The sequence below is a fragment of the Meleagris gallopavo genome, chromosome 1 (assembly GCF_905368555.1).
Source record: "Meleagris gallopavo chromosome 1, MGAL_WU_HG_1.1, whole genome shotgun sequence".
Classification (NCBI taxonomy): Eukaryota; Metazoa; Chordata; class Aves; order Galliformes; family Phasianidae; genus Meleagris; species Meleagris gallopavo.
Genome location: NC_139404.1, coordinates 57,634,200 through 57,778,378, shown reverse-complemented (window position 1 = coordinate 57,778,378; position 144,179 = coordinate 57,634,200). Strand labels below are relative to the sequence as shown.

At 38.8% G+C, this 144,179-nt stretch overlaps 3 protein-coding genes across 4 annotated transcripts; 1 reads left to right on the top strand and 2 right to left on the bottom strand.

The window, feature by feature from the left end:
• Positions 1 to 37,140: 37,140 nt before the first annotated feature.
• On the top strand, positions 37,141 to 43,330 carry STMP1 (short transmembrane mitochondrial protein 1). Its single transcript, XM_085229171.1, has 3 exons — positions 37,141 to 37,292; positions 40,796 to 40,849; positions 42,862 to 43,330. The coding sequence occupies exons 1-3, from the start codon at positions 37,278 to 37,280 to the stop codon at positions 42,940 to 42,942; spliced, it is 150 nt and encodes a 49-aa protein (XP_085085297.1). The 5' UTR covers positions 37,141 to 37,277; the 3' UTR covers positions 42,943 to 43,330.
• Positions 43,331 to 50,174: 6,844 nt separating this feature from the next.
• On the bottom strand, positions 50,175 to 79,453 carry SLC13A4 (solute carrier family 13 member 4). Of its 2 annotated transcripts, none has more exons than XM_085229156.1 (16): positions 79,355 to 79,453; positions 72,795 to 72,923; positions 69,079 to 69,215; positions 68,351 to 68,532; positions 67,656 to 67,710; positions 65,854 to 65,893; positions 65,132 to 65,209; positions 63,451 to 63,641; positions 62,064 to 62,183; positions 59,151 to 59,252; positions 58,550 to 58,651; positions 57,295 to 57,422; positions 56,093 to 56,223; positions 55,079 to 55,240; positions 52,248 to 52,385; positions 50,175 to 51,491 (listed from the first exon to the last, which is right to left on the bottom strand). In XM_085229156.1, the coding sequence occupies exons 1-16, from the start codon at positions 79,451 to 79,453 to the stop codon at positions 51,354 to 51,356; spliced, it is 1,932 nt and encodes a 643-aa protein (XP_085085282.1). In that variant the 3' UTR covers positions 50,175 to 51,353. The 2 variants fall into 2 exon arrangements, with proteins under 2 accessions (XP_085085282.1, XP_085085289.1); XM_085229163.1 differs by having other exon boundaries at positions 57,325 to 57,422.
• Positions 79,454 to 80,602: 1,149 nt separating this feature from the next.
• FAM180A (family with sequence similarity 180 member A) lies at positions 80,603 to 110,743 on the bottom strand. The gene is made up of 3 exons (XM_010714576.4): positions 110,478 to 110,743; positions 85,824 to 85,924; positions 80,603 to 84,831 (listed from the first exon to the last, which is right to left on the bottom strand). Exons 1-3 carry the CDS (start codon positions 110,551 to 110,553, stop codon positions 84,490 to 84,492), a joined length of 519 nt encoding a protein of 172 aa, XP_010712878.2. The 5' UTR covers positions 110,554 to 110,743; the 3' UTR covers positions 80,603 to 84,489.
• Between the last annotated feature and the right edge of the window lie 33,436 nt (positions 110,744 to 144,179).

The following is a 144,179-nucleotide window of genomic DNA, read 5'->3' as shown; positions in this document are numbered from 1 at the left end:
TGCTTTCTATACTCACTCTTTACAGCTTAGATTGGAAAAGAAATTGGAACAGAGAAGAAAAAAAAAGACTTGTCAATTGAAAGTGTTCACTGCAGTCTTTTATTTGCTGTCTTTCCTACAGTATGAAAAAGAAATATGACCACTCTTCCCACTCTTCTTCCACCATTTTTGCAACAGTCTGTATTTCTGTATTTTTTTTACATTTTCCTTATCAGTATCTAAAGCTCTGTAATTTGATATACAGTTTACAGATGGGAAAAATATCTAATATAGAAGTGCATACTCTATTGGAAAAGAGGGAAAATAGAAATAACATTTTATCCACAAAGATGGTCTTGCCAAGTAATGGGGAGAATATGCAAATTGCTAAGGCATTCTGATTATTTTTAAAAATCTAAGAAATTCAAAAGAAAATAATTTGGATCATATTTTCTACTTTCATATCCTTAAAAGATTTGAGAGATCTTATTTAAATAGCAGCAGCCCTTCAGAAAGATGGCAGGTAAACTCACATGAATTAGCTTAACAGTAAGGTTTTTTCACTATAACATCATTTCTTTTATTTATTTTCTTGATCAGAAAGGAGAAAAAAGGCAGAGAGAGGCAGAGGTAGAAGAGAAAAAAAGAATAGTTGGGTGAGTCTTTAAAAAATGTTAAGCCGAGCTGTGGAAGAAAATAAAAAATGATGCTTCAGGTATATGATGTAAAGCATATTGTGTGTCCTTCCCTTTATAGTAATAGAAAATATGATGGAGAGGATATGCTTTGGGGTAAAATTGCATACTATCAACTTCGAGTGGAAGCAATGCAAATGGAAGCATTAAAATGTAATAACACCTTTATTGAAGAGTCAGATGAGAGAAAACCTGTCTCCTTCTATTTTCTTCTCAAGTCTTTATGTGTTCTGACATTTCTAGCCAGACTAGCAGGAAGCAGCAACACAAAACTGGGAGACACACTAACGAAGTGCTCAGCCTGTAGTGCTCAGCCATCAGGACAAGCTTCTTAATACTTCTGGCATGAAACAGAGACCTTTCCTATGATTCCTCTAGAGCCTGGGCACAGGAGCAGCTGATACTGTGCAGGCTTCCTTTAAACAGTTTTGAAATACATTGTGTTCTCCTGTCTTTCGGCTTTCACACTGTAAAGAATACACCTACATGTTTGGTTTTAGCACCTCTGAGACTCCAGACCTGTTTGCAACATCCTCACCTCTGTTAATGGGTCTCACACCTCACCTCAGTGTCTCTTTTGTTTCCTCTTTCTTGTCCCTGAAATGCCTAGGAGCTTTTCAAATTCTGACAAATTCTCATGAAACCTCTGTAAGTGTTTGATCTGGCCAGTACAGCAAATGCATCTATGTAGACTATGCAAAAGATACTGGGCAGCTTAACTCTACTCTGTAGAGTACTCTCTGTACTGCAGATATTCAATTCACAGCAAAAATCTTTAGGATGGATGCTTGCGGTAGAAATATATACAGTTCACATCAATACGTCATCTTGCTAATCAGATGCCCACATCACTATAAAGTGATCTTAGTAGCCCTCTTTTCAACAAATCTCTTGCGTGTCAAGTGTGCTGAGACTTAAGAGGGCCTCATACTCAGAAGCCCAGATGTATTTTCAGTGCACTAGGTTTGTTAGTAGTTAAAGCGACCTAGCCTATGAAAGAGCACCCCAGTAACAAAGCTCTACGTTATCTTTGTGAAGACCTCCTGACTCGTGCAGTGTGCTTTGTAATGATAAAGAATAACTGGGTCCTACAAAGACTGTCAATTTTTTATGTGACTCTAGCATTGTAGTCATAATCATTTCTAACATAACCGGATACAACCATTTCTAAGTAGGATCTTCTTAGAAATTGATTAGGAACTCCATTTTAGCTCCATTTCTGGGTTTGGATCTTCCCTTTCCTGCATGAAAACAACTCTATTGAATTACATAAGAAAGCTTTTCCTTGCATGTCAGGAAATACAGCTTAAATCTTTTGTTACATCAATAAAACAACATTCTTACATCATCTACAAAAGGGACACAGTTATGTAATCATGAGATTTAAAGTAGATCTGGAATAAGATAATTAACTTCCCTTAAAATCATTCAAGGGATTTTGGAGAAAAAGTATTCCATATAAAATTGGAGTTTTTTCACCTATGCAATATTGCGCACCACTTCTCATAGTCAGATGAGTATTTCATAGAAATTTCTTTCTCCAGACAGTGTGATACTCTGAGACTGTGTTACATTGCATTGCTGTCAGATTTTCAAATAGAGATGTACAAAGAAAACACATTTTGAAATCAATACACAATAAATTTAAAATCAATGTTTTCCTTGATTGCATGTCTACCCGGGAGAAATGTTCTAGTTCACTTACAGGCTATTAGGTTCAAAGCAAAAATTACTGGATGAAATTCAGTGAGTCGGATGAAGTGGTAAGTCAGAATGGATAATGCTTATGGCTCAAAATCTATTCAACTGTTTAGAAGAAAGAAAGAAAATAATAATTCAGATTGATAGATTTGTAACATGCACTTCTCTTTCTATTTATTTTTTTTTTAATTTTTTTTATTTCTTTTTTTTTAAGAGAAACAGATAAAGCTCCACTCTAGCTTCCCTGGGAGCTCTGCTTGGATTATCAAGCTAGCAATGCATTTCTACATACTTTTGAAGACCAAGAATAGGAGTTTAAAACTTGGGCACTGATTCAGAAATGTACTTAAGAATGAGCTCAGCCTTAAAATTGCTCTAATCAAAGACAACAGGCTACTGCCTGATTTTAGAAAGCAAATTTAGCAGTAATGAAATGATGCCAGAATGAAAGAAGTGAAGGCTGTCATCTTTTCATGCACAGAACAAAATGACACTGGGACTAGCAAGGCAAGCTTTTTTAAGACATTTTCCCCTCCACCCTATCCTCATCAAACCTGTCCCTACATATTCAAGCTTCTTAATTTTTTTCCTGCTGCAGTCCTTGAGATGGTGAGCAGTAAGTTTAGGTAGCATCAACAATGGTAAGGCTATTATTGACACCAATTCAAACTAATAATGTAAAAGGCTGTTTGTAGCTCCTATCAGCTTACCAGTCCTTTTATTTTCAGTACCTTTTTCCCTCTTCTTGTCACAGTTTCACTCCTTGAATTTGTTGCCCACAATTCCCACACTACCAACATCTCAACACTATGTGTGCTACTACTCAGAACATGTTAGGATAGTTGTCTGATTGGCAGGTTTAATTATGAATAGCTGGAGAATGATAGGATCAATGGCATGAAGGTGACAAACAGAAATGTGATTTGGGGTGGATCGCTGGAGATCTTTACTATCATTATAAGCTTCCAGGTGTGAAGTTGTGAAACAAAGGTTTTATTGTTGAAATTTTTTTGTAAGAATTGTTCTGGTTTCTTAACGATTCATTGTTTTCATAAATCATAAATAATATTTGAACAGAGAAATGAATTTTCATTCCTGTGCAATTCTTGCATTGACTGCTGACTGTTTTCTCACCAGTACCAATTATCACTTTGTCTCTAATGTAACACTGAAAGTAAAACTCTGTGTTAAAAGTGGTAAATACACACACACACACACACATATATATATAAATGAGTATAGGAATGAGATGAATATATCAATTTTTTGATCATGCTAATAATTTTGTTTTCCATGATGTTCTATAGAAATAAGCTCTTCAAAATTACTGACGCACCATTTCAAAAATAGCTTTCTTGTGTTTGAGTTTGGAAAATGATCAAAGCACCCCCAGCTTATCTCCTTTTGGATGTTTCTTTCCAAGCTGAGAAGTCTGCTTAGCATTTCTTCACATCTAATCATATTTATTGTTCTTTTTCTCACCTAATTTATGTCTCCTGTATCCTTCTCGAATACTATATAAGTATGCAATATATGAAATGCTTACACTTTATATTGTGAAATAGTGACTTTTTCTAAGCATTCTCTTTGATCTCATAATTATTTTCTTCCCAAGCTTAAATTTACATGGGTATTTATAAATTCATTTTTCTTTGTCCATGTATACCATCTTGAATTTCTTAACAATGAATTTTATTTATCATTTTAGATCTCTGTAATTTAGTGTCATAGATTGTCCAGAAAAATTCAGGCAGATTTAGTTTTTACTATGACTATTTTTTTTCAGCAGATATTTTAATCACTTTATTAATGTCTCCTCCTTTCAGATTTTGTTTGTGATGCATGGAATGCATGGAAAGCTCCAGGAAATATTTGTAGGTAAAAATATCAATGATAAATCATTTATTTGCCTTTGCAGTAACTTTCTGGAAATTCAATACTTGAACTGTAATTCGATAATGCTGTATTTGCCAGGGCCCTTTTATTCCTTCTGTTCTAAAGGATCAAAGATATCTCTGAAGCATGACAAACACCCTGATCTCTCTGTAATATTTTTTATTTATACATAATTAACTATTCCTGTTTTATTATAATATGTACCAGTTTTCCTACTACATAAATTAGAATTTGTAGGGTTACATTTTTCTTAAATATCTCTTAAAAATTGGCTTAATGCTCCCTGTTTTCTGATAAAAATCTTAACACTAGAAGTTAGATATTTGCTTTAGTAAAACATGCTAGCGCTTAATAGTTGTACAACTTTATATCTCTTCTGCCAATGTCTTGTTTTGTAAAGTTTTCAGACCTGTCTCTTGATTCCAAAACACTTCTATACAACTCTTCATATAAAAACTAACTTAATTACTGTTTTTCATTTTTCCTTCTATACCCAGATAATTTTCCATCCCAATCAACTTTCTGGAAGGCTCTTTGCTTTGATACATTCTAAAAAGTTCCTTTTATCAGCTTTCTTTGCCTTTATAAATTTTCTTCTCTAGCACTTCACTGATGTATCTCATTGTCATTCTGTGTGTCACATGTCAATTTCTGTTCTTTTTTTGTTTTTTTTTTTTCTCATTCGGATGTACCCTCAAGCAAGTTTACAGATGCCACCAAGGTGAGTAGTGCAGCTGACACACGAGTAGGGAGGGATGCCATCCAGACAGACCTGTTTAGATTCAAAAATTGGACACACAAGAATCTAACAAGGTTTAAGTGCAAGGTGTTGCACTTGGGCCAAGGCAAACCCAGATATGAATACAGACTGGGAGAAGAACTCATTGAAAGCAGCCCTGAAGAGAAAGAATTGGAGTTCCTGGTGAACGGGAAGCTGGACATGAGCCAGCAGTGTCTATTTGCAGCCCCGAATGCTAACTGTGTTCTGGACTACATCAAAAGAGAAGTGGCCAGCAGAGAGAGGAATATGATAGTCTCCCTCTGCTCTGCCCTCATGAGGCCCTATCTGGAGTACTGTGTCCAAGCTTGCATGCTCCAGTACAGGAGGCAGTTGGAGTGGGTTCAGGGGAGGGCCATGAAGAAGACCAAAGGGGTGGAGCACATCTCCTGTGAAGACAGGTTGAGAGAGTTTGGCTTGTTTAGCTTGGAGAAGAGAAGGTTCTGGGGAAATCTCATTGTGGCCTTCCCATACTTGAAGGGATCTTACTAGCAGGACTAACAATGGGACTGACTTTTTACATGGTCTGATTATGAGACGACAGGGGAGAATGGCTTTAAACCAAAAGAGTGGGGATCTAGTTTAGATGTTAGGAAGAAATTTTTTACTCAGAGGGTGGTGAGGCAGAAGCACAGGCTGCTCAGAGAACCTGTCAGTGCTCATTTCTGGAGCCATTCAAGGTCAGATTGATCCTGTGCGGCCTCATCTAGCGGGTGGCAACCCTGCCCATGGCAGATGATTGGAGCTATGTGACCTTTAAGGTACTCTCCAAACCAAACCATTCTTTGATTCTATTTTAAGAAGGGAATACAAAAAATTGTTTTTCCTCTGAACTGTCAACTGCTGTGACAGTACAGTGAATGGAGTACTCTGTCCTCTTGGATGAAATACCTTCACAGAAAAAATAGGGAGGTTTAGGAGACAGAAGTTCTTCAAAGCAAAAGTAGCTTGTTTGGGGACACCTTGATATAGTACATTTCCACACCATTCCCAGCTCTGGAACATTTTGGGAGTATAGCTTGCTTTAAACAGTAGGATTAACCTTTTGATAGAGCTATTACATACTGCATGAAATATGAACTGCTGAGTGACATTTGCCCAAAATGTCACCTTCTAAAATTCCTGGATTAGAATGGAATACTTAAAGATAGCATAGAAAATTCTGTCAAACTGATAGTCACATTTCTTAGCAATTTTCCCATTTTTTTTCATGAAAAGTGTTTTTTGAGTATGATATCTTTGATAAAAACATGAATTTGCAAAGAGGTGGGAATCACTAGAAGAACCAGTTCAGAAAGACACAGCAGCATCAGGAGGAACAGATTTAGACTGTGGAGAAGGAACCTCCTCACTCCTATGACAAAACGAACTGGGTGCCACATGTCTCCTGTCCATGGAGGACACAGTCTTCTCTGGTTATTTCTCACTTTCTTTCCCTTTTCTGTTTCATTTCTCTCATCTTTCTTATTTATGCTCATCCACAAATACCAAGGTCAGAGACTTAAGTAAGGAACAAACTGTATCTTCCACCTCATTTCTCAACTTTCAACATAATGTAATCCATATCAAACAAAATGCTAGACTATCGCTTCATATTCCTGAAAGTTTACAAGCAATTTACTGAATTTATAAAATATATTTCTATATTTGAATTTGGAAAATGAAACTAGATCTGCCAGCTTCTCAGTGTCCTCTGGCATTATAAGAATTCTGTCCTATGGTAGATCTCTTATTTTCATTTCAATAACTCATTTCATCTTGATTTTCCTGAAAATTATTTTCAAGAGTTTACTTACAACTCTGCATCATTTCTGGCAACAGTTGGTAGATGTCCCCATCAAGATAACAGAAGGCCACTGCTTGGGAATATGGACTATATGCTAATCCAATGAAGTTACATAGCATCTTGACACTGCCCCTTACTTCAGCAAAATAGATTTTTGTTCTTTATACCCATTGCCAATACTGCATTTTTAGTAATAGTTCCAGAGACTGAAAGTCCATTAAGAACAACAGAATTTTGAACTGTACAGTAATGCATAATGCTATTTCTGCTTTGTCTTCTGCTACCACAGCTATGCTATTGATGGAACTAAGGCATCAATGTATGTCTCCTGAATTTTCTGTGCTTACCATGTTTTAGAGAAGCATTCTTTGAATCAATTCACATCTTATTTGGAAGCAGCATAAACTAGATAGAAATCTAGCAGATGTTAGATGTTAGATTACTCGGTGACAATTATTTTATTGTACTGTTTTTTCACCCCATTTCAAAATAATAATAATAAAAAGAAACTACATACATTTTTTTTTCCTCCAAATTAAACAAAACCTTTCAAATACATACTCTCAGAAGATCTCAGGTCATATGTTTTTTGTTGTTGTTGTTGTTGTTGTTTTTAATAGGATTTGCAAAGCAAATGCATACAAACAACCTGTGCAGCAAAGACCATATCCTCCCGATATAGTCATTTCCTCAGTTTAATGTAAATCACAGTGAATGAGGCCATGACCACCTTTTTGAGGCTGATGGATCACCTCATGAGACTAATACTCAATACAAAGTTGCCTATTCAGATGATATAAGTCATCTAAAATGAAGCATGAAAATGCCACCTGCACAAACTGTAATCATTGCAAAACATAGGTCACATTATTAACTTGGCCAAATATTCTGCTAGATGATGAATAACCTCTTATCTGGCATACATCGTGGGAAATGGCTAGGGAAGTGTGTCATTTATGAAAATACTTGTTTGGCAGAGAAAACGATCACCATAGTCAAGGAAGTCTTGTGGGTTGTGGGTTAATTCTGGCAGGCCACTAAGCACTGCAAAACAGCTTGCTCACTCTCTCCAGCAGGAAGGGAGAGAGAATATGGAGAGCAAAAGTGAGAAAATTTGTGGGTCAAGAGAAAGACACTTTAATAGGTGAAGCAAAGTGGTGCTTGTAAGCAAAGTAAAACAAAGTATTCATTCACTATTTCCCATCATCAGGAGGAAAAGGAGGCCTTCATGAGACATAACAGTTACTTGGGAAGACGAACATGATCACCCTGAACGTGTTATCCTTCTTTTTCCCCAGATTTTATTGCTGGGGATGGCCTCATAAGGCTTGGAATATCCCTTTGGATGTTTGAAGTCAGTTGTCCCAACTGTGTCTATTTCCAAATTCTTGAGCACTGAGGACACCCACATGAAAACTTTCTATGAAGAAGAAGTGCTGACATTCCAGGAAAACAAAAAACAAATAAAACAAAAACAAACCCAAACAATAACAACTGCTATAAAACTAAATATATGTATTATGATGGAGTAAAGGACCTAAGAATATCTAAGATATGCTATAAGAGATGTGGACTAGCACTTTGGGTTAGTTCATCTTCCAGTATTCTGGAACATTATGTAAGAGCTCATGCATGAGGTAACTTCCCTGAAGGAGTAAAAGCATCTTTTTATAGTAATGAATATTTTTTTTTATTACAGGATTTTAGCATGCAAGTATGACTTTTTCTGCCACTGAAGACCTGCACAACTCCTCTGTCCTTAACCCTCTCAGTGAGAGCTGTAAGAGCAAATAATGAGTGTATCAATTAGGATTCAATTATCAGACTTACTCTACAAATTAATATAATCGAAAAACTAGAAGCTTTTTTGTGGGAATCTTTTAAGAGATGGGCTGAATTTTATAGACAGTGTGGCTTTGAAGTTTTGTGCCTTTGAATATCGGAGAATTTAGTGAAAATCCAGCAATTATTCTTCAGAGTGCTGTGAATGCATTGAGACATGCTTCACTTAATCCAGAAGAGATGTCATTGCTAAATTCCTGAACTGAAAGAAAAAGAAAAAAACAAGTGGAAACACTCATTTTCTTCACTGTACTGCAAACACTAGTTTACTAATTCTTAAAATAAATCTTCCCAGGAAGAGTAAGAAACTCTTGTATCAATATACTTATATGAAGTTTTTGAGCTTTGAAATAAAAGCACTGACAGCATTTTAACTCCAGTTCTTAAGAAAACAAGCAGGAAAATATGTCTTCGTTTACTAAGAAAACTCTGCATTTGCAGACCAAAAAAAAAAAAAAAAAATTTAAAAGAGATCTTGGCTTTCTCTCAAAGTGTTGGTAACACTTGCTGTTCTCATTTTTGCCATGCACAAATGTGCACACAACCTTCCATAATCCATTTGTACCCTGATGCTGATCCTGGCAGCCAAGACCCAAAGAACCCACTCATCTATACTGTTTGCCTTCTGCTGAGCCTTATGTTTCCCAGCACTTCTGGGAAGACTCCACCATACCAGCTGAACCACCAAATGCAAATTTAGATGGGGCTGGATGTGTTTGGGCTCCCTGGACCCATTAGAGACAGCTGCTCTGGCACATGCTCGCTGGAGTTACATGGCAGGACTGCTGTGTCTCCTTCTAGAATGAACGGGCTGTACCTATCTTTGACCTCCCAAATGTTTAATTGCTCCTTCCATAGATGCTGAAAGTAAAGTATTTTGTTTACCCATTAGCTTTATTTATGTCAGTAATTAGCAACAATTATGACTATATTCCAGTATTAGACAAAATTTTGTAGGAAACAAAATCAAATGTAGCCTTTTATTAGAAGCAAATTAATTCAGATATGCTATCAAACTGTGTGCTTTACATCCAGGACTCAGTCTCAACATCCTGTAACTAGTTAATGGATATCTCATCATTACAGCCAAGAGGAAAAATAGAATTAATCCCTTGTAATTTGGATATGTTTTCTGTTTCCTGCTCACTATGTAGCTCAAAGAACCAAACAAGAAAATTTTCTTTGTTTATTTTTACCATCTCTACTTTCATTTTAAGCTTCATCTTCTCTTTCTTATCTTTGTCTGTATCATATTTATCATCTTTATTTTTATCTTATCTTCATCTCTTTTATACCAGGGACTTTGAGTGCTCAGTAGTGTTTGATAGACTGAACTTTTGGGATTTTGGCACTCTGAAATAACCTACAGAGTTAATTGTTTCGGTATCACCTAAGCATTAAATTCTCTAGTACTCCTAGGGCACTAATTATAATTTGAAATCTCCCTAGTGATTGGTTCTGTCCTGATATCTTATGAACAACAAGGCTTAAAAAACTCTTGTGAGGTAGATTTCATGATGCCTTTTAAATAGTTATATAAACTGCACTGCAAAGAGATCAGGTTCCTTGCCCAGTGGCGTGCTGTGAATCAATGATAGGCTCAGCAATAGACCTGAAATGACCTACAGCAGTTTTGCTCCCTTTACCAGGTTTTATTTTCTCAGAAAACAAATTATTACATGCACAGGCCTTTCCTTTTCCCCTATAGAACACAAATTATCAGCAGATGGAATTAGGCTTTTTTTTCTTTTTTTTTTTTCTTTTATTTTCTTTTTTTTTTCTTTTTTTTTTTTTTTCTTTTTGTTCTTTTTGAGGCAGCAGAATATTTCACAGTTAGGCAGTTTCCTGGTGGGAAACTAATGGATCTTTTTGCAAGGTTTCAGAGCACCACAGATTCTGTTTTGTTATTTTAGATACTATTTTTGTAAAACAAACAAACAAACCAGCAGAACTTTAGAGATTGTTCTCATTTGTTTTGCTTCCTTACTTTCAAGACCTGGACAGGATGATTAAAATAGAAAGGAAAGTTCCAACAACGTTTTTCAAAAGTAACTATTATGAGCAAATTCATCTTTTGACAGGAAGAATTATTAGGATTTCAGAAGGAGAAACTTCTCCTTAGGCAAAAAAAACAAACAAACAACAACAAAAAAGATACAGGTAATTGTTTCTTTCCTTCAATCACTGTTAATAAAAAGGAAGCAACTTCTTATAGAATTTTAGGAGAAGTACTGTCAGAAATCTTTTTAATTAGAACATCAATATAATGCATTAAAACAAATTCTTCATTTATATTTCATCCTTTTCCTCCACTAGGATCAGCACATTTTTTAGATACAGACTGCCACAGCAATCTCTTATTGTTAGGGAAACAGCTGTTACAAAATGAGAAGCCTAGCAGGTCTCAACAAAGCATCATAATCTGGTACAATAGTGAAGAGTCCCTTACACCTCATACTGAACAAGCAAAGTTGTGGAAAAAAATGCCAACACTGAAGTTAATCTGCTTCTTAACCACTGATTATTCGTTTTATATCTTTTAATGATATTTTTACCATCTTCTGTTAGGAAATGTAACAAATGCTAAGAACATGATTTTGCGCTTGAGCTTTACTTAAGCTGTCTTGCAGGTCCAGTGACTGCAAGAAATCAAAGACTTTTCACTTGCCTTCCATTTCATAGCTCCTAAATACTTCCTAAGTGATTGCTAGCTTTATCAGCCCACCAGTACATGGGTGACTTCCAACGACTATGAGAAACACACTTAACACACCTGTAAACAATATTATTTGTAGGCTTATTCTTGCTGCTTGATGACCTTCTTGTAGTTCAAGTGATGCTTGTTGGCACTTGCTAGTCCTCCACAAGGCATGCTGGGTTGATTAACACAGGCTCAGCTGCCTCTGAGTATCTCATTACTCCAGCCATCACTGTCAAATAGTGAAAACTTGTGAGCAAGTAGGGTCTTTCCTCTGTTGCATGAGTCACAGTGACTCTGTTTAGCCACCAGATCAGCATGAGGTCACAGATGTGATAAACTCACTGTTTCCAAAGTCAGTAAAACAATCATACTGTTTTGGAACAAGCCTTAGCCTCCATAATACTACTTGGTCCCGAGCTGTATCACATCACCTTAAGGTATTTGAATGATCAGAATGCTAGCAAGATGAACAGTTACAAAACAGTGCACAAGCTGTCTTGTGTATTAGCTTGTTTGAAGATAGATGTAATCATGCACAATTGTGGGTGTATGCATGGTATATAGGGCAGATATATTTGCTGCATTTGGCAGACCTTTTTATATATCAATCCTACTGTTTTTTTTTGTTGTTGTTTTTTGGTTTTTTTTTCAGGTAATTGAAGCTCCTATAAATTCAAAGTACTTCCATGTCACATAGAACCCTATATATTTCTCACATATATCCACTCAATAGTTCAAAAGACTGATTGGAAGAAATTTGCATTGGTATTAAGGAAGTTTAATATATTTCAAAATCCCTGACTTTCAACTGAGAGTTTTAGAGAGAAAAACAGTCATGGAGTTTAATTATTGTTTTTCAATAGTTCTTAATATCTTAGGAGTCCAAGTCACACTGACTTGCAAAAAAAAATTGCTCTTTCTTGACTTAAAGACAAATGTTCAAAAATTACTGAGTAGCTTAAAGTTTCACTTCAACTGCTGCTGTGGAATACCACATACGTATCAAGTCAGGATCAGGCTTCACTGGCTTCTCACCTAGATAATGAGTTTACCTTTCTCTTTTCACTGCTATGAACACTGTGCATCAATAAAATTTTACAGTTTTTTTTTTTTTTTCTCACAAAATGAATTATAAAGAAGAAAAACCTTGCCAACAATTCAGTTCACAGATCCCCTAGAGTTACCCTATGTGGTGTTTTAAGCCTAGCATTAAAGCATATATTCTAGCCTTAATAAGAAAAAGATTATGGATGCTGTAGTACCTAAATTATTAAGGGAAAACATTCCAGCCAAGATAAATCAGAGAGTACTGAATCCCTTTACTCTATTTCTATCTGTTAAATCAACTTTGATTAAATAAGGTGATTTTACGCTTTGATCAGATTTGTTTCTGTTAAGAATTTTGTTGAAATATTAACAAAAACATATTCTAGTGCTTCAAGCTAGGTAGCTCAGAAGGCATCAGAAACAATGAGGATTTCACACATTATTGTTGCGTGGTATGTCAGGGGTAAATATGGTATTCTTCCTGCTTTATTAACATCTATCACAGGAAAAGCTAGCTTTCTCTTGTCTCTTATGCTGGTAATCCAGACTAAAATCTCAACTGACTGTAACAGGAAACATCAGGCTTGTTGGTGGAGTTAAAATGAGAAAGTTATTTCAACATAATTAGACCTTTTTGATCTAAAAGTAAGCTATTTGTTTGGAACTAAATCACTTCTGTGCGTGCACAATAGTATCTTGTCCACATGAACTAGCATCTTGTGTACACAGATGTCACAGACTTGGAAAACACACTGCTATCCAGTAAAGGTCACAGGGTCACATGGATTGCTTGTGCCTTAGTTTACCCACCTACAGTCCATCTACTGGTTTTATTAAAGTTTTGATAATTCTTAGAGGTCCTGACATGCAGATATTCCAATTAACAGTTGATGTTTTTATACGTTCTCACTTCCAGTGTTTAGTTTAGTTTAGTGTTTTGATTCCTGCCCAATAAGAGCAAGTAGTCATAGCAACATAGAACTTAAAAGATGAACTAGCCCATCTTCTAACAAGCCACACAAAGAAGACAAGCCCAAAATCATAAAACCATAAAACTCTAAGCCACCTAATAAAAAGACATAGGTATGAAGATATTTCCTTTAAGTCAGAATTTCCCCAATGATTTTTCTGTGCACTGCAGTCCCAAAAGTGCACTCTTGTCTCATTAGCGTGGTTGCAAGACTATGTCTCTGTAGATACACCAGAATGTACAGCTTTTGGTGTCATCACCTGATTTGCATTTCATAGCACAGGCAATGCATCTGCCCACACAGGCACCTTATTTCTGCTACAAAAGTTCAGATAGACTGGATTTTCTCCTGCTGATATGGGCTGGTTTGTTTAGCAATAGTATCATAGAATCATAGAATCATAGAATCATAGATTCATAGATTCATAGATTCATAGATTCATAGAATCATAGAATGGCTTGGTTTGAAAGGGACCCCAAGGATCATCAAGTTCCAACCCCTCTCCCACAGGCAGGGCCAACAGGGATCAATGTCTTTGTCTAAGGATCAATATATTAGTTTAGGAAAAGGAACCAAAGAGTGCTAGTTCTAAAACTTACCTGTGAGTTGTGTGAACAGCCTTGCTTTCCTCAGCAGTTCTACTTTACAAGAAGCACTGGAATCATAATAGACTATTTATCTTTGCATTTCACCAGGTGCAAGGATACTTTACTCAAATTTTCACATGTATTGTTTTGGAAATAGCTCATTTTGTCTTAACAAGAAATGGAAATTTGCCAAACTGGGGAAAAACAGGTAAAGATCAGACAAAAGTCTCTATGATGAAGCGGATGATGGAGGAATTGAAGAAAATAAGTGGCTGAAGATCACTGCAGACAGCTACCATTAGTGCCCAGAGGGACATTAGCATATATTAATGAGTTCTTGGAAAAGAATGAATATGTATGCCAATGTACTGCATATGCATGTCTTAATGCAGAACCTTAATTCTGAGAGAGTGCGCTTGATTTGTCCAGTCATGCAGTAAATACCATTAAGAATAAAGGAATGCTGCTTTCTAACTCCATACTGGAGTTAGAGAGTTTCCTCTCCTATTTCAAGTGACACTGCTATAAGATACTTGCATGATCTCTCACTGCAAATTGCATAATAAGGAAAGAATTTTGCAGATTGCAAGGGATGGATCACTCTTGTATGCGGTTTTAAAATTGTGTTTATATACTTGTGCCTTTCATCTGAATGCCATGCTTTGAGATATCTACATAAACAAAGATAACATGTGCCCTGCCTGGTCCATGCACCCAGCATGGTGATGTTTTCAAGTGCAAGGCATAAAGCTCCTGCCAGCTTAAGGACGAAGCTCTGTCTGACTGAAATGTCAGATACTATATTAAAAAGGTAGCAGATTGTGACGATAATGAAGTGCTGCAGCCTGTCGCTATGTTACCAACTGTTCCAAACTGACATGTCAGAAGGAATAGCAAGGAAAATGCCCAGAATCCCTGTTTGGAAACTCTTCCCACGCCTACTGCTGACTGAAGTATTTTAAATATTTACAGATATGGCCAGCATGTTTCTTTATAAACAAAAGCTAAAATGATAAATAGATAAACATATTACCCCAGTGAGCCTGCTGTCTAAAATCATCCTTATGCCTCTCGAGTCAGCCTCAGACTACATTCTGCACCCTCCGACAGAGAGAGATTGATTTGGGAATGGGCATTTCTCTGCCCATTCTCTTTTCCTTAAAGAGGCCAAACTCCCCCTGATTGCTGCAGAGTGTTTAAAAGTAGATTGAAACAGGAGGAGAGAGGTGTTCCTGCTGGCAGAGGATGAAGTGAGAACAGTGAATGCTCTTTAAGGGGAGGGGGGTCATTCTCCACCCCTCAGCCTGCCGAATCTGCTTATTACTGTCTTATTTATACCTCATTAGCGTCACCGACTTGGGCAATGAGCCTTGGTGGATAATAATGCTAGCCCCCCAAAGGTGGGGGCAGACACAAGGTGGTGCTACACAAGGGCATAGCCAAAACATTGCTTTCATCTCACATAGAGCAGTGCTCACAGCAGGCTTAATCCCTTCTCCTCCTTTAGCAAATCTACCACTGTGCAAGGCAGAGAGCTCTGGTAATCGAACCATTTCTGCTCTCATGGAAATTATTATTATTATTTATTATTTATTTTTTTTTGTAAACAAAGAGAACAAAACAGAGTCCTTATCACAATGCTAGGGATGTGCTTTGACTTGCCTGGTGATTTTGATATGAGATGGACCTTCATCACAGGACATGTTTGCTGAAAAGAGATTGTGTTTGGAAAGGCACTGGATCTGGATGTGATTCTGTGCTTATAAAAGCCAATGTCATTTTCAAAATACTCTGTCTACTCAGTCAAGCAAACAAACTGGTTGGAGTCAGTTATTTCCTGCTGAACAGCATGCTGAAATAGAATTCTTAATTATTTTACCAGTTGTGTCTGAATTTTTGTTTACATAAAATGGTACGTTTTCTCAACATTGTGAAAAGAAATCAGTTCTCTGGAAAGCCCACAACATTTTAAGTACAAGTAGGTTCATGTTGTGGTGAAAATCTACCATATTATTACTGTAATCCAGTAGTTAAATATTTTAAACTGGTTTTAGATAAAAAATAAATTTGTGCTAAAAATACAGAGCAGATAAATTTTCAAGAGTCTGGAACACAGCTATGAAATAATTCCATTGTTTGTGAAAAAAAATCACACTCAAATACAAAGGCCGCTTGATATTCAGTTTCAGTAAAGGTTTTTTTTTCAAGGTAATGTGAAACTGAGAATCAAAGGACAGTATAGCTACAATGTTCCAGGTACCAGATGAAGTGGAGGAACCAGCATGCTATGAAATACCAATGGCTGCCTGGTAGGGTGATCTGTAGGTAATGGAAAATAGAATTTATAAAATCAAAAATCAAAAATCCATTTAATTATTAGTGCATGTGAAAACAAGTTGCTCAGAGAGAAAACGAAGCCCTGTACTGCTAAAAGAATCCTACTCCTTTCCCTGTCCTTTCAGTGATAAGTGCAACAGGTTCTCTGTTGAGAAATAGGAATAATCAGACATTTAACAAACTTTCTGTGTAAAAGTGCATAAAAGCTTCATGGTCTGTCTCATTTGACCTACTATATTTATCCTCATGCTACTTCAAAGCACTTCCCTGCATCCCATACAACACACATGAAAGCTGATAGAACTTCTACGGCAAATACAAGGCCATGCTAGTATCATGTAAATGCTATGTTTTCTCCTCATTCAGCTTCACTTTCTGTTCCTCTCTTTTGCACCACACTTGTGAATGGACAGTGTCTAGGTCTATCTAATACAAAAATATGACTAACTGCTTTTCTCTTTTGGCCCTGCTTATTGATAGCTATCAATGGGTGCATATGTCTAAACTAATATTACATATAACGGAAAGAAGGAGATTAACAAGACTAGCTGCAACAGTTCACAGAAGTTTCCAGATGAAGGTTAAGCCTCTTTTTTTTCATAGACCAGAGAGGGGCTTCAAGTAAAAGAATGTGCTTTCACATCAGAGACAGCTGTTACCAGGGACCATGAATAGACTGTTCAAAGAAACTCGGATTCCTCAAGGTTTTCCAGACATCTGCCAGGAATATTTTAGGTGACAATACAATCCTAATGATTATTTGAGGCCCTTTCTGGCCTGTTTTCTATGACTGCATAATGCTGTGTTTTCTACCTTCTGTGAAAGAGGAAGTGCTGATGTCTGATTTCTTTAGCAGTATTTGCTGATATATAATTTTATTGACAGCACGGTCCCTGGAGCTCAAGATGTCAGATGTATTGAGTCAAATATAAATAATTATATATATTTTTTTCTGCTCCATTATTTCTGCTTAGCCCTTTATTACCATCCTCTAGATAGATTCCTGATTAACATAATTGGAGCAGAGAGTTCTGATTTTGACTTTTCAGCAGAAAGTTTTGTTTTTTTTTCTACCCCCCAGGAATTCAGTGTAAACTTGTCAACATCAGCCTGGTTGACTGAAATGTGCCTTTTAACTTTGTCTTAAGATAAAACCTGCAGGAAAAACATGAAGGAAAAATAACACTCTAAATGAAAAGTGCAAAATATCTACTATTCCTCAACTCTTTCCTACTTTTGTGCTGAGTGGATCAACAAAGGTTGATAGAATAAAACTAGGGTCTGCCTGCACCACAGAGACTTGTAATGAAAGAAATCACTGGGGACTTAGGCCAGTTCAGCAGTAATGAAGAAAAGACTTCTGTGGTCAAGGTTCTTGGCTCTGGTTGTGTTTATTCGTTTGCTGTCAGTGCATGTTTTATAGACGAATCATTATTGACAGGGTAAAAGCAAGCGTGTATGCACTACTTTGGACACTTGGAGCCTCAGTAAATACTGAGATTATCCATAAGCACAAAAGAAGATCTGTGAAGGTAGAATTTGGCCATATTAAAATCTGACAAAACATTCATATTCAAATACTTGATATACATACAATACCATGTACATATGAAGTGATACACTTATGTTTTGTGTTCTTGAGCCTGAGATGTCCTTTATGTTATAATTCCAGGAGTCACTGTGAGTTATTGGCAGATGAGAAGATGTCATGGATGCATCCTCATTTTTATATTTCTCTTTATGATGGGAAACAAGCAGGATGTATTTTCTAGCTTATAATCAATAACTATAACACTAATGTCATAAAGTCTTTAAATAATTCTGTAAATACAATTTCATCAAATGCCATTAATATCCCTATACATATCATCTTACACTGATTTCAATTCACAAAAGTCAGTGCTGTGGGATATAGGTACATGTGAACTGTTTCTACTGCATTCAGATTCTACACGGAGACTTTGTTTTTCTCCATCTCTTGGAAATGCATCTCTAACTCTATGCATGAAAGAGGAGAACTTCTGTACCACGGCATTTTAGCTGCTCAAGTGCTTTCTTAATCAGCTTTGTGCTCTTCCAGGAAGAGGAGTATTTTGCCTATATGGCTAACAAGTTTGCCGTCTCTCCTCTGCCTTTGAAACATCTGAAACATATGCCAGGGAGTAACACTACAGTGCATTTGAAAGAGATAAAACAGAGAGATGATCAATCAGATCCAAAGATGGCATAGCTGAGAGCTAAAATTCCAGTCCATTTAGGTTGCTGGTAACATACCCATCTCTCTCTGTCTCTCTGGAAACAAATTTCCTGAGTTTTCTGAGTTAAAAACACGGCAAAATCTTTCATGTTGGCCATTAGATGGTAATAAGGCCACTGAAATTGATTGTAGCCAGACAAAGAGTGTACAAAAGCGGCTGCTTCAGAATGGAAATGAAGGCAATGTTTTTGTCTGGAGAGTACAGGCAGGTAAACTTCAGTAATCTGAGTATGGATTTAACAGATCCCTAAGGACAACAGCCTGCCAAGCAGGGCAAACTGAGTGGCTTCAGTTGAGCTCAGTCTCTTACTGCCAGCACAATACTCATGTCCTATCCCAAACCAACTGCTATCTCCTGCAAAATAAAGGGTGCCAACTCCTATGCATCCACTGCCAGCAGACTATGGACTTCACTTTGCTAAAAGTCCTCAGTCTGCCCAGTAATGGCATTAGAAATGAGAATCTGTGATGATTTGAGATATTCCTTCGTAGATTATGGGATCAAATTTAGTCTACAGGCATTTCATTCCATTTCATCTTTTCATAATGCTTCCTTGAAGATTAACAGTGATCTCCCCAGGAAGAAGGAAGGACCTGAGAAGTTATGCTTCGACTCACTTCCACAGCAGCACGGAACCATTAAGCTGCAATTTCCAATGAAATCATAAACAACTACCCAAAGAAAGAAGATGAAAAAGTGACTTCAAGAAGAATCCAAATTCTAAGCAGTTCTTCTTCTTGAAGTAACAGAGAATTAGATCACCATCGTGACAAATTAAATATAAAAGGATAACAATAATAATAATAATTAATAGTAAAGTTTATAGTGCTGGCACAAAAAAAATTGGTCCAAATGTATCATCCTATCTACCCTGCTACCCACCATCTCATACCTCAGTGTATTCCTTTGTGACTGTAACAGATACGATCATCTTGAAAGAACAAAAAGTAACTCAGTGGCTTGCATTCAATACTTACTAATTTATTTTTTTCTTTCAAATAGCCAAGATGAGGTTAATTTCAAGGGTCTGTGATAAAGGAAATGTATCTATTGAAGGGAAAAAAAAAGGGGGATTTTATTATATTATATAATTATATAATATAAATTATATAATATAAATATTATATTTTACCTTTGGGAAAATTTTAGGCAGGCTAACTTCAGTTTATCTAAGTGAGTTCACTTAAAGGATAAATTATTTATGTTTATCATACAATATTTTTTAAAGTAGCCATTTTACTCACAGTCTGGTGTTCTCTTCTATGGTATTAATCTCTTCTGTGCAAACATAGAATCACAGAATCATAGAATCACCAAGGCTGGAAAAGACCTATAAGATAATTCAGCCCAACCATCCACTTACCACCAATATTTCTCCACTAAACCATGTCCCTCAGTACAACATCTGAATGTTTCGCAAAACCTCCATGGATGGTGACTCCATCACCTCTCTGGGCAGCCTGCTCCAGTGCGTAACCACTCTTATGGAGAAGAAATTTTCCCTAACATCAGCCTCTGGATTCCTGAGTTGTGTGCATTGTGGAACTGTCAGATAAATGAGTGGTCCTTGACATAACTATGTTACTTCTTGATGCCTAGGTTTCCCTATTTGCAAAATGATGTTAGTTATACTGATTATGTCAGGCAGAGTACTGACATCTGCTGACAAAAAATATTTCATGTTAATGGACTGGAAACCATTTACAGCTCTTTCTCATTAGAACAAGTTAGTTAAAATTACAGCTAGGAGCTTGACTTCAGAAGAAAAACCTGTGCCAGCTTTTTGCTGCACTTTTCTTTCCATTGGCATTGTGTTACAATTTAGAAGTCTTATCAGATCACAGCACTTGTGCACAGAGCACAGGAAGGTTTCATTGCCCCAGGGAACTCAGGAATCTTTAATGGGAGTTTTCAACGCATTTGTATCAACTGTACTCATACCCCTCAGCATTGCCTTCTCCACAGCATTTCCAATATTGCTATCCCTCATGCTGTTAGTGGGTTTTTTTTTCCGTTTATTTTATTTCTCAGAGGCTTAGAAATACAAGGGGGAAGAATAAAAGAGAAGAGAAAGTCTCCCTCTGCACTAAGAGCCTATTCACTGACTCCTTTACACACTCCCATTCTAGCAGGCTCTGAACAGCTCCCTGCCTGCCTGCCCCAATGATTTTCATGTTCATTGAGAGCTTTACTGAAGGATGGCTATTCAGTATCTTCTAAAATGTTGCCATACATCTCTCTCAAAGCAAAAATGAATCTGAATAATACCTGACAGCCAACAGATGTACAGTCTGTAGACACAAAACCATTTTGAAATTCTGCTAACAACAACATCGCTTCTCTTTGTGGCAAGATATGAAAAGGGAACAGAGGGAGAACATGTGCATGAAATGCACTCAAATTTTCCAAGAAATGAAGAGCCTTTTATATTCAGCAATCAGTTAGATCTTGTAATTGTGGGACTGAGGGAAACAGGAACTCAGTATGCTGTTTTGTTAGCTTCTCCATTCCCCGAAACCCCTTATTTTAACAGAGAATTGAAGAGGTTGGTCTACCCTCTGCTAAACCTGATTTGCCCTGAGGTTGAGTGATGTTGCAGCACCACTTCAGAACCCTTTGCCAGTGCAGCCATTCCTAACTATATGTATATTTGAATGTCCTTCAGCACCCAGCCCCAGAACTCTTCTGCAACATGAAAGCCTTGCTTTTAAAGCAAAATATTAAAATCCTGCTGCTCCTTTTCCCCTGTAAATTTGTAGGATAGCAGGAAGTGACCCCGGACTGCAACAAGACCTTGAGCTCACATCTTGAGTTCAATATGTGCCGAAGAGATTTGTTAGACTGCAGAATTAGATTGCAACCACGTGGGATCCTCTGAATGTTTTTTTCCACTTCAACTTTAAGTCATGATTCATCATCCTGCTTGAAGACAGAACTTAAGGGCTACATAAAGCAAAAAAGCTTCATAGTCATTGCTGCCATCTCTATGAAGAAAACATCGCAAATGCACTTTACCTGTGTCTAGTTTACCATCTTCCTATGCAAAAACATATGCAAATATCCTTGAATGTGCTTGTTTCACCCAATTTGCAACAAAGGTTCTTCTCATTGTTTCTGAGCTTTTAGTCTTTAATATATGTCTAGGAGTAAAGGAAGTGGAAACACTGAAGCAGTAAAGTCAGAGAAAACTATTGGGAATCCTCAGACAGAGAGAATAGAAGAAAAAGGTAATTTATGAATGACCTTCACAAAATTGTTTCTTTTAATGAGATATATTTACATAAAACATCTTTTTTTTTTTTTTTTTTTTTTTTTTTGGAGGTTTCAACTGGCCTTTTTATTTGTGGTAGAATAAGGCTTGTCTGAAGTTACTCAGCTTATCCTGAAGCATTCAAATCATAATAATATATGAAGGCAGCTCTGAAAGAAATGCCTCCTATTTTAATATGTTGGCCTGTGAAGTTAGAAGCCGATGTTGGTGGTATGGCTGTAAAGGTGAACCTTCCCACCATTTTGATGGCTCATGACAGATGGCAGCAGAGGAGCAGTCTGACAAAATGTCGTCTGACATGGACTTGCTTATGAAGCGAAGTTATGGAATTGAATTTCTCCATGCAGAAAAAACGGCACCTCCTGACATTCATTGATGCTTGCTCATTGTTTATGGAGATCAAACAGGGGATGTGAGCACAGTGAGGAGGTGGGTTGTGCTTATCAGCAAGGGTGACAGTGTAACACCTCCACTGGTGCAGACTGTTACGACTGCACATGCAGGCTCTTGTTCATTGCTGACAAAAATACACAGTTGTGACAAAAATACAACAAAAAAATACAACAAAAATAGTTGTGACTGTGTTCAAAAATAGTGTTTTGTAGTTGAGAACTGGCTCTACCAAATATTGTTATTGTGCTCTTTTTATCTATTGTAGTTTCCATCGAAGTAAATAGGTGGCATTACTTTCACGGTAATTTACATACTACAGGCAAAAAAACCTGTATCTTACTCTGAAAAATTAGGGAGAATTAAAGAGGACTTTTCATCTGCACTTCTTCCCCTTTGCAAAATTATTTTCCTGTGTAGTCAACTAAGTTTTCCTTTCTTGTTAACCTATTATTTTTCTCAAAGGGACTTTTCCTCCTATAAAGAAGTCTTGAGTCTCTCTGAAGATTTAAGCATGATTTAGATTAAGATTTAATGTTTAAGCTTTCCTTCCTGGGGTCCAGGCTATCAACTCAACAGACCGTTCAAAATGAACTTGTTTCCTATGTTGCTGCACATCAACAGACTTAACAGGGCCGTGTGGCACAACACAGCTGTGCTCTTCTGTGTGTTTTACTGGGAAGGAAAATGAAACTTCTGAAATACCAAGACAAGATTTTGAAGGGAAAAAACAGATACAGATCTAGTAACATTTAAATGACAGGACAGTATCTAAGGAGTCTTCACTGATTCTGGGCTGTATCAACATAAATTCCTCTGACTGTGATACAGCTGCACCAGATACACTTGCAACCTGTAACACCACTGTACTACTCAGAATTCACACTTTTTCATACACCAGAACAATGCAAGCATATATTTGTGTCATGGGTTTAACCTCTGTGGAGCTTGGTATTTATCTGGCCTCATGCCAAGTATTTAATACGTTAACTCAAGAAGAGGGAAAGGGACAGCAGTTTAATTCCCTCTCTCCCTTTTTATCATTAAGATATTAATTACATTGTACTGTGAAAAAGATGCATAATTTCAGAAACATCTCCAGTTTGGGATGTTTGGTTGCATCCTGGATAACCAACTGGACACCCTGGGTATGGAGTGAAGACAGAGGAATAGTTAAGAACTCTGAGGTTGTGCTTGCATTAAGATGCTGGTGTTCCTCATTGTGTGTGACAGTGATGGGCTCCCAGCCTCCCAGACATGGCATCACTGCTTTTGAACTTTCTGTAGGGATTTTCATTCCTTGGAAATCCAATTGAGAGAAGAATGAGAGGAGAGGCTACTGCATGAACTGAAAAATGATCCTGGTCCCTCATTTTCCTTATGGAAATGTTGAAAAAGAGGTCTTTAAGTTATTTTTCAGTCTGACACTAAGATTCTCTTTATTTTTTTAGTTGTTACCTACGGTTTTCCATTCTATGGATAGCTATTATTTGCTACAGGTTACACTAAAGGAAGATGTTAGAAAGTGGAAGATAAATCTAGACATCTTTCTTCATTATGAATAAGAGAATTGTATGTGCAAATAGATATCTGATGTAGATAAGGAACAGGAAGGGAAAAACTTCTTAGCTTTGTTTTTCATGCTTCTTTGTTTTACAGCAACCTTAGAAAGATGTTTGTTTGCCTGAGTGTTTCCACAGAAACAGCCTCTGATAAAAGGTGATTTTTAATGAGGCTTTGACTATCATGCTCAGGGATCTAAAACAAAAAGGGTAGGGGAAAACTTGGATATTTAACAGGTGAACAGTGAACTGAGCCAAAGATCTGGTATAATATTACAAGTTAGCTACCATTTGTTCCTGCAGTTTTATTCAGCCTCTAATAAATATTTCAATTTACTATAATAGGGAAGTATCTGAATACTTGAGGGTTAAATCTGCATTAACTATTGGGTTAAGTTAAATCCTCAGTGTGGAACAAATGGTAACTAAGGCAACAGGATCATGCATTCAATACCTGTTATTCAAGTCTGTATCTTCATTTTCATTAACTATCACATTGTTTATTAATATTCACTCTAAAATGGATGCTGCCAGAACCTCTTTACTTTGACCTAAGTGGCAGGACATGAATTAACACGAAAAGAACTCAGAACTGGTAGTGACATGTTAAGATGCCTCTTGAGCAGTACAGGTCTCTGTATTTGAAGAATAACTTCTGCTTCCCTGTAATAAAGCATCAAAAAAGAATCTCTAAACAGGGTTCTGTAGAGAGCTGCCTGAAAGACAGCAGGACCTATAATGACAGGGGTCACATCTCCTGAAACAACTAGTATGATGAAATTAGCAAAAAAAGGCCTGAACACTTGGTTAGATACCTAGCACTAATATGCAAGTATTGTCACATAGGATCACAATAAGAATATCTAATTATATGCAGCACTGAACACACGGCCAAGACAAAACATTTTAGATGAGACTGGAACACTTATGTCTTCCTGTTTTTTGTTTGTTGTTTTTTTTTCCTGTGGAAAATGGGAATAATATGTTTGGAAAATATATGCTACGCTGCTGGCCTATGATTGTTTGCAGAGGTAAGGAACATTATGATAAGGACTTGGAAGAACTCGAACATATTGTACAATATAATAGCACTTCACAAAGCTCTTAAGACACCTTTGTCTAGCCTCCCACAAGCACACAGAATCAAAAACACACAGCAATTCATCACTGAGCTTATTCATTCCTCTCCCATTCAGAAATTAAATATCAACAGTAACAGATGCATCAAACTGAAATGAACAAAAAAATTGAAACGTTTCCCTAGGAGTGATCATCAGAACATTAATCATTTAATTACATTTATATTTTCGCACTATGTTAAAATATATGCAGTGCTAAATAATGACATACATGAATATGGTTTGTTATTTGAACAGTGTATATATATGATAGTGTGAATATTAATGTCTGTTCATGGCAACCAGGAGCTTGCCTTGCTATTTCTTCAAACTCTACCAGAGAGAAGTTGGGGTTGGCTGGATTTTCTCACTGTGTTATTTCAGTAACCTTTCAAGAGACAAGGCACAACACTAGTTCCTTTCTAAATTTGGTCTCAAATGCCCAATGCTTCTCTTAATTTGGAGTTAGGCCTTTAATTCTATTACATTTCATCACCCACAGAGTTTAACATCTATGAAGCTGAAATGTCCCCAAGCAGAACAGAGAATTATCTATCTGTTCATCTTAAAAAATTATGCTGTTGAAGCAAAGAATGTCATTCTTCACACTTAAATGGACCTATGAAAATGAGAGCACTAGTTACTGAAACAGAACTAGAATACCTCTTCTGAGTGACGTTTTGCAGACAAGTATAGAGAATAGTGCTGATCTTCTATTGATCAATCTGGAAAAAAAAAAAAAAAAATTCTTTGCTTAATCTAGAGTCTCAGATCGTGCAATATCCTTGATTTTAGCTGTCTAAAATTACAGTGATTTCTGTACTTTCTTTAACATCACACTGAACAAAACAGCTAAACCATTCGAATGGTTAAAAAAGTCAGTAAACATGGAGAAATCTTTTTGTTCTGGCTTGTAGGTTATTAAATTCTTGTAAATTTTCCGATCTGTATGAGTAGTTGTTAGATGAGACCTGGCACACACTGGAGGGCTGTTGAAGAGTGGTCAAGATGTTCTCATAATTAGGATGCTTTTGAAAGTCTGATAGGATAAAAATAATTATTATCAAAAGAACATTATAGTCTGTGGTGATAAAGGGTTTCTTATAGGGATTTAAGTATTTGAATTTTAAATGTTTTTTACTTTCTTTCCTTTTGCTAGCTCCAGATGCTGACTTTCTCATACACTGTATTAATGAGAGTAAGACCAGCCATTATACTAAAATCCCATAATACAATTACAAGCAGCATCTCAGAAAGGCATATGAAGTATTTTAGATTTTACTAGCAGCTGAAATTCTAAATGTTCATTGGACTCCACTTATTATTTAGCTCAAACCCCAAATCCAGGAGAAGGCTTGAGATATCGTGGGGCTATAACTGTCCAATAGGAGAGATCCAAAGCTTCCAGGTATAGCAGACAGTGGACATAGTCAGGGCAGACAAAGAGAATTCACGGCTGTTGTGCCTTGCAGATTTGGCCATTTGGGTCATTTTGTTCAGTGAAGGACACTTAGGAATTTTCAACACAGTATTTCTTTTAAAGTTAGTAAATCAATTAAACTCTGATCAGTTGTATGACTGTGATGACAGTCATAAAAATGTGAAAGAAAGTAAATATCAAACAATTTGAATCAAGTAAGTCAGGTTTCTCAGTTTTGTGTGTGATGTGTGCAGGTTTTTCATTTTCACTGAAGCCTACAAAGAAACAAACAAGGATCAGAGGAGGGCATCACATCTGATTTGCTTGCATCTGTCAAAATCGAATATTTAGAGCCACAGTGACAAAGGTCTGCATGCTGTGACTCGTCCTGTGAACTTGCCTGAACTGCACATTGTAAACATGGAAGTCTATCCAAGACAGAAGTTTTTCACTGATTTTGGGATCCTTTTAAAAGTCTTCTCTTTTTGATATTGCTACTGTAAGGAGAGCAGTTGGTAAAATATTCTGACTCCACAATCTATCTTATTCAGATTATTCTAATAAATTAAAGAAACGAAATCTAAGAAAAAAAAAAAACACCAGACCATACAGTTACTTTGTTTTGTTTTGCTTTCATGAAAAGCAGAACAACCAACCGTACGTTAGAAAGGGCAAAGCTTAGTGAAGTCTGAACAGATAATCTTGTTCTTTTTGAAGAGCTGTTTGGTAAGGTGCAACGTTGTAATTAGATTGTTCCTACAAGTGTGATACTTTCTGCCTGTTACAATATACAGTGGACTTTTGGAAAGAAGAGTGCTTTAAATTTTTTTTTAATAAATATTATCTAACTGTGGGATAAAAAGATTGCAAAAGGATGATAAAATTTTTGATACTTTGAAAATATTTCTAAAGATCTAACTTGAGAAAAGAGCACCATCTATTGATCATCAATCTGAAATTCCACATGGTGTTTAATTTACATGAATTTTACTTATATACAACATCATATTCCTCTTGCCAGAAGCTTTGGAAGGTTCTTGAATATGTTTGTAAGAGTTATACATTTTCAGCCATCAGCTCAATGTGGTATTTTATTGTTATTAGTAGCAGCAGAAATTGTGTTTAAGAACTTCAAGAACGATGGTGATAAAAATAAACTCCTACTATTATTGAAAGGATAATACATACTTTTGATACTTTGCCAGGCATCTGTCACACAAGCAACTAATTAATTGAATCATAGAATCATAGAATCATTTCAGTTGGAATGAACCCTTAGAGGCCATCTGGTCTCCAACTCCCCTACAGTGAACAGAGACACCCACACGTAGATCAGGTTGTTCACAGCCCTGTTCAGCCTGACATTGGGTGTCTGCAGGGATGGGGCATCCATCACTTCTCTGGGCAACCTGCTCCAGTGCCTCACCACTCTTACTGTAAACAATTTCTTCCTTAGATCCGATCTGAATCTTCTCTCCTTTAGTTTTACACCATTTCCCATTGTCCTATCATAACCCTGCTAAAGAATCTATCCTCTGCTTTCCTATATCCCCCTTCAAATACAGGTAGCTTCAGGTTTCCCTGGAATCTTCTATTCTCCAGACTGAACAGCTCCAGCTCTCAGCCTGTCCTCATAAAGAAAATATTTCATCCCTTGGGACATTTTTGTGGTCCTTCTCTGGAAGCACTCCAACTGGCCCACATCTCTCCTGTACTGAGGACTCCACATCTGGATGCAGCACTCCAGGTGGGGTCTCACCTGTACAGAGCATAGGGACAGGACTGCATCCCTTGCCCTTCTGGCCATGCTTCTTTTGATGCAGTCCAGGATACAACTGGTTTTCTGGGCTGCGAGAGCATGTTGCTGGCTGATGTCCAGCTTGCCATCCAACAGTATCCTCAAATCCATCTTTTGCAGGGCTGTACTCCATCCTTACATCACTCAGCTTGTACCAATAACAGGAGTTGCCATGACCTAGGTTCAAGACCTTGCACTTGGATTTTTAGTCACTTGAAAAACTAGACTAAGTAGGATAAAAGACATTTCTTTAAGTAGGACCTATTTTTCCTTTGCCCCAAGTAAGAGAGGACAAGGACTGCTCTTTCCAGCCCCAGCATAGATTTATGCCAAATTACAGTCTAATTTAACGTTACTTTAAAGCATGTACTTCTTCTGCACTTGAGAAAATGAGTGAGCTCGAGTTCACCTCCAAAGCTTTTTTGAGCTTGGTTTTCTGCCAGAGAACCAGCAGTGACAAAGAACAGCTAATGAAGAAAAGAGCACTGGTGAGAACAATACTCATCCTGTGCAATAAATACTCTCCCCACTCACACCCTAAAGATGTATCTGTATGTAAATCTCAGGTTGTTATTCAGGTGTTCTACCAGACACGTTCTAATCATATGCTTTTAATTATATCACATGCTTCTTTTTATAGCTGCTCAGAATGCTCTGGTTTTTCTTCCACAAAGAAGAAAAAAATTCCACAAATTTGGTCAGATTTGTTATTTTCTTTTTCTCTAATAGCTAAGCAATTACCTTCTGGCTCAGAGCAAAGTAGCTGCCCAGGGGCAATACGGTGGACTGCCAAGTGGGTGTATGGAGGATGCTGGGCAGTGAAAGTGGTGGTCCAGCATGTCCTAATGAGGCAGAGACCTGACTGAGCTGGTAGATGAGCTGTGACTACAGTCAGGACAGTCTTGATCTGGACAGGACCAAGCACTGGAGAAGCCCTGTAGCCAAAGCTTGGAGGACACCAGAACATTTCTCCTAGTTCTGTCTCCAAATCACAGTCTGACAGAGCTTGCTGCACTCCAACAAGTGTTACCCAACAGTAGCAAATAAGCTCAGCTATAAATAGGCTTTTCTTTGCTCATTTTCATGCACATTCGGTAGGACTAGAATTCTTAGAAACTGTAATGCTAATCCAGAAAATTAGCATGCTTGCATTGCTGTCATCCTAGGATTGATAGGACTATTTTCCCACTATCTCATACCTGATGTGATTGTGACAACTGTCTCCAGACCAAACCTGGAGAGTGGAACCATGAGCTCCCACAGCTGCATGCACAGTTATAGCTTAAAACTGGGAGCTGAATCTCTGCAGTCAGCACTCGTGATCTCTGTAGATCTGGCACAGAATGGAATTCATGACATGTTTATCATCTTTTCATGCGATTATGCCTCTCAGTGATCATTAGGAAATTAAGGTGTTTCTCATTACTGCCCTTGACAGGCCATAGTTCAGCAACTAGAGCTAAAAGCTATCAGTGCTCAACTTGCTTAAATTAGCCTTTAACATTCCTTGTTCCAGGGGCATGCACTTATGTGAACATATCAGTTAGCTGGGGAAGGAGTTGTTTAGAGAATGTTTCTGGATCTTGTAGTTGGAGGGTAAGATTAAAAACTATGATTCATTCAGCATCATAAAATCATAGGATAGGAAAATTCAAGAGGAAAGACAACTTAGAAAATCTCTAGTCCAATCTTCAGCTCTAAGCAGCAGCTCTGAGCTTAGATCAGGTTGCATAGGGCTTTATCCAATTGAGACTTGAACACATACACAGATAGAGATGGCACAGCCTCTCAGGCAGCTTTCTTTGCTGCCTGACTGAAACACAATAGAACAGTTGAAATCTAAATGAGACCAAGTTAGAATGTACATCATTATGAAATTAAACAGATGAGTTATAAACATCAGTATGGTATGCTAGGAGAATAGCACAGGCAAATGTAATTCAAAGGTACATAATCAATTTGTAACTGGTGGTGTTACTTTAAAAGGGAGTAAGTCTTAATTTTTGAGCATGATAGATTAAAGACCATGCCACTAGCACAAGGAACAACTTACTGTTATTACTGGAAACTACAGAAGCAATCAATTTTAGTGATGCTACGCAATATTCTACAGTAGTTGCATCACCTCAGCACTGTGACAAATCCCTCAACTCTGATTTAGGAATAATGCTGCCCACCAATTCTGTTGTTTGGGAATCTTCTGTAGGTTCTGTCTTCTTTGTTTTTCCTACAGATGATCATCCTCATGCTCTAAAGCTTCACTATTTCTGGAAAAAAGAGCTTTTAAGACAAGGGAAAGCTCTGGAGCTCTTTCTAAAGTTCCCTGGGTCAGATGATGTCTGACACAGTCTCTCTGTTCTAGCTGTGGCTCTGGTGACAGCCTACTGCTGCTGGGGCAGCAGAGAGGAGCAAATATTGCAGTGTGTCTCAGGACTGATAGTAAGAGCTAAGTTGTGCTCTTGGCCCCTGAAAATTTGTCCTCACAGTGTTTGACAAACTCAGGTGCATAGTCAACATAAAGAATACTTCAATATTTTGCATATATTATGAGGAAAATACTTTTTTTTTTTCTAAACAATTCTTTTTATTTCTAATTTTTATTTCTAACTTCAGCCTGTCTTTTGAATTAGGACAATTGACAGTTTTTTTTTTGTTTGTTTTTTTTTTTGTGAAATTAGGCAATTTATTTGAAATTCATAGTGTTCTGTATAAAAATTAAATTTCAGAAGGGTCAGTGTAAATGGTCATAGAACAGCTCTCTTTTAGCTAGTAACTGCATTTGAAAACTTGGCCTTAAACTTCAGACTTGCATAGTGAGTCAGTGAAATCTCATATTTTTCAGTGAAAAATGAAAAAAGCCATTGATCTGAGAACTCCATAGTGTCTTTGGTTTACAGCACCTAAGAGGATAGAGTGGAGAGAAGAAGTTATTTTGAAAAATATGTATTCAACAGGTTCAAGTTAACAGCATGCTACACTACCACTAAAAATGTTTGAGGAAGTACAAACTGAAAAGCTTTTTCATTTTTTTTTCAGCCATGTAGCTACACTTGATGTCTTTAAAGGTGGTAAGTTCTGTGCAGCTTTTGATAAGCTGGTTGCCTTGCAATTCTGATTTCTTATTTCATATTGTTCTATACTTATCGTGTCTAATACATTCTGTGTCTACTATGTACTAAGATGGTACATGTTCCCATGACAAGCCAAACAGGAAACCTCCTGTAAAAGTAGAGCTCCTCCAAAACTGTACAACCATATCATAGGTTGATATAATTGACAACTGACTAAAGCAAAAAAAAAAAAAAGAAAAAAAAAAGAAAGAAAATTTTCAGAAAGAAAATCAAAATCTGAGGCTTGAACAAAGTAACTCAGAAACAAAAGTTTTAATATGTGGCTTTCTGGCTCCATCTGCTGTTTATTTCACAGAATTTCTAGTTCAAGAAAACAATCCCCTTTTCAGCTTTATAGTGGAAATGAAAGACTTAAAGGACGTTAAAAGGACTCCATTGACATTTAAACATTGAAACATTAGAAGATTCATGTACTCTGAGGGCTTATTTGCTCCAGGGAAGGTACAACAAGAAGTTTACTGTTTTTCACTGTGACTATGCAGAGCTGATAAAGAGCTTCTATGGCTCATGACTTACCACTTTCCCCATAATTTCAGTCAGACTACTAGAATAATATCCTTCTCTTCCAACCTTGACTCAACTACATCCTCATTACGGTTAAAACATCAGTGCTACTACTTTATCCAAATTAACTCCCAAATACTTGCAACACAATTATCATGAGTCTTTGCATCAAATTTTTTACTGTTGCTGCTTTCAAGTTAGATAATATCATATTTACTGACTATAAAGCAAAAGCAAGTTGGAATGAAGAGTGAGAAGCCCACCAGTTGTCTAATTATTAGGTCAAATATTTATGGAGAGAGTATGTGTACAGTCTGGGACATAAATCACTTTCCTCTTCTTTGTTAGCATTCTCATAGTACTATGACATAACAACTTTCTTTTTCTACTGGCCTTAACAAGAAAAATTGTTGTCCTTATATGCTCTCATACCAGCAAACTTATTTTAAAAAGGAGTAATTTAATTACTATCATTCAGGAAAGAGACTGTTGAGTGTGTGCCATAGAGAAGACTTTAGACAGACATGCACATGTATGTTAAAAATATTAGATGAACATGAATGCATTTTCAAATATGTTTTAGCAATTGAGAATAATGCAGAACAGTCAGTATTTCCTGTCAAACAATTTTCAGCATAGCTTAAGTGCTCAACCATACTTCTAGAGCACCTGAGTAAAGAAGATAGCATTGAAAAAGTCTTCTGCAGCAGCAAAAGTATTAGAAATGATAATTTGTTTGTCAGAATTTCAGTTAGAAAGATGAGCTTTCCAACCTTATTCACTTTAAGTAGTTTATTCTTCATAATTCTTGTTTAAAAGGGGAATCTTAAAGACATTGCTGATTTATTTATGTGTATTACTGTGGTCATTACAGCTTCCCTGCACATACATACTGCTCAAAATTATCAGACTATCTGAATTATTTATTTGCAGGTGACTGAAGAACTCACTGTTCTTATTATTTAGCATTTCAGATTCAGTTTTGACTGAATGCATACAATAGTTCCCAGGATTTCATTGTTGCTCCTTGACTTGTACATGCTCATCTTGCAGATTTTCACATTTCTAAGTTTGGACTTCTTCCTCTCCCACGTAAAGAACTCCATTTCCTAAAATACATGTGTATGACAGTAAGGTGGAAGGAGGTAAAGCAAAAATGTTGTAAAACAGCTGTCAGTCTGACTCATCCCAGATTTCCCAAGGGCAGTCAGCTGATTGTAGCCAGCTTGGCACCACAAGCTCAATGCATTTCTGTTTGAGTCACTGCTCCTTATTCTCTCCTTATTCAGTACATCCCTGCTCTCAGTCTCTATGGCAACAGCTGGAAGCTACAAGAGTAAAAGTGCTGCAACAGCTGCTTTAAAAGAGCCAGACAGCCTTGAGCCCCTGGTCTGAAAAAGATTATTACTTGTATTGTCCCTGACAGAACAAGAAGGGAATAATGAAACAAAACAAATTAAGAGCAAGCCATGTTACTGACCAAGCTCCAAGCAGGCAAAACAAAACAGTTGCCACAAAACACAACAGACTCCTTCCACTCCCTGAACATTGCCCAGAATAGCATCAGCAGAGCTGGAGACAGAGAGTTTTGTGTGCATCTTCCTGATCGCTTCTCCTCTCCAAGACTTAATAAGTGCAGGTTGGAGTGAGTACTGCCAGCCTGTGAGACTCTGAAGTTAAGACAAATTTTGAAGGAGCTCAACAAAGTAAGGGCTGTTGGTTGTTTCTTTTCTTTTTTCCTCCAGCTATTAAAGTGTCATAGTTGAATTCATACATCAGAAATGGACTGAGTTCTTCCTTCCAATAAAATATGCCACCCACCATACCTCTACAGTCTCTATCTAAATATGATTCAGTGTTGGCTAGTGTAAATGGAACTGACTTATTTTAAAGGAAAAAAAAGTTTTTTGGCCACCCATTAAATGTCACAGAAGAAAGGAGCTGTGTACAGTATTGTTGAGTAATGACTGCCCAGCAGATGTTCTACCCATTATAGTCTAAGCATAATAACATCACTACCAATAAGCAAAAAACAGGAAAAGCCTACCTTCCTGTGGTAATACTGTGGAGGCATTACTGTTATAATAAGTCCTGTTTTCTTCTTCTGACCTGTCATGTGCAAAGACTAGAATCTGAAATATTTCCTTAGTGCTATAGGTGTGCTGAGTGCCTTAGCATTTTGGGAAAAAAGTTGTTATCAGGTGATTTATAACTGTTTCCCTAAGACCCTACTAAGGCACGTGGAAAATAAAGACGAGATAATTGGTGGTAATCAACATAGCTTCTTCAAGGGCAAGTTATGCCTGACAATCTTGGTGGCCTTTTATGAATGAGTTACAGCATCAGTGGATGAAGGAAAAGCAACTGATGTAGTCTACCTGGACTTGTACAAAGCATTTGACACTGTCCCAGACAACATTCTAGTTGTGAAATTGGAGAAAAACATTGATTTGATGGATGGACCTCTTGCTGCATAAGGAATTAGCTGGATGTTCACACTGAGAGAATTGCAGTCAATGGCTCGATGTCCAAGTGGAGACCAGTGATGAATGGCCTTCCTCAGGAACTGGTGCTGCTACCGGTGTAATTTAACATCTTTGTAGGTGACATGGACAGTGGGATGGAGTACACCCTCAGCAAGTTTGCAGACTACACCAAGCTGAGTAGTACAGTTGACATGCCAGAGGGAAGGGATGCTATCCAGAGCGACCAGGACAGGCTTGAGACATGGGCCCATGACAACCTCATGAATTTCAACAAAGCCAAATGCAAGGTCCTGCACCTGGATCAGGGCAATTCCATGCACAGGTACAGGTTGGGTGGAGAATGGCTTGAAAGCAGCCCTGAGGAGAAGGATTTGAGAGTGACAGTGTGTATTTGCAGCCCAGAAGGTCAAACATATCCTCAGTTGCATCAAGAGAAGTGTGACCAGCAGGTCAAGGGAGGGATTCTGTCCCTCTGTTCTGCTCTTGTGAGACTCCACTTGCATCCAGTTCTGGAGTCCCCAACACAAGAACGAAATTGGAGCAGGTCCAGAAGAAGGCCATGAAGATGATCAGAAGGCTTGAGCATCACACCTACAGGGACAAGCTGAGAGAGTTGGGGCTTTTCAGCCTAGAGTAGAGAAGGCTCCAAGTGGGCTTCCAAAAACTGAAGGAAGCCTACAGGAAAGCTGGGAAGGGATTTTTTATAAGGGCAAATAGCAACAGGACAAGGGAAAAGGTTTTAAACTGGAAGAGGGTAGATTTAGTCTAGATATTGGCAAGAAATTGTTTACCATGATGGTGGTGACACAGTGGAACAGGTTTCCCAGTGAGGTTGTGGATACCTCCTCCCTGGAGGTGTTCAAGGCTAGGCTGGATGGGGCTTTGAGCAACCTGGTCTAGAGGGAGGTGTCCCTACCTATAGCAGGGATGTTGAATCTAGATGATTGTAAAGGTCCCTTCCAATCCAAACCATTCTATGTTTTTATGATTCCAGGACCAAAGTAATTTCCAATGGTTCTGGAAGCAGAAGGCAGAATTCACAAGAAAGATTGAGAAAGCAAGGAATCCAGTCCTGGCTGCTGCGCTACAATGACATAAGCCACAGCTTGATATTGCTTGATACCAGCTCTGACCCAAGGAGGGAAATGCAGCTCAGTAACAGACTGAAAATTGCCCCTTGACCTGCTCCTTGCTAGTGCCACCAGTCCCAACAAAGATGTCATTAGCATCTTCCTGTGCTTCTTTTCCTAAATTGGTTGGAAGATGCTTTTTTACCTCGCCCAGGTTCCTGCTCTGGAAAGAAAGCTTGCTACTCAGTTTCTAATTCGATGAGAACATTTGAGCTTTCCTGAAACCAATGTGGTGACAGAATTACAGAATTTGTTTCAGAGTAGAGGTGACTAATGGGTTCACAATAGCCACATAGTTTTTGTTGTTGATGATGTTTGTTTTTTCTTTTCCTTTCTTTTCCTTTCTCTTTCTTTCTCTCTCTCTCTCTCTTTTTTTTCTTTTTCTGTCTCTCTTCCCCCCTCCCTCCTCTCCCCCATTCCTTTCCTTCATTTGAAACTTCATGTCAAAAAACAGATTTCTGGTACATTGTTATTATCTCCAAATTCTTACTGACTTTCAGCAGGACGAATCTGTCTGACATTTCCTGCCCAAATCTCAACTAATTTAGTGTAGCCTTCAAAAGAAATTAAATGTAGTGCGTTTTACAAAGGACGACTATTCTTCATTTTTTATGTGTGTCAGCAGGGAAGAAAAAAAATAAAGACTTTTTGAAAGCTCTTCTAAGATCATAGGCAATTGGATGATTCACATGGGAGGAGGCCTCAGAAAGGCTCCAGCCTCATCTCCTGCTCAAGGCAGGGTTTGTTCTGAGCTCCAACTGAGTTGCTCAGTGTTCTACCCATTCAGGTCTTGAACCACAGAATGGTTTGTGTTGGACAGGACCTTAAAGATCATCCAGTTCCAAGTCCCCTGCTGTGAACAGTGTTGCCACCCACTATATGATAACCTCCAAGAATGGAGATGGCACAATCTTTGCCACTCCTTTCCCTCATGAGGCAACAGTCTGTCCTTAAATCCCATTCAGGCCTCTTGTTTCATCTTGTCCCTGCTCTCTCATCCACCCAGCTGTGAATGGCCCGGCTCTATCTATAGCCCCTTTGTAAGTCCTGGCAGCTGCTGTTTAGCACCCCACCCCTCTCTCCTGGCTGCCTTTCTTTGCTTTGCTATTCTCACACTGCTGAAAACTTTTCAGTGTTCTCTGGCATGGGAGACCCATATTTCCCAAGGCACCAAAACAGAGGATGCTCAAATCATTCACATTTTCACCATCTGAGTGTCTGATTCCCCTGACGTTTCCTTAAGATCTTCAAGCTCAGGGAGGGCAGATTTAGGTTAGACATAAGGAAAAAATATTTTACTATGGTGGTGAAGCACTGGAACAGGTTTTGTAGTGTCGTGGTTGATGTCCCGTCCCTGGAGACTTTCAAGGTGAGGCTGGATCAGACCCTGGGCAACCTGATCTAGCTGTGGTGTCCCTGTTCATTGCAGAGGAGTTGGACTAGATGGCCTTCAGAGGTCCCTTCCAACTCTAAAGATTCTCTGATTCTATGATTCAGCTCAAAATTGTTCACACTGTAAATACTCTGATTCTTATTTAACTTCTCAGCAGCCACATTAGAAATGCCAGGCTCGATGGCTGCCACTAGACCCCTCCCTGGTTGCAAGGTGGTGTCCAGCAGACCTCTTTGCCCCATTTTTTATCTCAAAAAGTGGCAAGGAGATATGGAACCTCCACAGCGCTACGCTCTGCCCGCCGGGTGAGGTCTACAATCAGGGCAGGGCCAGAGCTCGGGGCAGCGGTGGGCGCACCCTTCCCGCGGTGGCTCCTCCCGAGCTCGGCGTGTCCCACCGTCAGGGCGGCGAGGGCGGGCCGGGACCCGGAAGAGGAGCCACCGCCGCCCGCCTGACTTCCCCGGCTGGAAAGCAGGCAGTCAGGCAGGCGGACGCCATGCTGCAGTTTGTGGTGAGGTTCCGCGAGGCGGTGGCGGCGCCGCCATTTCGCGGCGGGGCGGAGCAGAGCGGAGCGAGGGGGCGGCGGGGCGAGGGCTGCGCCGCGGGGCGGGCGGCGACGGCCACCGGGGCCGCTCCGGATGGGCCTCACGTGGGGAAAGCGAGGGGCTGGGCAGTGCCTCCGCCTCTGTTACTGCTGTGACGGGTGCTTGGCTTTGGTTCATCGCCCTGCGCGGAGGTTCTTCTCAGCTGTTCGGAAAACGGGGAGTTTATGCCTTATTTCTCTTCAAGTCATGCCCTTAGATTGTCGTTAAGATTCAGCACGTTTTCCTTGCTGTTGTATTTTCTTTTTGCTCTAATTTCTTTGCACTATACATGTGCCTCGCTCTTGTTACAAGGGTGATGATTTTCAGCATCAGGAAGATGCAGATTTTCTTACATATATGTTAAGGCAAGCGGTAATGCTTCATTACTGCCTTGCATTAAACCCCTCCAACAGAAGAATTAATAGATGAGATATTTTCACACTTATTTTTCTTTTCATTTTAATTTTATTTGTGAGGTCAGGGTCGGCCCCTTAACCCAGGGAACAGCGATTTGACAGGAGGTAATGGCCTTGAGTTGCACCAAAGGAGGCTCAGGTTGGATATTAGGAATTTCATCTCAGAAAAAGTGGTGCTGCAGTGGCACAGGCTGCCCAGGGAGGTGGTGGAGTCACCGTCCTTGGAGGTGTTCAAGAGCCATGTGGATGTGGCACTGAGGGGCGTGGTTGGGATGAGCTGGTGTTGGACAAGATGATCATAGTGGTCTTTTCCAACCTTAATGATTCTGTAATTCTTCTGGATGTCTGAGGTTTGATGCCCGCCTGCTCTTAATTCATTATTTAACAGTGGCATTTTCACTGACAAATGTGACATAAGCAGACCAAAGTAATAATAAAAGATGCTGCTCTCTGCAGTAACAGAGCACAGAAACAGACTCCCATTTTTCATTCTAGTGGTCTGCAAATCGTTGGAAGGTCTACTCTAGATTTTCATTATGCTCAAACACTTAATGACATTCTTTAATCTTTAAATAGGGGAAGAGTGAGTCAGCTGGTTAATAAGTTCCATACTCACTGTTATAGAAGAGATGGCCCTTTGTAAGTTCTGAGTCTTGCATGATTTTATGAATTGAAAAAATAAGTGTTATTTTGTATCTCAACTTCAAAACAAAATGGAACAACCAGCAGTTATGAAAGTCTGTCATCTCTCTGTTTTTAATTGTCTGCCTCCACTCCATTGAAAACACGCAGCAGCGATAAATATACAGTCACTCTCAAACTTTCTGTGTTTATCAACTTGCTTGCTGCTAATGTTTATTCTTTTTTTTTCCCAGTTGCTAGATGAAAGCCTCTTATTGTGGCTTCTCAATTAGCGCCTGAAAGTTTAAGAAGTGATATATTAGTTCTGAATTTTCTTCCTCTTTGGGTGTAGATTGGGTGTTTGACTTTTTGCTGTCCCTTGTTAGGACTGTTGCAGGGAGATAAAAGGATAATCTTAACAACCTTACATTTTTGTTACCCAGAGTTAAGCATAAAATAAATGTTTGCTTAAAATGCAACTTGAAATTCTGGGTATTGGAAGACTCTGTACTTTCATCAGCTTTATTGTTGCTATTAACATGCACATCTTAATTGGCTATATTTTTATGCACTCCAAATTACAGAAATCTGAATTGTGGGACTTTTCCCTCTGCTTGAATTGTTAATTATTAATGTAAACATAACATAACTGGGTAGCTTGCTTTTGGATGCAGTGCTGGACTTTTCTATAAAGGCATATACTTAAGTGGATTACTTATGTAAGCTGTACTGAGTAAGGCCTATCATCTGGCAGAATATGAGGTTGTTGACCCATCCTTGGAAGTATTCTAGGGCAAAAGCTGAGAAACCTGCATGTTAGCAAGGACTCGGTTTGTGTTTTCAAGTGAATTCCCAAAGATACATATGCTGGAGGTTGAGGAAACTTGTTGGAGTGATACACTACATCAAGAGGAGTCCTAAGTCTGGTACGCTTGGTGCAACATTTATTAATGCCTTCCAAAGTACTTACTTAACTGATCATTAAAACTGCAATAGCAAGTTAAAACCATTGCAGTATACACAAAAAGAGCAGTGATTCTTCTTAAATTGTTAACAGTCAACTCCTTGAGAAGTAATTATAAACAGATAATAAGATCAAAAATCTGTGCAAGAAAATACTGAAGTTATGCAGTTGTGGCTCATGGGGCAGCTTTCAACAAGGTTTTGTTTTCTGTAGCTAGATTTCAGCACTGGTATTTGTGGAGTCTGAGTCACTGTAAAATGAGATGTTCTGTATCCTCTTTTGGGTATGGAAAATATGTCTACTCAGATGTGATGGTAAAGTTGTTGTGGACACTAGTTTTAATTTTCTTAAAATATTCTTATTTTGGTAGCAGTGGCTATAAGCAATAATAATTTTCTTAAATAGAACTGGAATGGAGGCACAGCATTGGTAGTCTCCCAAAACTATCAAAAGAGCTTTCATAGGATAGTATATCCTTATTGTGGAATAGTAAAACTAATTATCCAGAACCTTTTGGAGCTCCTGACTGAAAATCATGTAGGCTGTCTTTGAAGAGAGGAATTTATTTTCCTCCCAGAATGATGTTAGGCTTGAGGATTTTCTTCAGCTGTCAAGGAGGGGGATTAGAACAGTAACTCTGTTTCCATTTTGCTCTTGCTCCCCTTCCAGGTTGCAGTTCCACAGCCAAACTTTAAGCAACTACTGGTTTGCTGTCAAAAGTAGTTGTACCTGCTTTCAACCATCTGTGCTTTCCCGCCTTAGATCAGAGTAGATTTGGATGAAAACTTATCTAGGAGGTGTACATTTGCTGGTGTTACAGAAGAGAAGTGGCTGCAGTAGAGTGCTGGAGCAAAGTGAAGAGGGGTGAGGAACCTCCCCTCAGTGACAGTGTGGTTCTGTATTGTTAAAGTTGATGGAGAAGAACCTTTTAAAGTACTTTTAGAACCTTTCTGTCCTAAAATTTCAGCTCTGTTACTGTGTATTATTACTGTGTTGAGTCATTCTGTGGCCTTCCCTCTGTAGCACTGAATGTTGTTTTACTGAAGTATTGCTCTTGGATTTTCAGCTGTGGACCACAGTCATTGAGATACGTGGGCCCCTGCTGTTATGGTGTTGTACTTTTCCACTGTGATGGAAGTTATTGCCTGCCTTTATAGACGTGTAAAGAATTTTGCGGACAAAGATGATCAGAGGCTTATGCATACAGTCTTGGAGACATATATTTAAAGCACAGTTTTGCTGTATTTTGGAAATTATTATAAGATTTTCCTGGCGGGGCAGTTGAGTCAAACTGTATCTCTCTTTGGAAGCATGATGCAAAAGTATGACTGGAATTGAAATTTCTTCAGTATTTAATTTTTTAAATTTTCAGTTTAACAAAAAGGCTTTTGATAGAAGAGCACTAACTATTCTCTTCTTTCCTTTACAGCTTGGTTTTACTCTTGGCAATGTGGTTGGGATGTATCTGGCTCAGAACTACGATGTATGTATCCTTGTATTCTCAGAGTTGAACTTAATTTGAATTGAAAATGTTAAAATGTTTTCACTCAGTTAAAATTGAATCAGTCTTTATTTTGATGTTCGTATTGGATTTGAATGGAATACAAATTGTACTAACTTTAGTTACAGATGATCTCAAATTCAAATGGAACCAAAACATCTATCTCCTTGGTGTCTCATCTGTGTGAAAGTAGTGATTAGACCCTCAAGTAATTCTAGAGCACAGTTACTGTAGCTGGGCATATATATTGGTAGATTTCTATGTTAGATCAGTTCCACTTGGCTTCTTTCAGGCTACAGGAGTAAAATTTAACATAAAGTTGTTTCTTTTATTTTGCAATCTATACCAAATTAAAGCTTAAGCCTCACCAGATATTTTTTTTTTAAGTCTGTGATGATATTTATGTCTCTCATCTTCAGTTATCTTACTAACAGAATTGTTATTTTTTTGTCCACTAGTCAGAGGCAAAATTTTGTGATGCTTCCTGCCCAGTCAATCCAATAACTGTAATAATATTCTGTTGTCTCTTCTACAATTAGTGTTTTTTAAAAGTTATGGAAATGTGGTCAAAAGAAAATACTCTGTATCAATATGTGCTGTAAATATAATGGAGTGCTTTTTTGGAAGCACTAATAATGTGTTGCCACAAGAGGGCGACTTCTGCTTTTGATTTGGAGGAAATGGTTTACTGGCAATATCGTGACTTCAAGTATTGAAATGGTAATTTTATTGCTGGTATCAAAGAATATTTTTCATAGATTGTATGTAAGGTGAACTTGTCTTAATGAGGTCTTAATTTGGCAACCATATACAATTGTGCTTAGTTTTAAGCACGTGGATAATTCTGCTGATAGCAGCGGACTTCTTTTGGTTTATTGTAGATGTCAGGCATGTTATGGATTGGGCTTTTAATTTTGCTTTCTCAAAAAGGAAGAGAGAAATTTCTGACATCTTCTGTACTATCACTGTCAAACCATCCAAGAAAAGGATGGCAGTCTGAGTTGAATATCCTGCTGTATGATCAGGTTATGAGTGAAGTGAATATTCATGATTGTAAAGAAAGTCATAAATACCAATGGAAATGTTAATTTGTTTTCATTTACTCATTTAGCTTATAAAATCACAGGAATATCCTGAGTTGGAAGGGACTCATGAGGATCACTGAGTCCAAAATTCCGTGGTGTTGCTTCAATTTTAGATAGAGTCGTGAGTCTGTCCTCACATTAAAAGTTCTTTTTTTTTTTTTTTTTCTTTCCCCCAAGTGGTCAATACTGACTGATTGCTTTCTCAAAATGCTTTTATTTGTAAAAGAAAGCTGAAAATTTGAAGTTAGCAAGTGATAAATTGAATTTTCATTCAAGTATGAAACTGCATAAGGTTGCCAATTTTCAATGCAGTAAACTTTCCCAGTGGGGAATTTTTGTGCCCGCAAAATGGATCGAGAGACGGATTGCTTCACAAATTTCTTTAGAAGATATTAGCTGTTCTTGAATATCTTTTTCTCTCTCTCTCTCTCTCTTTTTTTTTTTTTTTTTGTGGGGGGGGTGATTGTTTTGTATTATGAGTTGGGTTTTTTTGACTAGCGTAGCACAGTCTACCTTTCTTTCCAAATTCATTATGATGCCTATGCATCAGTGTTGGAATCATTTATTCTTCGGCAGTTCCTCCTGTCGGTGAGAAAGCCAGGCTGATCTTAAGGAATTTCCTCTGAAGTAACTTCTTTTCCTCTCTTCTCCCCAATACTGTCTTTTTCCTTAACAGTTTGCCTAGTCAAAAAAATTTCCTGAAGTCCAGGTGAGGTTCTTTTCTCTGCCATTTGCTTAATGCTCTTAACTTCTGTAAAAATTAACAGATCCTAAAAACAAGCATCTTTTAGAAAGTGGTTTAAACTTAGAATTTCTTGCAATGTTTATGGTTTGATCTTACCTACTCATCAGACCACATAAATCTTTTTGTTATTCAGTTTTGTTTCTCTCTTGTTTTTGTCTTTAAAGATTCCTAACATTGCAAAGAAGCTTGAAGATTTTAAGAAAGACGTGGAAGCTAAGAAGAAACCTCCCAGTGACAAGTCCTAACGGAGCAGTATTACCTAGATCACTTCTGTGCATGCATCAAGGATGGAATTTACCCTTCTTTTGACAAAGATCAAGTAGAGATTTGGCATGGGAGGTTCCTCCACTTTTAGTCTCCTAGAGCCAGAATGTCCTTGTTTTGAAAAAGCAACCATGAACTTTTCCTGGGACTGATTTTCAAGGGTTTCAGAATTCTGGATTTGCAACTGATAATGTGACTGGATAAGATCATTTGTATTTTTTGTTATTGCTTTTCCTAGTATTTTGTAACCCATTTTTACCTGATCCAACTGGAAAATAGTGTTAGTCCTGTTATTATGTATACCTCACTCTTTGTAATACTCTAGAACCTAGAACATCGAAAAAAGAAATTAAATGCATCAAGAAGTAACTTTCAGGATTTCTTGTAATTTGTTGTGAGTGTTTTTTAAGATCTGCATTCCCTTACTGGAGATGGGAACTTCCTGGGATTCTGAAATGGGAAACATGACAGTAAAGTACATTTGTCAAGCTACAAGCCTGGAGGGAGGGAGAAGTTCCCATTTTTTCCATTATCTTAAATGATCACTGCCACCAGTGTAACATTTATACAAATATGGAGAAGGCTCTGGGGAGACCTCATTGTGGCCTTCCAGTACTGGAAGGGAGCATATAAACAGGAGGGGTAATGGCTGTTTACGTAGGTTGATAGTGATAGGACAAGGGGGAATGGTTTTAAACTAAGACAGGGGAGATTTAGGTTAGATATTACGAGGAAATTTTTCACGGAAAGGATGTTGACACACTGGAACAGGTTGCCCAAGGAGGTTGTGGATGCCCCATCCCTGGAGGCATTCAAGGCCAGGCTGGATGTGGCTCTGGGCAGCCTGGTCTGGTGATTGGCAACTCTACCCATAGTAGGGGAGTTGGAAGTAGACGATCTTTGAGGTCCTTTCAACCCAGGCCATTCTGTGATTCCAGAAGGCATAAAATGTTGCCAACTTTAAGCCACATTTCATTGTTTGTTTATTCTACCATTGCCTGTCTCTATTTTCTATTTTATTTTATTTTATTTTTTTAAACCTGAGGATGTCTTTGGAATGATGGGTAGAATGGGAAAGGGAATCATGGTAACCAAGGCATGTGGTAACATAACTGTTCTCGCTTGGAGCCAAGAGTTGGTTTCAGTGATCCTTGTGGATCCCTTCCAACTCAGAATATTCTGTGATTCTGCTTTTGTCAAATGTATTTTATATTCTCCATCACTTCCTCAGTGTTCTGCGTGGTCTTCAGCCCATTGGCTTTTTGTTTAGCTCAATTGTCTACCATGTATTTTCTTAGGATTGGAACCACTTCTCTGCTGTACCTCTTATTGTCAGTCTGATACGTTCCTCATCACTTTTTTCTAGCTGCTAAGATCTTTGAAAATACACATCGTATTACCACTGTCCTCTTCTGTTAGAATGGAAACCAAAGCCTGCACTAGGAGAGCATGGTTTTGCACAAAATCTATTTTAAATTCCTAAGAAAATATGGCAGAAATTTAAATAGATATAAGCTTTATTTGACAGATTGCTAAATTAATAACATTTAATCCCATTTTTTTTCCTGTAAAATAAAAAAGTCTTGTCAATTCTCAAAGGTTATTTAAATCTCTGTCCACTTGACAATCTTCAGCTGAACTTGAAGTACAAATTTTGTCTTCACTACGAAGTACACTGTTTTGTTCTATAGACACACTGGATTGTGCTGCTCAAGGTACACACATCCTTTAAGCTGTTAAGTACAGAACTCCCCGTGTATTCATTATGATTTCTACCCCCCTCCCCCTCACGCTCCAAAGCCATTAACTAGAATACATCTGGGTGGATTCCAAGCCTAGGAATTTTCACAGAATCATTAAAGGTGTTTACAAAAATCTTACACCAAACTTTTAGTTCATTTTCCAAAGTTTGGTGATGAGCTCTTCAGAGCTCTTCAGCAATGCAGTCCTGAGAAATTATTTGTCATCTTAAGGTTCTCCTTAGAGAATATAAATAGCCAAGATATATATTGCTCATGATTTCCCATCCTTTTTTCCATCTGCCCTATTAATACTTGACAAATTTAAAGCCATCTCAAGTTAGACGATCTTAGCAGCTATGCTACCGACTCTTCCTATAGTAAACAATAACAAACTCAAAAGAAAGATAAATATTTTTGACCACTTAATATAAGTTAGTAGAAAATTCATGCTAGCAGTATGTGTTGAAGACTGTAAGGAGGTAATTTGTGAAGGGAGTTCGCAAATCAAGTGCAGCCATGTTTACCTATTACTGAACTAGTGAAGTGTACTCTGGTCTTTGAAAAGAGTTTTAATTAGCTTTCACAGACTTCAAACCAGACTAAAAGACCTATCTTCCACACACAAAAGCTTTTCCATGAAGCGAGACAGCACTGTATAGCTGTTTTACTGCCTTCATGAATGTAATGAATTAAATTTCCCTCAGCTTCTGTTTGTTGTTGTTGTTTTAAAAATGTGTGTGTGTGTATATATATATATCTTGTACTGTCCTCTACTTTGGTCTCGAGGAGAATGTTGAAAAATAACTAACCTACTTGCATTTCTTTCGTTGTCACATAAAATTATACTAACGTAATATTGAACTAGTTATTTCAACAAACATTCTTTATGTCCTTTTGGTTCTGTACAGAGTGATGAGAAGAGGAATAATGCTCAAAATCTGTAATCCCAGACAAGACTGTGTTATTCTAGAATAACAGCTTTGGAGCAGAAACTTTCAGCTGAGCATTCCAAGCATGTCAGCACCTTTTTTTCCTATCAGATTATGAAGCGAAGCAGCTATAGCTATAGTGCTGTACAAACAATATTTGTGTATTAATATTAGAGACAAGACTTCCTAAGCATTTTGCAAGACTTGTAATACTTTCCATTTTAGCTCAAGCTGTCTTTTTTTGTTTTCCTCTTATAATAAGCTGGAAAGTTAGATAACATACTGCAACACAGTTCTTGTCAACTTCGCAACTACTGTCTAATACAAGTCCTGCTGCAAAAGTAATATAATATTGGCCCATGATATCAGAAGCAGATGGTGGTGGTATAGCAATAGAGGTTGAACCTTCCCACCAATATCCCATTACATTTTATTGTCATGGAACAAGTGGCAGCAGAAGGGCGATCTGACAAAATGACATTTGACATGGAAGTGCTTATGGAACAGAGGTGTGTCCTAGAATTCTTCCATGCTGAAAAAATGGCACCCATTGACATTTGATGAATGTTTATGGAGACAGTGGATGTGAGCACAGTGAGGTGGTGAGTGGTGCATTTCAACTATGATGACAGCGATGTGGAAGACAAGCCATGCTCCAGATGGCCATACAGATTTTAAGAGTGCAGCATTCAGGCTCTTGTTCATTGCTTAGCTCATGGTGACGACTGAGTTGAAAAATAGTGTTTTGTAGCTGGGAATTTGCTCTGTCAAATAGTGTTATTGTGCTCTTTATATCTGTTGCAGTTTCCATGGAAATACATATGGGACTTTACTTTCAGAGTGACCTATGTACCTTTTACATGAGTGATTCAGCCTGAGGTTATCCTAGATGATACTAAAGGTTAACTTCATATTATGTTTCAGATGGCAAAATTTCCACATGAATAATGACTGCTTGATGCAGATCTTGCATCAAGGCCCTTGCTTGGCCCAAGGAAGGATAACATGGGTGGGAATCCCAGGTGAGGCCAGTAGGGGCTGCAATGTCTCTTTATTATACTCAGGGCTCTTGCATTGGCTTTCTGAACCCCATGGGAGTTACTTAAAGCTGTAATATCTCCAGCCTACTTGTGTAAAAGATAGATTATGCTGAAGAGGAGTTAGTCAAGAATAGGACAAGAATTCATGAAGCCATCAGTTTATGGTTTTACATTAGGTAGCATTATCTACATCAGAATCTTTTATTGTGAATCCTGTTACTTTAGCATATTGTTGATAATATTTTCTACAAGAGAGCTCTCCTTTCTGGTGAAATAGTAAATATGGAGTTCATTAACCATCTTAATAAAGTTAACTATTTTGATATCTGATGAGTAAAGGAACGTAGAGCTGATTTATCAGCACAGCACATTTCTAAGTGGCGATGCTGCAGGGAATTACGGTGATCCTCAAAAATTTCATTGCCTTTGTGAAGGAAGAATTTTTCCACTGTGGTTCTACTTTGTGGTTCTCCTTTGTCATGTGGTGCTGGCAGCTGTGTGCAGTAACTGCTGTTAAGACTTCTCGGTATATGCTCTCTTGAGCAATGTTATACATGTCAAGCATCTGGAAATATGCTTTGAATGGCCCAGACTACTGTTGGCCCAAAGAACAGATGGCTCTTAGATTAACTTTGAGATTGAAATGTTGTAAAGGAAGAAATCGGTGTTTTCAAAATTAACAAGGAGTTGATTTTATAAGCCTGAATTTTATCTGTATTTGTAGAAATATGACTGTGAACTCGTATTTCTATGTAAAAATGAATAGCTGCTCTATGTGTGGCAGAATTACTTTGGATATTAGAAAGTTACGGTGTATATTGTAACGTAGATAGTACTGGTGAACTACACAGAGACACTTCCCTTAATGCTCTTTCTATTTTTGCTTCAGATGGACAACAAATTCCACTTACTATGCTTCAGAGTGGAATACGCTAACCTTTACAAATCCCAAGCCAAGGTCACTTTTTATTGAATTTGTACTGAGATAAAATAGTTGTGGATGTTGTTTGCTTTTTCACCTGAAACATACATTAATCACAGGCAGCCAGTTTTACTTTCTTGAAAAATAAAACAGATTTCATAAATTGCCTTCAGAATAGACGCTCCCACCAAACTCAGTTCTGACTTCAGTATTTAATAAACCTGGAAAATACCTACATAACACAACTCCCTTAAATCACTGATTCAAACCAAAACTACATTTGTAACTTCAGTAACTTTTCCCTGACTTAGATTACATGTTTTCTTTATGTTATTTCTCTTACTGTGTTCATGGAACTCTGATGTTCTTCTAATGTGGAGCTGATTCTTCTTGAAAGTAATAATAATAAAAAATGATAATCCAGGCTGAATTATTAAGACAAAGACACATCATGGATTTACTTCTCATCTATGCGGATTGCCTCAAGAACAGAGGGAGTTTCATTTTTCTAGCTTACCCTTTTCCCTGCCTCCCTGATAGCAATCTTTGTGAGGCCAAATCCTGGAGTGGAACATACTGTTGGTTTTCCATGTAAAAACAGGGATTTTGCAATATTTCATCACGTTGATTTCATCACCTTTTTCTATGAACTGCATTTTTGGGATCAAAGGTGCAAGCCAAGTAGCAAGATGATAATAACTGCAAAAAATGATACTATTATTCAGACTTTCTGCAAGCAAGAAGGAATCGAAGAATCTCTGCGAATGTACAGCTATCATACTTTGCTTTTTTTCTTGTGAAGTAAAATGTTATCCTATCGGCTACAGCGTAAAGATTTGTTCACTATAAATCTCTGTTTATTTGTGTGGAATTGCTTTGGTTTTATATTTCCAGTAAAAGAAATAGATATGTATCCTTAATAGAATTATAGTAAGAGGTAATGTAAAACTGACAGATAAAATAGTATACAGTTACTAGTTAAGGTGATTATACTCTTTGCATAAGAATCTTAAATTCTGGTCGGAAAATAAAGCTTCTGTTTTTCTGGCCTGATGAATGTTCAAAGCTTCTGAAAATCACTTAATTTGAAATCAGCCTTATTTCTCCTCGGAAGAAAAAACTTCACCTTGGGTTACTGGTAGAGACAATTCAGAAGTTCAGTGGAGAGAGTGCCAGTGTGGCACATTGCCTTCACGATGGGACATGACAGTGACAAGTGCCAGCAGCTGAGGACATCAAAAGTGCTGAGAGCACCCATACAAGAGGGAAGACTCCTTTGAATCCCTTGCCAGAATTCACTCCAAAAGCCTTGAGGTCAATCCTGTGAGACTCGAAATTATGCCTGAGGTGCATGGAAGTATTTCTGAAGGAACGAAACATTGCTTTAGGTGTGCAACACAACATCAAACAATTTCCTTTAAACTAGTGTTATTGATGTTATTACTGGAGAGTGTTGGTGGATATCTGTTGATTTTTGACTAAGCCTGGATCTCCCTAAAGCTGATCGGAATGCCAGCTGCTTGTCTGTCTTTCAAAATAAGAATATACTGTGTTCTTTTCCCCTGGGAGCTGTGTGGGATAGCGAGGCTTGATGGGAGTGGAGCTGAGCCAAGAAAACAGGTATTAAGCAATGGAGAGTGATTTGTGGCTGAGCAGCTAGGCAATTTGAGGGTGGTGGTGGTGGATGGAGATTATAATGAAAAGGATTAGAATAGGAGTGCAGAGCAACTAACGCCTTGAAAAGGAAGCAAGCCAGAAAGAGTTGTTGAGTGGAGAATGGTGGAAAGTAACTTTGGGGACTGTGAACAAAGAGATGTCCTGCATGTTGTGCATGTGATTACCCTTGGTACCGCAGCCACCCAGTTCTCAAAAACACCTGCTCGTGTAGAGTGTTGTCCATGTTGGTGGATGGGCATTGCAGACTGCGCCTGTAGGCAGCTGCTAGTTGGGGAGCAGGAGGCTGCCCAGAGAGGGGAGGCAGCAAGGAGTGCAGGACCGGGTCCCAGTGGGGCCCCATGGATTTTGCGTGTTGCAGTGTGGCAGGGACTCAGGGAAGAGGAATGAAGGAGGTGAGAAGTAAGACAGAGGCCAACTTCCATGGTTTACGAGGCTGCAGGGATGCACTGAGCCATGGATTTACAGCAACTCTCTTTTTCCAAAACAAGTTTACAGGAAGCGCTATGAATAGAAATTGTTCTGCTAAAGGATGTTGCCTTCTGCTTTCAGTAAAAATTACTTTTGTGATCTTCCAGTTTTGCTCCTCCTCTGCTGACCTAAGACCTCTTATTGCATGTGTTTACTTACAAGACAAAACTGGAATTTTTCTGTTTTGATAGAAGCCATAATCCAACAGCTCCTGCTGTCTCAGCACTGCTTCTTGTAAGGTCTTGGTGGGTTATGAGAAGAAATGTGCCTTATTTGTATTCTCATAAAGCACAAAAATATGCAGTCGTGAATAATTTATTTTATTGACATCTTATTTATGCGGCACAGACATTCACACTAACATCTAGAGAGCCTAGATTATATGCAGAAAGCATACAAATTTATTAAAGTAGATATATGAAGAAGGTGGTTACATAAGAGACAATCACCATAATATACAGCTTAAAGGCACTGTCATTAAAAATATATGTAAATGATTTAAAACAGTACATAATGCAAGAGAGGGTTTTAGGTATCACAGGAATCCAGTCAGAAAAGCAGGACATTCACTTTGCATATGATAAAGAGATTGACCTGTTGGTCTGCTAATTATCTGCTTTACTTGACAGTTTCCCACGATTGAAATTCCTGCTCCCTAGGCTGCTAGAGAGCAGGGTGGTGTGATGTTCAAGTGAATACATATGATGAGGAGCTATGTCAGCGCAACTCACTTCAGTACACTCCCTTCTTACTCATGGCACAGCACTATCTTGGAAGAGATCTTGCTTTCTCTTTCAGGGAAATTGTAAGTGCGTAACTATCTAATCTGAGTCAAAAAAGAGAGGAGAGTACTGGGTCTGGTGGCCAGGTAATGTTCTTTTGGTCACAGTTTCCTTTCTGAAAAAGCTCTCACTGCAGTAATAAGGAGAGAAGATACTGATCAAAGCTTTATATTGGGGATTGCAAGTACTGCAATACTGGAAACTTTATACTAGTGCTGTTGAAAACAAAATAAACAAACAAACAAAACAATTATCCTGATCAGGATACTTCTCCTTCCTGTCTGTTTTGTGGTTTCTAAAATCCCTTTGAAATGTTGTACCTGAAGATTGGTAGCTGTATTTCTTTCCAGGCCATATTGATTAACTGGCAGAGTGAGTTTTTTTTCCAACACACTGATGATTTAGCTCAAAAGAAGAAGAAGGATTTGCCTTCAAATGAAGCAAGCTTAGATAACTCTGAGTTTGGAAAGAAGAGTTGCTTTTCATTCTCTGTAAGTGTCAGCAGTAAAATTGAAGTCAAATCTTGAATACACTAGTGTATGTATACTTGTATTCTGTACTGGAGTACAATACCACCAGTCTTATAGGAAAGCAACAATAGGGGAAAACTAATCTCTCCATTTATCTTACATTGCCTTTCAGAACAGAGTTATGCAGAAGATCTCCCAGTGAGTTTTCTTTGTGGTTTTGCCCTGGATCTTGGTTCTACACATGCACAAATTTTCTCCTTTCTTTCATAGGTGCAATTTACATTTAGTATTTTGTCTGAACTCGCTTTGGTCTGGCACTATTTTTTTTTTATTCTTTTTTTTTAATTTTTTTTAGTTGGAGATTATGTCTGGCTAGTGACATTGCTTACTGCTGCCCATTCTGGAAAAGTATTCAGCTGGAAGAGTCTAATTCCCCACGTGTTGATTGCCACCATGACGACAGCCAGACCAATCAGATTTACTCCCAGACCAGCTATCACCTGCAAAAACAAAATTTATTAGAATACGTCAGTGATGCTTGATCAAAATCAGTTAAAATAGAAACAGAGAAGGCAAAGAAGGTAACAGTGGGCATGATGAAGAACCCTGATGGAATATATTTGTATGTACTTATATGTATAGTAATAAAATACATATATACTAATTTCTAAAACAAATAGAAATAAAGGACTGAAAAGGACTGAGTATTATGTATCAGAATGTAAGCTGTGAGAATATTCAGGAGTGATAGTCAGAGGTTGATGCAGCTCATCAGAAAACTGCTTAGTTTATTGCTTGAACTTCTCAATCACATAATCAGAATGGGATTTTAAACCACACATAGAAGAGGAATAACTGCATGATTGGTGATAATCGTGTGATTCAGTGTGGAACGACATGATAAAACTGATTCCTTGTAGTCTCCTGTCTTCCCTAAGCACCCTACTGTTCAGTCTGCTTCTTCTGCAATTGCCATTGTGCTTGTTCTAACAGGTCAGCACAAACTCTTGTGTACTCCTGTTGTTTGATACCTGTTTGACCATTATGTTCAAAAATACAAAGATGAGAAATATTTATATCCTACAGTAGGTGTCTAACTGTTCTTAACCTGTCACCTCTGTGGCATAGCAGCAGAGTAGACAAGTATGACCTTATTAACTCCAGTACCATCATCATTATTATAAGCTACTGTGCATGGGTACAAGGCACAGGGATTGCATGAAGAATGGGAGGATATACCCAATCTCAGAACTCACCATATCTTTAATCTGGCAATGCCCATAACTGAAGACAATGGCATTTGGAGGATTACCCACGGGCAGCATCACCGCAAAGGAGATACACATGGTGACAGGAATCAGGGTGTATAAAGGGTTGATAAGCAGGGTTTCTGACTGGAAGGAGAGGAGCAGGGAGAGAAGTTTTACTTAACCAGTAACAGCCAGTGCTCATAAATAAGATGAAAAAAACTTATCCGGTTCATATAAAGATAATAAGGCTATGAATCTCAGCTCCCTCATTTTTACACATAAGCATGAAAGTATTTCTGTTTGTTTGATGGGAAAATGGTGTAATTTGGAGCTGGTAAACCTCAGAGGATTTCTGTTAAGCTATTTAGCACTAAAATAACTCCACAGTGGTTGCAGATTGCTACTGTTAGGCCATCCTTTATTTCCTACTTGTTCCCCATGTCATTCTATGCTGTGTGTTTTTGATCTGATCACTGAGTATTGCTTCAGTCGTTCTCCAAGACAGATCACAAGAGGTTGGCATTATGGTTGTTTTTTTTTTTTATTTCAGCTGCTAAAGATACTTAAACAATTCTTAAAGTCTTCCTAACCATGGTTAAGAAAGAACTGTAGAATCACAGAACCATTAAGATTGGAAAAGACCTCTAATATTATTTAGTTCAACCTTCCACCTACCACCAATATTGCTTACTTAAACCATGTTTTGCAGTACCAAATCTACAAATTCCTCAAACACTCAACCATCTCTCTGGGCAGCCTGTTCCATTGCCTGACTATTGTTTTGAAGAATAAATGTTTCCTAATATCCAACCTAAACTTCCCCTGGCACAACTTGAGGCCATTCCCTCTCATCCTATCATTGTTACCTGGGAGAAGTCAATTCCAACCTCACCACAACCTCCTTTCAGGGAGTCATAGAGAACTATAAGATCTTCCCTGAGCCCTCCTGTGCTCCACACTGAACAATTGCAATTTTCTCAGCCTCTCCCCATAATTTTTGTGCTTGAGATTCCTCACCAGTTTTGTTGCCCTTCTTTGAATACCTCCCCCCAGGGCCTCAATGCCCTTTTTGTAGTGAGAGGCTCAAAACTGAACACAGTACTAAAGGTGCAGCCTCAGCACGGCTAAATACAGAGGGACAATTACCTCCCTGTTCCTGATGGCAACACTATTTCTGATACAAGCCAGGACCCCTTTGGCCTTGGCCACCTGGGCACACTGCTGGCTCGTCTTCAGCCGAGCACCAAGAAACACCCCCAGATTCCTTCCCTCCAATCAATCAATAAATATATAAATATCAATAAAGATATACAGGACAAGCTTGAATACTGACCCCTGGGGAACACTGCTTGTGACTGATTGCCAGCTCCGTTTAACTCTATTCACCAAGACTCTCTGGACCCAGCCCTCCAGCCAGTTTTTTACCCAGCAAAGAGTGTACTTATCCAAGCCATGTGCTGCCTGCTTTCTCCAGGAGATTACTGTGGGAGACAGTGTCAAAGGCTTTACTGAAGTCTAGGTAGACTATGTCTCTCATCCACCAGGTGGGACACCTGTTTGTAGGAGATGAGGTTGATCACGCAGGAGCTGCCTTTCATGAACCCACACTGTCTGGGCCCAATTTCCTGGTTGTCCTGCACATACCATGTGATTACACTCAAGAGGATCTGTTCCATAACCTTTCCCAGCACCAAGGTCAAGCTGACCAGCCCGTAGTTCCCCAGATCCTCCTTGTTGTAAATGGGAGTCACATGGCAAGCTTCCATTCATCTGGGACCCAGCTGTCTGTGGTCCAGATTTGCACTGTGAGGAGGCAGTACTGGTGGAACATACTTTCAGAGCGATCTAAAGAATTGTTCTTGCATTAGACCCTTCACAAGTGGTGAAATTTTGTATTTTAGTCTGTGTTGCTGTAGCCTAGTTCTACGGCAGAGGGAAACCATATTCTCAAGGCTAACTGAAGAGGAAAGCATCTCCAAGTTACTTTCAGAGTCAAAAAAGAAAGCCTGACATCTTAAGACGTCAGTTCAGAATACTTAAATAGATTACCACTCTAAATTTCTCTTAGAAGAGTCTCTGTGGAGCACAGAGATAAATCTGTACTCATAAGCCATACTAACACAATTATTTATTTTCATCTGATCCTATATTCATATTGTCTCAGAGTTGTTCACATGATGTACTCAGGGACCATCTCATAAAATTGTTATAGCAGGTAACCACAATTCATGTTCTACATTCTTAGTAAGAAAAACTACACATTACATAAAAGAAAAGAAATGAGACAGTTTTTTGGAGCTGTTATTCCAATATAGAACTAAATTTGCATCTCTTTTCTCTGCTTTTGATACCAATATCCAGACTTTTTCTCTGTTTCTTACAATAATCTCTGCTTGTGATGTTGTGTTGTGTGTGCTTACCAGATCAATCTATCCCCTTGAGCCCATTTTAATCTGATTATATGAAATTCTTTATTAGTCTTTCCTTACATGTGGTGAGTGGATAACTACTAACTTATGAATAATGTATTTAAAATAACATGTTTGAAGGTTTATTTAGACTTCACATCATACGCTTCAATTGCATGGTCACCTTTCCTTGTATTTAGTCTATCTATCTCTCATAGCAGGAGCTATGTTTTTATATTGTTCTAGAGGTCTTGAATAAATTTATCAGGACAAAAGTTGCCTTTCAGGTGGTTGTTGTGAGGTTATTTTTTGTTAGGTTGGTTTTTTGGGGGGTGTGGAGTTGGGGAATGAAGGCTAAATTTCTTGTGATCTGAGTGCCACTGATCTAACAGAAAACAACAGATTAAAACTGCTGTTGTTTATACTCACCATGCTGCATAAAATAGGTAGAAATATGGTTATGGTTGCTGGATTGCTAACAAACTCTGTTACCAGGGACACTAAAATACAGGCCAATAGAGTTACAGCCCAGTAGGGAAGGCTGCTCAGGGACAGCATTTGGCGTCCAATCCATGTAGAGAGGCCAGAAGTCTGAGGAAAGGACATAAGCACAACAGTGACTAAGTACATGTTTGTTAACCAGATTGTTTTCTTCAGGATAGTCAGAGAATGTCACCAGCAAGTAAACAAAATTAAGATCAGTCTTTTCTCCATTACCTTTTATTCAGTAAACTGGATTTCAGTGTAACGACTGAAAAAGAATTGTCCATAGTACCACAGAGATACATTTGACAGTTAATAACTTGATTCTGCACCAAGGCTGATTTTTCCCCTTTCTTCAGTATATGAACTGAATTATTATAGATTGGTAATGAAGGACTGCATAATGTTGGCAGAATTTTGAGATGAAGATATACAGATTTAGTTGCCTACACATAGGTCTCTGCAGGAGAGCTAGGTGTGTATTCATAAATTGTACTGCAAGGAGATGTCTTCAGTACAGCCCAGAGCATGATTTGTCTTATCAGCACTAGGAGCATGACTGTTTCCTAAATATGAGCATCCTGTGGAAGCTGAGATGTTTTCCCCAAGCTGCTTAGCTGCTCATTGAGAAAGGGTCCCACAGATGTGTCCCTCAGATCCTTTCACTTCTCCCTGCCATGTTGGAATATCTAGTTCTTCCAGAGCATCTGAAACGGCAATAGAAGGCTATGCTTACAAAACTGATTCGGCCCTGCCTATCTTTGTTAGCTAGGTAGCTTTTTGTTGAGGGAGCAGGTGTACAAACTTGAAAGTTTCTGCACTGTAATCCCAATCTGGAGCACATACAAAAGGATAGAAATTCAGGGTTTTTTTTTGTTTGTTTGTTTGTTTGTTTGTTTGTTGCTGTTGTTGTTGTTGCTGCTGTTTTTTTAAGCAGGGGAATATAATCTAAATCAGTACCTTGCATCCAGCTGCTAAAGCATAACCACCTCCAACCAACACTACAATTTCCCAGGGCATGGTCTTCTGGAAGTCCTTCCAGGTGATGATGGGGTCCAGTGTGTTGGTGTTTGTTGGCCTTTCAGCATCTCCTATATCAAAATAAGGCACATGCATGATCAACACTGACCTGGCATTTATGCAAAGTCTTCGCTAGTAATAATGCAATATTCATGGGAATTATCTTGAGAACTTTCTATGAGAGGTGAAAAAGAGTTTAGTTTATTTCTCTGGTTATCTCAGCTTCAGAAATTGCATCATACTGATTCCAAATATTCTGACCTCTCCTTGGCTGCTCTGTTGATGTGAATAGTTGTAAACCCTTCTGCTTTATGCTACAGCCTTTCAAGAGACAATCTTCTCAGTTGTGTATGCACGTGCGAATTATGTGTAGATTATAAAGATGAAGATACAATGGGATTATTTTCTCAAAGGAAGGCATTTCCTCTTTCCACTAAGTCATGAAGTTTAATAATGTGCATTTATGTTCCTAGGCTTTAGCTGATGACAGTTTGCTGAGATGCTTGAGTATATTATGGAAGTAAGAGATAGAGGGTGTTATTTTTCCTATATTTTGCATGTATTTCAGTATAAAACCCAAACATATCTATACACATTTGTAATTTTTACATAACACTATGCAGGAAATTATGTTTTTATAAATGATTGCTGAAAGTCTGGCACAGCAGACTGATCATCACTTCTGAACATCATCAAAAATGAACGCTAATAATTAATCATTATTATTACTGGGATAACAGCAAGAGAAGCATTGCCAAAAATTACAACTGCCAGACAGTAACAACTGTTACCTTTTTTACATCTTTTTACGAGATTATCATTTACTTCTTCCATACAAATAAAGACTAAATTATTTACTAGATGTTATCTTCAGCCAATTTTTCAAATCTCTGCATTCTCAAAATAGAACTACATCTCAATCTTTCCTAAAACTCTTTCTTAAATTTTGAAAACTCTATAAATACAGATAAAACCTGTTGGTAATCTGCTAGATAAGACCACATAAATAAAAGTACAGGAAAACAAGAGGAGATTGATGTAAGAGATGGTATCAGAGGAAATACCTCTACAATTCCACAATTAATATGTATTCATCAAACGTTTTGCAGAAACTAGAAAAACGTAATTAAAGAAAAACATGCCAGATCTCTTTCTTGCCACATGTACTTTACCTTTTTCTTTTTTTCCAAAACATGGCTTTTTTGCTGGAATGAGGAAAAGGAGGAAACCAAGAAAAACAGAAACAGTGGCATCAGTCCGGTAACCTTTCCTGAGAAAGAAGCAGTGGGGTTATCATAAAAACATGCTTACAAAGCCTTTGTAAAGTATCTCTTAGCAGTTACACAATCCCAGAATTGCAACACAACTGAGGTTGGAAGGGACCTCTGGAGATCACCAGGTCCAAACCTGTTCTCTAGCATTTAGAGCTGAATTTTTATTTCCACATCTGAAGTCTTAGCAACAGCCTTCTAGAAAAATATATCTTCACAACAAGGATACAAATAAGATTTTTATTCAATATAGCAATATGTATTTAGCTAATTGCAATTCATGTCGATATTTTTTAACTTTCTAGTGAAAAAAGATATCCCTTTTTGTTTTAAAATTTATTAACTTTGATGTACAGAAAAACAATATGCTTACTAGAAACAGTAAACAGTAAACACATTCTCAGGAAAAGGCAAACCTAAATGATCCTTAAAAGTGAACAAGACTGTTTTTAAATTAAACTTCTAAAACTCAGTTTGATAATATATTTTCAGATGTGTCAAACTACAAGTACCCTCAGGAAATCCCAAAAGTAAAGACGATTTTTCAGTCAAAATCGGGATAACTTGTCAAAATAATTTTATACAATAGAAACCGGAAGAAAATTCAACTTCATTTATTTAATCTTTGGTATGTATTCTTTGTTAATGTTACTTAAATAGATTTTTTTCAATATTACCTACAATAAAAAAATAACATTACTTGTTTCAATTTTCTGTCTAATATTCAACTAAAATATTTTCTTGATAAACTTTATTTTCTCAAACATACACTGTTTTGTCAAAATATTATTCTTTCAGTATAAAATTAAAAAAAAAACCAACAAATTTTAATTTGAATTATACAATCAATATATTCCAGTGATACCATCTCTATGAATGCATTAAACTTTAGCACCTGCCCTTCCTACTTATTGCATTGAAAATATGTTTTAATTTGTCTGCTTAGTTCCCTCTGCTTTACTCGTAAGCAAGAATACAATTTGCTGCTGTGTGAACAGCTGTAGTTTAAAAAGCAGAAATAAGTATTCAATTTTCACTACCTTGTTAGAAGTGGATAATAACATTTTATAGACAAAACTTATGGCATAAAGTCTGAAGATGTAGTTGCTTAAGGAACTTCACTTACTTTTCAAAAAATGACGACCAGCCTGGTACAAAGCCGGGCTCACGAGTAAACCAAAGCAAGGTCATCAGGATGAAGAAAAATCCAGTCACCATCTCGGGATAGCTAGAAACAAAACCAACCAAACTAACTATACAGGTGTCAGTCTGAAAACCTGAGAGCAGATTTGAGAAGAAATAAGGAATTAGAAAGGTTTATAACAGAAGAAGTAAAAAACATAAGGAAATTAGAAAAAAAAAATCATTTGAATTAAGGAATTCTGCATTTGGCTCTCAACTGAAAACCAACTAAACTCAGTAAAAACAGGCTAAAATATCATTATTTTCAATTCAGTTGTTCATTGGCAGGAGCTAAAGGAAAATATAATATATATTTATAAATGCTTGTTATGTATTTGCATCATTATCTGTAACGTGGAAAGAAGGTAAAGTTCATGTTTCTATTCTTCTGTAAGCACTTCGTACTGAACCTTTTAAAAAGTGTAGTAAGCATAGTTATGCTTATAACAATATATAGCAATATTTGCCAATCAAAATGTAAACCCATACCAATATTTTTGCACGTAGTTCTGCCTAGTCAGGCAAATTCCCGAGGTCTGTTTTACCTGACATTCCCCAGTTTCTTATATTCTTCATGAATTCTTCTCTCTGACATTTCTTCCCGTTTTGTTTTCCTCTTCTTGCTCACAGAACAGGTTTCCTTAAAACTGAGGTAAATAGCACAGTAAAATTAGACAATGGCATGAAGTGAAAAGCTGTAAGAAAAATAACAATAAAGAAACAAACTGAAAACTTCAGTTGCAATTCTTCTTGGGTAAAGATGTGATTTTTGGGCAAGGCCTCGTGGCAGTGGGAAGGGAAACTATTGCTTGTGATGTTTGTGTAGTCTATTTTCCAGGTCTTTCTGAGAAACAGTCTTAGACATGGTATGAAGGTCCTTGTGGAGCCTTGTCTAATCCTGACTGGTATCACTGAACCTCCCCGGGCTGTAGCTGAACTCCCTTTCTGTAGGCTTCCTCAGATGGCTGCTGGTGGCTAGATTTTGTCCAGTGCCCAAAATCTCCAAAGGCTAGGTCTAGTTTACACTATCCCATAGAAAGACTATGATCAACTATCAATAGATTTATTGGGTATGAAGGATTTATATGCCTTCTATGAGGACCAAGGGTAGCCAATGTTCATATGTCCTGGTCTGGCTTCTGAGTCCAAGTTTCAATTGAACGTTCAGGATTAACTAAGTAATGATAAAAGGTATGCTGGAGAACCCAATAGTTTTCATAGTTTGTCTGCTTCTACTCTTCTTAACGTTCTCCAAACCAAGAGCAAGACCTTATTGCTTCTGCCACAGAGACCAAGACAGTCAATATGTTTTCTCCTGATGAAGAATGTCTGTACATCTGTCAGGTAAATACAAGCACAAGTGCATTTAACATTTGAATACGTTTAAACTTGCTATACATTTATATGCAAATTAGGCAAAACTGCTAGCCTTCACATTATAGCAAAGCATCTGTAATTGAAAGGAATATTCTTTCAAGTTCACATAAAAATTTTCTGTTTATTCCTTCCTACTGTGTCACTTTGCTATGCTTTGGGCCACAACTCTGCTTTTTTGCATCACCTGTACCATCTATTAGACGAGGTGTATGGGGTGGGTTGAGAAACTTCTGCAGCTAAGCCTAAAATAGGTTGCAGCAGCTGTGAAGTTAGTATGTCGAGGGTGAAATGGTCTGGTTTTTAAGTTTCTTTTATTTTAATGTCTCCTTTGTTGCCCCACAAGAGTGAGACCTATGCTACCACATTGGCCAAACGGTGTGTTTGACGAAGGTCAAATTATCTGCATAGTTTGGGTAGCTAAAGATTCAGGTAGACCATTTCTGATGAACAAAAACATCTCAGTTTTCATGCCCCTTGCAACTGAGTACCTATGTATCTCTTGTTTTAGACACACAGCACTCTTGCGCACATTTAAATTTCTTTGCAAATTTTGCTCTTAGACTCCAGTAAAATTCACCAGCAGTCATGCAGCTGCTGGAGGAGAAAGGGAATATGCTTTTTAACTGCCACTTCCATAATGACAATTCTACTCCCAGCTCTGCTTTTTTGGCAATAATTGTTTGGTGGGTCTATTCTCCATCCCCTTTGAGTTAGTCTAGAGCCTACAACAAAAGTCTGAAATGTTTCAATCAGTCCAAGTCAGAATGACAACACTGGGCTTCCTAGGAAAAAGAACATGCAACATGAACATTATGGGAATTCAATAAACATTTATATATAAGCATTAACAGCTGTTCCAACACGTTCTCAGTGTTGTGAGGCTTAGGAGTATGTGAAGTTATAATGTTGTATCCACATGCTTAACATAACGCATTCTTTAATGACTTTAAATGAACAAAGATTTAAGAGGTTTGGAACCAACTAGCACTTCTCAAGAAGTCAATAATAGTTCAGTCCCTGGTATTATCTACAAAAACATTAATCAGCATGAGGTCTTGGATGCAGTGTGGAATTTCAGTGGTTTTTATTTTAAAAAGCAGAAAGTAATTAAGGTAGTGTTAGGGCTTGTTTCAAGATTAAATAAATAAATAATTTTTTTTTTAAAAAATAGAAAGAAAAAGAGATTTATTTTAGCCTTTTAATTTGGAACCAAAAGGCTCAGGGGACTGTCTGAAGGACATGGAAGTTATTCACCTCTAAATTACCTCTTAAAATCTACCCAAGGTCAGCTGTAAGCAGAATTGATTATCATTTTATACACTGTCATCGGTGAAATAAATTAGTGATGTCAGTTCATCTTACTTTTAAGAGTAAATTAAATCAAATTAAGGCCACTTTAATTCTGAATAAATATGTATGCAATACATTTTAATGCAGATTAACTAATTCACTCTAAATGCATATACTTTGTCAATTTTCATTAACTTTGCTGAGTGCCTCTGCAAAGAGAATATATGATACAAATGATATAGGAGACCAGAAATTGTTCTTGTTTCGGGACTCAGGAACCTGCTGGTATCAAGGGGTATTTACCTCTTAGCCTAAGAGTTATTTTTCCTTTAAAATCAAATACATGAATTGAATTTGTTTACCATTAATTTGAACTGTCTTATATTAACTTCATCTATCTGAAGGCAGGTCAATTGTTCAACTACTGTTATTTTTTCCTATTCATCTTTTCAGTTGTACCTTTTCAAAAGGACTTTTATCAAGATTTTTGGCCCATGATGAGACCCAATTATGAGAGTTTAAATAAAAAAAAAAAAAAATCAGTTGAGTGCATAGTAAAGATTTCCATCACCAATACCTAAACAGTTCACTTTTACACAACAATAATGTGCACTGCTGCCTATCCGTCACAACTAAAAAATATTATTTCCTCTTGTAATTGTTTCTGTCAAGAAGGAAGTTGTACCTCAGCTTTAATCATTTGAACTAGAAAAGGTCTTATGAGATCCATTCTAATGAGATCAGTGATGCCCTGTTTTGTTATCAATACATCTTGAATATCTTGCACTCACTTGCAGCCCAAGAACAGCCAATGCATCCAGAACCAAGTAAGGACCAACATGATGAGGGAAATGGGGAAACTGAACAAAAACCAGGTTCCAAAATTCACCACTTCAGCATTTGGGTATTGGCTGTAAAGAAAAAAAAACAACAACACAAAAACAGTATGTAAGAGTTTAGAATGGCAAAAGGATATTTCCAATATGTACAGAAGTACAAACATATATTTATGTTCATATATGTTATAGCATGGAAGAAAAAAATTCATCAGTATATAAATGTGACAAACAAAATACTTGTTCATAGTAAAGCCATGTGTCAATAAATGCCAGTCACTGACCATGCCTGAGATGAGCCAGATAGAACTTCACACCTTTAAGACCATATGGTCTGGATTCTCTATCCAATTTCAAATATCATTGCAATTACCAAGAATTAAATTCTGTCTCTATCTGAGTTTATTGTTCAAAGTCTTTCTAGTGTCAGTAGAACTAAGAATGATTTCACTCAGAATCTCTATATATGTCTTATTCTGGACCACAAAAATGATCACTATAGTCTGCTAGGTTCTGACAAAGATGTCTGATATATGCATTTGGTGGAAGTGTCAAAAAAGCGTGGACTTCAGAGGTGTTGTGAAATCCAAATTCATGGGCTAAAGATGGGTTCTGAATTTAGTTATCATTGCTGCCACCATTTCAAAAAGTCAAATGCAGGATAATGTTACAGCCATGGCAGTAGATGATCAGAATCAGGCGTGAGCCTGGTTACAGATCAGTGTGAGAGGAGAACTTCCATCAGCCTTCTGACAGAGATGACATTCATGCCTTCGAGAGCTCTGGGCATATGTGATAGAGGAAATACTTAGCTCAGAGCTGCTTCCCATCATCCATGAAGCAAAGGTGTAAGGCCACACTTCTAAATGTACATATATCTGCACTGCATGTTAAACAGCACAAGTATTACCAATGACGCCTCTAGGTTCACCATGAGAACCAGCTTTCTATGAAGCCAAAAAGTAACTTGAAGCAAGTTTTATGACTTTTCATCTTTTGCACAGATTTCCCTTTTTCTTCATTCTTCTGTCTGCATGGTTTTAGTGTTTAATTTCTGAAGGTGTCTGCTGCTTTCTTGATAATCAGTTTTTCATATCAGAAATTGCTCAAGAGAAATGTTGAGAAATTTTTCTTTTGCATGGGAGAAAGATATGGATATGTATTAACTTAAGCTCCCCCTTACAATCTTTAATCATTGGAAAAAATGTTAGAGTAGGGGAAGAAACAAAATTGTCTTTAGAGAGATCATCTTAGAAAAGTTCCCTGAGAGAATAAATAACTCACAGGGAAAACCACAGAGATGATAATGACCAATCATATTTTCACCCACAGTGTCACTTACTTGTTGAAGTGCTCTAAAAATATGAGGCTAGTTGAAGTCCCTATGATGGTTGTCAGTCCTCCAATGGTTGCTGCATAGGAGATACTCAGTGAGAGGCATTTGCAGATCATGTGGTCATGTCTGGACTGATACCGGTACTTAGTGCTCAGGTCCAGTTCAGAGGGCTTAGGAGGCAGGACTAGTATCTGAGCCTGTGAGGGGATACATTGATCAGGAGAGAAAGAGATTAGAACAGCAGCCCGCTCCCAGTTTTCTCTAATGCCACGGTGCTACTAATAAGAGGGAGCAGATTTTTTTCTTCATTGCTATTAGTTGGGATCAGAACTAGAAACCTGTCGCGGAGCCTGAAATCGCCTGGTCTGTGGCAGAAATATGGAATAGACAGTAATCGGACTTCTGGCCACAGTTTGGGTCAGCTCCAGTTCTGACTGGATTCTCAGCTGGATACCAAAAGGCCTTTGTGGGCTGCAGAGGCAGCATGCCAGCACTGCAGCAGAAGGAATCTGTAATCCTTAAGGCTTATGAGCAGTCACCAGACAAATGCTTGGTGGACTTTTGGCACTCAGGCTGGCTCAGGGCCTCTTGTAAAGAATGATTCTCAGAAAATACATGGAAAAGGCTGGGCCATGAAAGAAAAAGCTACAGAAAAAATATTGCTGCAAAAGAAGTTTTCTTAACTGTGACAGGAAAGGCTCCATGCTACTAAATCAAGAAGTTAAATTGTAAAGATAGAAAAACTCAGAGCACTTTACATGCAACTAAGGCTATAGTTTATGATCAGGAAAAAGGTATCATGGGAGTCAAATAGATCTGTTAAATCATTAATTTGGATTTGTATTTATGTCATAAAATCAGTCATGCTGTAAATCATGCTTGTCATCCTTGTCAGAGTTCTCTGGTTCATGTCCCTGTAGGTTAAAAGTGAAGAGAGCATACTACCTACAAAATAATCGGTGAATGCAAATGGCAAATGTGTGCAAGAAATTAAATAACAGGAGAAGTGCATTAGACTTCAGTTTAGAAACATACAATTAGATTCATTAGAACTGCTAATACAAATGCATGTGTTGATTTTAGTCTAATCTTTCTTGAACATTAACTTATGCATTTAGGAATTACATAACTGCAGTAGGAAAAACAGTCACTCTTTGGAGGCTCTGAGGAAAAGTAGAAATACTGCAGGCGTCTAATATAGTAGAGGATTTCGGTGGAGAATATTTGGCAGTACGAAAAGGAGATGGATACTAAGACTGCCAAACACACTGGTTGAACAATTAAATGATCCATGTCTGCTGTTAGTTTAGTTCTGAGTAGAACATTGTGAATCAAGGATTGCTCTTTTTTTTTTTTGTTGTTGCACCATTTTCCAGGAAGGATTTGCTGAAATAAAGTGGGTAGAACAGTGAAATAAGAATTGAAACTTGTGGTCACATTACTGAGTATAAAGCTAAATGAATTGTACAAGCCATTCAGAACTGTCTTTCTGGAAGATGGCCATTCAAAAATACCTGTGCTGGGGAATTCTAAATGGGAACAAGAATTAGCATAGAGCTAAAAAGTAAGTGCTGTAAGATGACAGAGAATGATTTCATGAAAAGCAGTTTACAAGGAATAAAAATGAAGCTGAGATAAACAGATGATGCTCATCTTCCTTCACCCTCCATTTCTAACATCTCCTTACCTGAGGTAGGTGCTGCCCATTGCTCTTGGATTTCATCGTTCCGATCGGGTTGGCTATCATATGCACACTATTCATAGTCTGTAAGGAGGCAAATGCATTTAGATTAGCCTTTCTTCTGTTTCTAAGGACACTTAGACTGATATTGCTTTATAAAACTCATGGGCTGTGGACTTTCAAAACAAACAAACAAATGAAAACAAAACAAAGCAAAACCACCGAAACTTCAGCTATAAACTATACTGAATTATTTTTTTTAAATGCTTTTATTTTCAATGATGTTAAAATTCAGAAAATACATATATATATCAGTTTTCTCCCTCTTTCATGTAGCAGAATCTAACAGTGCCCTTGCAAGAGACTGTGACTTCGTAAGATGTGTAGTTCTAATTAACCGAAGGATCTCAACTGCAGAACTTGATGGTAACTGACAATAAAAGGTCCTTACCTGAACTTGCTAAAAATTGAGTGTCTGGATGGAATTATTAGTTTACTGACTGAATCCTTGGCAGCACTTAAAACAAACCCTATGGGGTTAATGTTTCCCATCGTGATTTGTGCAAGGCGGATAGGTTAAATACAAAGCAGGACATTCTGTGCAATGTACTCTCTGACAACAACCACTTCTTGTTTGAAATAAAGGAAGGAGTCATAGAGCTGTGTGGACTGTGTACTATTAGCAAATAGTGTAGCTCAGAAGATACAGGTACTACCTATGACAATACCTTTGAATGCATCAAGGAGCTGAAGTCAGTAGTAGTAGCACTAAAAACAAAGAAAGGAAAATATACTTTAAAAAGGTCTATTCACCCAGCTCCCCCAAAAGGCGCATATCAAGAGAAGGAGAGGCAACAGCAGCAGGATATGTAATGTCTACTAAAATGGTGAAGAATACCAATTATTAGCATCTCTTTTGTGGTATCTTGGGCAGATACATGGGAACAATTATTAGCACAGAATCACAGAATGGCCAGGGTTGGAAGGGACCTCAAGGATCATAAATCTCCAAGCCCCCTGACACATGCAGGGCCACCAACCACCCCATTTAATACTAGACCAGGCTGCCCAGGGCCCCATCCAATCTGGTCTTGATCACCTCTAGGGACGGGGCATCCACAACCTCTCTGGGCAGCCTGTTCCAGCATCTCACTACTCTCTTTGTAAAGAACTTCCCTCTGACACCAACCTAAATCTTCCCTCCCTCAATTTAAAACCATTATTTCCAATTGTGTTCCAATTGGACTCTCTCTAGCCTGGTAGCAAGGCAGTTCCACTTCCATCCAGAAGAGTTATATGTATTCACAGTAGCATATACTCTGTTCTAGGAATGGACTCCATTCACAATGAAGTGAATTACCAGGCAAGCCAATGCTACCTCCATCTTGTTCTATTCAAGTTCTTCCTCCATCAGCCTCTTCAATGCTTTTTTATGAGCGCCGTCCTGTGCCACACTAAAGCTTTCACTAAGATCTGTCATGAGTAGCATGTGATTCATACAAACAATACAATGAGCTTTTACTTTTCTTTACTTTACTTTGAAATCAGATTTAATTTCAGAATGTGGGCTACTTCTCTTTTCCCAATAAATTTCAAGGGCTTTTTTTGAGTAATACTGTTTTAATAATAGTTCTGTTATGAAATATTTCTCACATATTTTTCAATAAGTCTTAAAGTAATTAATGGCATAATACCAAACTGAAAGATTTCTTTTATGCTGAAGAAAATATGTATGGGATAAAAAGAGAGGATAAAAAGACAGAATATTAGAGAGCTCATTAGTCTCCAGACTAATAAGAAAGCTATTTAGAACTTGCAAGCTAACTTCAAGTTGTCAACATGAGCTGTTTGAATGATAATGTTTGTTTTAAAGAAAATCTTAAATGATGTAACCAGAACTTATTTCTCTTTCATTTTGTGCTCTTGTGAATAAAATAGAAGAAGCTAAAGAAGAAACTATATGTTTTAACCCCATACCTTTTAAGAAGATGCTTCTCAGAATTTAACCTGTATTGTAATTGGAGGACAAAAACTTGGTATAGACTCCTGTGTATCTGACTGCTTTATCTGATAACTCAAAATTAAAAATTAGTCCTTTCCTTTATCTGTTCTTATTTTACCAAAAATAGAGGCCTGCTTGAAACTTTTAGTGTTTTAAACTTCTGAAGAAGTTTGTCTGTATTCAAATAAATCCTTTACAGTTCTTTTCCTTTTTTTTTCCCTCTGCCATCATCTGTTTCTTGAATACTCTTGGCAGTTAAGGCTTCCCTCAAGAATCCTCTGTAAGCGGGTATTTTCTTCACTTTGTAATGGTAATAATGTTAAAAAAAAAAAAAAGTGTATCCCTGCAAACATTAGTGAGATCCAGACCATTACATCAATCCCATTTCTCATATCAGCCTTTTTTGTCAGTTATATCTAAAACATCAATTTATAAGCTTTTCCATGCCCTTCCTGCTCTATTCCTCAGTTCATTTCATTGCAACCTGTGTAGGGCTCAAATCTCCAGTCGTACAGGGTTCGTTCTTACTCCTCATTGATGAAGATAAGCTCCAGTGAAGGTTGGTCATGCTTTTCGTTGAGACCTGTAAAGAAGGAACAGGAAGCAGTTCTTGTGGTAAGAACTGATCTGAGCCTTTGGGTGACTGAACTTGGGGAAACTATTGCAAACAAAAGCTGGTCTGAACCTTCTCAGGTACTCTGTGACATTTACACAGCATTTTATTGTGTTGTATTGTCCTCAGAGCATGCGTCTTACAATTAAAATATTATCATGCCTATGTGACTTAAGGCCTCAATGCCAGAATTTAAGTAAGGTTAGATAACGTCATTATTCAGCCTGGAATCTGTGAATTGAAAGAAATGGTAGATTTTTTTCTTCCCAAATTCTTTCTTTCTGGGAACATCAGAAACCGCTAAAGCTCTTACCAGTCCAGAAGAAATTTTTTCTGGTACCTGCTCTGAATTGGGCAGCTTGGAAGGGCAGGATTAGAAAGGGTAAGCATGGGATAGTCACGGAGCATGTGTTTGGGCGTCTGCTACATTTCAAGGCAAAACTGTCTTTTATTTTTGGAAGAAATATCACCATGCAAAAAGAAAAAGAATGGACTGATATCTTTGGCAGTGCAAATCTAACAGCTCTGTCCTGGGGAGAATTTGAATAATATATATCAATCATTCTGGTCACTAATAAATGAGAACAAAATGGTCAATATTGGCAAATACCTATTGGCTTGTTTTCTTCAATAATGGTGCTGCCTGCAGTACTGATGACATCACGCTCCTCCTCAGCATTCACTAGCTCCTGGAGCACTGCCTCCACAATTGGCATCACCATGGCTGTGGTGGATGTGTTGGAAAGCCACATGGAAAGCACCGTGGTGCAACACATAAAGCAAAGAAGCAACCTGAAGTGTAACACAGTGAGACTTTGAGGCACTTATACAAATACGAAAGGCCTTCCTACCTAACCTTTTTATTAGTAAGATAGTAAGCATATAGGGTCTTTTTTTTGGTACCAAAATACTATTGTGTGCATAGATAAAATGCTGCCTTGTGTTAAGAATTGTCATGAGATCATATATCACTGAAAACCCTTTGCTTCCCCACTTGGAAACCAGTGACATGAGAAACACTGGTTTTCAGTGCATTCAGGGATACCGTAAGAATTATTTTATATTTGCTAAACAGACAAAGAGGGAACAGAGAGATTAGGAATAAAGAATCAGCTGAAAACAGAAAGCAATGGAATTATATAAGTCAAGGAGGAGGAGGTGGCAGAAAAATTGCTGAGAATGTTTGAAAGCTTTCAAATTCTGACAGGGATAGTGGGTGGGAACAGTTGCCCCAAACCCAGCTGGGTTTTGTCTGTGGATGGAGGAGCCTGAGTTATTTGCTTTTACAGGCTGCCTCTATTGACCTCAGACTACCCTGAAGTCTAAAGATTCACTCACATGCCTGGCTTTGCTCCAGCCATCATGACCATTCTCAGAGCAATACGTTTATGGAGATTCCATTTTTCTACAGAAGCTGCCACACAAATCACACCCATGAGGAGCAAAGTTGTGTTCTTGAAATATTCAGCAGCCACCTGCATTAAGAACATGGGGGAAAGAATCTGTTAAAAAACACAGTAGCTAGCTAACACAGAGATCATGCTGAAGAGTAAGAAATACTGTGGGTATCCACACTCCCACAAGAAGAATCACAGCAAGCCAGGGAAACTGAAGAATTCAGAAGTCATAACACTGTCTTTAATCTCTCTCATTTGGCATTTACAAGTAATAGAACTCCATCCCCTCTTGTTTGTAGATTTCTCAGCTTTGAAGAGATTGAGAGAAATCTTACTTCTTTGCTCAGGATGTTCACTGCCTGGAGTTAGTTGTGCTCAATGAGGCACAAATTGAAACAGACACAAATTCTGCTCTGAGAGCACCTTATTTATGTGTGTCATCTGCTTTTTGGTTATGGAAATATCATTGTCTGTTTTGTTTGTATTTCTTAAGTCATGTTCAATTGTGCAAAATGTGGCATCTCTAGAACCTGTGGCTTCAGGGGAAAAAAAAAAAAAGCTATTTAGGGACATGCGCTCTGAATGCAAAAGGTTGTGATATTGCTTTGATGGCCTGCAGATACTGCGCCAGAACTTTTCAGAGTGGAAATCCACCTGCATTGTGTTAGGGAAAGAAGGCAAAATTTCAAATAAAGAGAACTTCAATCTGGAAGGGATGAGCAAAAATCAACAACGGCTTAAGAAAATATTCAGAGACAATGAAGGAACAGCTCCAAAGCAGAATTCTTGAATGTGGGACTTGCTAAAACATGGGAAGATACTCTGTGAGATGACTGCAAAAATAAAAAGAAAAAAAAATCACACACTTTTTTGGTGGAAACAAACAAAACAGGAGAAAATAAAATTTATAAATAAGTGAGTGTTTGGAATCTAGCTGAATATTTTATTTTATTTAAACAAAATTCTTCATGAGTTATGCCTGCAATTTTTTTCGTAAACATGGACTCTTCGGTTTCCCAGAATCACAGAATGGCCAAGGTTGGAAGGGACCTCAAGGATCATGAATCTCCAAGCCCCCTGCCACATGCAGGGCCACCAACCTCGCCATTTAATACTGGACCAGGCTGCCCAGGGCCCCATCTAACCTGGCCTTGAACACCTCTCTGGGCAGCCTGTTCCAGCACCTCACCACTCTCTCTGTAAAGAACTTGCCCCTGACATGCAACCTAAATCTTCCCTCCCTCAACTTAAAACCGTTATTTCCAATTATGTTCCAATTGGACTCTCTCTAGCCTGGTAGCAAGGCAGTTCCAGTTATACGTACTCTCCTGAATAGAAGTGGAACTGCCTTGCTACTAGGCTAGAGAGAGTCCAATTGGAACACAAGGGAAGATTTAGGTTGGATATATAGCAGTATATACTCTGTTCTAGGAATGGACTCCATTCACAATGAAGTGAATTACCAGGCAAGCCAATGCTACCTCCATCTTGTTCTATTCAAGTTCTTCCTCCATCAGCCTCTTCAATGCTTTTTTATGAGCACCGTCCTGTGCCACACTAAAGCTTTCACTAAGATCTGTCATGGGTAGCATGTGGTTCGTGCAAACAATACAGTGACCAACTTCAGGTGGAGCCTCACAGGAGCAGAGTAGAGAGGAACAATCACCTCCCTGTCCCTGCTGGCTATCCCTCTTCTGATGGAGCCCAGGATACCATTTGCTTTCTGAGCTGCAAGAGCACACTGCTGCATCATGTTCAGTTTTTCATCCATCAGGACCCCCAGGTCCTTCTCTGCAGGGCTGCTTTCAGGGACTGCTTCTTTCAGTCTGTATAAATGCCTGTTGCTGTAAACAAATGTAGGCTCTACCATTTTAAAACAGTTAAAGCAATATTTCATTAGTTTTAAACTCCGATAAAAATATACAAATGACACTAATGTTATTTTGTGCATGTTGCACTAAGTGTTGAGGATATAGTTACATTTATTTAACAAATACCCCTAGTATCCTTAGTAGACTTGGTCATAATGGTTGTGTGCCAGAACTTTTAAATACCACTTCTTTTTTTTGGCTTTCTTCTACTGGTTTCTTTCTCATTAACTTTATTTTCCTAATACTTTGTTCAAAAAAATCTTGAACTGAATGAAAGGAATCTACCAAGCCAGAAGCACAAAGAATCTGTTGTTTTGCTTTATCCCTTTCACAGCCAATTTTGAGAAACAAGTGAATACTAAGGTTTTTATTTATACATACAGCACACACACAGCACCCAGACTCATGCTCTGAAGACCCGGTGAGTGAGGTGTGGCTTAAACTGCAAGGCATGAGCCCCAGTTTCTATGGCTCTTCATAACAGGAGACTGGAAATACTGCAGCACCATCAGCTTTGCTTATTTTAATAAACGGGATTTTACTTCTGTTCCTAAAGTAAATAATACATTCTCTGCAGTAATCCCAATGTCATTTAATTTGATATTACACTGAATTTGTGAGGCTGCCCCTAAATTTTCTTTCTTTGATATATTGCAGTGTTCTGTGATAAAAAAAGCATAACTACTTTACCTTTATGTTAAGAAACAAGATCCTGAAAATATTGAAATATGCAGATGGGGAAATGTACCTGATTATATAATACAGTTGTTGCAACACTGGAAGGAATAAGAGATGTCATAAAACTCTTGTTTTATGTTTGATTACAGATGTTTATGAGTATGCACACTGCCAGACTGTGTTAGAATTTTAACCAACCTTATGGTTGCTATGTATTCTTCTGTGTTACCTGTATTTCTAATTCTTATAAACCAAGTGTGATGCTACTTCACTCAAGAAAAAAGAAAAAAAAATAGAAAAAAAAAGGGAGATGGAAAAATGTAAGAAATAAAAGCTGCAGAAATTGGAAGAATTCTTGGTATATCATGAAAGAAAATGACATTCAAGAGAAACTCAGTTAAGCAAATTCAGAATGCATCAAAGAGACTTTTTGTACAGCTACTCCTTTTCCTGAGAACTGGTGGCTTCAAAGCAGCACTAGGGTTACTGGTTGGAAAAAGTACTAGGCATCTTCCTAGTATTACATGGTAATACTTTTTAGTATATGTGGCCTCATGCCTTGTACATCATCTATAGGCACTGTAATGGGTTTCCCAGAGAAGCTGTGTGGATACCCCATTCCTGAAAATGTTCAAGACCGGGTCAGAAGGGATCCTGGGTAACCTGAACTATACCCAATTTAGTGATTGGCAACCCCTTCCATAGTTGGAACTAGATTATCTTTGAGGCCCCTCCCAACACAAGCCATTTTTTTATTCTGTAATTCTGTAAGGCTTATAAATTTTCCATCCATCATTAGAAGTAAACTTTCCAGTTTATCCCATACTTGCTATTCGGAGGAAGTGAAAGGTCGAATCATTGTGCAGTATGTGTTAGGAACTGCTGGTGATGCAGTAGCCGATTGAATGGACACTTCTTTGGCTACTATGCCCTTTCCTATGTCTAGCTTTCAGTACAAGAAAGGGCTGGTTGGTCCATGTTACACGTTGTAAGATGTACGCTTCTTCCCCCCAGACTCATTCTTGCTAGTCCACTAAAATTTGCTTTATTCAAATAATTAACTGAGAGTAAAAATATGAAATGACAAAAATGTGCACACTGGTCTTACCTCACTGGACTTCATAACTCCAAAAAGTGGGTATAGGAAAGCAGGAATTAAGGCTGCTGCACCAAGAGGTACTGCTTCGGAAACCCAGTATACAGCTGTCACAATCAACACGTAAGCACATGAGGCTTCCTGTATGGAGAAAGCACTGTTGTTAAATGTTGCTGTCGTACAACCTGCTGTGAAAGCCTTTGTGAATATGTCCACAGGAACTCATCAGGCTAGGGGTGCCTGGACTACAAGAATCTTTGAATCATAGAATGGCTTGGGTTGGAATGGACCATAAAGCCTATGTAGTTCCAACCCCCTGTGATGAACAGGGCTACCATCTGCCAGATCAAGTTATCTAGGATATATCCAATCTGACCTTGAATGCCTCCACGGATGAGGCATCCATATCTCTGGACAGCATGTGCCAGCACCTCAGAATTCAACAAGGTTCACTTAAGGATCTCCTAAAGCACAGCTGATTGGGTGTGAAATCTAAGCTGCAATCTGAAAGGCTGATCTGAAGACCTGAAGATGTTGCTAACGAAAATCTTGGCACATAAGCCAGTGCAAAATCTTTGGATATTCTTATTTATCAGTAAAATCACAGTTCCATGTTCATTGATGGATTTCTTTGCTTTAAATAACCCAATATATAATAAAAATTTCTTCATGACTCCTTAGATTTGCCCTATGGAGACTGTATGTCTACCTGGCTTTTTTCCCAATACTGAGCAAGCACAGGAATGAGGAGTTTTCAGAGTCATTCAAAAGTATTCACATATGCTGTAAAATGTACAAAGCTACACAGTGGTTTTTCTGGGAAATAGTTGACTGTATTTTCTCAGGTAATTTCTGCAGTTCTCTGGAAAAAGAAAGGCCACAGTTCAGATGGGTTTAGGGGCCACTGGGTCATGTGGTTAATCGAGTAGCAAATTTGCTACTTTCCAAAATCTTGCGACACAAAGTCATGAGAATGTGGTCCTGAGCATTAGAATCATAGACTCCTTAGAGTTAGAAGGGATTATTAAATGCCACCTAGTCCAACTCCCCTGCAATGAACAGGGACACTCACAGGTAAACCAGGTTGCCCAGGACCTGATCCAGTCTCATCCTGAAAGACTCCAGGGATGGGGTAACCTGTTCCTGTGCCTCACCACCTCCACTGTAAAAGACTTCTTCCTTATATCCAACCTGAATCTCCCCTATTTAAATTTGAAGCCATTTTCCCTTGTTTTATTACCATAGACCCTACTAAAGAGTCTGCCCCTTCTTTCCTGTATCTTTATCTTTAGATATTGAAAGGCCTCCATCAGATGACCTTTCAACCTTCTCTTGTCCAGGCTGAACAGCTCCAGCTCTCTCAACCTGTCCCAGAGGGAAGTCAACTGGGGAAGTGTTCCATCCCCAGGATCATTTTTGTGGCTCTCCTCTGGATGCTCTCCAAAGGGTTCACACCTCTGCTGTACTGAGGACTCCATATCTGGATGCAGTACTCCAGGTGAGGTCTCACCACTGCAGAATAGAGGGGCAGGATTACCTCCCTCACTCTGCTGGCCATTCTTCTTTTGATGCAGCCCAGGATATGTCTGGCTTTAATTGCTGCAAGGGCATATTGCTGTCTCATGCCCAGTTTGCCATCTACCAGTACACCCAGGTTCTTTTTTGGCAGGGCTAAAACTGGTGAGAGATGGAGTGAGATGGGATCTCCTGGACATTTTTACAGGAAAACACACTTTTTAGATAGTTATGCCTTTATTTGTGGCTTTAAGTGTGACCCTTTTTTCTTTTACTTTTCTTAAAAACCTAGAAATATTTCCTGTTAATAATTAGTGGAATTAACTTCAGGAAAAAAGATTTTATTTCCCTGTTCTCAAATTTGAAGTCAAATTAGGTATTGAAGTTACCCAGAAGTTCTGCAGAAGCCAGTATGTTCATATTGATTTTCACTAGCCATAAATCTGCCCTTCATTATTTCCTGGATGTTTTCTATGACGATATTGTCATACGGATTCACAGCTTACAATGGCTACAGTTTAGAAAATGCACTCTTCATAAGTGGGTAGTTTAAATAGGATTTTCTTATTTTTCTTTCCTGATTCACAAATAGCTTTCAAGAAGTCACCCGTAGGAAATTCCTACAGGTCTTTGTGTAAATCAATGGGCACGTATGACTGTAAAAAGTGAGTCTAAACAGGGGCATGGATTCATGAATCAATAACTTCTCTTTAAATCCATATATCTGCTTTTTCCATTGTCTCTGATGTATGAAGAATCACATTCAGCTGTTCCACTTTTCTTTTTTTTTTAAATACAACAACACAATATGGTAATAACAAGCAGAACAAAACCCAGAGAAAATGTCAAGATATATTACCATGTATCATTTCTTTTACTTGCTTGAAAATTGCAGCCAAGCTTACTCAGAAACATGGGTTAAAGTTAGCTATCAGACCTTGTTCTGACTCCTAATTCAGAAAATTATAACATCAAATAATTCTAATTCAAGTAACTAGAGCCTGAAAAATAACAACAACAACAACAACAACAAAAAGAAAGATATCAACAAATATAATTTTCTTGAATCAGATAAAGTCCAATGATTTTTGAGACTGTTGAGAGTATCTGGAATGCTACTGGACAAGTTGACAACTTTAGCTCCGATGTGTTTCTTTTTGGATAGAAAAGTAAATTTAAAATTCTGCACCACACAAAAACACACATATTTCTCTTCTTTACTTATTATAGGAGTGTTTTATGTTTTAAGGTAGACAAAACAGGTTTCACTAGTCCCCTCTGATCACATGTAACATTAAAAGATTTTGCTACAGATGTAGCTTCATTGTTAGCAAGATCAAAAGCTGTAAGGTAGGCTAGAAAGTACTGGGTTATAATGGATCAGATAAGGGAGATTTTTTTAGTAAAATATTCATGGATTATCATGAACACATTTTATAAAATAGAATTGCTATACTATTTCAAGCTCTGAAAGACTAGTGTTCCAGCTGTGTGTAGCAGCTTGAAGTGACCTCTCAATAGAAAAAGCAAGCACATTTTTTGAATTAAAATGGAAGTGAGATGATGGGGATTAGAGATTTTAGTAATCTCTATTATAAAGACAAAACAGTTCTAGGTGCAAGTCACAGCACTGATTAATGGGCTCATAAATATTAGCCAACTTGTTCTTAGTCATTTTTAACTGCATTCAACTTGATGGTTGATATTCCACAGAGAACAAAGGATAGAGTTCTTTTAGTGACCAAGTGACTATTTAACATATTTTTTTTTATTTTTTAACTAATTAATTTCTGCTAACAAGGTACTTTTTTTTTTTTTTTATATGAGCTCCATGGTGTCCAGCAATATTGAAGACAAAAATTCTTTGCATGAAACAGCACTAATTTTTATTTAAAAATTGGGTAGATATAAAAAACTAGAGATATATTTTGACAAAATTCTTAATAATCTTTTTATACTAACCTGATCCCAAAATATTTTCTCCTTCCAAAAATATTTTTCTCTAGAATTTCTTTGAGCATGGTTATTCTATATCATCTGTATGTGTGTAGCAATAGTGTAATAGTGGAAATGAAATAGGACATAGGGAAGATCTCTAACAAAAATTACTTGAGACAGGCACTAAATCTTTGTGCTACTTATTTCCTACTACTGTTATTTATTCTCTCAGTGCTCGAAACCAGCTCTTTTGAAAGAAGAAATAAATCAATCTTTTCTATTTAATTTAATTCAATTTATATATTTATTTAATGGTTACCAGATCTACTACGTACTGTATTGAAATAATGGCTATGTAAAATAATTTTTTTTAATTCTTTTACTTCTTCTGCACAGGTGAAAATGAATGTTAGACATACCTAAGAAGGGAAAGAAGCAGAGAATAGGAAAATACATAGCAGTGAGCTTTTATGTGATGGCTGGAGGGGCTACCACCTACCTTCAGACTGCATCTTACAAAGAAAAGAGGACTGAAAGGAATGCTATGGCTGAAACTTCCATAATATGGTCAACACACAAAATATTTGTAGCTAAACCTTCTGAGAATCTCAGAATACTTATTAACAATAAACTCTGGATTCAAGCTATACCCATATAAAAAAGTGCAATAAATATTTTGCATGTAGGCATGTGGTTAAGCTATGCAAAGAAGTGATAGTTCAGCCTATGGTCTGTTATATTTTGCTGACAGGGTCACATTGTAATTTCCTCCTTTCAGAGGGTGTACAGAAAAAATAAAGTTAAATGACAATATGCCATCTGTAGCTGCTCTGTGCATGCTACCTTGTGAGGAAAAATCAGTGGTCCTTAATTGGGCTTACTGCAACCATAGTACCCAGGGCCTCAGGAGACCATACCCAGTACTGACTCTATTCATGTAAAATGCTTAATGGTATCACCAGTGGCTTGATGAAAAAAATAAATAAGGGTAAGGATGAAACAAATATGGTAGAAATAGTCACCATTAGCAGCTAAGGAGATTAAGAGAATGAAAAAATATCACTGTCTGGAAAACAGACTTTTTTTCTGCATTTGTCATGGTATGAAAAGTATCTGTGAGTGTCTCAAACCTGTTGTGAAAGTCACATTTCAGGTATCAATTTTGGGAAAAGTTCAAACAAATTTCCTCAGGTTTATTTTCTGTACAATCATTTATTGTCATAAAATAATAGAAAGCTGCGGACATTATTCCCATAAACCTTATCTACAAAGAGTTCTGAGTCCTCATGCTCCTTTTGATGTCCCTTTGCACTACACATATGACACTACCCCATTTCTAGAGCTGTGCTATCACCAAAGAGACTGTAAGCTGATTCCCTGCAGAAATGCAAACATAATTCACCTAGTAATTCTGCTCTTTATGAAACTGAAAGCTACTATAATTGTCTGATAAGTGAAAATATAAGAAAATCATCAGGAGGCAAATTTAATCTTCAGATTTAAGAAGTAATCTCAGTCAATGTGTTGTAGCAAGGTAAATACTAGCTTAAAGCACTTGAATAGTATCCTGTCAAATGAGTTTATTAACTTATATATATATATATATATATATATATATTTATAATGCCATTTTCTTAATGGCATTATAAATATTTGTCCAGCTCTGGGCCAGATAAACAGCTATGCTTTACCATCTGCAGTATTCACTCATATGCAAAATGAATGTAAAATATCATCTGATGACTTTTCAAGTCACTTTGCAGTAAAGAAACACTATGAGGTGCAGAATAATATTGCAATGGAACACATGCTGTATAATAGCAGATCTTGCTGCAAAACTCATACCATACCACTACAAATCCCTTGGTTATTAGAGAATTTCCTTCCTTTGAGTCTGGCAGTGAGCAAACATAGGTAACAAGTCTCAGTGCAGTGAATCTTGTATTGCCTATGAGAAGGTCTCAGGGGATACAGAGCATGCTGTAGTTTCAGTACCATACAAGCATGTCACAGAAAATCTGTTCTTTATGTTGCCCTTTCAGTGGCACTGGGGGAGATGAAATCCTTTCAAAAACAGGCTTTTGCAAAAAGGTGGGTATTACAGAAGAAAGTACAATTTCTTGTCATCCATTCTCACTCAAGTCACAAGAGATGGAAAACCACTATAAGAGTGCAGAAGAACTCATTCAAACTGTAAAATACAATTCACTGGTGTAAAAACATTATATTTCTGTGAATCTTGTTTTTTCTTTCCAAACAAAAACCTACAGTTTTCTAATCCTTTGAACTGTTATTTGATAACAGTGGTAGTATTCATAAATCCACTAGTGCTAGAAAGAAGAATTAATCTTTAACAGGGTAAAAGAAAGAATGGAAATTGCTGCACCATTCAGCCAGATTTATGTCTAGCACTGTGAAAGCCACAGCTGCAGAATTTTTAAGACAGTGCAAATGTTGGCAAGTTAAACATCACCATTTCTATATGGTAGGGGTACGCTATTATTTTATGCTTGGCCACAGCAGAGATATGAATGGAAAGAAGTTAACCAGGGGTATTCATTGCCATTGCCTTGCTTACGTGTTAAGCAAAGATTATTCCCTCCTTTGTGTTGTTGTGAATGCCTCTGAGCTATCACTTATTAGCCAATGTCAGAACTGCAGTATATCAGTACATACACTTGCTTTATTGTAGCAGATGCCATGTGTTGTCCTACCAAGTCCTAGCTCCCAGTTCACTTGAACAACTATTCTACACGCACCAAATAGAAAGTTCTTCCATGCATATTTGTTATTAAAAATGAAAGGCACTCTAAGTATTCATTTTAAACACCTCTCCCTCACACACACCGCTGAAGAAACAGTAGAGATGCAATGTGCCTGTCTTAAAATAAGTTTCACCTAGTTCTTCATCTCTGCTAGTGACATTGCTCATAGTAGCCCTGGTTGTTATTGTGATGACTGCCCAATAACTTTCACTCCTTCAAATCTGAGTCCTTGATATTTCTGAGCGAAATGGTTTTTTTTTTAGATCCTTGCCTCTCTTTTTGTCCACTGTAAGTTTGTCCAGCTAGAGCGCCTACTGTACTCAGAGGCTTTGTAAAGAAAGAAAATGTACTTACGCTGCAGGGGTACGAAAGTGGCAGCGGAAGCAGCAGAAGTGGAATGAGAACAACGAGCAAGATGTTTCTGGATCGGAGAATCTCCTTCACCATTGCCATACCCTTTACTTTCTTTCTGATTTTCTTTTCCTTGGATTTCTTCCTGGGTTCGTCAGATTGTCCAGTTTCCACTCCACGTTCTCCTTTGCCTTTGCCTGGATTTTGCAGAAGGGTTCTCTCTGCCTCGGTTCCTATTTTCACACAGCCACCTCAGATAGTTTCCTTAATTTGCTTATTCTTCAGTCTGCTGCTCTGAAGAGAAACCCTAATGATTTTTCTGTTAAAAAGGCATTCGGTTTTTGTAGGGCTCACCAGCACATCCAAATGACTTTCACATCATAACACGATGTTTGCAAGTTGGATCATAATGATCATTTGACATTTTCTCTTTTTAATTCAGAGTCACAGTTATGATTGTGTTCCATCCTTATCCCCGTATTTTGAAAGGCTCTTTTCTTCCATCATCTGATTTTCAGCAAAGTAATTTCTGTTTTTGTAAGCTGGGTGGGATATCTTCTGGGGTGCTGCTTTTTTTTTCCCCGTTAGCTAGTCTGAATTTCTCAAATATAGATTTCTTTTTTGCCGGAAAATTATTTGTTGTTCACAACAACACACAGAAACAAACTTGTAGGAATTCTTTCTCAAAAAAATAAAAAAGAGAAAATAAACCAACTACAGTTCCTCATATTCCATTCTGTTCAGATTTTTGTCTCTTTGTAGTTTTAGCTTCCTCTCTGAATCTACCTTTTGCCTACTTTTGCCCTGAGCTCGGAATTCACAGGGCAGTAATTCCAATACAGATTATACTCAGTCTCAAGAAAAAAAAAAAGAAAAAAAAAACCACAACCCCCAAAAAACCTTAAAACCCTTTTTTTTTTTTTCTTTTTTTTTTCTTTTCTTTTTTTTTTTTTTTTCCCCAACTCTAATTCACCAATAAGGACTGCAGGAGGCTGTACTTGCTCGGCTCATTATCTAAAACCCAGTCAGAACATTTCAGAAAATCTGCCGCCTTCTCTTTCTTCTGTACAAGAAATTTTTTTTCCAATTGACAATTTGTTATTGTTTCAGTGTCCCCGTGCTGATGAATACGTATTTTTTATAAAGAATATCTTTTGTCTTTCATGTTCCTTCCATTTTGACCCATGAATGCCACTTAATCATAAGGCATGGACTAATCTCTGCACTGATACGTGTGCCATTAGTGACAGTAAGATGCAAGCTCAAATTCAGAATTTTTAGTCTATCTACTCTGATCTTCAATTGGAGGAGCATTTCTACAGTTCTTCTGTGACTGATGGTGTCGTGGAACAGAAAGAAATCAGAAGAGTTAATCTATTGACCCATGTGCCACCTGTAGTCACCCATTTACCCTATATCTCACACGATGCCACACACCTAATGTTTTCCATGCTTACAAATCTATCCAGCTTGCTGAACATTTCCTCAAACCCTGCTAGTCAAGTGGAAGCTGGGCTCCTCTGACTGAGTTGACGTGTCTCCGTGACACTGATCCTGGAGAGCTGGGAAAGGCAGACCTTTGCCTGAGAGGACTTTGCCTCATCTGATGAGTCTTTTTTTTCCTGAAATTCATAACTGTTTCCAGGACTGTGTAGTATTTCTATGCCTTGAAACTGCCATCAGGCATCAGCACATTGAGAGCCTTCAGGTAAGTTTAGCAATTAAATATGAAAGCAAAAAAATCTGATCAGTGTGAAAATTGCCAGTCGAACAATCCAGCCAGGGAATTTATATGTTTCAGCAATTGCTTCAAAACAAATCAAAAATAAAAACAACAACAACAACAACAAAGAAAAAAAACACAAAGAAAACACTCCCCTTAAAGGATGTCAGAAATACCCCAGAGTAAAAAAAGAAAAAAAAAATACAGTTTTCTTTTAGATGAACAAAACTATGTTTTATTTCACTTCTTCATGATCTGCAAGGTCAAAGGGTGAACAAAAGACTCTTCTTTAAAAAGAGGCAATGAAATGACTACCCCACGGGAGAGGGACCGTCTATAAACATGACTCATTGTGAAGAAATGAAAGGCAAGTGGAGCTAAGGATAGATAGCAGAGCTTCTCCTTCTCTTTTAGGAACAGGCTACCTGCACCTGAGGCAGGAAATGCAGTACTGAGGGGAGGAAGCTGCCCTAAACCCAGAATGCTGCCCAGAGACAGTGCTTCTTCCCATTCAAACTCTGTATAAAAAAGACAGTCTTGCTTCCAATTTATTTCCTTCTCTCAACCATTAAAGGGAATGTTTTATGCCCCCTTCTCTCCCATACCACTCATCCCACTGAGTTTTATAGATTGAGATAACCAGTTTTTCTTGCTGCCAGCCTCTTAATAGCAAATCTTTTGCTGAAATCAATACAACGGAAATACAATTAGTTTTATGTAGAATATTTTATTATTACAGTAATTGTTTTCTCTTAAATAAATCGGGTCCAAGCGCATTCCTGAGAAATAAATTTCTTTTCCTGCAGTAATGAAAGGGGTGAAACAAATTCAGAAAGACTTTATTTTATGCTGCAGAGATAAAGGTTTCAACTACCAACCTGTAAAGTATGTATTCTATTGGGAATGACTTTGTATTCAAAACTATCTGCGATTCCTTTCTGAAGGACCTATGATGCTGCCTGGCCTGTCTGCCAGACAGTTCTGTTGTGGGGTGGCTGGGAAATATTTCTCTGGAGGATGACTGCCAGTAATTAAGATTTTCTGAGATTCTCTTTCCTGTTATCTTTGCAGATTTGGAGTCACTGTCTATAAAGGATTTATGAACAGCCCCTGTTCCTGGCCCTACAAGCAAATGGTGCTTTAGGGAGCCAAGAAGCGTCCAACTATAAAGGCAGAAATGTGCTCCCTCTCTTTCTAAAGCATGAAGAGGGAAGAAAGCACAAACATCAAGAATGTTTATGCTGGAGGCTTTGAAAGGTATGTGAACTGTTGTGCAAGGCTTCTTTGAGGGCACCGATCCGTGTATGCAAGTACTGAAGATGGAGGTATTTGTGGCTCATAGCTTTGTAGCTAAGATTTTCAGCTTCCTTTGATGTATGCCTGTCAGACGTCAAAAATGACCAACAAAAGCCTTTGGGTGCAAAAGTGAAACTACACATGCTTATATACCCGCAACTGTGTATACTCATGCATGCTCATAGTGAAACTGCTAAGAAGAAAAAAGATTGATTCTGACTTTCATATGCCCTTTGTCCAGATGTTCTTGCCATTTCCAACCTGCTCCTAAGGCTGCTGTGAGCCCCCATTCCCACAAGCAATTGCCAAATCCAGTGTGCTTTGACTGATCATAGTGTTTTTCCTGCAACTAGGTGGCTTTGGATGGGCTTTTTCTTCTCCTTGCCTTGGAGTATTCCTGTTAAGAGATGCAGATCTTATTGTTCCATTTGCCCAAACTATAGAATCATAGAATCACAGAACGGTTTGGGTTGGAAGGGACCCTAAAGCCCATACAGTTCCAACGTTCCTGCTGTGATCAGGGACACTTTCCACTAGATTAGGTCACCCAGGGCCCCATTAAGCCTGGCTTGAAAACCTCCAGGGATGGGGCATCCACAGTGCCCCACCTCATGTGTGGAAGCACATCATAGCTGTGATGCAGAAGCAATTAAACATGCCTCAGAAATTGGTTTGGTATCCCCAGCCATCCTTTACAGCCTCAGCTTTTTTTTTTTTTATTTGGACCCATCTCCTTAAGAAATCATGTAAATAGAGAGAGTGCTGGTATAAAAGGATGAGATATATTCATCTCTTTCTTACACTGTGGAAGCAGAAATAACTCATACACCAACAGAGAAACAGCATCTATATAACCTGTGGACAAAGTTTGAAGAGTTTGGCTCTCTCATTGCTTGACATTTGTGTCACAAGATGTAATTCCTTTCTCTGTCCATTAAAGCCACATCCTCCACAATTTTTCTTTATCAGTTTATAATAATCTGTTGCACTACATCTGCAAACAGGCTTTGCTATAAACAAGTACTGCTTTTCCTCTGCTCCCACATTTACTATTCCCACCACCGGACTGAAGAAAAACCTTTCCTTCCAGATGGTTGGATATAATTATTTCCTGAGTGAATAACATAGGATTCTTCCAGGCACTCACATGCACTCACACAAACACACACACAGATACACAGGTGAACAGCATAATTTACAACCAGAAATGAGCCACACTGATGAATTCAGCACCATGTATGTTTTAATCCACCTTCTTCCCCTGCCTCAGAGGGATTCTGACACACTGGTTTAGATGATCTAAGTTCAAGTGATAGAATCAGAAAATAAACTGTCATCATTAAATTAAATAGAGCTTTTGTTTTGCCTTTTACTTCACAGAGGATAAATCCATGTTCAACTCAAAAATAAAGGAGCAGAAGCAAAGTCATGTGCAAATAATGAAAAATATTGCAGACTGCTTGGGAGGGTGGTTCTGGGGACTGGGGAATATGTTCACAGGCATTGTTTGCTGCTGGTAGTCACAATGCCCTTTGTCTTCTGCGAATGTTATTGTGATTAAAAACTGGCTCAGCCAAATGAAGTGAGTCAGACAGTGCTTGTTTACAGGAATATTTGGAATGCATATATTTTCCATAATTTCTGGAGGCTGACAGTTATGAAACCTCTTCCTTTTATAGAGGGCCTTTGCATCTCTTTTTAGTATTCTTTTACTGAGCAGCTGAAATATGAAGTTATTTCCTCGGCGAGGAAAGCAGCATTCTCCAGCACATGTGCACCCTGTTTAGAAGAAACACACAGATGAAATAAGGGCATATCTGTCTGCGATATACACCAGACTTCCTTATTTTTCCTTTTACAGAAAATGCCTCAAAGCCAACACAAAAAAGAACAACAACAAAACAAACAAACAAACAAACAAAAACTGGGGAGATTGAAGACAAGTTTTTTCCCCATTTAACATGTATCTATAAAGTGAATTCCACAAGAGGGAGCTAGAAAACAAATTATCTCTCATGAAGCAGGTTGTTAAACCTTTCATAGAATGAAGGGGTGGACGTGCTAAGTGTGCCCCTTATCAACCAGAAGTGGCTGTGTGGCTGCTGTTTCGAGTCTCCTTCTATGATGTCTCTTTGTTGTATGGAAACATCAAGTCGTGCTTCAGCGCTTTGTAAAGATTGACAAAGGATTCCGCCCAAGTGTCCTTCTGGTGTCCCTGGGACTGAGCAGCCCTGTAGGCTGTATAGACCATGGTCAGCACTGTCCTTTCAAAGTCTTCTTTCTTGAGGACTCTTGGGTAAGAGGACAGCCTGCTACTCAGCCTGCGGATCTCTGTGATGCTCTTGGGAATAACCTCATTGCAGATGGTGTCAAACTCAGCAGCCTTCCTCAGCGAAGCCAGCTCCTCATCTTTGATGGAGATCCTCTGACCTTTGTCAATGTCAAGCTCAGCTAACAGAAACTGTCACAAAATCAGAACACAGAAAGCTGTTTATCTTCTGCAAGAGACTCTAGGCAAAGTTAACACAAATTAACAATATGTCTTTGAGGTTTTGTTATAGGTGAGATGAAGAAAAACCTCACATGCCACTGGCTGAAGCTGGGGCAGATCAGAAAGTCTATATATGAATGTTAGATTCCTCTATTACATCTCTAGGGAAACTAGAGACCAGCTATGGGGAAAGGAGAGAGAAAAAGAAAAAGCAGGTAGTCTTCTTTTGTCCAAAACAGGCATGTGTTGCTGCTGGCATCACATGGGATTTAGAGATGAGGCAGCAAAACAACTGGGAAATACCATCTACTCTTACGGAGACAGCAGTGGCTTCCCAGCCCATCTTCCTTTCTTGAATATCCAGTGACAGTTTCTGAAGGTGTAGGATAACTAGATTTGGCCCATGCCCATTCCTCAGCTGGGCTACTTTCCCTTAGCTAATCATACAACACTGTTCCAGACTGTGTAGTACAATTGTAGTCTCCACTGCTGAGCAAGAGTGGACCTGAATATCTTTGAAGATAAGAGTCATGCCCTTGGAATTATTTTACAGTGATTTATACTTGTTGTTTTAATTGTTTGAACAAGTAATTTGGGACTGAGACTCAGACCAAAGAATTAAAATGCATTGTGTTGTTAATATATGATTATTCTGGAAGAAAGGTACTTTCAGTGATAAGCTGTTTGCTCTGATTTTCCTTGTCTCTGTCTGTAAACTAGAACCCACACTTGAAGTACTGTGGGCAGCTGCTGCCTGCTTAAGTACTGAAAGAGCTGAATTTGGTGTATGTACGTCTGTTCTCTCCCTTCTGATGAGGTAGTATATAGGGCTAGGGTTCAATGAGTTCATGGCTGGGGTGATTAAAGGTGGCACGAAGACAGGTAATAGATAATCCTATCATGTACAGTAATGTCAGAACTTGGTTAGCACTTGAGGTACCATTTGCTTCTATATACTGAACCTCATAAAGCAGAATCACATCTTCCAGAGAGTTTTGTAGCACTGGATTAAGGAAGGCAGCTGAGGACCTCTTCAACCGTTGAGCAGCTGGGTAAAGCATAGCTGGAAAATAATAATGGGAAAAAAGAAATTCTATACAGTGCCAAACATGGGACTTTTTCAGTAGTTGATTGAGCTAAATAACTGCCTACTGTAAAAACACTATAAAGTACAATTTCTCACTATAAATAAATGGACCACATGGATTGTTTTGATTGTAATGTGCTGGGGGAAGAGGCCAGCTCTTTGTCTTGTATCCAGTATCCAGCAGAGTGTCATTTATGATCCAGACCTGGGACTCTGAGCCACAGCCTGAAACCTGTATTCCTCTCCTAGTTCAGCAAGGGGAAACCAATGCTGACCCTACATACAACCTGTGTTCTTCAGGCCATTCTCCAGCTGTCACAGTTCTAAGACTTTACATTTCTCCTTGTTTCTGCTGTCTAGAAGTTGATTTCTCTGTACTTGATAGCTCCTAGATTACCTCATTTGTCCCTGGTATTTATGTCTGGAAGAAGTGACTCATCCTTTGGAGATGTTTATGTCTCTTCATTAAGCCTGCTACCAGCTTGCACAAGACAGCTACATTCAGTGAGGTGAATCCCAATTTATTATGACCTTAATACTACGCAATCTTAAAGCTAGACACAGTCAATGATCAGATATTTATTCACTGCTTCAAAATGAACAGTTGAAATAAGAAAGCAAGCATACATATATCCCCTGAACCCAGCATACCAGTTGGGAAAAGACTTTGCAGAATCAATGACCTTGATAGTCAGGAGTATAGAAAACATCTGATGTGGTATTACAGACCACTTAAAGGCTTTGAGTTACTATAATTACCGGCCAAGTACTATTTAAGGATGCAAATTCCTTTTGGATTTTAGGGGAAAAAATATTTCATTCAGTCTTATACGCATATGATTTGGATGTTGATGTTTAGGGTTTGCTGGATTTCTTCTAATACGCAGGAAAAGGAAGGCTTTTTTTAAAGCCATGCTTGCACGATTATTGCTGCGTTTTCTCATAAGCTTCACTTCTAAACCTTAGCTGTTTTTCAACAGTGGCTAAATTTGGAAAATGGTTTAAAAAAGGAGAAAAAGTTTTGGAAGACACTATGATCTCCCTCACTGTCTTCCCCTCTCCTCTCCATCCCAATATATATATATTTACAAGTAACATTTAATAGAACATTCAGCTTATTTTAAATTTCTGAGAAGTTTAATCTCATCCTCAGTCAACCATATTTTTTCCATGAAATATTTTTACTAGCTCGATTTTGTCTTGTTTTGCCAAATTTCTCATGATGGATTTTGCACACTGTCTGTCGAAAACCTGAATGTTATTTAAAGATCTCTTTGCTGGACATGCAAAAAAATTCCGCAGTATCTGTAGTTATTTTGTGCAAAAATTGTCCCTGCTCCCTGACCATACAATTCCTCAGATAATTTGCTTCTCTGATTACTGAAGAAGAACACAAATATGCAGTTCTTTCTAAACTGTGTAGCCTAAATGCAGACCTGTTTCCTGGACTGTTGCCAACTGTTGACTTCGTTAATGTTTGACTTCTTAATGATATTTAAGTTCTAGTAATTCCAGGAGAAAGAAACTGTGCCCTAAGAGATTTACTTAATTAGGACCTTTGCTATCTGGCATATGGAAAATTAATTGGATAATACCAGGTATAAAGTAGTTCATGCTTGATCCAGGAGAGAGTATTTTTGACTTGAGCTAGCTGGGGAATATAGTATAGTTAAAATAGTTTGTGATATTGCAATAAAAAAAAAAAAACTTCAGCTGGATACTAAAAACTGTAAATACATAGGTTGCTCCGGAAGTAATGCCCCCGATTTATTTCTATGGAAACTACAGCAAATGGAAAGAGCACAATAACACTATTTGATATAGCAAATTCTCAGCTACATAACACTATTTTTCAATTTTGTCACCACCATTAGCTATGTATTTTTGCCAGCTACAAACAAGAGCCTGCATGCCACACCTGTAAAACTCTACACCACCCACCACCTCACTGTGCTCATCCAGTGTATGGTCTCCATAAACATTTAGCAAGCATCGATGAATGTCAGTTGGTGCCATTTTTTTCACATGGAAGAATTCAATTCAATTGCTTCATCTGCACTTCCATATCAGACACCATTTTGTCAGACTGTCCCTGTGCTGCCCTTTGTCACATTGCAATAAAATGTAGGGGAATATTGGTAGAATGTTCAACCTCTACCATCACATCACCAACATCCGCCTCTGGTGTCATGCTCCAACATAATAAAATAGAAGGCATTACTTTCAGAGTAACCCTTGTAAATCCTGCAGTGATGAGAGTCAGGCAATTTATTAAAACACCTCCAGAGCCAGGTGCTTAGTATCAAATCCATGTGAGTTAAGATTAAAACTTCCTTAAGAAACTGAATGGTGCATTGTATGTGACAAAAAGCCTGAAAGAGTGAATGCATCAAGTAATGGCACAGGTCACAAGTTGATTGAAGGTTCTGCTCTGAGGGTGAATTTGCTTTCCTGTAGTGAGACAATTCAGATCTAGTCCATTTAACCCTGTGTTTAGAGGACCATGGGAGGGAGGAAGTGATCAAAAGGACAGGCATCATCTAGGGCAGTTCTTCACCTGGCAGTCAGTATGCCCTGTGTTGGTAGCAATCTCCTCTCTAGCATCCTCCCTATGGCCTTCCTGCTCTTGGAGAAGAAAACAGTTTGGGTTTCACAGCATCACAGAATTGTTTGAGTTGGGAGGGACACTTAAAGGGCATCTGGTCCAGCTCCCGTGGAATGAACAGGGACACCCACAGGTAGATCAAGGTGCTTGGAGCCCCATCCAGCCTGACCTAGAGTGTCCCCAGTGATGGGGCACCCATTATCTCTCTGAGCAACCTGTTCCAGTGCCTCACCACCCCTGACCCAGCCAAACTGGCTAGTCACTGACAAGCAGGGGTATCCACATATTTTGCTGCTGTTCTATCATTGCTGTTCATCCCTCTTGCTGAGAGCTTTGCCGAGACATCCTAGAACTATTTCATCCTTCATTATTGGCAGTTGAGGAATGCAATCGAGTGCTTGTGAGGCACTTGAAACTTCGAGTACTAATTGCCGAGTAATTAAAACTTTTATCACTGGGCAATTAAATTTCTAATTACTAAGCAGCTGGCAGAAATCCAGCCCATAATGATGACGATTCATTTTTATATCTTTTATATGCCCTTTCAATGAAACAGCCCCAGAGTGCAAAGTACCTACACATATGCAGATGGATTACATCTGAAATATTCCATGAGCCATGGAAAATCTGTCCGTGGCATCTAGTTTTGGTGCTATTATGCTTATAATCATCCTACTCATTGCTCTTAGATTTCAGGCCAAGTGCAGTTTCCTACCAGAGACCTTGGCAGGAAGACTTTGGATTCAGCTCATCACCACACGAACAGAAATACCTAACTTAAGCAATCCTCAGGCTACTGAATAATGTATTATTGACTGAGCACTGACCTACTTACAAAATCACAGGTAACATCACGGAAGGCAGCTGAGTTTTCCTAACCAGCTGTTCCCAGGATAACATGGATTAGGTTAGGAGATTCAAACAGACTCAGACCTGAGCTGCTGAGTTGTAGAAAGGGCTTGTATGCATATCAGAACCATACCTCTATAGTAGTCAGATTAACACTGACTCCTTGATCTCATTATCTTGTTCCCACAGCATATTAAACTTTGTTACCGTTCTTGCAAACTCTACTCAGAAACTCTTTCTGAACTCATTTGTATTTGTCATGGTGATCTGATTTTCCTGCTCCACGTTTTATTTTATTCCTTCTCTTTCTCTCTCTTCCTGCGCAGTAGTTAAATCCTTCTACTGCCTCTCCCTTCACCATCCTCTTCATGAATTCACAAATTCCTCAGAGACCAAGTGAGCATTCAGAGCCAGTGCTCTCTGACTTTTGTCACACTGATATAACACACATAAGTTTAGCACAAAAACTGAGACAAGGAAAGATTTGCTGAGAGTTTCTGCATTTGGTGATTGCAAGTTCCATTTTAAATTCTTCTCCTGACCTTACTTCCACCCTCATCTACTTCCAGATCTGAGATAATTTAGATGAGCCATATCAATGAATAGCAGATTAGCTACCACCTCTTTCCTTCACTCAAACAGTTACCATTTCTTAGCCATTTTCTTCTCCTTGTCATAGAAAGATGCAGACCAATGTGCATCATTTTGCGGTGGTGATACAGCTGATTCATTTCAGTGGCTGTGAATGTCTGAAGAGATCCCTGATCAGTGCTGATAGAGAAGGCCAAACCCAGAGCTCTAATGCAATGGAGAAACTTCTGATTTATTGTCTTTAGTTCTATTACAAAAGTACCAAGTGATCTCCAACTGAGCTATGGGTACTCCTCTGCAAAGATTGAGTGGTCACATAATAAAAAGCTTATCATATATGAAGATGAGGTGGAACAAAAAGGTTTTGATTAATCTTATTGAAAGCATTTTCAATTGCATGAGGGCTGCTCTGAGAGTAAGGCTTCTTATTTTATTATATTGGCCCATGAAGCCAGAGGTTGTTGGTATGGCAGTATAGGTTGAATCATTCCACCAGTATTCCATTCTACTTTGTTGCCATGTGACAGATGGCAGAAGAAAGGCAGTCTGACAAATGGTGTCTGACATGGAAGTGTGGATGACTGAAAGGTGTGGAACTGAATTCCTCTTTGTGTAAAAAATGGCATCCAGTGACATTCATTAATACTTGCTGAATGTTTACAGAAACCGAACAGTGGATGTGAGCATGGTGAGGTAGTGGGCGGTGCATTTCAGCAGTGGCAACACAACTGTGGGTTACCTCCTCTGGTGCAGATTTTTCTGAATGCATCGTGCAAGCTCTGTTCATAGTTGGTGAAAATGCACAGCTAATGGCGGTAACAAAATTGAAAAATAGTGTTTTGTAGCTGAGAATTTGCTCTTTCAAATAATGTCATTGTGCTCTTGTATTTGTTGTAGTTTTCAGGAAGCATTGCTTTCAGAGCAGCCTACATAAATCTGTGTACTAACAGGCCTGTTTTCCTTAAAATCCCTTCTTCAGAGAGTTCTTAGGAGTATTTATGGATCTGGACATCCTCACTGCCCACTGAGGCCTCAAGGGAGTAGAAAGATGGGAGCAGTGTCTGAACATGGCCACTTGCTCCCAAGCCTGACCCGGAGCAGCCTCATCCTGTGCCTAGGAATGTGCTACTGCACAATTGGAGCTGGTGTTCAGCCAACAAGTCTAGTCTTGAAGGTGGCTGAAAGTGATCTCAAAAAGTAGTAAGGGACTACCCATCTTCTTCCCCACTGTTCCCTGCAGGAGTGTAGCCACTCTTGCATGACTGCTCTAACTCAACTCCACTTCTCCTTAAGGACTATGTTTCTAAACAACAGCTACAGTAGGGTTTGCCAACTAATTGTCCTGCTTCTAACTATTTAGCTCACAACAGCTGAGATTTCTTTATTGTTTAAATGTGATGTCAAGTCTGAAGCTGTCAATAGATCAAAAGCTGGGGAAAGCTGGGGTGGGGCTTCTTGCAAGGGCAGGTAGCAACAGGATAAGGGGAAACTGCTTTAAAGTGGAAGAGGGTAGATTTAGATTAGGTAATAGGAAGAAATTCTTTACTGTGATGATGGTGAGACACTGGAACAGATTGTCCAGCAAGACTGTGGATGCCACCTCCCTAGAGGCATTCAAGGCCAGTCTGGATGGGGCTTTGAACAACCTGGTCTAGAGGGAGGTGTCCCTGCCTATAGCAGGGGGGCTGGAATTAGATTATCTTAAAGGTCCCTTCCAACTCAAACCATTCCATGATTCTATGATTTGTTTTAAAGATGCTTTCATCTTTCTTAAGAACTTTGTCATAATTTTCTGGACCTCATTAGCCATATACTAAACACTTGTTACTGTCATAGAATCATTAGAATCATAGAATCATAGAATCATCTAGTTCCACTGGTTAGTTGTGAGAAGTTGCTACACACTTGGTGGTACATCCAGCTTGACGCCTCACAGCAAAAATTTCGCTTTCTTGCCTAAAGCTTTTGAAGTCATGACTTCCAGGCCTCAAAAAAAAAAAAAAAAAAAAAAGTTAATGCATCCCAAATCATAATTACAACAATTTCTCTTTATTTATTATTTTTATTTTTTGTTCTGGTTTATGACAAGCTTGGAGAAACACAACATTTGAATTATATTCCAGTTATAGTCTAAAAATCTAAAAGTCTAAAATTAGAAAAAAGAATGAAAAAAAAATCTGTGGCTTACTCAGTCTTTTTTTTTCCTTTTTTTTTTTCTTTTTTTTTTTAATGCAACCTTCTACAAAAGTAAAAAAAAAAAAAAAATCAGCTCCAATGCTTAACACTTTTAAGCTTGTTGTTGATCAGCATGGAGTGCATGCTGGTTCCATTAGGGAGATGAAAATTTTCTTGGTGTCATGATACTTTTGTCTAATCTGTTTGGGATTTGCACTAAAAGGATCTCAGCACACCCAGAGGATCCTGTCAGAGAAGGTATTTGTTGGTAACCTGTTAAATGATTTTCTCCTTTCTTCCTTATTCAAGAGAATTTCAAGTATTTGGCGGAGCAAATGATCTGAAAGCTGCCCACAGGGTGATTGTATAGGCAGACAGCAGCCATTACAACGTCACATAAAAATTATTTGTAATCTAGACTGGATGAACTTGTGTAGGTTGCAGCACATTTCCTAGGGATCACTGCTACCTTGGGTCTTAGGGCAAATATCAGAAATGCTTGCAAGAGGATTTTCTTTAAGAGTGTGTGGGAATTATTGCTTTGACATTGATCGCCACATTTTTTCTTGACCATATACTGCAAAGAAGAGTAAATGAGTATCAAAGTCTGCATACCCTTTAGAAAAGCTTTTTGTTTCATGTTTCTCTTTGATCACTTCACTTACGAGAGTTTGTAATCAGATCAGAGTATATTTTATACATAAACACTTTTAATTTGGGCTGAGTTTCTCCATTGCTAGAGTAACAAATTACTATCAGAAATTAACTGCCTCAGACTGCAAAATTTGCCTTTACTTTCCTGCAGTCATTCAAAGTCACTGAATATTTTGTTGCCCTCAGAAACTACCTGCTCTGGCTGTGGGGCAGATCTTGATTCCAAAAGGATTACTTCCTCCATAGTGGAGTGGTGTTAGCCTGTGAGAGCTTTGTGGCAGGCAGCAAAAGTTGTGCTGAGTTCACTGAATGTAGAGTGTTATTAAGGAATGAGCAGGTCTATGTGCAGTAACTTCAACCATCTTTATTTCTTGCTTGGCTTTGTCCCCAGAAGGATCTATACAAGATGTTTAAGGTATCCTGGGCCTATAGTCTCTCCTGGGACAGCACTAGAGTTTTAGCTGGCCAGCATTGCAATGGAGCATGCTCAGGCATGGTTTCTTTACACTTTCAGATATTTTGCCTTCCTGTATCAAAATTGCTGTATAAGAAATAATTGAATACTTTGCAGGAAAAATAAAATGAATCTGGAGAAAGAATAAGAAGAGAAAGAAAAGAAGCACATACAAAATAAATAAATAATAATTAAATATATATATATACATATAATAGAAAGACAAGGAAAGCCACAGCAGTGCTATAGGCCAGCTTCTGAAATCTGTATATGGAACTGCAGTTACTTACACAAGTAGCTCCCATGACAACAAGTGCTATGCAAAGACTTGTGCATTCCAGCTTTAATACATTAAAATCTCTATTATTGGGACATGAAATCCCAGTGCCCTCAGGAGAGCACAGTAGTGAGATGGAGAAGACATTTTAATTACAAAGCAAGATGAACTAGCACATTTTTAAAAGCAACTACCAAGAGAATTTTCGTCTTTGTACTTTTAGCTCCATATTGCTGGTATATTAGCTCCTAAGAATGAAATCTAAAATGAAAATGATCTCTTCTTTTTTTTTTTTTTCTTCCTGTTGGCTAGAAGTGAGAATAGGCATTTATTTCCTCTTCAGTTATAAACTGAAGGTTAAAAAGAAGAGGCTCCATCCTGAAAGTCTGACTGTTGTCAATATAGATATGAAGAGATCTCCCTATGAAGAACAGCAACAGCCAACACAGTTTTTAGGAAAAAAAAAAAAAAAAAAAGTTAAAAAATCTTAGAATTAATGACAAGTTGTATATAATTCCATAGTTAATGACCTAATCAGTTCTTTCAAAGTTACTTCATTATTTTATCTCCTTTTTTAAAAGGTACATTTTCTAAATGGGTGTCTTAATTCCATACAGTATGATCCAACCTACCTTATACTTCTGCATTTCATAAATATCCTGTGATATATTACTATAAACTATATGAGACTCGTCTAGACTGGGCTAGATTAAATTAGACTATATTATTTTAGATTGTGTATAGCGAAGTTCCTATGTTAAACAAAGGTAGGCATGAGTAGGAAATTTAAAGGGGTATTAAAAAGGTCAAAAAAACTTCTATTTACAGTAATGTATACTAGTAGAGAAGGAAACAGTACAGCTGAGCCTGCACTTGTGAAAGTAGCAGTATATTTTTTATGGTTTATGTAAATGGTTTGTAATACTTGAGTAGCATCAACCAACTGAAAGGGTTTCAAAATTTATTTCCTCACATGGGATTTCCATTACGCAGCATTTTCTCTTGTTACCAGCCTGGAGAAATGTATGCTGTGCTATTTATTTTTACTTTGGTCATGAAGAGGGGATCCCTGCCTGGAATTATTTATGCTCACAAAATCTTGCAGATGTCCCAAATAAGCTTTTAATATGATGGAGCAAAGCTGCTGAAGCAGAGATGAAGAGAAAAAATATACACAGAGAAACTGAATCAGAGAACTGAAATGTTTTGTACTTCAGTTTAGTGACATAGTTCAGGAACTGGAGATAGGCTGTAGTGGACAGTATAGTATATTATGAGTGAAACACAGCAATATGGAAAGACAATACTAACCCTGTTGCACAGACCTAACAAAGAGGCAATAAGATATTTTCCCACCTCAGGTAAAGGTGAGAAACAAACTAATGCTTCATATTTCCATTTTCATAGGACCACCTGTCCTTCCCTGTTTGCATAACAGTGCTTTCCAGAACTTCTCTGACTTGTGCAATGGGAAAGCAGAAAACAATCTTAAATCAACCCATTTAAAAATGCTTCCTTCAAATGAGGGGATATAATGATGAACTTCCAATTTTACCATGAAGAGAAGGAAGGAGGGAAAAGTGCAGCTAGGCACCGGTGTTAAAGGGTTGAGTAGCATCTTTTTGTACTTTCTTTTTCAGTCAGGTTCCTTTGATTTCCAGGCAGTAAAAGGTGACTGTGTGGCTAGGTTTTTGCTCAGGCTGACCTCAGCCCAGCTACAGCTGCAAGGAGCAGTCCCATGTGCCTGCCTCCAGCAATGCTCTCCCTCCTTTTCTTTGGGCCAACTCTGTTTTGTGCAGCCGCACAGTGAGCCAAGCCAGGAATCTGGCTGGTTGTGAATGAACGCTGAAAGAAGAAAAAAAAAAAAAAAAAAAAAAGTGTGGTAGCTTTTAGCTCCCTTATTCCCCTTCACAGCTGCTCTGCCAGCAGTGCTCCTCCTTGTGAGCAACTCCCAGTGTAAATGTGGTCCAACAGATCTTCGGATATTTGGTGATGATTCCAGCTCTCGAATGATGTAAGGGTGGGTGGTAGCTCTGGTTAAGAAAAGCTGAGGACCTATCCTTGATCTTGTCATCAAGTTCATGTGCTCATTTAGAGAATGGCCAACTCATTTAGTGCAGTTGCTTCTGCCAGAGATGAGGATAGGCTGCAGGACAACAGGCTGCCAACCATTTCCTTTTCTTCTAGGCTTATACTCCCCTCATCTTTTAAAAGATTAAATTTCACAGGAATAAAGAACATCTCAAATTTATTCCAAGTCTGAATGCTGAGAAAGGAATCAAACATCCAGTCTGAACCATAGATCAAGCAGGGAGTAGTATGGGTTTTGTCACAATCATGAACTGCAGTTCAGTTTCTTCAGTGGAATTACTTATTGCTGTTGTTGACTAATTTCATAAAATGTCTACTTAGAAAATAAAAATAATATCTTGGTTATCAGTTAGACAACAAGTACTACACAGATTTAGAAGCTCTCTTTGAGATTAGCCTGCCTTTTCAACCAGGAGAATGGCAGTCCCCTACTACATGCTAACAGGACAACTAACAGATTTCTGTCTCCTGGTGCCTTTTAGTTCGCCCATCAGTCTTATCTGCAATAATGAAACACAGTGAACTGGACCTGTAGTAAAGGTCACTTCATGAAAGTCTATGCAGGTGGCCAAACTGAAAAATAAATGGGCTTTCTGACTTTAAATCTATGGCCATATGATTATCTGCAGAATAAAGAAAACAATGAAGGATTCTTGCTGCTGTTGATTGGGTTGTCCTGTGGTGAATAATACTGTGGGAACTGCTTCACTGAGATCATGGAGCTGTTAGCTGAGGTAAAGAGAAACAGTAGAAAAGATGGAGTCCTTGAATTTATTCATTTAAGCCATTTGTGAATTTGCTAGTTGAATTGTCAACTAGCAGGTAGATTCCAGCGTATACCTGTCAATCTAGGAACTGCTATTAAGCTGATAACAAAACATTTATTATTCAAATTGTGCATGAACTTCTCACCCATATATAGTTGCAGACATGCAAAATGACAAGCTGTTCCTCAGACTATTTATCAGTATCACAGCTCAAAACTGATGACAAATAAACATTAAAATTTTCATCAATTCTCCCTCAGATTAGACTGAATCAAAATTTTCTTCCCCTTTCCTTCAAGTCTTCATCCAAACTCCTCAGTAGGAGGAGAATGCATAAATCTCATTTGTCTGCTTCCTCTACTTTAGGATTTTACTTTTTCTCAAAAACAGTGAAACCCCAGCTGTCTCTCCAGCTGTTCATTGAGCTCCAGATGTCAGTGCACCTGCAAATGATTTTCTTAATGACATGAATATGAGCTAAAATGTAAAAATGTATAAATCAGCATTGCCCGATAAACAAAAAACAGAGGGATATCATGTCCTTTTCACGAAGAAGTGAATTATGTCTGAGGATAATGTATTTTCAAAGCATTGTGTGTTTTCTAGCAGTGAAGATAAAGAAAAGAAGTCTGAGAAAGTAGCTGAGAGCTGAAGGTGCATTCACATTGTGTTTCTGAACTGGACTGGTACAACTGTTTTGCGACCTGAGCAGAACATAAGGGGTGAAAATCCATTCTGTATCCCTGGCTAAGAGGCAGGGAGATAACATGTTTCTTCAGAAGTAGTGTGAGAGGATCAAAGTGAGAAGTTTGTTCTGCTAAGTTCAGACCTGCACTCATTTCTGGGCCCCACTGTGTTATTTTCTGCATTTCCATAAAAATAATACTAAAAATCAATGGAACTCAAATATAATCATCCACAAAAAAACATTGGTAGATTTCAATGTGCAGAAGCAATGATGGTCTAGCAGAATTTCATCAGTCTCCGTATTGTCAGAAACACATCAAAGAAATTTGAAGGATAAATACAAAATGAATTAATTTTTTAGCTGCCTCCCCAACTTCACAAACACACAAATGAGATTTCCTCCTTACAAAGTTGACATTTTTCTACTGTTTGTCATTTCATGCTCCTAAAATTTGAATGTTCCTAGATCTTTCAGGTTTCATAATTTGCCAAAATAAAGCCAAGACAGATATACAACTGGATTCCTCATTAAATGCGGAAAGCCCAGCCAGAAGCCAGAACCCTGAGTACAGCAAACTGCTAAAGACAGCTGTACACCAAGGATTAGGCCCTCAAATGACCTGAGCTACCACCACTAGCCCTGTGATGCTGCTCTGTGGACAGCCAGGTCACAGAGAGCCCTGTGCTGTAAAAAGTGTGTTTAGGATCAGTGTGAATAGAAAGCTTTTATGATGGAATAACTGCTTCAGTAGATTAGGGAAGAGCCACTGATGTCACCTGTCTGGAGTTCAGTAAAGCCTTTGACATGATCTCCCATTACATTCTTCTCTCCAAATTGGAAACATATGGATCTGATGGGTGGACTGTTCGATAGATGAGGAACTGGTTGCAAGATCATACACAGAGAGTGGTGGTGAATGGCTCAGTGTTCAGATGGAGATCAGTGGCAAGTGGTGTCCATCAGGGGTCATTACTGGGACTGGTACTCTTTAATATCATCAGTGACACTGACAGTGGGATTGAGTTCACTTTCTGCAAGTTTGTGGATGACACCAAGACGTGTGGTGCAGCTGACATGCCCAAGGAATGGGATGCTATCCAGAGATACCTACAGAGGCTCAAGAAGTGGGCCCAGGAAAACCTCATGAGTGCAAGATCTGGGTTGTGGCAACTTCCACTATCAGTACAGGCTGGGGGATATAAGGATAGAGCACAGTCCTGCCTAAAAGAACCTGGGGGTACTGGTGGATGGCAAGCTGAGCATGAGCCAGCAATGTGCCTGAACAGCCCAGAAAGCCAACTGTATCCTAGACTGTATCTGAAGAAGTGTGGCCAGCAGGGTGAGGGAGATGATCCTGCCCCTCTGCTCTGCGCTGGTGAGACGTCACCAGGAGTACTGCACCCGGATGTGGAGTTCTCAGTACAGGAGAGATGTAGACCTGTTGGAATGCTTCCAGAGGAGGGCCACAAAAAAGTGTAGGGGGATGGGAAAAGAAGACATGACTGTAGAGAAGCAGTGTATAGAAGTTATTGTGATACTTACATTGTGAATATCAAATATCAACATGCTTTTACCCAGATTTGATCTTTCTTCTCACTAATTTGAAATCTTTAAAGAATGTGCTTGCTTAGAATAGCTTTTACCAATAGGTATACACTTAGTGGATTGGCAGTTTTAGGTGATTCTGACTCTTTTGTCTTGTAACTAGAGAAACACTCTTTGCAAAAACCAAATTTCATCATGTGATAATTCTGCATGACACTTCTTCCTCAGCCTAGTGGTAATGAAGGGAAGCTGAGAGAGATCATCAAGATCTGAGTATGTGATTGATACTCATCTTATGCTATTATAATATAACATAATGACTGTGTTGTTATTGATCTGGATTGTAGGCGAGAGGCAATCGTTTCAGGTACTGGAACACACACTACACATAAAACAAACTAATCATTTATGGTGTTAGGTTGATACTTAGCATGACTGCCAAATGAGGTAGGACAGTTTGGTCTCGTATTTTTATTTCTAAATGAGAGCCCTAGTACTCTTTTTTAAATTCTGTTTTGATCTCTAAGCACTGCATAGATATTAAGGAAGAAGAACGCAAAATAGTGGGGTAAGCACTCAGACACCCTGTGTCTGATCAAGCAGCCATGGCCCATTGCATTGGTCTGTATATAACACTCCTGTTTGTTATGAGAGGGACATTCAGAAGGTGATTTATAGCTTCATATAAATAATACATGCTTTATTTGGTAAACAGAAGCATCCAAAAAGAAATGAATTAAATTTTAGAAGAAGATAAATAAAATGAAATATAATTAAATAGCTGATCTCAGCTGAATTGCAGCTAGAAGATCAGCACTCTTCCACCTCAATGGGTAGTCATTCTGGGGGTACTAAGTTCCAGCCCTGGGTTTAGCAATATTCATACACAGAAGTGTTGGGGGAGACACATTTGTTCCTTTGATGGTTATTGTCTTGTTTGTCAACATGAATGCAATTATAAGTGAAAACCACAGGACATTATGTCTGGAGTAAAGAGCCAGATTGATGTGATGGTCTTTAATTTGCATCAAATAAATAAAAAGGAGGGGTGAGTATAGAGTATCTAACACACATGATGAATTTGTTATGTTTACCCCACCAACAAATTTGTGCAAGTAGAAGTTGAGCTCTGCTTTGATGGTGACATTTTGATTAAAAGTCCCTGTATGTTCCTTTGTAGGATATATATATATGTATATACACATATTTGTTTTGTATTTCATCTTTCCTGGGCCATGCTGGCCATGAACAGCATGCACAGAGATTAGGGCTGACATGCCAGGATCAGTGCTGGACTGATGGTCTGTGGCACATGCATTAGTCATTCAGGGTTTGAAGGGTATCCAGAAATTCTCAGTAGACAGCAAACAGCCCACTCCATAAATACTATTTCTGGCTAAAAAAGGAGTGTCTTTCTAGGGAAATCGAGGGTATGCTTAACAGTTAACAATTTACCACATGGATAGTTCTCCTTAGTAATCTGGAGCCCACAAAGTTTCCTTACCGTGAACATGAGAAATACAACACCATGACAAGACAAGCCTCAAGTCCATTGACAGCCAGATTGTGACTGCCTTGTTTTTCTCAGCTGCACTGATAAATAGCTGAATCTTCCTCTCAGCTTCCTGCGTTCCTGGAGGATTCCCTACATCCATCACATGTGGTCCTGTCCAGATCTCAGCCAAGCAGTTGCTGTCTTCCCTTTGTGCATCAGGCCTTGGTTTTAGGGAGAGACAGAACAGTAAGGGACAGGGACCTCGTAAAGAAAAGGAGATCTGGGCAACACAGGCAAGAACCACAGGCGTGAGGCAGAAGGCAGGCTTGGGTCTCTGCTTGTTAACCAAAACCGCTCTTCGTGACTTGAGCTTAACTGAAACTGATTGTATATGATTCCCATTATAGGGCACACAGATGATGAAAAAGTCATGGGTGCTTTTCTAACTCCGTATCTTTGTGAGAAGCCAGCTGAGTTTTGGATTTACTAATTCAAGCTAATTCTGTCCCAGCAAAAACCCTGGTTGAATAAAGCATCAAAACAACCTGCATATACGTTTTTGTCATTAGACTTATCACTTTCTGCCAAATTGGCATGGTAATCCAGAAAACCAGAAGTTACTGCGACTTTGAAAAATGAATGCTTTCACTTAAAACATGCTGTACTATATTAGGATGTCTACAAGTAGTGTTTAACTGGAAAAGGAGTTTGTTCAGTGCCAAGCCATGAACAATAGCAATAAATGAAGCATGCATTAAATGTCTTTTATTTTAGGAGATGTTTTAAGTCAAAAAAAATTCTCTCAGACAGAGAATCTGCATTTAATAAACAAATTCAATAAATGGTAACTTTATGCCTTTTAAGAGACAGGCACAAACAAAAACATAATGTCATGGCCGTGAGCATTATGGAAGCCAGGGAGGAAAATGAAGGCTCTGATAGGGGGAAAAAAGGGACAACCGTGTTACTGCTGCTGTGACTGATGTTAATGGCAGAAGACAATTGGTCATACTGGGGAACACTGCAGTCCCATAACCTTGTAAAAGAACGTGCTTCTTTCAACTTCCATGTGAAAAACAGGCTGTTTCTTGGACAATGGAAAGAGTTCCTTTCATACCTATAGAATTTTAAAAACTCAAAGAGAGGTGAGCAAAAAGAGATGAGGACCCTGGCACATTTCTGATTCAGCAGTAGTAACTTTACCTTTTACACTGTGACCAGTAGTGAATTGCCCAGACTGCTATATCTCAACATTCTGGAGCACAGGGAGCTGGTGGGGACCAGAAGCAAATGTGTCCCTGAGAAAGAGGCTGAGAATGGCAGTGCCAGACCCAGAGGATGCAGCCATCCCATGAGCCTGAGAAGATAGATGAAGACCAGCTGTGACAGATGGATATCTTCTGAAGAGCAGGTTCAAATGGGGATGCATAACATGCTGACAAGGGGGTGAATACTACCCTAATCTTAAGCATATGTGTGCTTCAGTCTTTCTTATCCATATTTATCGCATTTTCTCTGTCCCTCCACATTCCTATTCTCTTCCTCTTTTCCTCTCATTCAAACCAACGCCTTTCATTTGCCACCTTTATTTTCAAATACCCTATTTCCTCCCCAGATAGCCTCTGAGCTTTGAAGTCCTTATTTATCCCTTTCTCAACAACTCTTTTTCAGCTACCCACCTGGCTCCCTCTGAGAAGAGAGAGCCTCATGAATTTGGAGCCCAGATCCTGGCTGGTGACCTGTTTCCCTGTGGCCAGTGAGGAATTTCCAGAGGACGAGCGGTATGTGTGCTGATCTCAGGGGAACTGGGGAACTGCCAAACCAAACCAGCAAGCTGAGCCAGGAAAGGAATGTTTGTGGAAAATGGGAATAGTGGAGCTTATTTAACTCCACTTTCTTCCTTCTTGCATTTCTTTTTAGCCTTGAGCCCAGCACAAAGTCCTCTATGGTGTAAGAACAGCAGCAGTAAGGTGAGAGGTACAAGCTATTGCTGCAACCCACTGCACCTTGGGGATATAAGGAGAGCTGCTGCCAAAGGATAATGCATTGAGTAGGAAAGAAGCCCTGTGACTTGGGATGTAGACTCAGACTAGTTTAGTATTTCTTATGGAGCAAGAATGCGGGGGATGTACCATAAAGCTGCCAAAGATAGCCAAGTAAAACAGAATTTGGGGTTAATGAGGGACACAGGGAAAACAGAGGCATATGGGATCCCTTCAACTTGTTTTCTTTCAGTGGAAGTCAAAACCCCATAGATGACTGTCCCTTTTGAAATTTTGTCTGCATGTCTGCCTACAACTTTTACCTGCAGTTCATTCTACTTGCCTTTTTTTCCTTAATACCTCGACGTATCTCCTTCTCTACTTTGTACCATCAGCTTTCCATGTAGCTGACCCGCATGAACTTCACCTATGCCAGTGCCACTCTGTTGAAAAACACTGTAACCAATAAATAACACTTTGAATTGGGAATATTTTAATACCCAGTGCCATTAAGAAATTAAGTTATAGAGAACAATCAAGATCATAGGCTTCTTTAGACAATGGCAAAACTCCCACTGACATCAGTGCTGCCAATTTGCACATATTAGAGCTTTTAAAGCAAGTTACTGATAGGCTTCCACACACCAGACCAAGACTCATACAACTCCCTGCACCTGGGGTCCACACATTCTGCTAAGTTCTCTGCATCCCAAAGCCTCCCTTCAGTGGGATGCAGAGGGATAGTACATGGTTTTGCAGAGCCCAGTGTTGGTCTTCAGGATCCCAGCCCAACATTTGAGTCTTGCCCTGCCTTGAACCTGAGTACTGGCATTGCATGCAGAGTTAATTGTTCCACTGTTCTGCATTTTACCTCAGTGATTTGCATCTTGCCAGGCAAAATCTGAGTAATCAAGCCTCTACAGCCTGATGATGTTCATTAAGACCTGCTGACTTTCCCTTCAATGACACTGTACTATTCAGTGCTTCTGACAAGATTGCATTCTGCTTGAGAAGTCATTACCCTCCTGCTGAATCTGGCATGATCTACTCCAAGAAAACAAGAAAAACACTTTGTGCTTCACAAAAAGGGGGAAAAAAATCACCAGTAGTGCCAACATTCTGGACTAATGCACGCAGCCATCCTGAAGAGGTCTGAGACAAATTACTAAATTACTCTGCGCCTCATAAAGAAAAGAGATGTTAACATTTCCTCTCCTTAATTACACTGAAAGCTCTTTGGAGAAGGAAAGACTTTTTTTCTATGTATGTTCACAGTGTCAGATACAAGTGGGATCTTGGGCCACAGTCATGGAGTAAATATAATCAGGAAGGGACTCTGAGTGCTCTGCAGTCTTTGGAAGTGTACATGAATTATTTCATTCATGACAGAGCTGTTTCACCTGTGGAGGTGAACACTGTGCATTCAGAACAGTGAGTGGCTTGGTAAAGGTGAGGGGAAGGAGTTACTATAGTCTGAAAGTGTAAGGAGGAATTTGGATGGCAGGAGCTGCTTCTGAGCTAGAGTTTGGCTGGGAGATAAGAATCCTTGTGCAAACTGATCCAGATCCCATGGCAATTCTACATCTGGGACTGAGACAAACACAAACACACATTAGGCATGCCAGAATCCTAAAAAGAATCACCAAGTCAACAGAAAAGTGCCTTACTGACTCACCAGTCCTCATACTGGGATAGAACTGAGATCATCGGGAAGATTCTACTGGTCCACTTTCAGCTTGTGCATCTCGCTTAGTCTAACACATACTGATGAAAAAACTGCTGTACCTTACATGTGTTCTTCATGTTCTAAAGTTGCTTACCCAGATGTCATTAAAATTGTCTTTCAACTTTTGATTCTGTCAAGCTATTTATGACACTATAAGCTGTAAGTTTTACCCAACTTTTGACGGCTTCATGTGGCAATAGGAGCCACAGAATCATTTAGATCCTTCCTTGTTAGCAGCATGGCTACTTTATAGAGTACAAAATCTGTGATCTAAAATAAATGTGAAAAATTCTATAATCTGTCCTTCCTCTGATCTCATCCCAGTTTAGCACAATTGTCCTAGAATAGGGCAATTGTGATTTACTAAGCATCCTTTTTATGTCTTTCAGTTTCAGGTATCCATTGTGAATTCTGATTCATGGGTCATCTTCATACAGGTTAAATTAATTAAGTCTGTGCTATAGAAGCACCTGGGGAATCAGGATGTGCTAAAAAGGATTTTGATTACAGTTATAGCCCTACTCCATTGGAAATTTTTCTTATTCAGGTGAAATTCATTCAGGGACAATTGTAGTTTAGATGTATTTTCAACACCAAGCAGCTTTTATAGATACGAGGAATGAATTCCCTTTCAGCACCTTCCTCAATTCTCTTCCCACTGAAGAAATGTCCGAGCCAGACACTGTGGTCATATCAGTGTGGTTCAGGTCCAATCAGGTGAAACTTTGATGAAAGGCAGAACTCTTTCCCTTTCACACATGCCTTGTGTGTGACTGTCACCCTGCCAGTAATCCAGCTAAGGTCCCTGCATTACTCCACACTGTGCTGCTTCCACTCCTGGTTTGTGATCACTGCTCCACAAACTTCTGTGCAGCACAGATGTCCTAGCTGCTGTCTTAATTCATTAATGTTCAATTTTTTTTTTTCTTGATTCAAAACATGTTTTTGTGTTTGTCTACTGCTAACTTATGAAAGGGCAGGAAACATTCCTCTACTGCCTCCTCCCTAATGTTTTTTTAAAGAGCTTTTATTTGGACCTATTATATACATAGATTTATACTCATCTCTTGTACAATTCTTTGCAAGGGAATTGAGGAAATAAAAGCACAGATATAAAAGTTCTCTTCTTCAGGTAATCCATTTGCAATGCTAATTCCTCTGAATTTCAATCCCAGACTGCCATTCAGGCAGTGTCACCATCTCTTTGTAGGTACAATGGCAATATTTAGTGCAGTTGTGATTTGCATTGGGCAGATGAACCTCCAAACCAGAACACTACAGCCTACAAACATGCATTCTCAGGAACTGTTAAAGGCTTGTGAAACAGATGCAAGGTAGGTGGGAATAACCTCTACAGCAGATTGATCAAATCGATGTCAGTGTAATAGGTCCAACAATCTGAGAAGGTGGGACAGATGATGCAATTCTCCAAGTGACCACGTGGGAGCCAGAGATAAGGGAAATACTGCTATTTTTCCCCACAAGAAGGAGCATACGCCAGGTATGGGAAGATCTGGCTCTGTTCCGTAACATTTCATATCTTTCATAGTTTTATGTGCAATACATATTTTATGAATTGCATAAAAATAACTTTATGAAAATCAAAGTAAATAAATGTCGCATTTTAAAAAGATTTTGTATGCAGTCCAGATTGCATAATTTGCCTTTTTTTCTCCAGCCAGACCTTTGGGTACTTTAAAATAAGCCAAAACCAAGACCTGGTATACTTGAGGACTTCTGAGTGTGTATGTGAATATGTGTTTGACCATTTATGTCATAATTACATGCTGTATTCAAGATGTATTCCTTTTCCTCACGCCATCCAAAGTAGCATAGTCAAACTAGTATTACTGTCAATGGTGGAATCCCAGAGGTCATTTGAGAAGGGAGTGTCTGGCTGTAATGGTGCAATATAAGATGGAAAAAAGAGAGGCAAATATGGCTAAAATGTGTGGAGATCATAGAATCATGTGATTTGGAAGGAACCTATAAAGGTCATATTATCTAACTCCCCTTCAATGTACAGGGACATCTACAGCTAGATCAGCTTGCTTAGAGCCTGACTTGAGTGTTTCCAGGAATGGAATATCCACCACCTCTCTGGGCAACCTATTCCAGATGTTCCAGATGATTCTATTCCAAAGATGCTATGCATATCCTAAATCCAAGGCACTCATCTTTTATATATGTGGCAAAATTGCCACCAACCAGCCTGGTATGCAAATATGTATGATCACATCGTAGAGAAAATTTTAAATTCTACATCCAGTAAAAGGACTGGATGGTTCTCTGGAAGCAGTTAGTCTTCTATGTAGCCCTCCTTCTCTTGACACTGGAGAGCTTCTAGTCTGTTGCAGCTAAGCCTATCAGCAGAAGCAGTCCGCAAGAATTTCTCATGCAGTAGCTGCTTCATCAAACTCAAAAACTCAGTTACCAAAACACTAGAGAAAAAAATAAAGCTATTCACCATCTTTCAGAAATCAAAGACTATGGACCTTCTCTTCTTCCAAGTAATTGCTCCTGCAGAGAGCCTCTAAAAAGATCGACTTATTCCTCCAGGAAAAAACTTTTTATTTGAATAATGCATGCAGACCAGGTAAATCTGGATATGGCTGTAATAATGTTGATAGCCTGAAAGGCACACCACAAGCATTCCCAAAAGCATGAAGCCTCATCAGTGTCACTATAGTTAGTATATCCTTTTCTCATTGACAATTTTTGTGTCTTCCAATTGTGTGTCTTCCAGTATCTCCTACTTCATCCCCAGTGAGAGGCAATTACCACTACAGCAGTTTCTCAGTGTCCAAGAAGCCACAACCACAAGGAATAGCACCGCATCTTCTCTCCCCAGGCAACCACGAAGCTGGTGTTCTATTGTTTGTATGCCATTTCTTTGAATTGGGAAGCCCTTAAAGAAAATATTGCCAGCTGAGATGAAATGTACTAACAAGACTTGCCTTAGGGTTTCTCCTCAGGGAATAGGCCTTGTAATGTAGCCCTGAAACTCACTTCTGCTCATCAGTGTACTGGTAGTTATCAGAGCAGTGCAAGGAAAGCAATTGGATGACGAGAAGTGATATTGGCTCATATTACTACAGTTATGTGTGCTATTTTTTTTTTTTATTTATTTTTTTTCTCTCTCTCTTTTTTCCTACAGTAAACACATTTATTAAGAACTGAAATTGTTATTTTTTCCTTTCTGAAATTAATATCACATCACCTCTACCATTCTATAGGGAATTCAGTTTACTAGAGGCCTAACATTATTTCTTGTCCCTTGACGTGTACTTCACAAATGCAAGAGGTTAATACCATAGAGTAAAGGCTACAGAAGGCTTGAGAAAAGCTGAGGTGACTATTTTAATCATTGTCACCACTAAAAATCATAAAATCCTGAGTTAGAAGGGATCCACCAGGGATCAGAGAGCCCAACTCCTGGCTCCACACAGCACTACCCAAAATCCAAACCCTCTGAGAGCAGCATCCCAATGCCCCTTGAACTCCTGCACTCAGGGCTGTGCTCACAGCCCTGGGCAGCCCATTCCATGCCCAGCGCTCTGTGGTGCAGACCTTGTCCCTAACTCCCATCTGCTCTCCCCTGACACAGCTCCATGCCGTTCCCTCGGACCCTGTCACTGTCACACAGAGCAGAGCTCAGCGCTGCCCATCTGCTCCCTGTGAGGAGCTGCAGCCGCCATCAGGCCTCCCCTCAGCTCCTCTGCTCTGGGCTGAGCAAACCTAGCCACCTCAGCCACTCCTCACACACCTTGCCCTCCAGACCCTTCTTCATCTTCATAGCCCTCCTTTGGATGCTCTCTACCAGTTTTACGCCCTTTCCATACTGTGGTGCATAAATTGCTCCCAAGGCACAAGGTAAGGTTGCACCAATGCAGTATAATACAGAATATCTTTAATATTCTGAACACATCAATCCTCGTGACTAAGGTTTGCATGTAACTTCTGGAGCAATGTCCACAGGTGGATCAAAGCAGACTGAGGAAAGTATGACATTTTTCATGCAAAAGGATGAGGGTGGGGGAAAAAAAAAAAAAAAAAAAAAAAAAAAGCAGCTCTGTTTTCCTGTCAGATTATTTTATTTTATGCTATTCGTTGATGCTCATAAAAGCAAAGAGAGGTGGCAGACTGGAGTTCCCACTTACCAGTCAATGGAAGCATATTCATCTTTCCTCACATGACTGCTTTTTTTTTTTTTTTTTTTTTTTCCAGCAAAGTTTAAATACTTTGTTACAAGATTGGGGATGGAAGGTGACTCCAGTGAAAAGTGAAAGGTGTAAGCTAGATTTTGCTTTATCCAATTTACACTGTTTAGTTATTTTGAGAAAAAACAAACAAACAAACAAACAAAAACAAAAGAACCTATCAACTGTGGCTAATTAAATCAGGGCCCTTTGTCCTACTGTTTTGTAAACAATCTGGACTACTGGTCAATATGGAGCTAATATGCAGATTTGTATTTCATTTCCATCAGACCAGATGCTGATCTGTCTGCTTTTCCACTGTAGAACACAGACTAGCAGTTGGATAAGATTTAAGTAACTGGAATTAATCCAGAGCCTTGTGGAAGGAAAGAAGAGTAATAAATGCACAGAAGGGTGTGTCATGCCTCAGTATTCAGTCAGATTTCCTCTGACGTTTTTGAGCAATTTACAACTTTGGAAGGTTCTTTCACCCCCTAAATACTGCAGAATAGTATGGGACTGATTATGCTGGCAAATAGATATTTTAAGTGACTGGGGGTGCTCTGAAGTAGCTGTTATTGAAAGAAGCAAGCCTTTAAAACATATTTGGTGCTGTAAAATCCCAGCAGTTGTGGAAAATTAGTCTGGCTTCCTCCTCAGCTGATCTCTAATATTTGCAAGAAAGGAACTCGTTATCACAACAGGGACTGAATCTCCTTTTTCCTCCAAAGTCTCTAAAACCAGGCCGTAGTGCCTCCAGCTTGAAAATAATCTGCTTTCACAAAAGGAAGAATAGAGTTCTGATATTTTCCTTTAAGTGTTCTGGTGATTAGAATTGGACTTTTGTAGTTGCATGGATTTCTTTTATGGTTATGTTTTTGCTTTTTAATTAAAATAAGAGAGTTAGCAAACACCAAGAACTTAACCTTAAGTTAAATTGCATACTGACTATTTCATGGTAATGGACACCTCCCCGTTTATTTATCCCTTCATAGAAAAGATGTCCTAATTCTTCCAAAAGGTAGAATATATATATATGTATAGATTTGTTTCAGATGTTCAGATTTAGTTCTAAATTCCTCACCTTTTCATGTCTTCAGTGGAAAGGTTAACATTTATCTAGACAACTGAAGTATTTCATGAAACAATCAGTGCTATTACTTCTATTAAACAGTCAGAAGAAAGTAAGGTACATGAAAATATAATTACTCATCCCATATCATCCAAGAGGCTGATGGAAAAACTGCAGAAAGAATCTGTCACTCTGAGTCCCAGGTCAGTGCCCTATCAGATGGTTCCCACTAGCTGTAAGGAAGAATTAAATGTTGATACAGACTGAGCAGAATTGTAAGTCTCGTCATTACGTCACTCAGAATTTGCCTCTCAAACAAAATTCGAACTAAGTCCAAAAAGTAGATTGAAAAGGAATTAGATACAATGAGGAAGAATGGAAGATCAGAACAATGGAGTGGGAGAGAGTGGATTATTTTGCTGTTGTTGTTGTTTGCTTTTCTTTCTTTCTTTCTTTCTTTCTTTCTTTCTTTCTTTCTTTCTTTCTTTCTTTCTTTCTTTCTTTCTTTCTTTCTTTCTTTCTTTCTTTCTTTCTTTCTTTCTTTCTTTCTTTTTTTTTTTTTTTTAACAGATTTCAGTTCCTTTAAGAATATGTACATTTCTATGTAAGAATAACGTATGTCTTTTGGGAGGTGTTTACTTTTTCCACTTCCAGCAGATTTACCAAGTAGCTACAGAACTCATGCCACATATCAGAGGAAAAAATTGAAAAAAAAGAAAAGAAACAAAACAGCAAAGACCATCATCGCTAGCTGTCAAAGAAGTAGTTCCTATGCAATCTGATTTTTCCAAACAGTTTTATAAATTACTTTCACACACATTAATAAAAATATATCATGACTATGTGCTGTAATATTGTCCACTGAAAACTGGTAACACCCTAGCTAGCTTTCTCCGTGTTGTGCTGGCTAATCTATCAAGGTAACGTCATAGGCACTTCTAGGCACCTTGCACAATGCTTTGCTGTGTTTCCTATTAGCAGGTGTCTACTTGATAGGGCAGAGAACTATGCCACCTGTGGCTGCAAAGGCTCTTTCTTTGAGGCTTCATAACTTGTAATTCTTGTTAATTCAAGAGAAAAAGGAGAAAGAGAAAGTGGGAAAAGAGTACAGTTATGTTCTTGAGATATCTCCTGTATATGGTTGTATTATAGCAGAATATATCATTTTACCTTTATGCACTTATGCAGGTGAATTTTTCTATTTGTCTATGTATCTATTTAACTGACCCATTTGATGGAGAAAAAATTCCAGATCTGGAAAGGTTGAATTATACATTCATATATAATGCAAAATAACTTCAGATCAAATCTACACACTCAAAGTTTTCTCATAAATAATTTTTCATACTTAAATCTTACCTCTACTCCATCTGTAGTTTACAGTGGCATGAGCACTATAATAGAACAGCAGCAGAAGCAAAGTCTTCCAAAGCATCCTTTTCTGTGAAATATGTATGTCTAGCTGTATATTAGTTTCTTTCTTTCCCTTCTTTTCAGGAATAAATAAATGGCTTTTCCTACCCCCCCACCCCCTTCTCCTTTGAAAGAGAACCTGTCTGATCTTCTGAGTGCAGCTGAATTCAGCGTGCAGCTCCTCTCCCAAACCAAGTCTCCTCGGGATCAGGAAACTTACTTTTACAGACAGACTTTGTTTTTATTCACATCTGGAATGACTCATGGTGCATGTGAGTTTGCTGGCAGCTGTGAGAATAAATATCATTACATTTTTGTAGTTGAGTTTCATTTGTTATATGGGCCAGTTGGAATTTATTTTCATCCAATAAAACAGCCACAAAAAACTTCATTAAAGGACGCGCTTGAGTGCTAGATATGTTGCTACTTTTCTGTAACACAGGGAGGTATGTGCTAACCTGGATCTAAGTCAAAAAGCTCCTCTGGAATGATATACAGCTGCACTTGGACGCTTAAGTCAGGGAGTGGAGCATATGTTCTGCAAGAACATTTTGCTACTGTGATTCATATAATCAGTCCTTTATTAGGAATGTATAATGCTTGTGTTTAGATAGGACAAGTGCTGGCCATTTCCTCTGTTTGGCCACTGCAGAGCACAGAAAGGTCCAAATCCTTAACTGGCTCTCTTCAGTGGGACTGCGAGACAATCTGCAATAGCCAGGATGAACGTGGGGAGGTGAGGCTGAACAAAAAGGTTACTGTCAGTTGTTTCTTCACTGACACTAGTCCTGATGAGACCAACACTGGTATAGTTATCACAGAGAGACCTAGCATGGAGGACCTACAATTACATACTGTCTCAGATGTAGCTCCAGCAACAACTTCAGTGTGGGCTGGGGAGCAAGTTGCTGCATGTTGGAATGGACTGGTGAAAAAGGACACAAAGAGTACTTACAAGATTCAAAGTATAGGCTATACCCCATTTGGTGCATCAAAGTGATGAGCCTAACTCACATCTTTTACAAGTAAGTGTAAGCCAGAAAAAATACACTGGCTTTATTTATACGGGTGTAAAATTGGCATGTATGAGAGGAGACTCTAGCTTAGAAGGTATAAATAGCAGAATTATGGGGAAGAATTAGGAGCTGGAATGACAGACAGCAATGTGGCTCAGAATTAATAGGCACTGGCAAGAAGGCAGGAGAAAACCTGCTCAGCTCCTGCCTCGCTCATGCCAAATTCTGGCCTTTGCCTCAGTCCCCTCATTCTTCTCTGCACCAGCTTCAAGTAATACCAGCTGTAAAGGAAGGAGGAGGGTCAAATAAGGTTGCCTTGCCTAAGGCGACTCCCCTTGTCTTCCTACACATACAGATTTTCCTGTGCTAAGACTGCCTCAGGTTACTCCCGCATGACGAGCACATGAATGTAAGACAGAACTTTGCATGCCAAGGAGATGGCAAAAGACATCATTAAAACAGAGGGTGACTAACTCTCTTGCTGTGTACTCATCCTGTTTCCCTAAATATTAAGTATGGGATTGAATATAATGTTATAGCTAGCAGTGAGCTCTCACAAAAACATATCTGTCCAGTAGTTATGAAGCAGGGATAAACTCATTTTTAGATTTCCTAGAGAGAGGGAGAAGAAAAGAGGGGTAGTACAAGAAAATGACTATTCCTGTAGTGGGTAGAGAGTGAAAAATGTGCTCTGAAGTGCTGTATCATTCCACTCCTTATCTAAAGAAAAGGCTGTTGGATAGAGGAATTCAGATTGGCTCTATCTCAAACTATTTTGCTGGAAAAGCCCTTCTGAAGTCTCTGCCTCCTGGCTGCTGGCAACAGGGCACTTCCTGTACTCATTCACTGTCACTGCATAATATATTTAGCCTATGTAGGGAAAGGAGAAGAATCATAGCAATTTAGTTCTCTAATCTTCCACTCTGCTTCCAGCCTTTAGAGCAGGAGAACAGAGAAGCAACAGAAATCTTTTTTCAGACACCAGAGATTTTGCTCTGAAGCTACATTTTCTGTGATATTATTTTTATTGTTATTATTTTGTGTGCTGTTTATATTATTTATTTATTTATTTCTCCTAAAACTGAGACTGGCTACAGGGTCCTCTAGTAGCCTTTCCTTATCTCAGACACAAACTCTCCCCATCTGTGGTTCAAGATCTCACCCTTGACTAGAGTCTTCAGATGGTCCATGTTAGACTGCGGCTATGCATGTACCACAACTGTAGGGCAAATCTAACATTAAGACTATGAGTGATGTACTCACACCTGCTTTCTTAAAGGAAATTCAGCTGCAGATATAATAGGACCATGCAAAATAAAGAATGCTTTCCCTGTGGCATCTCCTTAAGAACTGCGAATGCCCCCTTCCCACCGCTTAAAACTATAGATGTTTTTCTCTCCCATGTGGATGTACACACACACAGAGCAATATCTTCTCTCTATAAAAAGCCCTCCAGATGAAACTAGGAGATAAATCTTTCAAATGTGCCCAGAGTACTTCAATTCTACAGCTTCTACTCATCTCTTGATTATGTTTTATTAGATAGTTGCCCAGCTATGGCTCAAGGCAGTTTCTGGCTTTGCTGAAGATTTGAATCACAGCAACTATAATGATTGCTAAAAGAGTACAGAAATCCTCAATAATTATAAATATTAAACACTCTTAAATTGCTTTAGAAATTTGAAGCTGAAGAGCTTTATGGTGAAGTTCATCCTGAAGATGTGTTTTCTGGGAAAGTGTACCATGCTGATGAAATCAGGAAGCAGAGAGCTAGTCTCCAGGCTGCTTGATATCTAGATCTTAAAGCAGCATAATGCCAGACACCGACACAGCCATATTAAGGTAAATTTTTATGTTTTGTCAGTTCTCATACATTTTAGCACTGGAACTGCATGTCCTCCAGAACTCCAGTACCTGGGAGACCTTTCAGGCACTGAAAATGCAAGTTGCTTAAGGTGAGAATAAACATTCATATAACTCTCAGCAATACAACTAGACTCCAAGCTTTTGCATTCAAGTCGTCCATCCTGATGCTGACAGTGAGTGTCAGTATACACTGCTGCTCCACTACCATCTTTTAAAAAATATAAGGAAAAATAAGGAAGGAGGGAAAAAGTGTGGGTGAAAGGCTGAGCAGGGAAGAAGTCAGCCATTCTTTTGTGGCCCATATACAGTGGGGGAAGAGAGCTGCTAGTGGTATCTCCAAGCTGCCCTTCCTTCCCATCATAGATATTATCACGGCGAAGGAATTCAGCAGGCTGGGAGCATAAAAAACTTGTATTTTCCAGTGGATGCTCTGTAGTAAACAAAAATTTAGGTGAGGTGCCCCTATGTTATCTTCAGTAGCTCATTTTGTGGAATAATTTTCAATCTAAACAGACAATACATGGGGAAATAAGACACTGGATAGTCCAAGATCAGTAGCCTACTGGGTCTTCCAAGAAGATTCACTGGGGAATACCAGTTCATGTCAGTTCAGTTTTGGCTTTGATGAACTTCTGCCAAGCCCAAGACAGAGTTCCAGTCTGCCCTGACACCTCAGTCACTACATTAATTCCACAAAAATCTTCTATATATATGTATACATTTAGATTATGTAATTATATACATACTATATAATATATTTATTTTTTAGTTTTCTGATTCATCTTTGTTCAGTCTGAAAACTGTGGGGAGGAACTTCCTCTGAGCTGGAGCTCTGCTCTGCAGCCAGACTCCTGCCCTACTAAATAAGTCATGAGGCATCTGCCTGCTGGCATGCCAGCACAGTGGAATGTCTATGCGTGACACAGATACTGGAATCCATTGCACCATAGAGATGGATAAACTTAGACATACTCATGAATTGACTCACTCATGTATGAGCTAGTGAATGATGGTAGAGCTGGGTATCTAAAAACTGAGGGCCAGTTTTTCCATTTCTCTACCCAAAACATAACGTCCCAGTCTGCACCAGCTCAAACAGCACCAAGTGTTGCCTACCAAGAAGAGAAAGAAGCTTGTACAAGATGCCAAGTAGTACCCTCATAATAAGGATATAGCTGCACACAAGAACTTACAGGAGATGAAAAGTTTTTTCAATACCAGACTACTGGCAACTGAATCTTATTATTGGTGATAACTTCAGATGGCCCCTCAGCTGCTTCTTGCAGCTTCCTGCAGTAGCAGTTTGGATGACAGACTCTCAAGTGGCCTGAATCTATTGCTATGTACAAGAGATAATTAAATATTCATTCTGGCATAAAGAAGGAATGAAAGGATGACACTTTTGTAATGATAATAGTATTCATACATGAGATACAGGCTCTGTTATCTGCTCAGATACTCAGATATCCACTTTTTTTCATCCTTTTATTTTGGAGCAGGATTAATTCCATTAACAGAATAACATTATAGCCACCAGATGCATGTGGAGAATGAAAGATCAAGTTGCCTTAGGAAGAAGCAGTATTTGAATACAGTTTCTTGAATCCTAGTTATGCACACAAACCAATAACCGAGAAGAGAACCTTCTCCTACTTTAGATGCAAAAAGTCAGGGGAGGATTCATGTTTATGAGCATGAACTGAGGCAAATAACTTCCACCAGTTTGAAGCTCCAGAGATACAGAATTTAATATGCTCCTTTCACCTTGGTATTTCCTCTTTCTGGTTTTCAGCCTGGATTACATGAACCATTCTCAGACATCAAACTCTCTCCCTAGGCACTGTACAGACATCCTAGATACTGCAATTGGGATTGTGAATACAGCTCAGAGTAAAGTAAAGTATGATCACAGTTAAGCACTGCAGTGCTGAGCCAGAGTCCTGAATAAAATTAACGTGCTAGGAAGGTTGTTTTGATCAAATGAGTGTAGGGCTACATGAAAACTGAGGAATTTAAATATTTGCCCCAAATTATTAAGAGAATAAGCAGGGTGTTGTTGGAGGTGGTTGTTTCGTTCTTTTTTGGTTGGTTAGTTAGTTTGAATTTTTTTATTCTTTCCTCAAGCATCAGTCAAGATATGGCACTCAAGCCAGCCCACAAAGGAAGGAACACAGAGTTACAGGAGTCAGCATGGAAATACAGAATTTATCATGGAAAGTCACTGATGAAAGTCTGACTTATTTCTCTGGCAGCACCTTATAAAATACAGACTGTGGCTTCAAGGGAATTTGTTGATGTAAATTCAGCAGAGCTCCACCTATCTTAGAGAGTCTATGCTGATTTACACCAGCTTATAAGAAAGTAGCCCTTGCTTGGTAACACAGCACCATCCTTTTGAAAGATTAAACTTTTAAAAATATTCTATCTATTCTTCTTCTTTTGCAGTCTCTTGGCCATGAATGTAAGCCCCAGTGACACAAAGCCAATGCAAACATTAAGTCCATGACTTGCAGTTAAGCAACAGAAAATGCTGTTAGCAGAGCTACTTACTGTAGGACAAGGTCTGAAATGAAGCAGACTAGAATTTTGTGTCACAAGTCACTGGTAAAAACATAAAGGAAGATCAGCTATGCAGAGAATTTCCTGCTTTTCAGCCTAGAAAGTCAATAATGACCACAATGAACACTCACAGGTGGAGTTTTATGACTGAATCCTCAAAACATCACAAAAAAATCTTTTCAGTAAATATGGCCATGAAATGTTAAATCCAAACCAAAAGAAAAACAGAACTTGACAATACAAAACCAAGAATAATTGATACCATCTCTGGAGCGGAAAGAAACACCAAATGATAAATACAAGCTTATTACCACAAGTCAAGAACAGGAGCAGAGCTCCACAGATTTTCTGTTTTAGTTGGAATATGACTCTGAATTTGCTAAAAACTGTGGAAGGAATTGTTCTGAAGTAAGGAGAGAGGTGAAGTCTCTGGCTAATAATTGCAAGAACTGTGATATTAGAGACAGTAAAGATGGATTAGGTGATGATAGCATTAGAGGTAGGGAATAATGCAGTTGCATTACATAAAGATTCAAATGGGAGTGCGATGAGGCTAGATCATTAAAACAGGATGACAGAAGAGGAGTGGGATTAAGAATAAATGCCAGATGCACACAAGGTTATGGAATTAACATACAGACAGAGACACTGAACAGAGCTGGGCTCTTCACGGAAGGTCTGCAATAAAGCTTAAAACAACGGGAAGTGCAAAATAAAGGTTAAATTTCAGTTGTTCCTGCTCTGAAAACTTCTTCAGCCTACTGCTCTGAAAACTTTTTCTGCTGACTGCAGTGTAGCACTGGTGCAACTCCTTAATGAAACACTGGTGACTTCAAACATGAGTACGATGAGAGAAAAACTCAGACCCTTCCCTTCACATTGAAGAAGTAGAGCACTCTAGCTCTTCCTTTCTCCTCAAACAGCCACTTTGGCAAAAGAAGGAGAGATGCAATAGTTGAGCTGCAAAGCAATGTCTGAACTTTAACATGCCTTAATCTATAGACTAAGTATTGCCCTTCACAAAATGAGCAGTGCTGCTCCATAAAGCTTATTTGTACATTCAAAAATCATAGAGCAATTTAATTTTTTCTGAAAAATTAAATCCCAGTCATTTCTAGCTGCTTAAGTGAGCCCTTTGATCTACTTTGCAGGTAGGGAAGATGCAGGGAGATAAAACATCTTGAAAAAACAGAAAGCTTTATGAATGCCTGACACATCAGACCAACTAAGCACATTCAGATCTTCAGAGATGAAGAAATTATTTGTCCATGCTATTAGCATGCTTGGCTGTCAGACCTTCAGAGAACAAATTAATTATTTTCTGAAGCAGTAAGATTTTCAAATACAATAAGAATTTTGTGTCAAAGGTCTTCAAGAGGTATTCAGAGACCCATCTTTCTCTGTGCAGCATAAGCTTCAAGTAAAAGGCAAACTTTGAGTAAATCACTGACTTCTCCATGTGTGAAAAATAGGGAAGGCAATGCTGCCCTTTTTCCTCATCTCTTCACCTCTTTAGGTTGTAAAATGCTTTAAATAGAGACTGTGTCATACGAATAACATGAGAGACTTAATTTCTTCTGGGACTTTTGGTGTTGAATCAGTCCTGCATGCCATGATTCTGTACTGAGCCACCAAGACGAAGAGAGAGAGGTATTTTCACTTTGTTTTATTCAACAGGCCACACCCCCAATTCATTGCCAAATGACCTGATCAATTGGGATATTTAGCACACAGATTTTTTAGTGCCTTAAAGAGGTGAAAAAAATGGCCAACTCCTCGAAGTTAAACCTCAAGACATGTTTTTATACTGGAAGAGAGTGGGGAAGGAAAAACAGCAGCAGATACTCACTCCTCATTTCTCCAGGGCTTTCCTCATCTTTCTTTTGTGAGTCACAACTTGATCTAGTGAGAAGAGTTGAGACACATGGTTTTACTGACAGAACAGAAGATAATACACTGGCTGGAGAGGGAAAGGAGGTCAAGACAGACCAATTACATCTTCTAGACTGTACATACCAAACTAGAAATCAATGCACTGAACACATGAAGAGTTGGATGTCTATTCAGGACATATTTTCTCACATGTGAACTTTTTTTTTTCTTTATGTATAAAGTGAATAGCATTTAAAGCCAGAAACTGTACTGCAGGCTTCAGGATAGACAGCTAATTGATTTAACAACTTATGTTTGTATCTAAGAACTGTCCAGGATGGCAAACTCATTCAAGAATAAAGCAACAAAAGTGAATCTAAATCATGGATAGAGTCTTATGTTCAGAACAGCTCTTATAACTGCTCTGAACTATTGCGTGTCTAAGATACTGTCTTCTCAGCTCTGATCCTTCTCTCTGCTCAGGCTTCCAGGGCATTTTCTCACCTTTTACATACATATGTGGTGAGGCAGAGGCAGATGCAAACTCCCAGCTGCTCTGCAGGGCTCAGGGAGCTACTTATTGCTGAGGTACGTCCCCATTCCCAGCAGTATGAGGCTGCCCAGTGCCGTGGCACAGCCTGAAATGCTGCAGAACAGTGATGAAACTGACCCAGGGCCTTTATGGAACTGTTTTCAATAATGCCAGTTCCTCTCTCCCTGAGCCCCCCTCCTAAAAGAAAAAAAAAAGTAAGCAACAAGCTAAACAAACAGATTCTCTGGGTGAATAATAAGCTCACAACAGAGCTCCTTCTCCAGAGGAATAATGGATATACACAGCAGATCATTCCTTCACTTGAGAGGTCCACAATCTCTCAAGTTAATGTATATTCCAGTTAATGGGAACTGTGATCGTTGGCAAGAGGCCCACCTTGAGCTCAGTACCAGCCCTAGCACGAGGGAGGCATTCAGCAGTAGCTCACATCCAAAGGCAAGAGAAATGAGCTGCCAATTGTGTCAGACATTGCCTCAGGGGAAAATCCAGTTTGCAGTGCAGCCTGTTATATTTCTGTGCCCCATTCAAGAACTGGTTTCCTCTCCTGTGCCTCGCACCCACAAACTGCCAAAATTAATAGCATATGGTGCTTATTGTCTGCCAAGATTTCTTGATTGTATATGGCACAGTGGACAAATGGCAGCACAAACAAATCACCTTTCTCATTGCTTAGTAGGATGTGGACTGATTTCTTTTTGAAGCACTGTCATTTTCCTCCGTCCTCTGCTTGGCACAAAAGCTTAAAAGCAAATGTAATGGAAAAAGAACAGCAAATTCTTTCCACAATTACATGTATAATTGTATACGCATATGAGTGTATACGTATGGAAAACGTGAGCATACTACTTAGAACATCTTCCCCCATGAGAAACAAAACTGTCTTTCATCTCTATGAGGCAAAGCAGTATGGAATGACTTACATTGCAGCAACCTTACTTCTGTGATATTTGTATTTGTCATTTGTGAAAATCTGTATCAGCTGCTCCTTGCCTCTTGGGATGTGCTATCAGGTTTCAAGAGATAAGAGACCAGTCTCATTAGTTCTATGCTTGCAACCAACCCCTAATAAACTAGTGGTACATTACGCCATGTAGGAGATCTAGCTCTTGTCTGAAAGATGGCCAATTCCCTGTTGCTAAGTCACTTCAGTTCAGTGCAGGTTGAACCACTACCATGTTTCCCAGCTGTTTCTGTATTACACAATAGCCACTCTGTGGTGGATGTCACATTGATTCATTTCTTGTGCAGAACCTGTGGGAAAAATAAAGAGAAGTACTTATAGACAATGATAGTGTTAATGCAAAGGAGAGATAGAAAGTGTTTGTCTCCCTTTTGTAAATACGAAAATCAATGAGATTCAGGTAGTCTAGACTTAGCAGGGAACTGGATGAAATGAATGTTTCTTCATGGAAAACACCAATTAAACAAAACTGAAATTTTCCAAAGTAAGGGGAACATGCACAAATTCTGGGAGGAAATGTTCCTATGCCCCAGCAAGAATTGCTAGTCAAATATCCAGGCCTCAGGATGAATTAAATTTTCCACTGCATTGCTACAAGGTATGGAAAACACAGACTCAAGGCCTTGCAACTCCCGTATTTGAGTCAAGAGCCTTATCTGTCTGTTGACTGCATTGGAGAGAGCTCTTCTGATACCTCTGTTATACGCACTAACTTTCGTCCAAGTAAACCAATATTAACTGAGGCAGGGAGCCAAAACTGGCTCCTCCACATCCCATGAGAATGTTATATCCCTGAGTAATGCCTTCTTCATTCTGTATGAGTAATTACTAAAGGTGAAACCCCTTTCACAAAAGTAGTGAGGTAGAACCTTTCTCTCTCTTCCTCTTAAAGATGTTAGATGTCTTAACACAAATAAAACATTTCTGATGTTAGAAAAGCTTTCATAGGTCAGAAAGCCTAGTTTTCACTCAGTATTAATTGTGTCTCTGTATCAAGATATCTGGTAAACAGAACTTAATAAACCTAATTAAACATGGTGTGAATACTGAAGTCCAAATCAAGGACGGCTTGGATTTAATATTTCTGTTAGTTGAGCTCACAGAGCTCAGGAGGATTTTGCGAACAGCTGAAGAGTTGCTTCCAGTTTGGCATCTCCTGAAGCCAAATCACTATATCAGGCTCCATTGAAAGCTGTGGTAGGTTTTAATCTATAGATACAGACTTTATGAATATTCTTTTTGGAGAAACATGCAAATATCTAATGTAAAGTAAGACGCTTATCTGTCTCATATGTCTATGTTCACACAATTTGAACATTGTGCCTTTAAGCCAGCCTTCAGATATTAGGTTCCAGCAAGCAGAATTTGTATCTCTAGTAACTTGGGTCTAACTGGAAGAGCTCAGCATTGAGAGGGTGTAGTGACATGGCTATCCAGAGTGCAGAAAAGACAAATGCTTCAGGTCTACAGACTGCAGATAGTGAGAACCATCAACAGAGTCAGAGAAGAATACCATGAGAGTTGGCAAGACACCAGACCTAGGCCAGTGTTTGCATTTGGGCCTGCTCATAGGGCCCATAGTAGGAGAGCTGTGCAACATCAATGACATGGTGGGATTAACTCAGGAATGGGATGTGGGCTGTGGGCTGTGGGCTGCACGTGGCCCAGGACAGCTTGCAATGTGGCCTGCCCTGCCCTGCACCAAGCAGCCCAGTCCAGGCCTAAGCATGCACCCATCACTCAGCAACAACCAAACATCAGTGTGCTGTCAGCGCTGTTTCGGCTGAAACCAGAGCAGAGGAAGGATGCAGTATAGTGCTAACTCAAGTTATGGTAAATAATTGTATGCATTTTGACACACTGACTAAACATAGTCCTGTGAACACCAAAAAGTATGCAGCCATTTTTCCATAAGAGAATAGAGCATGGAGAAGAAATGTGAAACACAGAAGAAGTAACCTCCTATCAGTGCAGGTGTAGTTGTAATATAGATGCAGAAATTTGAGCCAAACTGCAAAGAATGGTTGGAAATGAAAAAAAAAAAAAAAGGAGTCATTTTATGCTAGCATAAAGTACTGAACAGACTGGGCCTGCCCCTTGCTCTCATAGAGGAGTCAGCCTCTGTTGTAGCCTCAGTGCAGCTCTATAAGTCCCAGACTCAAATGTGTGAAGTGACTTCACTGACTGCCCAGGGAATGCAGACAGCTTGCTCAGCTATAGATTTCCTTATCAGAAATGCCTAAACTTAGGGGAAATGAAACTCATGTTCCCAAGCCCTACCTTTGTGCTCTTCTGACTCTCAAGTGCATGCTTTGAACTCAGCCTTGTTGAGTTGAGCCAAAACTTAGAGATTCAGCAACACCAAACTACACACATTAAAAATCTGCTCCTAAGAAAATACACAGCCTCAGGGTACTGGAAAGCCCTACCTGACATTTTTCACAGGAGCTGATTTATTGAGAGGCTTACTGGGCCATGAGTACTCCCATCCTCACTTGACACTGCTCTATTTTAGGAGATACGGACACGCTACTCTTCTCCAGCCAGTGCAGCTTCCTTACCTCCTATAGACTCATTACAACCCTGAGCCCTTAACTGGTCTCTCTTCCTGGCAGTCCAGCTTGTACAGGTGGGACCTCCTCGGCCTCACTGGTCCAGACCTGGCTCTTTCCAGGAAATATCTTGTGCCTTCTGCTAATGAGGGCGTGGAGATGGCTGGATGCTGCAAGCATGCAGGACCATTTTTTTCTGAGCAATGATAGGCACCTATTGGGGGTTGGTCTCGATGATCTGGGGGTTGGTCTCAATGATCTATAGAGGTCCCTTCCAACCCCTACATTTCTGTGATTCTGTGATTCTGTGATACCACCACAGTAGTAACAAGCATAGTGCATAGTGTGCATTAAAAGGTGGTTTAGAAACCAAATAACATTTCAAAAAAGAGTAGAAAAAAATCAGAATCACAGAATGGCTTAGGTTGGAAGGGACCTCAAAGCCTATCCAGTCCCAAGCCCCTGCTGTGGGCAGGGCTGCCACCCACTACATCAGGCCACCCAGGGCTCCATCCAGCCTGGCCCAGACTGCTACCATAGATGGGGCACCCACAGCTTCTCTGGGTAGTCTGTGCTAGTGCCTCACTCTCCTCTGAGTGAAAAAATTCTTCCTAGCATCTAACCTAAGTATTCTCTCTTTTAGTTTAAAGCCATTCTCCCTCTTCCTATCACTGTCAGACCATGTTAGATGTCAGACCCTCTCCTGCTTACAAGCTCCCCTCAAGTACTGGAACACCACAATGTTGTGGTCTCCTTTTCCAGGCTGAACAAACCCAGCTCCCTCAGCCTTTAGAAAAGAGGTGCTCCAGTCCTCTGAGTATCTTTGTTATTCTCCTCTGGACCTGTTCCAATAGCTCCACATCTTTTTTGTGCTGAGGAAAATGTCCGGATATTGTACCTCTTGAGACTACTGCTATGCCCAAGTAGCTTCTGAGTGTACATTCTGTATCACTATTAAGCTCTTCACTCGATAGCCTCCTTTTGTGACTTGTATAACCTCTTGATTATTAAAATACAACAACAGGAACAGATGCGTGGAGAACCCCACAAAGATATTCATTTCCCTTGAGAAAGGTCTCACTATCTACTGGAATAATGCTGGCTGTTGTCAGCATAACTGAGGGAAAAGCAAAATATGATCCTGTATCTTTAAGAGCTGAATCTTGTGGTTATGTCACATTTAGTCAAAATAGAAGAATGAGGGTAAGAGACAGATTATGCTAAAGCAGATACTGGTAAGTATCAAAGTGAGATTAAATGTAAATGTTAGCAAACTGGAAGCATAAAAAAGGGAATTTAACATAATCCTTTTTGAAATTATAAATTAAAGATGTTTGGTCTCTTTTGCCTCTCTCTCCCTTTCAGCCACTATCTTTCCTTCTTATTTTTATTTTGACAGTAAGCCTAATGGAAAATACCAACAGCTGAGCTAAGTTGATGAAACATTGGACAGCAAAGGAAAAGATGAAGGCAGCTTTGCAGATTTTGCAGGTTATTGCCTCTGTGACAATAACCTCTTTCATTCCCTCCACCCCCTCCCTCTGGGGATGTTCATCTCCTACTGCCTCCAGTTGGAAAGTAGAAACTGAGCAGATAAATGGGTTCAAGCATGTGTCCCAGGGAGATAATAGCTTTGACGTTATTCTAATTTTCTCCTAGTAAACTAGGCTTGGTCCTGAAACACTCTCAGACAAGGGGCCCTTACACATAACAAGAGTCCCATTTTAATTGCAGAATATTCACAACAGACCCAATAGGTCTTTATAGAGAGCTGAATGGAAGGTAACTGTGTCTGGCATTTGACAGCCAGAAAAGAGGTAAGACATTCAGATGCTGTTGACTTGCAGAAAGCCACAAAGTAGGAAGGATTTCAATTCTCTCCAGCAACTACAATTGTTCCACTTGCTGTTCATTCCTCCTCTACCTCTGTGTCCCACTGTTCCCTTCTAGGGACCCAGCATCCTGCTTCCTCCCATATCAGTCCCCGGGATAGGGTGAATGGGAGGAGGAGAGCAGGCTTGGAGACAAGGGCTGTATGTCAGGTTTGTTACTTTGTACTCTTTACATGCTCTTGTTTAGTCTGCCTCCCTCCTTGTCCAAATGCTCTCATAAAACCGTAGAATCACAGAATGGCCTAGGTTGGAAGGAACCTCAAATCTTATCCAGCCCCAAGCCTCTGCCATGAGCAAGGCTGCCACCCGTTACATGAGGCTGCCCAGGGCACCGTTCAACCCGGCCTTAAGCACTCCGGGGATGGAGCACCCACAGCTTCTCTGGGCAGCCTGTGCCAGTGTCCCACTACCCTCTGAGTAAAACAAATTCTTCCTAACATCTAATCTAAATTTTCCCTCTTAGTTTAAAATCATTCTCCCTGTCTAAAATGTCAGTCCCCTTCTTGCTTGTAAACTCCATTTACTGGAAGGCCACAATGAGGTTTCCCTGATGAGGTCTCTCTCTCATTAGTTTACTCCTAATTGGAATATCTTCAAGCACTTACTCCCTGTGGTTCCTGTGCCTTGCTGAATAGTCTGCTAAGGCATTGCTAGATTCCAGGATGTGCAGTGAAGACGAACATGCTAACACCTTCCTGCTGTTGTCTCCCTCTCTCACATGCACACACATCAACACAGAGGAAGCAGCTGACCCCATCGGCAAAAAAAGGTGACCAAAATGTCCAAGACCGCCCCTGAGAGTACTGAATAAATTAGGAAGACGTCCAATGGGACTTTGGTCAGCCTTTTAATGAGCACATTCTTTTAAAATTAGTTTTCACCATTGTGACAGGGAAAAGAAAAACATGTTTTAGGAAACATATGTTCTTATTTATCTTGTAACTATGTCTTAGCCTGAGTCTTCTCCTGCACAATCAAAGCAGGCTTCTATATGGAGCTGAATTAGAGGTTTTCTAAACCTGTGGTCATAACCTGGGCTCTGCTTGGACTGGGGCTGCTGTCCCCTCACCTTCATTGGCAGACTACCTGTGTATGTGGATGGCCATCCACAGCACTTCAAGCCTCTTCACAACAGTTCAGTTTCCTCTCCCATCCTCACAGAGTACAGAATGCTCACCCAGGGGTCAAAATAAAACAATCATCATTTGCTGTGTCATGACACATGTCCAAAGCCCATCTCAGTGCAACTGAAGGTTGCATTTGGGCAAGGAAAGGAGAATACTTCTTCCTCCCATAGAGAAATTAAATTTTCAAGATCTCAAAGTTGGTATGAAAGCTATGAATGCTATTTAAATGAACTGTTTGTTCTTAACAAGGGAGCTGCTTTTTCTTTATTAATTATCAGTTTGTGGTAAGAAAATAAGACCATTGGATTTTGGTGCATGTGCCAGCTAGGAAGGCATATTGTTTTTTGATACGAATTGCGTTTGGTTTAAACTGTTCTTGAGAAAATTAATGTAGTATTCTTTAGAGCCTTATAACCATTAACCTGGGCCTGAAGCTATTTCTGTTTAGATGGTTGTGTTTAAAAGAGGAAATATATCTGAAATATATATAAAAGGTCTATTTTTAAGCCATCTTGGATTTTTTTTTAATACAAATATTTATTTTTTTGTACTTACGTATTAGTCCAAAACTGGAGGAAAAGAATTCCTGTTCTCAGAAAGAAAATCTGACTGTATGACTGATTGCAAGACTAAAATTCTGACTGCAATGTGAGCGCCCTTCTAAAAATATCTGTAAGTATATGAGGACTACATAAAATCAGAAGAAAGAAAATATTTGCTGACTGCAAATTTGGAGAAGCCTTGGAAAAGGTTAAGAAATAAAAATGTACATTCTGAAAAATTTGTAAAAGAAAACCTCTAATTGTGTGTCAGAAAGAAAATATTATGTTTCAGTGTAACTCAAATGAGCATGCAAATGAGCACTGCACTGGGAAAACACTCCCTGAACACTTCACTGAGATGGATAGCTGCTGCCAAAAAAGCATGAACTGCTGATGTTGCTGAATACCACCATTGGTAGATTCTTCTGAACTTTCAGGTCTGAGCTTTGTCAATTAGAGACCTGAGTCTGGTGCACTCATCCTGTACATAGGACCACAGCTGAAATAAAAAGCTGTTTTCTCACCTGGAAAGTCATCTGCTTCCACTCAGATTAGATGCAGAGAGAGCTCTAGCTCAGCAATACAAACAGCAAAGATGATATATAGGTGTATTTTCAGCTAAGGTCAGTATTGCAGTTGGAGGCTCTGCTGATACTGGAGGAAGAGGGAAACTCACAGAGGAATCCACAGCAGTTCCTACCTCTTTCCCTGCATCCTAGGACTGTCTGTATCAAACGATGGAATGGGGCTCTGCCAGTGGCAAGTGGACTTCCAGGGTTTGACTAGGGACTGTCAGGTGGCTGTGGCTGCTCCTTCCCCACTAACAAAATATGGAACTGGGGGCTAAAGAGCACTGCAGGGCTGGTCAACAAAGTTTCTGCATTGACAGAAAGGGATTCATTTTCCACTCACCCCAAAATAGAGAAATACAATCATTAACATTTTGTCTACTTTTAAGTTTTCCACAATTTCAAAGCCCAATGAAATTGAAGAAAGAGGTTAAACCTTTATAAGTACAGACATACTTGAGCTTTATATTGCATTTAAGCACTGAATTTCCTACCTTCTGCTGGTACTAGACTGAAGGACTAACTTAAAATTATTTTCACGAGAATATTTTTTTCTTTCCTTAAAATAGAGGAGCAAGATATGTTCCTCCTGTTTCAAAGTTTAAGGAAGCTTTAAGTTATCTGTTTGGAGCCATGGGGAATGAAAAATGAAAGAAAGAAGTTATCTGAATTATCATTTTGGACACCATCATAAGTACAAATTAAAAAAAAAAAAAGTAAAAACTTTTTAAAAAGTATTTCGAATAAACACCCATAATTCAAATATGAAATAACCTATTCTGAAATATTTTCTCAGTCATGAAACATTACCCATATTCTGAACTTTTGGACCACAAAAGTCTCATCTACTAGACTTCAAATTGATATGGTTTCTTTTATAGACACTTAAGAGATACAAAGAGTTACCCTACATGTCTTGTCTTGCAAGGAAAAAAAAAACAAACCTGTGGATTTGGCTACAGAGTCGGGTTTTTTTTTAAGGCTTTTAAAATCCTAATGTTTTCTGATGAAATTATAAATGCTATCTGAAAACTAGCTGAAAAGAACATCATTACACAGAAAACTGGAGTATAAATAATACCCAAATATTCCTGTTTTCAATGACTAATATGACATTTCCAGCTGATGTATGCTTTGGAGTCAGATCATAGAATCACAGAGTCACCAAAGTTGGAAAAGATCTCTCAGATCATCCAGTCCAACCGTCTACCTATCACCAATGTTTCCCACTAAACCATGACCCTCAGTGCAACATCTAAATGTTTCTTGAACATCTCCAACGTTGGTGACACCACCACCTCCCTGGGCAGCCCGTGCCAGCACCTGATCACTTTCTGAGAAGCAGTATTTTCTAACATCCAACTTGAATCTCCCCTGGCACAACTTGAGGCCAATCCCTCTTGTCCTATCACTAGTTACATGAAATGAAATTAATATGAAATTAAACTGTACAGAAGACACCAAAGCACAGAGTACAGTCACGTGAGTAAAAAGGCAGTACAGGAAATGGATAATCTCAGTGGCACAAAAGGTGATGTCTTCTCAGGAATTCATACTCTGTGTTTGGTTGAGACACTGTTTTTTTATTTATCTTACATCCTATCTGCACTGTTTTTACGGCTATTTAAAAAAAAAACAAGGTCTTACCCACAACTGTATTTTCAGACAGTGCAATTGGGATTAATTCACCTTATAAAAATTGTGTCTCATTATCAACATCACAGTGCTTTAATTTAAAGGCACACAGCAAATAATAACATTACAAAGTCACATACTTTTTGTGGAAGAACATTCTCACTGGCATTTATTCACAAGACTCCCAAAGTTTCCTAGAAAATGGAAGTCTAGGTGAGCACTCCCAGTGCAGTTTCAGGAAGCTGTTACAGGGTTTTATCTTTCTCACAAGCTCAGTAGGTGAGCCAAGGCTGAATTCATATTGACTTATTGGGTAATTTGCTTGTGAAGTGTTTTAATATTTCTTTTGATCACTGACTAAATACAGGCAAGTTTAAAGTAGAAAAGATTTAGTATAGAAATGACAGCAAGAACCGAATGCATGGATGGGTGCTTCTTTTGTGCTCTTCTCCCTTCCACATACACTCTTCTAAGGGCTTATGCTTCATCTTTCATGTTGATTAACTTCGCTTATAATTGGATAGCTTGCACACAAAAAACGCCTGTGTTTGCTATTCATTTGTTGCACTGCAGTTACTAACCCCATCTGAGGAGAGAGATAATTTACCATGCATTTCTGGTGTACTAGGATGTCTATGATAATTTAGTTTTTGTTTTCCATGAAAAAAAAGTAAAATGTTTAACTGAAAACTAAAATGTACACTAAGGAAACTTTGTAGTAACCAGTCCTTAATATACCAAGTGTACATTTAGCACAGATAAATTCCGCTGAGGTTACAAACCAAGTTGAGGTAAAGAAGGTGATTTTGTGGTGATCAAGGCACTAGACTAGGACTAAATAAATGATAAATTGCACTGTCTTTATTATATTACTACCTTAGAATTCCTCAGCAATATAGGATAAATGAGGCACAGTGTAGATCATGGAATCACTGTTGTTCTGTGATTGCTATGGAAAGCTATTTCAGAATGAAGATTTTCAGGCATGCTAGGGCATGGAAAAGGTGACATGCTAGCAGGCAATAGGAGATCAAAGATTAATCCTTTTATATCTTAGTTGAACAGACACTTCAGTATTGATCTATGTCCTAAGAGTATTTGTAGAACTACGTTATCACTGCCCTAGTAGTTGTGAAATACTTCATGAGAAACTGAAAGTGTGCTTGTGCAAAAAGTGAGACAGTTCCATTCTGAGCTAGGAAAAAGGGGCATTGTATTGATAAGAAGACCTTTTTTCCATGCTGGCCTGAAAACCAAAATTCATGTTATCCTTTCCCTTTGCTAGTTAATTCTTCCTGGTGAGTACTGGCATGATGAAGTTCCTGGTAAAGGAAACATCACTTGTGGGCCAACGAATGGGTGAAGAGGAATTTTAACAATTAAGGACTTATGTTCTTTGGTTCTACTGCACAAGGAGGATTATATAAGGATTCAGAGACATACTTCTGCCTGCCTGGAATTGCTTGACTGGCCAGCATCCTAGGGGAGAATATTATTTTGGAATGAATGGCATCCCCAGTGGCCAAGTGCTGCCTTTCAAACCACGTATGCAACTTCTTTTGCTTTCTAAGGTGCTTTTTGTTTTTTTCTTTTACAAGGTCTGCAGCAGCAGATGTTTCTTGATGTCAGCTCCCATAGTTATAGCTGAGATGTTAGATACTCTCCCTTAAACCATGAACTGCAAGAGCCTAATGTTTTCTGAGAACAGAGATTTCCTTTATATGAAAATAACCAAGACTAGTCCAAACCATTTCTGCAGTCTTCTCCTCACCACCCTCTGAGTAAAAAATTCCTTCCTAACATGCCTCTATTTGTTGGACTTCAGGGAAAACTTCAAGTTGTTGTAGGGTTTTTTTTTTTTTGCTAGTTTGTACAGAGGAATCACATGAGTGAAGAACAAATAACTACATTTTCTGGGCACAAATTTCCTTGTGTGGGAAATGTCCCTTTAGTAAAGATACACCTTGGATAGCTGATGTTTCACATTATATGACTGAGAATGTTCCAGCAGTTGAATCAAGAACATTTTCAGTGCTCTCAGATTGTAGCAGAAGTAGAATACAATAAACCATTAAATGTGCACCCTTCTAAGGGTGGGTGTCTCAGATAGCACAGGATTAGACAGAAAACCAGGATATAATATGAGAGTTTTGTGTGTGGCCATTTTTTTCTTGTGGTTCTTACGTGTTCCAAGATTATTTTTGCTGCTTGCCACATACTGTCGTGCTGATAGCCTAATATTTCTTTTACATTGCTTCTTGATGTAGAAGCAATATCATAAGTACAGAAACAAAAACAAACAAAAAAAAAACAAGAGAATGTTCCCATCACTGCCACAGCTTATAGCCTGAGATTAAAGTGATTTAGTTCTTTTTAAAACAGAGGTTTTATATTTGTTTGCACCTGAATCACAGTGAAGTTGTGTATTTCCTTCATCAAAACCCTGAGCTCAAGTTAGACTATAAGAATACCTGTGTCAATCCAATACCTCACTCCAGGCAGAAGTGAAGCAATGACTGAGTGACCTTATCTGCTTTCTTTGGTCACTTCTGTTGCCAAATCAACAGAATTGAGTGATTCGCTGAGTGTAATGAGATCTCTGGTCCTTGGAGTCACCAGCAGACATGGTATTGAAAGTGTGTGGCTGAGCCCAGAAGTGGTATCTTAAGAGGCTGGGAAGCAAAGGGAGACTTTCCCCTTTCAGTGGTAGGAACTGATTAGACCATCTTAAGCCTTCTGTGTACTTTTATTCTCAAAGTTTTTGCTGTTTTAGTCTATAAGCTGTTTGTTGAAAACTCTTCTCTTGATTTTTCAAGTGTTTCAATTCCCTAGACAATGCTGTCTTAAAGAAGAATCTTAGAGGGAAATCTTCGCTGACACAAACTCCACAACAAATTCATTCTGCTATGTAGTATTATACATCTATAACCCTTGTTGCAAAAATAATACAGGTCACCTTTTCTCATCAGCTTGAAGTGACTATTAAAACATTCATACATTTTTTTTCTCCTCTTAAAGCAACACTGAAAGTGAAGGAAGTACGTTAGAAATAATAACAATGCTCTTTACAGGGCCTTTGTTTTAATAATTATACACACACACACATTCATTTTCAGTAATAACCTTTTAACTATTACGCTGGAAAATTCAACATGGGCCCTTAAGAAGAAATTAGATTTTATTTCTTCATTCTTTGTACACAAGAACTAAAACCTAGTCTATGTTGTTACCTTCTAGTACTTTATGATTTATTTTATGCACATAGAAGAAATGCACTATACATATTGTTATAGAAATTCCTACATTGTTATAGATGCATATATTATTGTATATGGAATTACTTAATCGTTTGGTATTTGTTTGTTTGTCCAAAATCAGTGCTTTGTTGCCTGGCAGAAAAGTGCACTGAAATTGATGGGCTGAACAAGCTTCATTGCACTGATGTCTTATGGAGCTTGGAGAGCTTTCTTTTGCTGCAGTGTTAATTAGCTCTAAAACTCAGGTGGAGACCTGAGCTCAGAGAGGCTTTTCCCCCAGACTTTCTCACCTGCTTGAGGATGTGAATTGACATTCAATTGGTTCTGAAATACATGATTGCAGTTAAGCTGAAGATACAAATGTTCATAAAGTACTGAACTTAGTCACTCTTCTAATCAAAGTTTTCTGTTGATCAAAATTACTATGTCTTGCTGAGTGGTTACTCAAACTAATTGATTTCATAGGGATCTAACTACAGATCACTGTCTTCACCTGTACCCTAGCAAGCAGACTGAAAGGTCAAGATTTTTCCAATTTGGAAAAAAAAAAATGCTGGAAAGACACTTGAACAAGAACTTAATGGTATTTATTTGGCTGAGCCAATTTATTGAGAAAACACAACCGATAGCTGCTCCATATAGAAAGATACAAAAGAATAGCATGTACTTGTACACTGTCTTCTGAGACAGTGAGACGTCTTCAAGTTTTGGTTTTTTTCCCATAGAATTTTAAATGAAATTGAATGCACAAACAATCTCATTTTCACACCTTGAATAGAATGCTTCTATGCTTCACATATAAGCAGTATTTGATGCTTCCCGTAAAAATAACTTCTTGAATAGCATTAGTGACATAAGCTCCTACCTAGGCAGAGCCACCTCCTAAACAGGACAATGCTTCTTGTCAACAGACTAATGTGATCTATTTTTATCATGATAGACATGGAATCATTATGGAATAATATAAGTGTGGTAATTTATAATACTGTGCATCAGTTTTGGTTGATGAATACATCAAGGACTGTTACAATATTCTGTGAACAAGCTGTTCTTCCTTATGGATGATAAGAAAGACACAACCTGGAAAATGTAATGTTATTAGATAAAAGTTGCTTGGGGAAGGAGTGGGACTGGAAATAATTGCAGGATAATGCCCTTTTTTTTTTCACATACTAAACTAGCTGCATTGCTAGTGCTGAAGTAAGCCACTGAAAAGGCTGTGCAGCTGAGGATTCTTGCTGAGAGCAAGATGAGAAGGACGAAAGATTTGATGTGATTTGTTGTGACCTAGAGGTAGCCTGAAGGAGTTGAGTTTTCAGCAAGTCAGGAAACAGCAAGTCATGGAATCATTAAGATTGGTGATCACCACAAAGATCACCTTTTCCAACCATTTTCCCATCACCAGCATGCCCACATAGAATCATCTTCAAGTATCAGCTAAGCTTGTAGAATTACTAGTTTTAAGGAATTCATTAAAAAATTTGTTTTGGAAACTCTGTTGTTTATAGAAATTCTCTCTTAGTGCTCTTGATGGAAGAGAAATGTATTGTGTTGGCCTGTGTTGGATGTGCTAAGATAACTGCAACTGATAGCAACAGAACTGTAGAGCACAGACCTGAAGAGAGCAAGAGAGAACTGTGATGTCTCCCATCCATATGTGGCCATTTAACTGAGGTGATGGCTAAGAAGAGGGAGCTGGAAAGGTCAGAGTTAGCTAGCCCAGTGTTCATGTTACATTGCACTAATCCGTTTAAATCCCGAAACAATGTGCTTGAATTTAAATCTCAAGCTCCTTAGCATGGGATTATTCTTTTTTCCCTTCTTACTCTTAGATATTCACATGATTACAAAAGCATCCCTCCTGCCTGCAGCTTATGAAAACTGGTTGAAACTGCAGCAGAACAGAAGAATTCAGCTCACTCAAGAAGTAGTTACTTACTAGCTATATACCAGTTACTGCTGCTGTACCCCTGTCCTGCCAGGGGAATTCATAGTGCAGTTCTCCCTGCTTTTCTCAGGAAAAGAGCAAGAGTGAGGTTTCAACTAGCGGAGCAATAAAGCAGACTAGCAGCATGCAATCTCTCTTCTAGGCACAGATTAGTCTAGGAATTATCATCAGAACTTTACATCTGCTTCCTCTTAAAAACCACCAAAGATAACCAAATCAAAGATAAAGCCTCGTTTGCGCATGCTCACTGAACATAAGCCCTTATTCCTTTCTTTACAGAACTTCGCTAATAATGAATAAGAAAAAATACTAAAATAACAACAACCAAAGTCCATTTTTTCCTCTTTATCAACTCTCTGTAAGTCTATAAATAATGCAAAGGATCAGAGAACTCTGAGGCAGGTGTTATCCCTCTTGCTACCAACTGAGATCAGGACAGTAGCAACTAGATGTTAAAGCTGGATTTCTAACCTGACTCCAACTGAAAAAAGGAACAGTAAAAGGAGACCCTACCATTAAATAGATACATGTTTATTAACCGCTATAGTTAACACTGTCATAAACAGAGGCAGAAAGATATGAAATGACCTTTAATAAGATTTTCAACAATGATGCTTTTCTCGGTGATACTAAGCTATGAGAAAAATACACAATTTAATCCTCTCAGGAACTAAAAATAATACCAATAAATAACTAAATATAAAACCAGTACAAATATACTTGGTAACATTCTCATAAATAAAATTCCAAGGAGAGTGCTGATTTACTGCATGCATGTCAGAGACATTTCTGGGAAGAGTAAGGACTACCAACTACTTGACATGAATCAGCAGTGTGAGCTTGCAGCCCAGCAGGCCAGCTGTATCCCAAGTTGCATCAACAGAGACATGGCCAGAAGAGAGAAGGAAGTAATTGTCTCCCTCTACTCTGCCCTTGTAAGGCCCCATCTGAAGTACTGCAACCAGACCCGGGCTCCCTGCACAGGAGTGATGTGGAGTTGTTGGTTTAGTTTCAGACAAGGGCTGTGAAGATGATCAGAGGGCTGGAGAACCTCCCTTCCAAAGACTGCTGAGGGAGCTGGGCTCGTTCAGCCTGGAGAAGAGAAGACTCTGGGGAGACCTCACTGTGGCCTTCCAGTACTTCAAAGGAGCTTATGAGCAGGAGTTGGATCAACTTTGCATGGTCTGACATGACTGGACAAAGGCAAATGGCTTTAAACTAAGAGGGAAGATTTACATTAGATGTTAGGAAAAAAATCTTTAATCAGGGGGCAGTGAGGCACTGGCACAATCTGTGCAGAGAAGCTGTGGAAACCCCATCCCTGGAGGTGCTCAAGGCCAGGTTGGATGGGGCCGTGGGCAGCCTGAGCTGGTGGGTGTGAACCTTTCCCATAGCAGGGAGTTGGAAATATATGAACTTTAAATTTCTTCGAACCCAGGGTGTTCTATGAATCTATAGTTCAGTGACACAGTGTATGTGCTGAGTAGTTCTTCAGAGCCTGGATATACAGCCCCATTGTGCACAAGGCACAACCATAGTCCAGTGATATGAGAGCAAGCGGCCTTTCTCTCACTCTCTCGTAAGCAGACGAGCCTTGCTAGTCTCACGAGCCTCACCTTGGCTAGCCCAGCCAAAGAAATCAAGGAATGAACATCATTATTTTAATCCTTAAAGGAAGTGGAAGTAAGCCTGAGGTTAGGAACTAGAGCCTTGTACCATCTAGCTGAGTGCTTATACTTGCATGTTGGTCCTAAGGCAAATTTAATTAAGTTGTTATTTATATGTAAAATAACCAAAAGGATTCAATACTCATTCTTTCTGGAAGGTATTTCAGTTTTTCCTCCATGCATTCACTGTTACTACCTGTCGGTCATTGGGGTTGTCATGCTTGATGTCTCTCTCTAGGCGTGAGATAGTTCAGTTATTTCAAGCAAAATTACTCCTTCAACAGAAAGAACTGTCAGAATCTACTCTGCAGTAAATACCCTAACACCTCCTTGTCAGAACACTGTATAGGAGCTCCTTCAAACAAATAGAAGATGATCAGAACATAAATCTTGGACAAAGGAACCTAAATTTCAGCTTAGATGTCAGTCCTTTTGCAGAGTTGGACCTTTAAAGTGTAAGTGCTTGTTTACATCAGTAGAGGGACTTTCAGAAACCCCCTTTGGTGTTCCTTTACATGTTTAGATGTCCAAATAACTTAGCAAGTTCAGCCTGAAGTCACATAAATAGTTGTGACACTCTCATTTGTCACATAACTCACAAATGTCCCAGTCTTTGACCCTGTTGACTAAACAGTCACCACATAGGCATTGGAACAGAAATTTGTAAACTGCACGTGCATAAACACTGAAAATCACTTGATTAAGGCCATATTAGGATGAGAAGATATAATGTCATCTCTGCATAAACAAAATAATTTTTATCAGAACTTGTCTCATTTTTGGTAAAAGGAACAGTGTGTCAAGTCACTAAGCAACAGAGTATTTAGTATTTCCATCTTCCTCTTACAACTAGATGGTATACACAACAGCTAAAGCCAGACAGGCTTCAAATCTGACATGCTTTAAACCACATGCTTTAAGTGTGTTAGTTAAATTCAGAACTGCTTATCTGAAACTAGTATTTACTGTCCTATACACTAGGCTGATTCTTTTGTCCCGTGAAGTCTGAGCAGGTACATTATATACATATATACCCTGCACTGCCTCACTCATTTAGCAGTGCTCTAAAAATTGATGAAATCACACAAGTACTGAAGTCTGGAGGCAGATCTGAAGTGAGTTAATCATCATCTTTTAAAACTCATAAATAACACATAAGATATGCTGTACTAGAGCTTTTCTGTAACACTGGATTCACAGAACTATAGAAAAATGAAATTTGGAAGGGCCTTTGGAGATTGCCTACTTCAACACCCTGATCAAGAGCAGGTGGCTCTGGATCTTGTCTAAACAAGGTTATCAAAAGATGAACACTGCTTCAACTGTCTGTTAAGAGATTTTCTAAGCAAAATCACAATCACTGATTATTTTAGCTACAAGACATACCCAAAGTGCATCTTTTCACGGTCTCATTGCCCAATACCTGGCTTCTCAGTACATAGAAAGAGGCTTCATCAAAAATGAAGTTGGGTTAAATCTAAAGAGACTGTCTAGTTAAGAAAGTTAAGAAACTGACCAAGTTTTCCCACATTATTTAAATTGCTCAGGCAAAATCCAGCAGCTCTTTCTCTGGTCAGACTCCCCGTGAAGTCACTTGCAGTTTAAAAATGAGGCTTATCTGTCCCTTTCATCAGAGTAATCCCTTACTTTAGCTCCTGATCTGGATTGGTTGCTAGAGTACAGTCATCCTGACTCTTGACATCAGTTAGCAAGAGGACTTTTATGACACATCTTCTCTCCTTGCTGAATATGTAGGATCATAGGAACAGTTGAAAGCATGTATTCATATAAAATAGATTGACTAGGACATTTGGGACGAATGAGAAAAATAACAAATGAGGAGCTATAATGGGGCTGGTCTGGTTTAAAAGGCAGTTGTCTGTCAGTGATCATGCTAAAGCGTTTGTTCACTAAGTTACCCTGTTTGTGTTCCTACTAGTGTTTTGTTGCATATGCTTCAGAGTAATGTCTCCAGTAGCTTCTTCTCTGTTGGTCCTCCAGAATCTTTTCTTGCTAACTCTATCAAACGGGCTCAAAGTTTAACCATACCCAAGCTGCCAGCTACAATACCAATTCCTGACCAAACCTCAACCTCAAACAAAGCCTCTGGAAATGAAAAGGGGAAACTTGAGAGCATCTGCATTCACTGAGGTGATGAAATGAAGGGGAACAGTGGTCTCCCATTAGTTTTAGTCTCCTGGGATCTTGCAGGGTAACAGTTACAGCACTACAATTCAATCTCTTCTTTCCTGCACTCATTTATAGATAGATACGGCTCAAAGAAGCAGAATATGGAAGAAACATGCATCCAGAGGAAAATGTTCTAATCAACAAGTAAGAAGTTTGATAGGGAGTCTATTTCTTGGTAGAGGAATATCATGGTTTTGGCTGGGATAGTTAATTTTCTTAGTAAAGTTTTGTATTTGACACTTTTTATTTTTGATGAGAATAATGTAGATAACACGCAAGTGATTTAGCTATTACTGAGCAGTACTTGCAGAGTCAAGGACTTCTTTGTTCTCATGCTGCCCTAACAGCAAGGAGCTGGCATGTACAAAGAGCTGGGAGGGGACAGAGCCAAGACACCTTACTCAAGCTGGCCAAAGAGATATCCCATACCATATGATATCCAAGAAGGAGGAATAGAAGAACATATCCTGGAGGTGGCTGAATGGTTGCCTACTGATGGGAAGTAGCAAATGAATTCCCTTCTTCTGCTGTGTTTGCATATGTGACTTTTGCTTTACCTAATAAACTGACTTTACCTCAATCCATGAGCTCTCATGTTTTCACCTTCCCAATTCTCTTCTCTATCACGTCTGAGGAGATTGAGAGAGCAACAATGTGGGGCTTAGCTGCCTCCTGGGGTTAAAAAAGGAGCATAAAGAAAAAGCTATGGTCTATGGTTTCCAAGGAGGTCTGGAGAACAGTACTAAATAGCACAGATAAACAGCACAATAGCATAAATGTTTAAGAGTGAATATGTGACATCATAAAAGTGTCCATAAGACATATACAGACAGCAGAAATTTTCAGCACATATTCTACATAATGCTCAGTCTTTAGAAATGAATCAGCTTGCTTTTCTCACAGAAGAAAGTAAATGCAGTGAAAATTTTACTTCCAATGATTACAATATCTGGCAAAAATGAAATCCCAAGATAGACTGGAAAACCAGTTAAAAAAAATAAATACCGTGAACTACTTAAAAACAATGTGGTTTAAAGGACAGAGACATAAAACCACCTGTGCAATTCATCTGTAGCACAGCCTAGCACCAACTAGATCCAGGTTCGGAAAACAGATGCTGTCATCAGGCAGAGTAGGTAAAATTTTTCTTGCACTGTAGCTTGTGAAAACTTTTAGAAGCTGAAATAAGGTCACCTACTTTTCCTTTCTGGAAAAGAACAAAAAGGACAAAAAATTGCCTGCTAGAGTTTTGAAGTTCTGATCTAAAACCTCCAGGGACTCATTTTAAACCATACAATAATTTATTTCCTTCATTTGCTGGTGGTTGCCCTAGGCTCGTACTGGCCCAAGCAGATTAGTAATACACCTTTAATGATTCTCTGGCTTGTTAATTGGTTTCCTTGGACTGTGAGTATGGGTTAGCAGGAGGCAAAAATTTCCTCCTGCCTCCACCTCATTCCATGAATTTTAAAGAGGAAAATACAATACGTGTAATGTAAAACAGCTTTGGATTTTGTTGTTTGCATGTTTGTTTAAAGAATGCAGAACTTGAGACTAGAAAGAGTAGAGAGAAGAATTTCTAGAGAGATGGGGCAGGGAAGATAGATGATCTGCATTAGAAGTGAGCTTTTTAGAAATTATAAGGCTGTAAGTTTCCAAAGGTGCTGAGAAAATAAAGCACTAAAACCATCTAAAAGTCCTGTTAGTGGAGCTGTATGTTAGTTCTTGGGGATCTGGGCTCAACTGAAAAAAAAAATAAATCATTGAAATAATGTCATACTTGGACTTGTCAGCAACATAAGATGTATTCTAGATTTTAAATTTTTTGAAAGAATTGATTTTGTTACAAGAAGCAGCTTCTTAACTAGATAGGTAACTAAAATCCTATCCCAACCTTTGAGAAATTTAAATTGGATTCAATTTTGTGGTTTGGAGTTGTCTCAAATTGAATAGCAGGGGCTGGGAAAGAGGCCAGAAGAGTGTCCATTGCCAGGAGAAACAAAGGAAAACAAGAGGTACGTGGTATAACCAGTGCACATTACCTACTGACCCATGGTAGTCTATGTTAATGCAAGGATGAATGAGTTCCAATCTCATAAACATCCTTTTTCCTCCAAAGAATTTTCTGTCTGCTCCTTGGCATTGCAAGAACTTATCATGGGCTCCCTAGCATCAGTGGATGATGACATTGCCCTGTTCTAGTCAGGAACTACAGGGAGAAAAAATGATCCTTAGCCGAAATTCAAAAGTAAGTTACACTTTTAGAAAGGTCAAAACCAACTGGAAGGAATTTAGAGTAAATATGCAACAATGCTACTGCATTTTCTTTTAAGAAACCAGTTAAATTGTGCATAAAAAAGAAATCAGAATACAATTAAATATCTGTGCTGAATTGACAAAGAGGCCACTCAGCACAGGGAATATGAAGTTGCTACTAGTCTGATTAGGCCTTCATTCAAATACAATCTCCTTCCCTTCACTGGAGTTGATCCTGTCAACAAAGGAAGTCCTGGTTAATGTGAGTAAGAGACTGAACCTTCCCAAGTGGAGCTCAGCAATGGCATGATGTGATCAGCATATGTTTACATAATACATTTTTTACATGCCAAAAAGCCTCCTGCAGCATGGTGTTGACATTGATTCCTTGCTACTTCTCTGTCTCTCTTCTCAATAGAGAATGGAGAATCTCAGGAAAGAATTTTATGAATTTTTTCTTTACTGTGAAGGTGGTAAAACTGGAACAGGCTTCATAGAGAGACAGTTGATTCTCTATTTCTGACAGTGTTCAAAAGGCATTTGGACTCTCATTTATAATTTTTACCTTTTTGTTAGCACTGAAGTGTTCAGGCAGTTGGACTAGATGATCTTTGAAGGTCTTTTCAAAAAGTTCTTTTCTTTGTTTTGCTTATTTTCACTAACCTCATCTCCCCTCCTTTACTCTCCTCTCTCCTCCCCTCCTCTCCTCTCCTCTCCTCTCCTCTCCTCTCCTCTCCTCTCCTCTCCTCTCCTCTCCTCTCCTCTCCTCTCTCTCTCTCCTCTCCTCTCCTCTCTTCTTCTCTCCTCTCCTCTCCTGAACTCTCGTATTATACCTGACAGCCTTCCTTACCTCTTCTCTCCTCTCTTCTACTTTCCATTTCTCTCTTTCTTCTTTTTTCCCTTTTTTTCCTCTCCTCTCCTTGCTTATCTTTTCCTCTCCTTTCCTTTCTTCTCTTTTCTTCTTTTCCTCTCCCCTCCTCCTCTCCTCTCCTCTCCTCTCCTCTCCTCTCCTCTCCTCTCCTCTCCTCTCCTCTCCTCTCCTCTCCTCTCCTCTCCTCTCCTCTCCTCTCCTCTCCTCTCCTCTCCTCTCCTCTCCTCTCCTCTCCTCTCCTCTCCTCTCCTCTCCTCTCCTCTCCTCTCCTCTCCTCTCCTTTCCTCTCCTCTCCTCTCTTCTCCTCTTCTCTCTTCCTGAACTCTAGGTATTTACCTGAAGTCCTTAACTTACAGCTCTGATCTGTAGGGAGATCTAGGTTCCTTCAAAAGCAATTCAGATTAGCTAAAACTAAAGAAGGCTCTGGAGTCCACTTCTTCACCAACTTCCAGAAGACAGAAAGCGATTATGCTCTATACTTCAGCATCTGGTCTTAAAGTTGATTGGTGTGAGCTTTACTCCACTCTATGAGCCTACTTTCACTCAGAATAAGCTCTGTCAATACTTTGGACGTATCACATGAAGTCACTGTTTTGATATTGGACCTTCTCCTTATATTGTAATGAACATGCTTATTGCTAAAATAATTTAAAAAAACTGAAAAATTCTCTCTCTGATACATTGGATACAGTCTTATCTGGAGGGACTTTAAATAACAAAAAAAGTTTTTCAAAGTAACAAGATAGAAAAAAATCAGAAAAAAAATGAGATATTCTTTTCTGTTGGTTGTTAAGACTTCTGCTAGTCTGGTTTTTGTTGTTGCTTTGTTTTGTTTTGTTAATATCCTTTTTCCACATTGCTTAGTATCTTTCGGTCATTTTTCAATTCAAAGCATGCATGTCTCAAATATGATTTTATAGCAGTGCTTCTGGTCTTAACCCGTGTTTTTGTTTGCTGTTTTATTTTGCTATTAATATTCAATTCAGTGGAATTTTCTTTCTTGTTTTTGTTGTTGCTGTTGTTGTCTTTTGAAGGCTTTAGGAATGTAGAACAGCTAATAAGACTGATCTGACACTTTTTTGTGTGTCAAAGGGTAAGTCCAACTCCGAGTCTTGAACAGCCTGAACTGGAAAAAGTTCATTCATTTCATGTTTTAGAAGATCTGTATCATAGTTATTGAGCCAACTGTTAGGAAAAGAGATGAGCAGGGTGCATAGGCCATTGGCAGGCTCATCAGCAACTGGGGTGGGAAATAGTGCAGTATGACATTTTGCTCCCACAGATGTCTACTATTTATTCTTTCCTTTGCTACTGGACAAGCTTCTTCACCTTTCTTCTTTGCCTCTAAGCCTGACCCTACACATGCATGTTACTCTTCTCTCATCTTCTCTGCCTCATGACGCTTTTATCAGCAGGACTCCTTTGCAAAAGCAGTCCACTGATATTCACATCCAAATCTCTGTTTGAAAAGTATCACTTTTCCAAACTACATAAATTGAATGATAAGATGTAGAGTATTTGATCTTCAAACAAGACGTTCATTTATATTGCCTAGTTTTCATTTTGTACTGCTAATATCTTGGATTCTCTTGGATATGAAGTCTTTCCAGCTTGTTCTTTGCCAACAATTACAAAGACTGAGGCCCTGCTGATTCAAGTTCTGTTCTGCAAGTGTTTCTTGATTCCTCCTTTTCTACTAATTTTTATTTGTCTCTTTTGATCAACTTGCATATACTTTTTTAAAAAAGCTGTTAGCTTAAGACGGTATGTCTTAGCTGCGTTATGCTGATTTATCCTATAACTGCTTGCCTGCTAAAGGAGTTCACAGCTGACTGGGATTAATCCACCAGTCTGGACATTTTCGGAGATAAATCTCCTGGTTGAGTTCATTATCTCTGATAATTATAAAATACACCTAAGTCATTTGATTAGAAAGTTAAACCTGTCTATTGAAGGTTTTATTTATTTTGTTCTAATGCTGAGGAATTCCTCTTTGGTTAACAACATCCTGAATATTCCCTCAAACATTTGTTCATGCTTTTCATTTTGCTTAATATATGTGAAATGTACATGAGAACATGATTTAATATTTTCTCTATTTTCCCACAAGATGGCACACTTTTCTTATGATAGCTGCATGCTAAACACAGAATAATGTCTTCTGCATACAGAACAGGATCATAGAATCATAGAATACCCTGCATTGGAAGGAGCCCACATAGATTATGGAGTCTAATTTCAGGCTCCACATAGGACCACCCAAAACTCAAATCATATATCTTGAGACGTGTTGTCCAAATGCCCCTTGAACTCCAGCACTCAGGGCCATGCCCACTGCCCTGGGCAGCCTGTTCCATGCCCACTGCCCTGTAGTGCAGACCCCGTCCCTGACCCCCAGCTGCCCTCCCCTGACACAGCTCCATGCCGTTCCCTCGGGCCCTGTCGCTGTCACACAGAGCAGAGCTCAGCGCTGCCCTCCGCTCCCTGTGAGGAGCTGCAACCATCATCAGGCTCCCCTCAGCTCCTCAGCTCTGGGCTGAGCAAACCCAGGGCCCTCAGCTGCTCCTCACACATTGCCCTCCAGACCCTTCCATATCTTTATAGCAGTCTTTTGTACGCTAATAGTTTTATGTCCTTCTTACATTGTGGTGCCCCAAACCTGCACCCAGTGCTTGAGGTGAGGCCACACAGCACAGAGCAGAGCAGGACAACCCCTTAAGAAATCCTACTTAAAGAGTGACCAGCACTTAAGAACCCCAATGCCTTCAAAAGTACTTTCCCAGTGGACATTATTAACTAGTTTCCTGAGCAGCCTGAAGTGATGGAGTGACAATGCCCTCTCTGCATGTACTCCCATACCAAGTGCTGAGCCATGCTCTGACTGCCCATCTTGATATTTTAGGAAATGCCCCTGTATTCTGCAATCTGCTGCTTCACTGTGGAACACACTTGCACCAGAACTGATCACCTCAGCAATATGATAGTAATGGAGCAAATTAACTTTGTAGAAATAAGTATTCCACTCTAAATTAATTCATATATTTTGGATAATTGCCTTAGAGGATCTTGCCTTCTCTTCTAACTTGCCATTCTCCTCTCATTACTTACTTTCCCAGCCCTTGAAGAATTCATGTCCATGCCATCTATAAGGTAGGTTGCTATGAGCTTGAACATTCCTGTCTGGTGCTTGAAGAACACATTTTTGGAACTGTACTCTTAAGTTTGGTGACCACTTTATCTGGTATGTAAAGGACAAGCTATTTTTGCCCTTCAATGAGATGAATACTGTGAGCTCCATCCGAGCTCAGAGAGAAAAATAGAGACAAGGAAGTTCCTTGTCAAAATGTGCCTGGAAAATTCTGTCAGTTTTTGTCTTTCTTGAGTGCACTCCAAATGTACCTCCAGCCATCACAGTGTCAAGCTCTTTATATCATCTAACCTACGTTGTTTGTGAAAAGTGCCAGTAGATGCTGGCATTGGTAAAAATTATTTTGCTTGCATGTGCCCATAAATATTTCCACCATTATCCCTAGCAATCTATTTGAATGATCATCTGTGATTTCTAGTTATATCTACAGGCAAGAAAGCTGTTCTGTGACCCAAAATTTAATAAAAATAATTGCAATTAAAAAAAAAAAAACACAAAAAAACCCTCCAAAACTAATATTTGACCTTCAAAGACAGAGAGAAAATCCCATCACAGTGTGAAACTGATTCTCTGGAGAAGTTAGTGGAATTATGAAACTTGCTCTGTATTCCTTGTGGTTCTACTGGTTTCAGTCATGAGAACTGCATACAGTGTGAAGGCATTGAACACCTTTTTCGAGTGCCAGATGATATCATTGCTTCTGTGTAACAAGTGATTCAGTATTGAAGTTTTCCACACGTAGTAGTCATTTCAGATAGACAGTCAGTGGCCTACAGTGTCTTTCTTACTTCACTGGTTTGCATTCAAGTCTTAGCTCCACCAAAAACTTTTGGCATCATCTGAGACTAACTGCCAAGTGTTTTAGTTCTCCACTGATGAAATTGGGTTTAAAAGCTGTTGGAGTGCTTGCACTTAGCTGATGCTCCAAAGCAGTGCTAGTCACTGCTAGGCTCCTACCTCTACAGCAGGAACCTGAAGCCTTGGGATGTTCAGTGTGAGTCAAAGCACTCAGAAACTTCAGGCTTAATAGGGCAAAACCAACAATTTGTAAGTACAGGGAAGTAAAATTAGGCAACAGACTCAATTAGCTTCCAGGCTGCAGAGCCATAGAACCTGGGAATCTCATCTGCCAGGCCCAGTGCTCCAGATGCTGGGTGATTTAGGTGT

Bases quoted from the DNA above. Each gene is read 5' to 3' on its own strand.
- STMP1 (XM_085229171.1), top strand. The intron at 40,850-42,861 runs GTATGTATCCTT...TTGTCTTTAAAG, and splicing joins ATCTGGCTCAGAACTACGAT to ATTCCTAACATTGCAAAGAA.
- SLC13A4 (XM_085229156.1), bottom strand. From the start codon at position 79,453: ATGGCAATGGTGAAGGAGATTCTCCGATCCAGAAACATCTTGCTCGTT. The intron at 63,642-65,131 runs GTAAGGAGATGT...ATCCCCTCACAG, and splicing joins ATGGGCAGCACCTACCTCAG to GCTCAGATACTAGTCCTGCC. The intron at 57,423-58,549 runs GTAAGTGAAGTT...CTTCTTTCTCAG, and splicing joins TGGTCGTCATTTTTTGAAAA to GAAAGGTTACCGGACTGATG.
- FAM180A (XM_010714576.4), bottom strand. From the start codon at position 110,553: ATGCTTTGGAAGACTTTGCTTCTGCTGCTGTTCTATTATAGTGCTCAT. The intron at 85,925-110,477 runs GTAAGATTTAAG...ATTATTTTCCAG, and splicing joins AAACTACAGATGGAGTAGAG to CTATGCTTTACCCAGCTGCT. The intron at 84,832-85,823 runs GTTCAGTATATA...ATTTTGTGACAG, and splicing joins ATGTGATTCTGCTTTATGAG to TTTCTGTTAGCTGAGCTTGA.